General features: G+C 37.5%; 1 protein-coding gene across 4 annotated transcripts; it reads right to left on the bottom strand.

The window, feature by feature from the left end:
- Window positions 1-32,848: 32,848 nt before the first annotated feature.
- Window positions 32,849-127,466, bottom strand: NRIP1 (nuclear receptor interacting protein 1). Of its 4 annotated transcripts, XR_014326198.1 has the most exons (5): window positions 127,202-127,466; window positions 108,838-108,915; window positions 83,805-83,928; window positions 36,223-40,294; window positions 32,849-35,610 (listed from the first exon to the last, which is right to left on the bottom strand). XR_014326198.1 is itself a non-coding variant. In XM_082839028.1 (4 exons), the coding sequence occupies exon 4, from the start codon at window positions 39,934-39,936 to the stop codon at window positions 36,466-36,468; it is 3,471 nt and encodes a 1,156-aa protein (XP_082695154.1). In that variant the 5' UTR covers window positions 39,937-40,294; window positions 83,805-83,928; window positions 108,838-108,915; window positions 127,202-127,466; the 3' UTR covers window positions 32,849-36,465. The 4 variants fall into 4 exon arrangements, 3 of the variants coding, with proteins under 3 accessions (XP_082695154.1, XP_082695156.1, XP_082695155.1); XM_082839028.1 differs by having other exon boundaries at window positions 32,849-40,294; XM_082839030.1 differs by lacking the exon at window positions 83,805-83,928 and having other exon boundaries at window positions 32,849-40,294.
- Window positions 127,467-144,179: the final 16,713 nt, after the last annotated feature.

Below are 144,179 nucleotides of genomic sequence, written 5' to 3'. Positions count from 1 at the left end.
GGAACTCCTGTTACACAGAACATTTAACTTTTAAGAAATTGGCAAACGATTCTCCAAAATAGTTGTGACATTTTACACTACCAACAACAATCTGTGAGTATTTCAGTTACTCCTCATTCTCACCACTATTTGGTAGTGTCAGTTTTTAGCCATTCCAGTAGGTGTGAAATGCTATCTCATTGTACTGAAATTGTATCTGCCTGAAGACTTATGATGTTGAGTATCATGTGTTCATCACCCTCATTCACATGTGGGATGATGGCTCATTCCTACATTTCCTTTTGCCAAGTGTCTGTTCAAGTCTTTTTTCCCATTTTTTAATTGGATTGTTTAACTTTTTATTGATGACTTTTAAAAGTTCTTTATGTATTCTGGGTATGAGTTATTCATGAAATAAAAATGATAAGAATATTTTCCCAATCTGTTGCTCGTCTATTCATTTTCTTTCCAGAAATTTTTAATTTTAATGGAATCAAAACATTGTTTTCAGTGGTATTTTTAAAATTTTGTCTAATAAATCTTTGCATACCCCAGAGTGGCAAAGATATCCTTACTTGTTTTCTTCTAGAAGATTTTTTATTGTAATTTGTATATTTAATTTCACGTAGGGGAGGCAAAACTTTATCCTCTTAGGCTCCCTGGCTAGTTCTGAGAATTAAATTGACATAAGGCAAATTAACAGGAGAAAAAATACAGTTTTATTTTTACATGTACGTGGGAGCCCCATAAAAAAAATGAAGACCCAGAGAAGCGGCTAGGCCTAAGTGTTTATGCAATAGGTTGAACAAAGAGAGACAATTGTAGAAAAGTAAAGGTATAGAGAGACTAAAGAAAGGTAAGAGCTATTTTAACAAGGTCTGTTTGTACAGATTTCTTTCAGCCTTGACTCCCCATCTCTGGTGATAAGAATATTTCTTTCCTCCTGGTTTAAGAAGGACATCTTTCACATGGAAATGTTATTTCTTCCGTTCAGGAAGAAAAGGGAGGTCAGAGTGTTCTTCTTACACCTGCTGTTTTTCAAGTGTCTTTAGCTCAAAATATTCCTTTTGCCAACATGGCATATTTGGGTGGGGTGAGGGGTAGATTCTACCACCTTTCTTTCATGGTCCATCTCCAAATAATTTTTGGTGTATTGAGTGAGGTAAGGTCAAAGTTCAATTTTTTTCTAATGGATAGCCAGTTGCTGCATCATGCTAGAAAGAACTTTCTCTTTCTCACTAATGTGACTTGCCATTTTAGTCAGATATCAGTATATTTGTGTATGTATATATTATATATTTATATATATGTGTGTGCATATAACCTGTATATGTGTGTATACATCATATAACGTGTGTATATATCACATTCATGTGTATGCACCTATTTTTGGATTTTTAAAATTCTATTCCATCAATCTATTTGTCTGTTATTATGCCAATACCACACTGACTTGATTACTGTGACATTGTATTAAGTCCTGAAATCAAGTAGTGTAAACCCATCAGTTTTGTTCTTCTTTATCAATATTGCTTTGGCTATCCTAGGTCCTTTGCACTTTTGGACTGCTTTGTAAATTCTTTTAAAAAGTTTGCTGATATTTTTATTGAAATTGTATAAAATCTATAAATAATTTTGGGGAAATGGACATCTTAACAATACTGAGCTTTCCAATTCATGAATATGGTATTTATTTAGGTACATTAAAATTTCCTTCAGTAATGTTTTATAATTTGCTCATCTTTTGTTAGGTTTATTTCTAAATATTTAAGGGGTTTTGAGGTTATTTAAATGGTATTTTTAAATTTCATTTTACAATTGTTAAAAATTAGAAAATATAGCTGCTTTTTGAGTTTTGGACCTATATCTGAGAATTTGCTAAAGTCAGTTATTAGTTCTAGTAGTTATTATTTTGTATGTGTGGATTCCATGGAGTTTTTGGGGTTTTTTTTGTTTTTTTTGTTTTTTGTGTGGTACGCAGGCCTCTTACTGTTGTGGCCTCTCCCATCGTGGAGCACAGGCTCTGGACACACAGGCTCATGGGCCCAGCCACTCCAAGGCATGTGGGATCTTCCTGGACCGGGGCACGAACCCGTGTCCCCTGCATTGGCAGGTGGACTCTCAACCACTGTGCCACCAGGGAAGCCCTCCATGGAGTTTTATACACACATAATTATGCCACTTGTGATTAATGACAGATTCATTTCTTCCTTTTGAATCTTTATGTCTCATTTCTTTTTCTGGTCTTATTGTAGTAAATAAAATTTCTGGTCAATGTGGAACAGAGGTGGTGACAGCCATACAAATATTTACTTACATATTTTCTCTTTCTGGTGCTCTTTGTTTTTTCTTGCAGATCCTGGCTTCCATGTGGTATAATTTCTCTTCAGTTCAAAGAACCTCTTTAAGCATTTTTTGTGGCACAGATATGCTACAGACAAATTCTCAACCTTTTTTCCCTCTGAAACTGTCTTTATTTCATCTTCATTTTTTAAGGCTATCTTTACACAATATGAATAATAGGCTGAAAAATATTTTCTTTTAACATTTTAAAGATGTTGTTCTATTTTCCTCTAGCCTCTACTGTTTGTGATAGAGTTATTATCATCATTCCCCTCTTTGCCATTGTCTTCTTTATTTGTCTGTTTTTAATGTATTCTTTTACATTTGGTTTATGGTACTGTGTCTATAATGTACTAAATGGGAGATTTCTTTGTATGTACTCCACTTAAGATTTGTTGGGCTTCTTTGATGTTTTTCATCAATTTTGGAAAATTTTTGTTCATTTTCTTTTCATACATTTCTTCTGTCCCATTCTTTCTCTCCTCTCCTTAGACACCAATTACACATATGTTATATCACTTGATTTTGTCCCATTGATCTCAAGATATTCTACTCCATTATTTTCACTGTTTTTTTTTTTTTTCCTCTGTGTGTTTCATTCTGGATAATTTCTACTGACCTATCTGTAAATTCACTAATTCTTTTTTGTGCTCAGTCCAGTTGTCAATAAACCCATTAAATGAATTCTTCACTTCTTGTAACATATATTTCATTTCTTGAATTTTCATTAGACTTTATAAAAATGTCCATGTCTCTAATAAAATTCCTCATCTATTCACACATGTAATTCATCCTTTCCACATATTGATCATAACTAAACTCTCTTTCTGATAATCCCAACATGCGGAACATCTTAGTATTTGCTTCTATGGACTATTTTCTCTCTTTAACATGGATTAGGTTTTCTTCTTTCATCACCTGCCTCATAATTTTTTATTGTATTTTGGACATAGTATGTAGAAAAACAGTAACGACTAAAGTAAAACATTATTTTTCCACAGAAAAATCATGCCCCTTCTTCTGCCAGAGGGCAAATTTGGTGAGCTGGGTCAATCTAATCCAATCTAAACACAAGCTGTGTTTAGACATTTTTGCAGGTTTATATTCAGTTCACCACTAACTTCAAATTATTTGATAACGGGATCAGGAATTTGCCTTCAGTTGTACTTGGGAATCTTAGCACCAGTGATACTCTGGAGATTTCTTTGCAATTCTCATCCAGCCTCCAGTTTTCTGAACCATGGGCCATCTCTTTTTTGACTGATAGCCTTGTGACTAGATTTTTAGTCATTGGGGAGTTCTCTTTGCATTTCTGCCAGAATTCCTAAATTTTAACCTTGGACCTACCAATGACTGATTGTCTGACTTGGGTGAACTTATTAAACTTTTTCTTCTCATTGCTAAAATAGGATAAGGATCACCACTCCCATGTTTATTAAGCAGAGACCTAGCATTATAGAGCTAACATGCATTTAGGAGAAGCACAATATGTTCTGGTTGAACTGAATGTGAAAGTCAAAGTCAGATTTGTTGTAGAAAATCAAATATTCTTTTTGGATTGATCTGTCTTTGTCAATAATAATTTTGAATCTAATACTGTATAATCAATTGTTAAACTAGTTTTTCTACTATAGGTCCATCCCCTTAGAAATAAGAAAGTATTAAATCAGTCTGAGTTGTTAAAAGAAACAATGGGAGTACCAAATCAAATTTTAAAAACTGTACGGACTCCAGAGATAATTTTATTATTTGAAATTTTCTAAAGACCTCTAGAACTTTAGAAGTTATGATATTTTCATGCAAAAACATGAGACACACAACATAGATATTTACAACCTGCTGCAAGAAAGAGGTAGATAGGAAGAGAGGGAAGGAGATCAATATAGAGTTAATATTCAGCATTACTTCATCAACCATCTGCAATGGCTTCTCATTTATTACTCTAGGATAATAGCCACATAGAGTAGCACAGGGAGTTTCTGGTGCTCTCTGTCTGTAACTGCAGTTTAAAAAGAGAAGTTTGCATTGTTGAAATTAACCCATATCCACTGTCAAAAGTACATGATCCAGTGGCTAGCATGTAATGAAGCTATTTCTGAAAACTGTGTTGTAATTAAATGTCACAGTCTTGCATATATTTCAGACAACTCAGCATTGAAGTCAAGTCAGGTCACCGATAGAAAGTTATTGGTCAATGATCCCATTAAGCAAGTTAAGGGATGCTCTATATTCAAAATGACTTCATCTTCTCTAAGGATAAAACTACCACATGATCCCAAAGGATGTCTCCTTGTCCTCATGAGAACTCCATTAAAAATTAATATATCAACCAATTACAAAAAACTGTAAGGAGATTTCACATTTATTGTGGGAAAATTTTATTGTAATAAGAACATTGCTAGGAAAAATATCCCCAAATAGCAAGGTATAAGGTCAAAAAAAGAATTGAAAGAACCTTCTCTTCACCTTATTATCTCATAATAAGACCTAAGAAAATATTTGCAATGCAAGATAGTTTGTGATATACAATTTACCATGCCTGTATTTGTAAAGTCCTGTGCTAAAAGCCAAATAAACTCTTGAAGTGTTTCCCCTGAACTGGGGGGACATAAATTCACTTTTGTAAGCTCTTCTTGTAAAGATGATTTCTGGTGTAGGATAGACTGAGCACACATCTATATTATCCCTCTCACACCAAATCACACAAGATAATGACAACCGAAAAAAGAAGTATTTTTAAAAGTACAAAAAGTAATTTTAAAAATATAAAAAGTAAAATCAATGAACCACAAAGTTTTGGAGTTTCTGAGCTATAGGAGCATATACAATCAGATCTTTAGCAAAACAAAACTGGAAGAAACTATTAGTTATAACATATGTAGGCGGTAAGAGGTTATAACATATGCTGTGGAGGTAAGAGGTTTGAAGATCTCTAAGCCTAGTATCAGTAATTCCAAGAATTAAAGGAAAACTCTGGAACATTTAGAAAGAATCTTAATTAGAGACCTGCATTTGGAGCAGTGGGCTAGTCAATTTCTTCCTTTCTCCTTCTTTTGTGCTATGTGGGCTTTAACAACTGGTTAAAGAAGAGTACTGGGGTTGGAGAGGCCTTATAGTGATCAGGTAGCTACCGATTTCGGGGAAGGGTGGGTACTCTGACACTTGGAAGACAAGCTTCCATTCCAAATGCTTCCTCTATGCACTGGAGGTAGATTACAGAAATACAAAAGGCACAGGAATGGTGATTCTCAAAATCAAAGCTAAAGACAGCCAAGAAGTGCTAATCATTTTAAGAAAGTCTACAATATAAAAGCCAAGCAATAGCAAAATGAATGAACCCCCCTAGAAAAAAAGTTAATAAAGCTAACAAAAAGATTTAGAATAAGTATATAGTTAGATCTGAAAGAACATTGAGTCTATGAAAATATATTCCCTAGAGCTCTTAGAATAAAAACAAAACAGAAATGAAAAATTCATTAGATAGGCAATAATAGCAGTAATACGTACTATGTAGTGCATTAATGGGTTGAAGCAAAACATATGGACCAAGGAGGAAAAATGTAAGTGTAGAGTTAACGGATATGAAGAATATATCCAGAAATTCCAAAACCCAGATTATAGAAATTACAGAATGAGAGAAAAGAGAAAATGCAGAGAAATATATCATCAAATAAATAGCAACCGAAACTTTCTCAGGCCTGAAGAAAGCATGAATCTTCAAATTAAAAGTGCTAAGCTAGACTTTAAATGAGCCAAAACCCCTGAAATGTCAGCCTGCCATCGGCACAACTTCTCATGAGCATAATTCAATACTGGAAGGTAGAGATTACTATCTTCTAAATTAAAGCAGGGAAATTATTTCAAACTTATAATTCACTCAGCCAAACTGGTATTTAAAGTAAAAGATAATAAACAAATATTCAGAAAATCAAAGCCTGAGAGTGTTTACCAAGTTAAGCAATCCCTGAAAGAATTAGTTGAGAATATACACCAACAAATAAACAATGAATCCCCCCAAAAAAGGCATTATGTATTCCGAATATACAAAGGAATTCATAGTAACGCCTACCTAATTGTCGATGGGCAGTGGAAAACCAAAAGCATAATAAACTCCAGTTAAACTCAATATGAAAGGCGGTAACATTAATGAAGAAGAAAAAAATGAAAATGAGGTAAGATTCTTGCCCTGTTGGGGGAACAGATACAGACTTTTTTTAATCCTAAATGTCAATAGAAAAATACAAATTTTAAAAAACTTATTTAAACTTTAAAAATACATATTAGAAGAATAGGATCTTTAGCTTCTCAATCACAATGTAAGAATAAATGGATCTTAGAGAAAATACTGATTTGAAATTATCATGCTTTCAGTCTTCCTCTTGTACATTTGAGGTTGATGCCAAATGCAATCATTTTCTGCCAAGGATGCACTACCTTTGCTGAAATGTTGTCTAGCTATTTGTCTTTTCATATATTATGTTACCACATATGCTACATCGTGTCACAATGCCAAGAACTTTCTGACAAATTACAACTCTCCGAAGCTAAAGGAGATTATTAGATCTGCTACACAGTACAGGCTGCCATGTGCCTTCAACTTTCTTCAAGCTAGGTTTATTCAGGGGCTCCACTACAATGCACTTGAAAAAGCCCTAAAAAACTCCCAGGCCAGCCATTACTGGAGTATTGGGCTCTAGCAGAGTCATCTGGATTTTGCAAATGTCTGATTCATGCATTCTGGTATAAACTCTAATCTGAAAAACATTCCATGCTTGTTTAGATGAAGAATGTGCCCTGATGTGTAGAAATTTGTCTTCCCTTAAATCCATTTAGACACAATAAGAAGAAATTCAGAAAAGGACGATCACAGGTAATTTTATTAGCATCCCATCATAAAATGCAGCCACTTACAAAACTAGCTTGTCTCTCCCTAGTTGGTCCAATGAAGGGTCCTGTGGAGGGTGAGGCAAGGATAGACTTGAAAGAAAAACAAGATCCCTGGGGTAACCAGAGATAGTATTCATTTAAGTACATTGTACCTGGAGTCTTTTTGACACTATGACACACTTTAAGGTAATTTGTTTAAGTTTTGAGAGATGGTTGCTCTTTTACAGATGTGTGCTTTTGAAGTTATCATCAGACAATTATTGATATTTTAGTAAATTTAACTGTTAACTAGCTGAATAGGCACAAATATCATTCATACATACAGTGTGAATAGCAAAACTATTTGTTCCAATTTCTCTATAACCTGCATTATATTTTATGAAACCCATGTGAAATAAAAAAAGAAAGCTCCCCAGTAGATCTAATCTAATCTATCTGTAAAATCAGTTATGACTTGGTAGACACGTGTTGAAATCTACCTAACATTCAGTTCTAGCTATTCTTCTATAAGGGCTTGAAATTATTTAAATAAAATGGAAAATACTGAGTTTGCAAGAATGAGCAAATACTCAGCTTTGTCAAACAGCACATAGAAAACCCCTGTAGTAGATTCTTCATGTATTGAATATAGTCCTTGAAAAAGAAGAGGCAAGATTAGAAATAGAGTTATTGATATATCCAGCAAGACCCCCAGCCCCTGCATATGCCCAGACACTTATTCTACCAACAACAGCAAATGATTTTATCAGAAAACAAGAACATATAGAGTCAGTGCCTAACTGAATGGGGTGACATGGGTTCTTTGTTTAAGAACTGTAGGGACTGGACGATCCAACAATATATCTCATACAACACCAAACTTTGAGATCTCCTACTATGTAGAGAAGGGAAGCAGAAACGCTAGATTTAATAGCATCACACAAAATGCTTGAAAGACCTTGGTACTTTGGTTTTTAGGATTTGTTTGTTGGATTGTTTTCGGTTTTGATTTTTTTATGTATATATAAAGCAGAAAAACTATTTAAGGTCTACTAATCTGTGGGAGTAATCCAATTGTACACAGTAAACATTTGCTTTTTAAGAGCTGATGGAAAGGTAATTGAGAAAAAAAAATTACTTTGGGAGTCTCTACTTCATAGGGCTTTTGTCTGAAACGCTGGGTCTGTCATGTATGCACAGACTCACACACACACACACACAACACAATGTTGCCTCGAAGGTATCTATTTGTAGCCCCAATCCATACTGCACAAATGCCGATGTTTACTCTAAAAATAGCAAGTATTTAGATCTTACTATGTTCCAGACACTATTCTAAGTGATTTACGTATATTAATCATCACAAGAACTATATTATGATCCCCATCTTTTATGCAATCAAACTAAGGAGCAGAGGTGTTAAGTCATTCCTTCAAGTTCACACAACCAGTAAGTGGAAAGCCAAGCTTTCAACTCATAGGGTGGCCTACAGGGCCCACAATCTTCCCACTACATTCTACTATCCATAACTTGCTAAACTACTTCTCAGCATGATTGGGAAAGGACAAAATACATATTCCATAATTGTGTCCTCTGGGTAGTGGGCAAGAATGAAGACTGGGATTTTCCCGTAATGGGAACCACTTCAGAGCCACAATAGCAGCCATGATGGGGATTTTTACTTTGCTTCTTTGAGAGGGTGGGGACAGAGAAGCAGCTCTGCAATACTGGGACATGTCTGGACAGGATTCACATTATTTATGCTAGGTTGCATCATTAAAACAGGTTCTCAAAATAAGGTGGGTCTCTTCCAAGATCCATTTATGTTCTTATGTATTCATTTGATTTAATCTTTAAAATTGTATCTGTCTTTCTGGAAATTTAGCTAATTAACTTAAGAGATCCCCCCACGCTCCCCCCTTATCTTCTTCTCCCAATGTACTGTAACTCTATGGTTGAGCGCGGAACACAGAAAGTTGAAAAACCTGCATTCTCTCCCTGACTCTGCCACTGTATAAGCTAGGTCAAGTCGTTTAACAGTTTTGTGCCTTGGTTTCATCATCTGTAAGTTGTAAGGATTTCTTCCCGATTTGAAACTCTGATATTCTAGCTCACTGCATCCTTTGTGGACATTTCCATAAATTCCATGAACATTTGAATAAAATAAGAAAAAACTTAATGAGAAGAGGGGCCATGTCCATCTTAGTCACCAGTGCATATGCAGAACTTAGTACTTAGTTTGAAGCCTTTAAATATTTGTTGAATTTTTGGAAATGTAAGAATATTCCATATATGTAATAAGCAAAAATAAAAGTAAAAAGCAAGTATCTCAGAAAAAAGCCCTACATTTGGATCAGTAAATGGGGAATGGCCAGAAGTATTTAATTCACAATTTGAGGCATTTTCTAAGAAAGATCTGATGAGGTTCAGGCCATGCTATCCCAGAATATGGTACCTTGGCATGTTGAATATTTTAAGCTGAAGGGAGTTTGAGAAAATGGCAGAAGCAGAAAGGTCAACTCTGACCTGCCCTCCTTGCCTTTCTTCCCTGAAACAGGTCATAAAACTCCAACGTGAAATGTACCCTCCCTGTACCAAGAGGAAGGAAGACATTCTAATCACCAGAAACAGGGAATTGGGGGCCAGAGAAATCTACACAAACAAACCTTGTTAAACTAACCCTTACCTTCCTAGTTACTTCTTCATCATTTACTACTTCTAACCCAAATTCCTGTCTTGCCAATTCTTCACAAATTTATTGTTTCTGTGTCTAAAAGATCCTGCTCTGGTCACTTCTTTGAGTCTTCATTGTCTTGTAAAAACTCTCATATACAGGTAAAAATTCAATAAAATGTGGATGCCTTCTCCTCTTAATCTGTCTTTATCAGTTTAATTTTCCCAGACCCAGTCAGGGACCCTAAGAGGGGCAAGGAAAACTTTTTCCTCCCCTGCAGGTCTAATAAGAGTGCTTTTTCTCAGAGATTTAACTTTTAAAAGCTTGCAAATACCTTTGCTTTCCTTGCAGTGTTTATTGAATTCATTATAGCCTGGGGGTTGCCAATAAATACATCTCATACACAAAGGAAAAGTGCTACATACATCACTGTCCTTACTCTTATAGTCCAAGCTCACAAAATACAATGGAAAACTAAAATGCTATGTAGACTTACACACTGCTTTTTCAACAATCACCCTTGTCTCACGAGTACCTACACTTCGTAGCACCCCACCTAGTTTGATTTGCTAACATTATATTTGGGCACACACACCACACACGTACGCTTAATGTAATTATTATCTTGGGAACCCCCAAATGACCAATGATGGAATGCTATGAAATCTTCTAAGCTGTTCTGCGAAGTTTCCAGGTCAAACCTAAGCAACTATTACTGATTTTGGGCAGATATTTTGAACCTGAAATTATTAACTCAAATTCTCCCTCTTTTATCCATATTTTGCCCCCCAAAATGCTATTATCACTAAAAGTTTCACTTAGGTTCAGTCAAATTAGTTTTAGAAAAACAGCAAGAGAGAACTGTGTGTTAGTTTTACACTGTTCTGAGCGCTTATGAATTGCTCCTAAATAAATGAAGTCTTACAGCTGTCAAATTCTCCTACCTACCCTTGCGCTGATGGGATTAAAAGGGAATAATAGTATAACTTCTTAAAAATAAATAAACATTTGTTTGACTTGCCTGCTGTGTTTCCATTCCATGTCGGATGAAATGTTTTCCAGTAACCGAATGTTAAATTTCCATGCAATTGACTTAGATTAGAAATGAGAATTTTATATCTAGTGATATTTATTTTTGCTGTTAATGTGTATTTATTATCCTAGAGTTGATAGGGTTTAACAACTCTCACTCAAATCCATTAGAAAATCTTGTCTCCACATTAAAATATACTCAGAAGAAGAAGAAAACTTCTCCGACTTGCACTTCTGTTGCTACCATCCTAATACAAGCAAGAATCATTTTTCTACTGGATTACCATAAGGGTCTCCTAACCTGTCTCCCTGTTTCCATCCTTGCTTTCCCCTACATCTACTTTTAACAGAGCAGATCAGGTAATCTTGTTAAATGAAGGTCAGACCATGTTATAATTCTGCACAAAATCTTCAAATGGCTACTCATTCCACCCAGAAAAAAGGTGAAGTCCTTACAATGACCACAAGATTCTGCATGATCCTCCACTCTTTCCCACTGCTCACTTCACTTAGCTACATGTGGTGCCCTTGTGGTTCTTGGGGTGGACTGGGTGTGCTCCTGCCTTAGAATCATTGCCCTGGTCAGAGCCAGTGTCTGAACTGCTCTTCCCTGAGATAGCCACAAGACTAATCTCTCCCTCATTCAAGTCGCTGCTCTGATGTCACTTTCTCAAACTCCTACTATCCTGTTTGCAACCACATCTGACCCCTAAATCTGGGCTTCTGTTACTGAACCAAACTTGGGTCCACTTGCCTGTGGGCAATAAAGCCAATCTATTGACACTGCCTTGCGGTGAAGGAAAGGGCAGCGATTATTGTAAAGCACCATAAAAGTAGTGAGTGCGGGGGCTTCATGGTGGCGCAGTGGTTGAGAGTCTGCCTGCCGATGCAGGGGACACGGGTTCGTGCCCCGGTCCGGGAAGATCCCACATGCCGTGGAGCGGCCGGGCCTGTGAGCCATGGCCGCCGAGCCTGCACGTCCGGAGCCTGTGCTCCGCAACGGGAGAGGACACAACAGTGAGAGGCCCGCGTACCGCAAAAAAAAAAAAAAAAAAAAAAGTAGTAAGTGCGGAAAAAAGCCGAACTCCCAGATGGGTTTCAGGAAAGCACTTTCAAAGGCCAGGTGAGAGAGGGGAGTCTCAGGATATGTGACCAGCTTGTGCACAGTTCTCTGCTTGGTTGATGGTGAGGTAACAGGCTGATGTCACATTAGTAATCCTCACGCTCCAGGAGGCCTGGGGGCTATGTGCTCATGGTCATCAAGTAGTTATGTCTTCCATCTGTGAAACAACTCAGGAAATTGTGCATCAGATACTATTATCTAGATACATCAGAGAGGAGCTAAAGCAGAGAATGGGGGGGAGGGGAGGGGGAGGGGAGGGGGGAGGGGAGGGGGAGGGGAGGGGGGAGGGGAGGGGAGGGGAGGGGGAGGGGCGGGGGAGGGGAGGGGAGGGGAGGGGAGTGGGAGGGGGAGGGGAGGGGGAGGGGAGGGGAGGGGAGGGGAGGGGAGGGGGAGGGGAGGGGAGGGGAGGGGGAGGGGAGGGGAGGGGAGGGGGAGGGGAGGGGAGGGGAGGGGGAGGGGAGGGGAGGGGAGGGGGAGGGGAGGGGAGGGGGAGGGGGAGGGGGAGGGGGAGGGGGAGGGGGAGGGTGTCTGTCCCAGGAAGGCCCATAGGGTCCTGCTCTGTTACACTTCCAAGTCCATGTATACCGCTCTTTCTTTTCACCATAACACTTAGCATTTTCTACTATTGTATGTAATTTTCTTATTTATTATGGGTATTGCTAATTTTCTGTCACTTTTCCCCACTACAATGTAAACTCTTGTGAGGATGAGAACTTTTTATGCTTTGTGTATTAATATATTTCATGTACTGTGTTTGGGATATTATAGGTACATCATAAATATTTGTCGAATGAATAAATGAATTTGAAATTCTAATCATTAATTCAAATTTTCTTACAAGAAAAACCCCAGGGGTAAGTTGATGTCATTCGTTTTGTCATTTAACAAGATCAGGGCTCTAATTCTCTGAGATTTCCTTGATCTTTCCCTTGTCTTGTTTGCCTTGTAGTTGCAGATTAGTTGCTGCAGCTGTAGTTACTGCTGCTATTCCAGGCATCTTATCTGTGGTCAAGGCAGAAAGAAAGACAAAGGAAAAAGGACAGCTCTCCCCAAGAGAATAAAAGCTTTCTTTCCTGTAATCTCACCTATAGACTTCCACTGGCTTAAATCTCGCTGACCAGAACTGGGTCATAGGGTCAGGTTCAGCTGTAGGGAACCTGAGAAAGGGTTACAGGATTTCCATAACTGATTTAGACCAATCATGAATCACCAGCCTTAGATAAGAACATAGCCAGTGGATCCATTAAGTTGTGCCCAGGGGGAAAGGATCCTGGGGAGGCCATGAAGAGGCTGCCACTGTTGTGCTCTCATGAAACTTGCAGTTGACTTTCTGAGCCTAGCTACACACAGAGAGAAAATAAACTATGTAAAAGAAGACACAAAGTGTTTATTTCACTGAAGTTCAGAGAAAAGAAACAATTTACATGGGTTGGTGAATTAATAAATGTAACACAGAAGAGGGTTCTTGAGTTTGGATAGGAGAAAACAAATCAGGAAGACATGGGTTGAGAGTGGAGATGGGTTTGGGGAGTGAAAGGCAGAATATCAACTCTAGCATAAGTATAACCTCTCAGTTATACAGTAAAGTAAAATTATGGCAAAGTTTTACACCAGCCCTTAAGGAAACTTATACAGCAGAAAAGATACCGAGTAAACAAACCATATATCACTTAATATCTTCTGAGAGGATTTGGGGCTGTTAGGGACACAGCTGAACACTAGTGATCTAATCCAATGTTTTCACTATAACCATGAAGGAACTGAGGCCCAGAGATGTTAATTGATTTTTCTAAGATCACATGGTAGCTTTAATGGCCAAGACAGGACTGGTACTGAGATCTTTCTATTCCATCACTATATTTCCCAAATTTCATTTTAGCATGAGTATCATCTCTTGAAAAAATATCACCAAACAGCAATTTGTTATCATCAAGTAACAAGATCCTTATTATTCTCATCCTGGCCTTCCTGTATCCAACTGTAGCTGTGTTGCTAGTAAGTAACAAAAATTTGTTCAAGATTTGTTTCAGGGCTTCCCTGGTGGCGCAGTGGTTGGGAGTCCGCCTGCCAATGCAGGGGTCGCGGGCTCGTGCCCCGGTCCGGGAGGATCCCACGTGCCGCAGGGCGGCTGGGCCCGTGAGCTATGTTCGCTGGGGCTGCGCGTCCGGAGCCTGTGCTCCGCAACGGGAGAGGCCGCAGCATACCGCAAAAAACAAAAACAAAAACAAAATTTGTTTCAAGTAAAGGAGAGTGCAGAGACGTGTATCAACAAAATCAGGAGGAAAACTGGGTAAGAAAAGGTCAGTGTTTACACAACTGAGTATAGCTTTGACTGTTGACTGGACAGCTGTTAAATCCAGAGCTTTGTATCCCAGAAAAATACTCAATTATCAAAAAGGCATTCATTCATTCACCAGCTGCACATTAAGATTTTCTAATATTTAAAAGTCATAGAGGTCACCACGCTTAAAGAGATATTATTGAACGTTACTGTTCCTTCATAGGAATTGATTCTTTTACTATTTATTCAACTGTTCATTCAGCTGAACTCACTGAGGAGAACTGTACTGCAAATATTGAAACGGGGTCCCGTTGGAGGTTGAGTGAATCAGCATAAGTAGGCGGGGAGCTCTGCAGGCACAAGGCTGAAAACAAGCACCCTGAATAAAGAGCCCAATTTCACATCCAGGACACCAGCCTCAAGCAGTTTCATTATCAACAAGTCTTTCCAAGTTCATGGTTTGTGCTCAAGACATATAAACGTCCCATTCTGAACTTCACAACAATAACAAAATGTACTAAGAAACTAGTGAAGGGAGAGGGAAGAAAACTTCTAGTCTGAAGCACTAGGAAATGAAGTCACCACCCAGTTTTCCTTCCTGACCTCGGGCAAATGATTGACTTTGGAACTGACAATGGCCGGCTTAGAGCTATTCAGTGTCAAGTGCCCCCTGGTTTCATGTCACTGAACATGTAACAAAGAACAGGAAAAGAGAGACTGGGGTAATGGGGGAAAGGTACATATCAAATTACATCTTGAAATCTCAATCTTTCCCAAACAAATGTAAGCACTTAGGTACATCTGAATCATTCATTCTGAAAACCCAATAGAGCCTTTCCTGGGCAAGTAGGACAGATTAAAGCCAACAATAACTCCTGCTTTGCTCAACTGATTTTTCTAGACTGAGCTAACAAAACTGGTCTTGCAGAAACCTGCCCTTGCTTCCTTTCGCCTACAGAATTAAAATGTCCCTCTTGGTTATAATGCCACAGAACCACAACAGAGTAGCCTGGGAAATCCTAGTAGGGAAGAGGCACCCAGAGCTGAAAGGTCTGAGTTAGGACTACATACTGACTGGCTTTATTTAGAGCATTATGATAATGTTCATAATGAGCTAATCACCTGCCAAAGAGCATCATCACGTCATCACATTGTTACCAATCCACCCAGTCATCACGTAATTACGGAACTAAAGGTCTCAGGTTTCCTTCAGTTGTATTCACTTATCTATTCATTCACTGGTTGGATTGCTTACTCACTCTTCTTCCCCCAGTTAGCTACCCAACCAACTTTTATGAGTGGGACAGGCAGGCATGATCTAACTGCTGGAGATGTGAAAGACAAGACACGTTGCACAACCAGGCAGTACCTGCCCTTCCAGGTATGGCAATGGAGATGTTGGGGCAGAATGGACTGACTGAAGCTTTGCCTGGGAGAGTTGAGAAGCCTCCACTGGATCACTCTTTGAGAAATGATGAAGGGAAAGATAAGATTTAACCAGGAAGAAAGGGCATTCCAAGCAGAAGGAACGATAGGTATAAAGGCAAATAAACATGGATAGTCTTGGTATGCTTGGGGAAGGGTGGAAAAGTTCAATATGCTTGGAAAGAAAGCATAGGTAGGGATGAAAGGGAAGGGATAAAGAGCCACCAGGGAGTTGGAGGAAATGAGACTAGAAAAACAGGTCACTGTCCAAACTGCTTTTCCACTTACTGGTTTCTCAGCCCATTGTGATATGGCCTCAACCCCACCACTCCTCTGAAAGTACAGTTGTCAAGGTCACCAATGACCTTCTTATGACTGAATACTTAGGTCATTCTCAGGCCTCATTTTACTCATCATTTTTTCCGGTAGCGTACCAAAGGGCTGGAGAGTTTGAGTGGTCAACTCTGAGTACAGGTAGTAAGGAGGTGCCTTGTCTATAAAGAATTTAAAAACAATAATAAAAACTGATAAGTTTGGTCATTTTTTATTATCACAAGGTACCAGCAATTGATCAACAAAATACTCCTCCCCCCTACTTTATAGCACAGGGAACTATATTCAATATCTTGTAATATTCTAATGGAAAATAATAGATATTTATATACACATATAACTAAATCACTTTGCTGTACACCAGAAACTAATATAACATTGGGAATCAGCTATGCTTCAAGTAAAATTTTTAAAAAAATTTTTAAATAAATAAACTAATTTATTTTTTAAAAAAGGATTAAAAAATACTCCTCCCCAAAACTCTTTTATTGATCTAAGTTCTAGGCAATTGCTATTACTTTTGCATTTTAATAATATATATTATTATTATATATGTATATTATAGTATGCTATATTATATGTATATACATATGCACAATTCAAATAAGCACCTTTTTATTACTTATCCTTTAACAAATATCATATTCTATCTGAAAGTTAATTTTTAAGAGTCCACAGTTAAACAGTTCACCCCAGACACAGGTGGACTCATTTCAAGAGTAAATCCAGGGACTTCCCTGGTGGCGCAGTGGTTAAGAATCTGCCTACCAATGCAGGGGACACGGGTTCGAGCTCTGGTCCAGAAAGATCCCACATGCCGCAGAGCAACTAAGCCCAAGGGCCACAACTACTGAGCCTGCGCTCTAGAGCCCGCGAGCCAAAACTACTGAGCTCATGTGCCACAACTACTGAAGCCTGTGCGATTAGAGCCCGTGCTCCACAACGAGAGAAGCCACCGCAATGAGAGGCCCACGTACTGCAATGAGAGGCCCACGTACTGCAACGAAGAGTAGCCCCTGCTCGCCGCAGCTAGAAAAAGCCCGCATGCAGCAACGAAGACCCAACGCAGCCAAAAATAAAATAAAAACATTAAAAAAAACAAAAGAGTAAATCCATAATGATTCAGAATCATTGCGTTGCGTTGGTCACTGTGTCTCCAACCCTACAGTACGTGTATTCCTATGTTTAATCAGTAGATTAAACAGTTTAATCAGTAGATTCAAAATATACCATGTCAACAGAGAGACTGTAAAGACAAAGAAATAGAAACTGAGTTCATTCTGTCATTTTTATGTTACCACATGTTAGGAGTTTTTATTTGTATTTAAAATCGAAAACAGCAAAACAGAGTATGAACTTTGAGGTATTTTTTATTTGCTTGGCAAGTACAAACTTTAATTCATACATGAACTAGTTTACTGAGTTTGAATAATATCTTTAAAACTGAAATTCGTTTTTTAAATGGTGCTCATTTTAAAATTAAAGACCAAATCAGAAGATGTTTATTGATTCTTACATGATGATGACTGAGATTTCACCATATGGAGGAGGGACTCTGCCCTGAGTATTAAATGCACTCGTTACTGATCAATGCAACGTTCACCACACTATCTTTCGGTAAATATTCTTTTCTTTTGGTTTCCATGATACACAGTCTCCCAGTTTTTTCTCACCTAGCAGTCTCCTTTGCAGGATTTTCTTCTTCTCATTCCTTAAAGTACTATATTCTCAGCGTTCTGCCCCAGGAGGTCATCTCTTCTTAAACAGACAAAGTGCCTTGAGCAATCTCTTCAGCTTCAAAGGCTTCAGTTATCAACTGCATGCTAACAACCACCCTCAAACCTATACCTTTGACCTAAATCTCTCCTGAAATAACTTGTTTACCCGAACTCTATGCTTAATATCTTCCCTTGAACAGCGCGTAGACATCTCCAATTCATTTGTCCGAAATTGAGCTTCATTAACTTCACCAGCAATTTGGTGAAGTCCGGAAAACCTTAATTTATCCTTCTCCTTTTTCAGCCACACCTACTCAATTACCACGGCTGACAAATCTCTCTCCTAAATATCTCTTGTACCATCCACTTATCTGCTTCCTCACCATCACTACCATTCCCTGCGCCACCGTCTCCTCTTGCCACGATAGCTCCAACAGCTGTCTTGTGCATTGCAGACCAAGAGCTCTCCCGAAAGGGAAAATCGGATCACATCACCAAACTGCTTAACATCATCTAATAAATTTTGTGGCTTTACTTTCAAGATCCATATAAAGAGGTCTCTTTCTACCTTCAGAAACTCATCTCTCAGCCATTCTGATTCGATTTCAGTTTTTGTTCTTGTTTTTTTTTTTTTTTTTTTTTGCGGTACGCGGGCCTCTCACTGTTGTGGCCTCTCCCGTTGCGGAGCACAGGCTCCAGACGGGCAGGCTCAGCGGCCATGGCTCACGGGCCCAGCCACTCCGCGGCATGTGGGATCTTCCCGGACCGGGGCACCAACCCGCGTCCCCTGCATCGGCAGACGGATTCTCAACCACTGCGCCACCAGGGAAGTCCTCTCCTGGTTTTTAAACTACTTAGACTTCAATTTTTTTTAAGAGCAGACACAGATCTTTCTTACTCCTCACTGTATTTCTAGAACCTTACACAGTGCTGTTATAAAGTGGGCACTAATAAATATTTTGTTAAATGAATGAATATACGCATGAGTCGCTTTTTCCCTCACAAGAATTTCTCTACAACATAGATCATGGCTGTTTTGTCTAAGGCTTACAGCATCAATTGCTCTATTTTGACTTATTTAAAATCCACCACGTGGGGATGGAATGCAGAACCTTCAACCAACATTAGAATTGCCCTTTCAATTTTAAATCTACTTATCAACAGAGATGGTCATTTTAAGTCTTTCTTGGTTCTGAGCTTCAGGGGAGAGTATATAGAGGGGATCTTTTCTGATTCCAGATAAAGATATATACACAGAAACTACTGAAAGTCAAGGCACTTCTTACAGAAAAGGATGAAGCTTTCATCACTGGAGAGGCCCAGCTAAAGTCTAATGCCAAGGAAGAGAAGAAGAGGCCGAGTGAGATTTTCTAGCCAGCACGACCTTCCCTCCCTTCGTGTTTGTCTCAACAGCAGCAGCTGCTTACTGGTCCGGCGTTTACATGAAGATGAGAGGCAACTGCACGGATTCTCTGTCTCTATCCTGCCCCAGGCGGAGCTGAGAGCATCAGGTAACAGGCACCTGGACGGGGCTCCCCACGGGCCGTCAGGGTTTCTAATCAGCTTCTCTCAGCCGGCAGATTTTGAACAGTGGGTATGTTCCAAATGTGTCAGGGCCTATTTTTCAAACATCACTGCAGATTCATTTGTTATGTCTTGCCTTTTTTTAGACCTTGACAATAAAGGGACATTTTTAACCAAGGAAGGGAAAGAGAGAAGCTAGCGTACACTGATGTCTTATGACATGCTAGGATCCACAGTGAGATTAACCTATTTCTTTGAGATCTTTGGGGCCCTATTATCTATGACTCCTTGTTATTTTCCATTCCAGGACTGCAATTATATCTGCAAAGGGGGAAGATTCAAACTACGCTTTCATGTTTATGTGCTCTGAATTCTGACATATTTCAAAGTGTGTACCTTAAGGTGGACTTTGAGGAAATCCAGGGATCTCTGCTCTGCTCCAGGTGTTTATGTGTGTGTGTGTGTGTGTGTGTGTGTCCAACTTAGAATATGAATTACACAAGCCTGAGAATCTTTGTTTTATTACTCTCCAAAGGACAGTGAGTGCTTCATACTTAAATTTTCACACACACGTAAATAAAACTCCCAAAGCTCTCTAACGTATTTTGTGCATGTGTACTGGAGCCTGCACCTACCCTAGGAAGATACTTGAGGAAGAGAATTTGGAGCATTAAAATGAACTCCTTTGTATTTCCTTTATTTCCTATGCAGCAACAGAATGATGTATAATTTTCCCAGAGCTGCTGTAACAAATCACCACAAACTTGGTGGCTTAAGGCAACGGTGATTTAGTCTCTCACTGTTCTAGAGACCAGAAGTCCAAAATCGGTTTCACCAGGCCAAAATTAAGGTGTTAGCGGGGCCACAGTCCTTTTAGAGACTCTAGAGGAGACTTTTCCTTGCTCCTTCCGGCTCCTGGCATGCCTTGGCTTGTGGCTGCGTCACTACTGCCTCCATGGCCACATTGCCTTCTCTTCTTTGTCCAATGTCCCCTTAGCCTCTCACTTGTAAGAACTCTTGTGATTGCATTTTTTTTTTTTTTTTTTTTTTTTTGCTGTACGCGGGCCTCTCACTGTTGTGGCCTCTCCCGTTGCGGAGCACAGGCTCCAGATGCACAGGCTCAGCGACCATGGCTCACGGGCCCAGCCGCTCCACGGCATGTGGGATCTTCCCGGACCGGGGAACGAACCCGTGTCATCTGCATCGGCAGGCGGACTCACAACCACTGCGCCACCAGGGAAGCCCCTGTGATTGCATTTCATACCTGTCTGGATAATCTGTGATAATCTTTCCTTAAAAGCCTAAACTTAACCATATCTGCAAATCCCATTTTACCGTGTGAAGGAACATTCATAGGTTACAGGGATTAAAATATGGCTATCCATATGGGGGTCATATTCAGCCTATCACAGTGGTTCAGGCATCACCTTACTAAAAACGAATTTCTTCTGGGGTACAAGCCATTCAGGGGAAATCAAAGGTGAGAGGTACAAGCTGTGACAGCAAGAACCATTCTCAAAAAAAAAAAAAAAAAAAAAATTTAGGGGCTTCCCTGGAGGCGCAGTGGTTGAGAGTCCGCCTGCCGATGCAGGGGACGCGGGTTCGTGCCCCGGTCCGGGAAGATCCCATGTGCTGCGGAGCGGCTGGGCCCGTGAGCCATGGCCGCTGAGCCTGCGCGTCCAGAGCCTGTGCTCCGCAACAACAGAGGCCACGACAGTGAGAGGCCCGCGTACCGCAAAATAAATAAATAAATAAATAAATAAATAAATATTTATTCTGACTCTGTGATTCAGAAGTCAATGAGGAAATGGGTTCTTGACTTTAGAAAAGGATTGTGTGCCAAAATTTTGTGAGGCAGTTCTGTAAAGCTTAGATCTTAGAACACTTTTCTACAGAAACAATGAAGCTTAAGACAGTTTTGATTCTAGTGAGCCACAAAGAGCTAATTCAATGTAACCGAGATACATCGAAGTTTACTTTTGTCTTCTTAAAATCTGCTCTATGGAAATCATAAGAAAAGCAAAACTCAAAATGTGTGTGCAAAGATGTTTTTGGCAACACTATGTATCATAGCATAAAAAAAGGTTTGGAGAGAGAACCTTAAATAAGCAACAATATAGAAGGATTTTAATAAATTATAGAATATCCACATAATGGAAGGTCATTTAGCCATATTAAGTTGACGTAAAAATTGTTAGACATGAGAAAATGTGCATATGAAATTTAAGTGAACTGTCGTGACAACATGTGTTTTGCTTGTGAATCTGTAATTTGGGCAGGGCTCATTGGGGACAGCTTCTCTCTACTCCACTTGGCATCGGCTGTAGCAGCTCAGAGGCTGCAATCATCTGAGGGTTCACTTACTCATACGTCCATCCATTGACGCTGTTGGTCAGAATACCTACACATAGGCTCTCTGTGTGACCTAGGCTTCCCCTCCTGGTTTCCAAGGGCCGGTGTCCTAAAAATGAGAGCCAGGCAGAAGCTGTACCACCTTTTATGACCTAGCCCTAGAAGCCATGCAACATCCCTTTCACCACATTCTATTGATTGAGGCAGTTGCAAGCCCTTGCCAGTTATATGTGGAGGGAAAATAAGACTCTATGTGTTGTTGGAGAGGCCAGGTTCTGGCACCAGAAAATATCTGGTGGCCACTTTTGGAAAATACAGTCTGCCACACAAGGACAGAGCATAATCCTGACAATGTTAAACACAAATACGTAATTACTGGCAGATTGGAAGAAAGTAGTAATCGCATTTCATATTAATAGAGATAACTAATAGTATTTATGTCTTGGGGGTAGAATTATAGGTGATTTTTGTGTTCTTCTTTGTGTACTTTTCTGAATTCCCCATACATTTTATGAGTAAATATAATTGTCATGACTGAAAATATTGACATCCTTTTTAGAAAAGAGAATATGTGAATAGCACTTTACATAATATTTTCATGTGTAATACATCATGTGATCCTAGCAACAGTCCAGTGGGCAAGAGGTACTGAACAAATTTTCGGGCCCCAAATCTGAGACTGAGACAAATTCATGCTAGTTTTTGGGGGAGCTGAACTTCAAATTCCAGTCTTTTGATTCCAAAGTCTTGTTTTCCACTGTACATAGTTTCCATGGTTTCTCCCTTAAAGTGGGTTGGAAATTGCAGTTAATATACTTACAATCTAGGGGAGAATCTCTTCTATTTTCTTGCCCCTCATTGCCACAGTGATGGAAGGATGATTCCTCCTCCCTCTTTATACCATCTCTTTTGCTCTAGAGGTAAGTGCTGGGAAGAGGTAAGATTAGAAACCCTTGAGAAGCTTCTGAAACCGTGCAGGGAAAAAAGAATGGGGAATGCAGGAGTTTGGGATGGGGACTTGGGAGACTTCTCTTGCAGTGGGAAACATCAAGCAGGAGTACAGGGATGACTTTGGATCCTGTTGCCTATAGGCTCAAATAGCGCAGGTAGGGACTGGCTATGTCTTCATCTTTACCACGGTGATGCTGAGACAAGATGCGTGAGAGAAAATGAAGCAGGGCTGACTTTCCCAAGATCATTAGTTTCCATAAGAAAGAGGAGAAGTTTCTGGGGATGGACGAGTAAAGGAGTGAGTACTTAGTTCTAAGAGCTGATCATAAATAACTAAAGGATTTTCATAAAGTGGGTGCTGGTAACCCAAATTCCCAGCAAATCTGGGAAAAGAAGGGTGTCTAGTTAGCTAAAGGATTCAAGAGCAATTAAATGAATTTGAAATGACCTCAACCAAAATTGTCTTCTCAGTTGAAATTTGTTTCAAGATGTGTTTAGGTTCAAATGGAATATCCAATTTTGGAAAGAGAAGAAAAGCTTTAATCACATAAACAAACTAAAACAATAAAACCAATAAATGTATATGGATATAGTTACGGTGTCTGTTTCTGACACCATGACTGAACATCTCTCTATCGTTATACTGAGCTTACGTGAAAAGCAATCATCGTCATTGGTTTTGAATCCTTCAGTGTCAGCAGTGCCAACTCTCCAGCATGTACTAACTTCATGTTCAACTCCATCATCTTCCTTAGAGTAATGCTGTAGAGCTTGTGGCAAACCTAAGCTTTTTCCTTAGGATTAGTAGATATCATCTGAATCCTTAAGTTTTGTTAATTTTAGCTTCTAGTCCATAGTGTGAAGAGGAAAGGCAAACATTAAAATATAATCAAATTAAATTTAGTGATCAAAAGAACATTGTTCTATGCTCAGGCAAATCCTATATTAAAAGTAGATATTACTGAATGTTCACCAATGCTTCTGGTTCTTCTTTTTCCAGGTATACCACGTACATAGTTAAACTTCCTACCATCTTGAAGCTAAGCAGACCAGTGCTTTGGTTGGTGTAATGTGAGGAGGTGTTAAGTCTTTTAAATTTGGTGCTCAGTTCGCCATGTTCTTTTCTCTCTGCCAAGGCAACCAGTGACACTCCCAGACAGTGGAGGTACCACCACCCTGGATGAGCGTGACCATGAGCAGAGCCCGCTGCCAACTCAAGTTGGACATGTAGCAAGAATATGAAATAAACCTTTGAGGTTTTCAGTCACTGAGAGTTTGATACTGCAACATAACGTAGCTTAACCTGGTTGGTACATCCAGTGAAACTGATGGGCTTGGAATTGATGATTAAGCATTTCTTAAGCACAGGAGTTGTGGGAAATTTGAATTATTGGGAAGGTCAGCTCTGCCCTCTTAAAACACACATCAAAAAAGAAAAAGGAAGAAAGAAAAATGAAAAAAATTATATAAAAATATATCAGAAATAATAAAAATCCCAATTTTTAAAAATTTTAATAAAAGAAAAAACTTGAAAAACGTCCACATAAAAGCCCTCACAGCAGCTCTATTCATAACTGTCAAAACCTGAAAGCCACCAAGATGTCCTTCAATAGGTAAATGGATAAACAAAATGTGATATATATACATACAATAGAATATCATTCAGTTGATTAAATGAACTTAAGCTACAAAGGGACATAAACCTTAAAATTGTATTGCTAAGTGAAAGAAGCCAATCTGAAAAGACTACATACTATATGGTTCCAGTTATATGACATTTTGGAAAGGGAAAAACTATGGAGACAAAGTGATCAGTGGTTGCCAGGCCCTGGAAAGAGGTGGGAGTGAGCGCAGGAGTGCATGGGAGGGATGAATAGGTAGAATTTAGGGAATTTTTAGGGCAGTGAAACTGTGATGATATTCAAATTGTGGGTACTTGTAATTATACATTTGTCAAAACCCATAGAGTATATAATACAAAGAATGAACTTTGTATTAAAAATACAAAGTCTACAAAGAATGAACTTTATATTAAAATACAAAGTCCAATACAAACCAAGGACTTTAGTTAAAATAATGTATATTGGTTCATCAATTGTAACAAATGTATGGCACTAATACAAGATGTTAATAATAAGGGAAACAGAGGGGGTAGCAGTGTGGAGGTATATGGGGGAGCTCTGTTCTTTCTGCTCAATTTTTCTATAAACCTGAAACTGCTCAAAAAATTAATTTAAAAAAAAGCGTAAGAAAAAAACCAAAGAATAATTTTCCTGAGTTAAATACCAAAGAGCATTTAAATGATTACAAATTGAATATGTAAGTGGTGGCCGTTTGTTGCATTGAGTTTGGTCTGTTGGGTTCAATTGTGGAGCATTTGATGGCAGGAAGAGTTATGAATCGGAATATTATCCAAGGGAGGACGTGAAAAAAAATTAAATGAAATTCTCGGAAAAAAGAAAATAGATTTAAGTAAATTATGTTTAATAGGAGGTAAGAAAAGAGTCATTCAAAATAGCACGGGCCAGAAATGTGTCATCCTATGGGTAGAAATAATGCTGCAGCACAACATTGCTTAAGTAGGTTACCCTGGAGGAATGTGGCTTTGAGTCCATTTATTTGATGAGAAATAAGGTAAGTAAGAGGGACCCACTTTGGGGATGGCAGCCTGAGGGGCTCTGCAAACCCGTTCTCCAGCAAAACAACGTAAGTGGTAAAATTATTTTTTAAAAGTACTCTGGGGCTTCCCTGGTGGCGCAGTGGTTGAGAGTCCGCCTGCCGATGCAGGAGACGCGGGTTCGTGCCCCGGTCCGGGAAGATCCCACATGCCGCGGAGCGGCTGGGCCCGTGAGCCATGGCCACTGAGCCTGCGCGTCCGGAGCCTGTGCTCCGCAACGGGAGAGGCCACAACAGTGAGAGGCCCGCGTACCGCAAAAAAAAAAAAAAAAAAAAAAAAAAAAAGTACTCTGAAAATTTTCCTAAAGGAACACATCAAATGAGGAACATTATGTAAGAAAGTCTCTTAAATCTTGCTAAGAACATTTGAGCCATGACCTACTCCTTCTCCCTCACCGTAGCTTAGTGTGATGGAAGATCCGCTCAAGCTGGGTGTGGCCGTGAAAATGAGGGTCCCTCTCCCCAGCTCCAGTTAACGGTGTCAATATCTCCTTGGAAGGGCCAGGTGACCAGCATTTCTCATCCTCTGCAAAACTCTGGGTTACAGAGGCTACTGTCGACTGAAAAAAATGCATAACCTAAACATTGAAAATTATGTTTTATTCAGTGGACTCAAGCCCAGGAAGCAGCCTCTCAGCTCTGAGGAACTGCTCCGAAGAGGTAAGGGATGAGCCAGGATATATAGGAGTTTTTGCAAAAAAAAAAAAAAAAAAAAAAAAACAGGGAGTCAGAACATCAAAAGATTACTTACTATTAATTAAAGAAAAACCAGACATCTCAAGTTAACGCATTCAGTGTTTTTCTATGTACCTGAAGATGCAAGAATCTGGGGTCATTGAAATCATTCCTTTGATATGCACCTGACTATCTAGGCCCAGCATCCTGTTTTTCTCCATCCTGAATCCCCTCAGGGTACACAGTCAGCTGCAGCGGCTGCTGGTTTGATGGCTGTAACATCCTTTGTTTACTGATATGGAAGGTGACATTTTTTGTCAACACTACCTTCCAGGTGAGTGCCACTGAAAGTCAAGGGCTTTCTTCCTCTACTGAGGATTGTCTGTCTAAGCGCAGACAATCTATCTTAAACGTGGCAGGGAAGAATAAGGGGCTGTAATTGCCCTAGGCCCAGCTCATTCATAGGGTAGAGCTTCCCCACTGGGAGTGGTGAACTGAGAAGACCCAAAGCTATCATGCACACCCAGCATCCAATTCGTAAAAACAGGGATGTTACTCAGAGAGAAACAGGCCACTATCTCTGTCTTTAGCAATGGCACAGTGGCTCAGAAATTTTGACCAGGGGTTGAGACAAGCCATAAAAACGGAGAGCTCTGAAGCTCTCCCTTCATTTAGAACAGAGTGTGAGAAACTTCAAGCCTAAAATATTCTTGAAAACAACAAAGACCTTGGTGGTAAGCAATTGAGAGGAGGCTGTTAGCTCTATGAGAACAGTAAGCTAAACCACAGGTCAGCTAGTTTACCAGAGGGAATCAGGAAAAGAGACAGCTAAGAAGAGCCCTCTGGGAACAGAATAAATCTCAAAGACCTGCGTCAAAAACCACACTTGCAAAAGGGCCCAAATGTAATTGGGTCAGACAGTGGAGATATTTATGGCCAGGGCATTGTCAAAAAAAAATAATAATAATAGTTATATATATATATATATATATATATACACACACACACACACACACACACACACACACACACACACAGAGAGAGAGAGAGAGTAATGAGAGGACAATTAGTGGAGCCTAACAGCTGGGTGTGACACCAAAAGAGGCAGACAGCAGAGAGATCAGGGAAAGAGCCAACTAAACAGGACCCTGCTAAAACCAACGTCATCCCGGGATGACTCTGTTGGAAAACATCAAAGAAGACCTAAATATGTGGGAAGACACTCTATGTTCACAGATTGGAAGATTTAATTTTGTTAAAATGGCAATACCCCGCAAATGATCTGCACAAATTCAACACAATCCCTATCAAAATCTCAGCTATCATTTTTGCAGAAATTGACAGTTTTATCCTAAAAGTCATACGTAAATTTAAGAAACCAACAACAGCCAAAATAATCTTGAAAAACAGATTTAGAAGACTCACACTCCCTGATTTCAAAAATGCCTACAAAACTCTAGTGATCAAGATGGTGTGGTACTGGCATAGGATAATCACATACATCCATGGAAGAGGCCTGAGAGTCCAGAAATGAACCCCTACATTTACAGTCAATTGACTTCATACCCTCATACTTCATGGGTGGCAATATCCAAACCAAATGTTGATTGGTTGTCCATCCTGCTTTTGATGCGTGACTACAACAACGAAGTTCACAGCAAAAATATTCATAATAGCTAAGAAAGAAAACAACCCAAATGTCCATCAACTGATAAAATGACATATACATACAACGGGAAATTATTCAGCAGTAAAAGAGGAAAGTACTGATACATGCTATAACATGGATGAACCTTGAAAACACTAAACTAAGGTGAATAAAGCCATTCAGAAAAGGTCACGTATTGTACGATACCACTTACATGAAATGTCCAGAACATCTAACTCTATAGACAGAAACGATATTAGTTATCTAGTGACTCCATGAATACACTAAAAATCATTGAATTGTCCACTTTAAATGGGTAAATTGTACAGTATATCAATTACCTCTCCTTAAATCTATTCTATTAAAAAGAAAAAGAAAAAGAAAAAGAGAGAACGAGAGAGAGAAAGAGAGGAAAGAGAAAAAGGAAGGAAGGGAGGAAGGAAATAAGGAAGCAAGCAAGCAATCTGGTAAGTCGGATGATGTGTTTGAGCTCTGGCCTGTATTCCTGCTTCAGTGAGATTTCACTTGGTGATGATCAGAAACAGCCTCTAAGTACTATATGGTCCCATTAATCTAGTGGCATCAACGTCACTGTTATTTTAAAAAGTTGCACTTTGACTATTCACTTTGAAAGTTGCACTTTGGCTTCTGGGAACCTTTCTTGCATTACTATCAGTTAACAATTTGGAGCAAAAGTGAGTCCTGGAATACAGCTTTTAGCATGATCACCTCACCCTTAATACTATTTGCTCATTAAGGCCAGTTGGATAAATACGCATGATGCTTTGATGGTTGTTAGGTTGCTGTCTGGTTTGGTTTTAGGGGAAATGTTAAGTTCATAAGCTTCTTATCACTCTTTTCCCTGGTCTCATATCCCAGTCCTGCAAGTCTACAACCTTACCCAAGTATGAAGAGATGCTGGGGGAAAAAAAAATAAAACCAAAAACAATGCAAAAAATCCCCACCTGATTTTAAATATCCAGACTCGCAAGAAACTCCTTACCTTTGATGAGAGGATGAGTATGATTATTTTCTATTAATATGGTTAAGATTAGAAGCCTTCTTGATTCGCTTAAGCTAGAAAGGAGCTCATAGGAAGAGAACAGCTTAAGGAGCGTCCCCTCTTCCTTAGAAAACTAGGGACACTGTGCTTCCAACTTCTCTGTCCTCTAAATATGTCTCTAGCTCTTTCCACTATCTAATTACATAAAACATCCACTTAAAAATGTCCCCTTTGAGACAGAGGTTTCCATCTGTTTCTTCCCCATGGCCTAATATCAGGTAGAAATCATGAGTCATCAGTCCTTGGCTAGGGAAAGGGGACCATTTCATCTCCATTGAAAGCCAATCTCCTCCTCCTGAATATGCTCTATATTTGGATTTTCCACTACCATTTGGACATATGATAAGAGCGATTTCATCTAAGACTTTATTCTTTCTCTTGGGGGTTGGGAACACGAAATGTGGTTTCTCTGGACAAATAAAATGCAGCAGTTAAAAAAAAGTTTATTAATTTTATGTTATCAGAATGAAAGGAAATTAACATCTCTCAGTCCATCTCCACACATACAAAAGAGATGAGCTTCTGCTGTCACAGTGACTTAGCACACCTTTATTAAGCACCTGCTGATTCACTGAACATTTGTATTACTTTTCTGATACTCTTAGAACCTGTTGACGTGGCTTTCTAGGTAAGTTGCCACTGTCAAAGCCCTCCGATGAACGTGAATACGTGTGCTAGTGGACTAGTTCGTATGCGGCACTGGTCTCTTGCATTTCCACAACTGTATAGGGACTCAGATTTCCTTGAGGAGCTGAAATAGCCTAATGCTAAATCCAGGTCCTACCCTGGTGAGGGTCTTGCCATCAAGGAGTTAGTTGCACCACACCCACCAAGAGGGCATTTTCTGCCTGGGTGTGATTCTCCATAGTTCAGGGGAGTGTAGCCCTGTGCACCATGAACTTACTCATGATTGGCAGGAGAGGCCATGGATTCTTGCCTCAGGCCTATCTCAGTGTGGTGTTTGGAAGCCTCCCTGCTAAAGGCAAAAATTCTAAGATGCTCACTGCTGTTTGTAAGAAGATATGGTACAACAGGTAATTAGACCTACGTTGGCAAAAACCCCAAAGTTCCCGTCCCATTCTCGAGAACCAGCTCCTCTTGTTAGGAATTTCTCAGCTGATAGCATCTCTGCAGATTAGAGAGGACAGAAGAAAGAATGCCTGGCTTGGCCTACAGAGACCATGAGCCCTAGGGCTAGAGTAGCCTGGGAGACGGGGCATTGTTTCAGGGAAATGGATGCATCCCAATCTTGTAAATTACTTTGCTTCCCAGCCTAGGGAAGGGGAGGCAGCCTTTCAGTTTTTGTGTGGGGAGAAATCAACCTTCTTTCATTCTTTGACTGGTCATACATTTACTGAGTTAACTGTTACATATCAGGATTTGGACACACTTCACACTTCTTGCCTTTAGAAGGAATACAAAGTATGTTGTTAACCACTCTAATGAAGGAAATTAAGAGAGGTCTACACAAAGCATTATGGGACTGCAGAGGGCTGAGGAACACACTGCCTGAAGGAACTACAGAGGGTTCTTTGAGCGGCAATGTTTGTTAGGTTTTGAAGATAAATACAAATTTACAAGGCTGCAGATGGGAAGGAGAGGGCAAAGGAAGGAGGTATTTTAGGCAGAGAGTGTCACATGGTTGAAGGTGATGCCAAGAAGGCATCTTCTTGATGCCAGGAAGGCAGATGTGCTCAGGAAACTGAATTCCTACTGGGAAGGTTTTGAACACTAGAATGATTGGTGGCGATGGGCGGAGAGGTGTTAGATGGTGGGAGAATGAGTTGAAAATGTGAGAATGCAGTCAGGGCCACAAGTCCAAGGGCACTCTACCAGATGCGGCAAGGCCAGCTAGCACATCCAACTGGGTGCTGCGAGTCTTATAAGAATTTGCTGCTCATGGAAAGATTGGCTACAATGGCTGCTAGGGGCAACCTGGGAGAAATCTATAGTTTTCTAATTATAGTGAAGTCATCTTACTGTTCTATCCTTAAATTACCATTTCAAATCAGTTAAGGGAAAATACAATCTCAGAAAACATACCAACACCAAAGCTCTACTCTGGGGCCCTGCTGGTGCAGCTTTCAAAATCTACGGGCTGGGCTTCCCTGGTGGCGTAGTGGTTGAGAGTCCGCCTGCCAACGCGGGGGACACGGGTTCATGCCCTGGTCCGGGAAGATCCCACATGCTGCGGGGCGGCTGGGCCTGTGAGCCATGGCCGCTGAGCCTGCGCGTCCAGAGCCTGTGCTCCGCAACGGGAGAGGACACAACAGTGAGAGGCCCGCGTACCGCAAAAAAACAAAAAAACAAACAAAAAAAACGACGGGCTATGAAACCTATACCATGTTAGGCCATTTCCTTTTCCAGATGTGTTTGGAGGTGAATGCGTATCAGCAAAAAAGAGCAAAATGAACAGTCCAAAAGGATTGTAAACTTTTCTTAAAGCTCAGAGCACCTAACCGATGAAGTTTGGTAAAAGCAAAGGCTGGACGGTAGAAGGCTGTCTAGGTCTTTGTCAGTAAAAAGGCTGTAAAAGGACTGTTTGGAATGGCTGAAAAATCCTCTTCTGACTACAGAAGTGTACTATTGATATTTTAAAATTTGGCTATTGCTGGAAGGGTTTATGTATTTACCTTTAGACACTCAAATGAGGGCATCATAAGTGCAGCAGCACTTCTCCAGGACTGAAGTTTATGGGATTTGAATTTTATTTCCAATTATTCTGTTACCAACTAAAGAGTACATTAACTCTGGCTTTTTAGAGCAAGGGTCTTTAACTTGCCTACGAGGACGGCATCTTTAAAATGTTTTAAGTATTATCGTGCCAACCATTTAGAGAAATGTAGCAGTAAATTAACGCTAAAAGGTGCCAACAGATTCCTCCACCAACCCTTACAAGGTGCTAGCGTCAGATACTTCTTAAGTTTGATGGAATAAATGAAAAATGTCATGCTCAACATTTAAAATCTATTTTCTGTAAACAAATAGGTCACAGTTTAGTGATAGCAGTGGTAGGAGAAAACTTGTTCAAAATTATTTCTTTGTAAAGGAGTCTTCCACATTAACAAGCTTGAAACAGAACTTGGCACAGAGTGGGTGATCATCATCTGATTAGATTATGAAAGACTTTCCATATTAAAGTCATTGGCGCTAACTTATAGTCAAGAGGAGTTACTAACTGGGGTGGTTTTCTTCTTAAAAATCCCTCAATTTATTACATGATGAGCTCGTTATGCCTTTTTACCGTATAAATCAATAAACAAAACAAAACGTGGCTGTGCATCTCTGGTTCCGATGACAGTGTCTGTACAGACGGCAAAGCATAACTTTTCAACATTTTAATCATGTAGAACAGCTGTATGTATTTCTATTACCTGGATTTTTTTTAGACAGTGTTTATAAACTTGTTAGGGAGAAGGTGCAAAATTTTCAGATTTTAATAGGCCTATTTTAGTGTCAGAAAACAGAAACTGATCTTCGGGAAAATGCCTTCCTCTTAAATTATTATTAATATATTTGTAAAAATAATGCCCTCCCCACCCCAGATCATCGGTTCACAGGTATAGTTCTTTTTCCTTTTTCTAAATAAATTGGTCTCTATTACTTATTACATAAGGACATTGCTTATCATTCTCAACTACTCATTACCTATACACATACAGTATACATACACATGTGTGCAAGCACACACATTCATTTTTGCAAAACGTTTGGAGACTTTTTAAAAAAATAAATATAGGGCTTCCCTTGTGGTGCAGCGGTTGAGAGTCCGCCTGCCGATGCAGGGGACACGGGTTCGTGCCCCGGTCCGGGAGGATTCCACATGCCGTGGAGCGGCTGGGCCCGTGAGCCGTGGCCACTGAGCCTGTGCTCTGCAACGGGAGAGGCCGCCACAGTGAGAGGCCCGCGTACCGCAAAAAAACAAAAAAACAAAAACCAAAAAACACCCCAAAATTAACACCCGTCGAAACCTGGATAAAAACCTAATAAAATCCTATCTTAAAACAAGTTTATATCAAATCAACTTTATTTTTGAACACTGTACAAACTTTTTCCCACTTCAAAAATCCATGATGACCATCCAGTTACACACCAGCAATAGAATCAAGGATGGGTAGAAGAGGCTATACAGGCTGAGTCTGAGCTATGCTTCAATTGCCCTGTCTCTAGATATACTAACTCGCAGGCCACCTTCTTTTTTTTCCCTTTATTTTTCTGAGAAGGGCAAAGCATTCTTGACGACTTGTTATTTTCATGACCAGAGACTTTTATGTTTATGGAAAACCTGAAAATCGGAGACAGCCCAGAAAATAACAATCATTTCAAACCAGAGACAATGCATTTTTTTCCCTCATTTATTCAAATTCACTGCAGGAAGTAAACACTAAAAGATTAAAAAACACAACAAAAAGTTCACACTGCAGTATGTACAGTTTCATGACATCACATGAAGAAATTAAATTTCTAATAAAAATGACAAATTATATTACTGAGCATATCGCATCAAAATTGGTTGTGTAAACCCCAGAATTCATACCATGAATGGTAATGTGCCTGTACTCCGGTACACTGGAATACTCCTGGTATATTATTATGCTTCCAATGGGATTAAAAAATTCATGAAAGTAGTTGTGTGAATTCTTTATGTTGAAAAGTGGTTGACTTGATTTAAAAAGTTTTAAGACCCTTGGATTCAAAGCACATTCTTTCACAAAGCTTAAACCACGGAAGTCATGTCCAGAAATGGAATACTGTTATGTTGGGATGAATATCTGATCTGACTGCTTAAGACATTTTGCCAAATGCACAGATGCACAGGGTCCCCCATGCACTTTTCATGCAGCAGGTAATCACAACTTAAATAAAAGGCTTACTCTATACATTTGTCCAGACTTGCAACTGTATACACACATGCACAATTTTTAAACCTGTCCGATTATATTTACACTTATACATGGAATATACAGAAACCAAAGAGATTAAAAGGCTTTTCTGTTGTATTAGAACAATACAAAATATGTATTTTTCATTAAGGAAATCACTATTTACATCACCTTTAAAAACCAATTTTAACATCTTCATGTAACAAGTCAATATATATATATATACATATTATATATATATATATATATATATAAAATATATACTCTCACCAGTTTACTCTTCTGTAAGATGCAGCAGAGAATAAACAGGTAATGCTACCTTACTGATGTCAATGAGAGCTGTAGTACCCTTTCACAAATGACTTTATTAGGAAGAAATTGTCTAGATATCTAAAATAGTCCTTGAAAATGTGTATATGTGCATCCTTGTATCTACATATGCATAAATGAACTGCATTTATGGATGTAGGCCCTTTCTCACCGCTCTTCTTTAAAATCATACTAAACTCAAATTGGGGACACTCTAGTAAATCAGAACAGGTTTCTTTGTGGTCATGTTTATTTATATATGACATACCTTCGTTTCTTTGACTGCTGACAACAGTAACAACAACAACAAAACAAATGACCAACCAAAGAAACAAACAAAAAAAGCAAAGCTGGCCCTTGATGTTCTTTTTCCTGACCTAAGTTTCACCCCCTTGTAAAAGCCCATTTTCCCCTAACCAAGGGGGAATATCAATATTTTTTTCTAGCATACTTCTAAGGCTCCAGACCTTTCACAATGGCAGAAAAAAATGACTTGGTTAAAAGCTTATTTATACAGTGTAGACAATAAGATTGTCACAGAATAAAGATGGGATGGAGTTGAATATCTTCACTGGCCCGTGGAATTTTCATGATGTAGCATAATATTCGCTCCTATTATTTTATAATATATCCAGTAACTATTTACAAATTATTTTGAGAAAAAAATAATCATTTAGGGTTTTAGATCATATTAGGAAATAACGCCCATTTTTAATATAAAAATCTTAGAAACAACCTCAAGTAGAACAATTTCAAATAGATTTCCTTCTAATTAACAGTCGATTATATAACAATTTTTTGATCGGTCAGTTGCTAACTCAGCTCACAATTAAACCCAAAAATATCTGGTGAAAGAATTGTGGATTGTAAAAACTGAACTGAAAAGCATGGACTTGTTTCAAGATAGAAACCCCATGCGGCTCGATAATACATTAAGTTCTTCCAAGAAAACATCAATGTTTACTTTTAATCACTATTTTAAAATAACAGATCCGATGGAGTGACTGTGTACAAATCTGTCATGTATATGTGCCCTTCGTACTTTTTTGTTTAGTCAATCTGAGTTTAGTGCCTTTCTTGGGTTTGAAATAAATGTTTTCATCTTTGTCAGCACTGTTTTTAGGACAATGGTTTTAATAGAAGTTAAGGATGTATTCAGGAGGAGTCGCCAAACCATCCTGGAATCACCTGAGTTTGGTAAGTGGCCCTGTTATTCCATCCCTAAGGCTAATTAAGTAGATGTTACTCATTAGAACACACAAATAATCACAGATTTTCCTGAGATGTTGAGCCAAATATGAAAGTTGTCCCCTCCACCCGATTTTTTTTGATCATAAAAAGTATTCTGAACCCGATTTCCAAAGTCATAGCAGTAATATATGAAGTACAATATTGCAAATTTTGAGTTGATGTGTGACTGTACTGGGGAAAATACAGGCATCAAATAGTTTGTTCACAATCCTGTGTTGAGAGAAGTCATACGCAATGGTTTCAATTTTCAAAATTCAAATTGCAGTGTGCAGAAGAAACACCTAGGGAGTATATTAAGATGCAGAAGGAAGATTCCCAGGTCCACTTAGCAGAGATCCTTGTTCTGTAGATCTGAGATGCTGCCTAGGAATCTGCATTTTAAAACAAGTGCTCCAGATGATTCTAATGCAGGTGGTCTGAGTCCAACTTTAAGAAACCCTGGTCATAAGACTCACAGGTACCACAGAAACGGTGAGAAGTAGCTTTTACAAGAGATGGTGAAAACTGTCCAAAGAAAAGCCATTTTGCTTGTTAAAAACAACTTCTTATTTCAACTATTCAGGAAACCACCTGAAGATACATGTTAACTTTCCTAATTCTGTAAAAGGAGGAATATTAATTTAGTAAAGTAGTTAAAATACAAAAATGGAAATCTGCCTTTTTTTAAAGATCTATCAAACTTCCATCAATTGTAATCAATGTTTACTAAGTAGTACAAGGTTTAAAGAAATATAGTATATTGAAAAGGATTGGGGTGGGGCAGACACATTGAGGAACCACAAAACCCCTTCCAAGAATTAAAAATAAATGTGTTTTCTTTCTTTTTTTTTTTTTTAGCAAAAGTGAAAAATGTAAGCATATTTTTTTTCTAATTTGTTTTTGAACTGAAAAAATGAATCAGTATTAGGTTCTTTGATTCAATAATTATCCTTTAGGAGTTATTATTTAACAATTTGGACTTTAAAAAAACGTGTTATGTATGCTGACTTCTGAAAAGCAAAATAAAGTACCCTAATAAAGGCAGCAATGCATTAATCCACTGTGGGTGGAGATTCACATTTTAATTTATGCCTATTATTTATGATTAAAAAAGAATATCATTCATGGGCTACTCACAGTTGTTGTCTGATGCATAAGAAGGTGTTAAACAACCAATTGCTAGTTCAGCAGCTTCCTCATGACATCTAATGTAAAGCAAGAAGTAGTATGCATATTTAAACATCACAGTAACCAATTCTTTTCAAAATGAAAAAGTTTCAATTATACCATGCTTTTCTCAAATCATGCGCTTATTTATACAGATCTCAAGTTCATACTAGTTAGTTTTAAAAAGATCCAAAGATGGATGGCAGGTACATTTTATTCTGATTCTTTTTTTATTGTTAGCACGTTTCCCAGAAGTCCATAAACTTCTCCATTTGCACTGTGTGGGCGAGAGGCATTATTTCCCATATGGCTATTGTAAGTGCTTCTTAAATTAAAGAAAGAAGCTTTAGTTTCTGCAGCAGGAAGTAACTCCTCTTTGATTGTAACCTGTGAGATACTTTCAGCAGATGAAGGCTCCCTCCAAATGTCCTTGTCCTGTGTTTCTCGACTGGTAACAGAATTGCCTCCTTTCTGGAGCATGTAATACAGTATTGGGTTAGTTTTGGTCAGTCTCGGAGAGTCTTTCTCATACTCATTCTTATCCACATCTGTGATAACCCACTTGATGGGTCCCTTCTCACTGGGCACGGAACACCCATTCACAAGCCCAGATTCTGGTCTAGACCCTGCGCAGCCCAGGTGCTCAGGGAAAGGAGGGCTCACAGGAGGTTTTCCTACACCGGGGTATGGAAATGTCCTGTGGCCCATGCAGCTGTTGGGCTGAGCTGCACTGTACATCAGTCCGTTCAAAGAAGAAATGCTGAAGTCAGGTTTGCTATTGGTCACAGTGCTTCTGTGTCCTTTTTTTTTACTGTCGACGACAGAACTACTCCTGTGCTGAGACAAATCTCTCACACAGTTTTCTGAGAGAAGCAGCTGTTTCAGAACGTTGAAGCTTTTGCTCTCTCTGGCCCAATTCCTGTGTTCGCTGTCACTCGCTGAACCATGGCTGGCAGGATATTTAAACTCAAGATCATTTCTGCTAAGCTTCAGCTCTTGCTGGTTAAGCAAGGACCCATACAGCACCTTCGGAGCACTGGGACTGTTTGCAGCATCGACCATGTTATTTCTCATCTTTTTAAATGCATTTTCTAATGGCTCAGTATGAAGCTTCCTTTTTTTAGGGGCCATGCAAAGATTCTTTGAGTCTACAAGTGTCAGCTCACTATTTCTGTGGCTGCTGTCCAGGTCATCAGCCGGGTGGCTCTCTTGGTTCTGTCTCAGCAGTCGACTTAGCAGACCGTTCTTAGAAAAAGAAAAATCCTGAGGTGAGACCGGCTCCGATTTGAAGTCCTCAGATGCTGGTAAGACAGCTGTGCTTCCCTGCAAGGCAGGAGCCACGCCTAAGAAGGGGGCACCCTGAGCGTCGTGGCTCAAGGGCACATTTGTGGTATGTGTATGCAAGTCATCGCAAGGCTCAGATTTTATTTTCACCATCAATATTTGTTCACTTAAAGCTCTATCTGTATGTTCCTGAGTACTTTCATCTCTTAAGGGCATCTTCTCTTTCTTTTCGGGCTTCCCTTTGTTGGGGTTTCCCAGCAGCAACTGGAGGACGGTGCGCCTTTCAAGCAGATTTTCTATTTCAGAACCAGAAAGTCCTGGTTCAGGACCTGTTGCGTGACTGCTGAATGCTTTATTTTCTTCAACGGCATTTGTTTTATTTGAGAGCAGAGGGCTATTTAGTCTATCAGTCATACCTGTAGGTTTCTCTGTGTTTACACTCAGCAGCTGTTTACTGGGTCTCTGCTCTTCCCCTGACACAGAAGACTGCATTCCACATTGCGCTAAATTTTGTAACAGTTTACTGGCACTGAAAGTGGCAGAGTTTTGTGTGCCTTCATTTTGGACTGGTTTCTCCCCTTGCGATTCTTTGCTTTTTGTAAGGTCCATCAGGTGGTTCGATGCGGTATTCGTTGGCTTTTCAGACTGAGGGCCACAGGCATACAGTGGGGAATTCCATTTGATGACCAGAGAGTGTTGGGAAAGGTTGATGGGAGACTCGGCTTTGGTGGATGCAAGTAATGGTGGAGTGCTCACTGGAGTAGTCCTGCTGGTACTAGGGCTTTCTATGACAGAAGTCCGCATGTAATTATGTGTGCTGAACTTTGTCCCATCACTGTGTGGTTCCTGAGGGCTGTTGTTTCTTTCTACATTTTCTTCATTCTTATGGCCAAGTAGCAACTGAAGAAGGGTTACTTTCTGGTGCGAATTTAGCTTAGAATTCTTTGAGGTATCTTGATCTTCTTTGATATCTACTTCGGGGACTTTGGGATCCCAAGTGTTTAGCAAGGACTGAGTTAAGTTATCCAGAGAAACAGGCTGGTCAGGTTCTGGTTTTTCGATTCGGTGTTTGCAAGACAAGTCTATGGGAACACAGTTGGAATATGAACTTTCATCACCACTGCTATCATCTGTAAAACTAGGATTGTTATCTGAGTATTCATCAATAGTTGTAGGTGTACTGCTCTCCTCAAAAAGGCTTCCTTTCTCACTATGACTGTGTCCATTCATTGGCTTAGGTATGGTCTGGCTTTTAAGGAGATGTAAAAGCAAACTGTTATTAGCAGCTTGTTTTGCATTGCTTCTTTCCAGTGAGTTCTTATAGCCTGCATTTTTGGGGGAAGAAGGAACAATACCCATCGGAGTTTGAAATGTTGTACTTTTGCTAGCCATTAGTTTGTTTGATGATGCTCTTGCCTGACCATTAAGATGGCTTGACATTCCTTTTGAGAACTGGAAACTGCCCACATCCTTTTGGCCATTTTCTTGTAATCTGGCCATAGCAGCAAGTCTTTCACTTGCCGCCTGATTTGCATTTTGTGTCTTTAAAGCGTGTTCTCGAGAATACTGCTGTAAATGGGCTTCGCTTGAAAGGAGTAATGCTAATTGGCTACAAGCAACACTTGGCTTGGGTGAAGTGGCAGGACTAGCCCTTTTTTCCACCATGCTCGCGACAGCCTGTAACCTCGCAGCACATGACAAGGGTTCACTCATGACCTTTGTGCCACTCTGTCCAACATGATGAGGTGACTCTACGAACCTATCGCTGATGAGATTTTTAGTTACGTCAGGGAGACTGGTATCAGGCTTTTGATCTTTAGCTTTACTTTTCTTCAGCAAAGTTTTTAAGTGACTTGATGCGACACCGTAGCACCTTAAATCCTTCTCCACTTTTAAAGAATTATGACTGAGGGCGTATCCTTGCTCCTTGAGGCTCTGCCTAATCTGCTGTGACAGAGCAACAGTCTGCAGCCTAGAGCTGAACGACTGAAGCAAAGAGGCCAGTACCGTGTTATCCTGTTTGCCTTTAGGCACACTGTCAGCCATGCCAGCCAGCAAAGCTTCCTTCTTTACGTTTAAATTTACGATGGAATCAGACAGCCTCTTCCGCTTCGCTGCATTCCAGTCCTCAGAAGACTGCAAGAGTCTGGCTTTTTTGAGATGTAGCATGCCAGATCCCTGATATGTATGTGTATTGAGAACTGGACCATTACTTTGACAGGTGGGAAATGCATTACCAGAAATGTTAAAGTTCTGATCTTCTTCATTACAGCCAGCAGACTTTTTGTCGATGGCAGTACCTGATCCCTCTGCTGCCTGATGCATTAGTAATCCTTCTAGGTAAGTTAAAACAATAGAATCCTGGTGCACATCAGAGCCAAGCTCTTCTCCATGAGTCATGTTCAATAGAAGTGTTCACAAAGGCTTGGTTTCTATTCACTTTGAAGAATGGTTTTCTGTGGGTGAGTGAGACGTAACTTCAATTAGTGAATGTCGGTTTCTCACCTTCCATAGTAATTAGACAGAGGTGTACTGTTCCGTTCCGACCGGGATTGGTCTGCTGGTTGGCAATGACGAGACAAAAGGCAGGCAGGCTCCCAACGCAGCCTGACTGCAGAGTTGATAACTCCCAAGCAAGAAGCAGCAGCAGAATTCCTCAACACACAGGTCTGCAGCAGCAAGCAGATAGAATCCTTAGTGAATATACTGCTTCTCCTTCTTCACCTTTTGTTCCACAATAAATGCAAATATCAGTGTTCTATAAAATAAATAAATAAAAATAGTTAAGGAGGTGAAGCATTAGAATTATGCTGTGATACCTGGAAGCAGAAAAATACAGCACTTGTCAGTTTCTAAGTGTATATATACAATATACATATATATGCATTGTAGTCACTTCTTCAGTAATTTATGTTATTGTTATTCCTATTAAATTGGAAATCTCTACTGGAAATCCTATGGATTAATCCATATTGTTAAAATGATCCAATCAGAGAAAAGAAAATACTTTAATGTTACGTAACTGTCTTCAAAAGTCTACCAAGTTTCTGAATTTTCATAAACACCTTTCTGCAAAGTGATGTGAATGCTAAGTCTTTTCTGTAGCACCACAGCTCTATGAGGGGCTAGAACGAGCTTCCTTACGTTATGAGGAGCTTAGGAAGGAACAAGAGAAGTATCAAAAAAGGAAAAGAGATCCACGTGACATGGACTCAATCTAACGAGTGTGATGTGAGGTTGAGGCCGACACAACGGACTCACTTCTGATATCATCCCCCAAACATCAGACATCCCATAAGTAATTTGGAGCATTTCCGTTTTCAAAGACTTGGAAGCCCTAACAAGTATAAGATTCTTTTGTAGGCCTGTGCAAATTGTGAGTCTTAGTCGTACAAACGTTTACATATCATCACAAGCTTATTCACCCCTAGTTCTTACCACAACTTATTAAAAACAGAAGAGTGATCCTTCAGATGCTCATTCAGGTCTATCAAAGGCTTAACGTATCTGTTTTAAAATCCCCACACGTGTGCTCCATGTAGAATTTTTTAAATGAGGTCCATTCCTAGCAGATGCAGAATACAGGTTACAGGTGAATCTATAGCCCTAAGTTTCTAGAATGTTCCTAATATATAATAAAATACTCCTCCTCCCTACCCATGCTATCTCTTCGTGTGTGACACTGTTATCAATAAGGATAAAATGTTACATGTGATTAAAAAAAATTTTTTAGAAGACTTAAAGTCATTATTTTAAAAAAATGTATTCGGGTACGTGCACCAATTTTTAGTTTAGAAAATGTGGTTACTGTAACACATAAAAGTATAACTATGTGTTTACACTAAGCTATCACATCATCCTGTAGAACAGTGGGCAAGAAACAAATTTAGAATAGACCTGAAGGAAAGAGGAATAATCGTTCTCAGAAAATTCTAAGTTAAAGTGGTTATTTTTCATTAATTTCTTTGAAAAGAAAATTCTATAAACAGCACCAATTACATGAACAAGAAGAAAAAGAGCTTTTCATAGAAACCTGTTTTTTTTAAACTTTTTAAGGTTAAAATCGTTTGATTTAAAGCCAGTATTATTAACCTGACTCATTTTCTTTCAGTGGAAAGGCAACCAACCACATTATTTTTGAATCACCGACATATAGCTGGCTTACTTGATTTTACATACATATTACTTAAGAATGCTGCCAAGTGTTGAACACTACCTGAGTACCGTCAGTTACAAATACCTAAATGTCAACACACATTTAAAAATTAGGCTTTTTTGGAGATTTGCAAGCAATATATTTAACAACTGGAATATTTTACAAAATACTGTGATTCATTAGCTTGTCAGTGGATCTACTGGTTTATTTTTTTTTATTTTTTAATTTTTTTGCGGTACGTGGGCCTCTCACTGTTGTGGCCTCTCCCGTTGCGGAGCACAGGCTCCGGACGCGCAGGCTCAGCGGCCATGGCTCATGGGCCCAGCCGCTCCGTGGCATGTGGGATCTTCCCAGACCAGGCCACGAACCCGTGTCCCCTGCATCGGCACGTGGACTCTCAACGACTGCGCCACCAGGGAAGCCCCCTACTGGTTTATTTTTAACTTCAACAATGATTTTAAATATTAGAGCTTGTATACATGTCTATTTAAAAATATTCCATACTCTCTTCATAAACAAAATAAGGAAGAGACTTGACTTGTACAGCAAACACTTGTTAAAGTGATTTCTGCGGAAAGGGAAAAAGAATTATCCAAAATATTTGGTTTATGGAAGGTAAGAAGGACCAAAGGGAGTAAAAGTACTGAGGGGGCAGAAAAAAAAAGAATAGGAAAAAGAATTCAAATGAAGGTCTCACAAATTTTGCAACTCTCATGAGGTTTAGAAGGAAAAATTCAGTTTAGAAACTAAAATACATCAATAGTCTGTCTTTAAACATTAGGTTCGTAGGCATGATAGGCAAAATGAAGAAAGATTTCTTTAATGAACACTAAAAATACATACATACATATATATATATATATATATATATATATGTGAATGGGAAAAAAATAAAACCTACCCAGTGATAAATTAAAAGCTGACTGAACAATGTCTATTTCAACTTAGTTGTCATTTTTATAGGGTGATTCCATAAAATTTTTAGAAAAAGTTTTCTGGTTTTAACAAAAAATTTAGTGTAACATTTATTATACCAAGAAATGACTTAATTTTGATTTTGGAATTATCAGTCTAAATCAAAATCAGCTCTTTATAATTTTAATGAATTCATTTAACCCTCAGTATACCAAGAAAAACAGTCATCACCATTTACCATCTGGGTCCAAGAACATTTCATCGCTACTTAGGTCAACTTATGAATAATTTACAGAAGAATAAAGAGATAATGTAAAACAACTTCGTTAGAATTTTTAATAAGAATTTACACATGGTAAACCCAGTTCTTAATTCTATATTTTCCTGGTTTTGAAGGATACCATATCTGAAATGGGCAAGGCACTTTGGAACTGATAGCTCAACTACTGTCATGCACAAACATGGAAATACCCTGTAAATACCAATTCCAGATTTCAAATACATGTCTAAAAGGTTCTAGCTTAATCATCACTTCTGAGTCTTCTTCTTGTACTTGTATAATTCAAAATGTGTTACTTTGGAAAACTTGGACAGCTCAAAATTATACTGAGGAAAGAGGGACACAAATCTTCCTTGTTACGTAATTGCAAAATATTTTCTCTATTTTTTAGATTTATTAATACCAATTACAGTGATCAATCCAAAGAATTATGTCATTTTCATGTCATCTACTTCCTTCCAATCTCTTGTTACACACCAGCCGTGTGTATTTGTACACTTCTGTCAAAAAATGTGGGTGTGTCAACATCATAAAAGAACCAAGATAGGGCAGGCGAGGTTCTTGTCACAAAATACTGAATGAAGTCCTTCCTAATAAGCAACTAACTGGAGGAAAATACTGTTATTTCCTTTTTGTCTTTAGGACTATATTGTTATGGTAACTATGTGAAGTGATGGATATGTCAACTAACCTCACTTTGGTAATCATATGCATATCAAATCATCACATTACACACCTTATAAAATATGATATGTCAATTATATCTCAATTAAGCTGGGGGAATAAGAACTATATTGTTCACTCATTGATCCTTGAGTTTGAGAAAATTCATCTTGGATACTGTCATCTGAAGACAACAGTCCGAAATGTTGCTTATACACTCAATGTCACCATCATCAATCATGTAAAGAATGCTACTATCAGTCTCTTCGCACTCATCCAGTGACTCACCTAATTGAAGCATCTTCCTATGCCAACTTTCTTCTCTTTAACATTAGGGATGGAAAATAAAAAATACTGAATTCTCAACTATACTTACTACAAATTTAAAACAAAATAGAAAGACTACAAAGATAATCTCCAAACATTTTTTTACACTCTTGAAAGATAATACAGTATTAACAGGCTATGCTATTAGAAAACTGAAGATGATACAATAATGATGCCATATTTCACTACTGCATCATCTTTCTAGGCACTTTCATTAACTTCCTTTGGCTTATAATCTTAGTCTTCATATCATACAGTTGGAAGTAAATGATGAATTAATTTCCAAAATGATAAAAGGGCAAAATGATTAAAGATACAGGAAAAATAAGATCACTAAGATTCCATAATGTATGTTTGAGTTATAAAAAGTTCCAATGGATACACAGGGTAATAACAAGATGTTTTTTCCCTATTGAAAACACATTCATTGAAACATTAAAAAAGAATAAAAGTCATATAATACAATCCTTCCTACCAAACAAACAACTTCAAACTAAAACTGGGTTCAAAGAACCCTGACTGTATACCAAGGGTTAATGCATTTCAAGATAATTTAATAAAATTCATGTATAACCATTTTACAGTGTTAAAATTATAAATGAAATCCTTTTATTAATATAAAATTGTTTATAAGCGTAAAAATATCTTTAAATTTAATAAAATTGAGATTTTATTGGTCCACTAGCATGCAGCAAGAAGAATTATTGTTGTGGCAGGACAGAATTATTAAAAATAAAATCAAACTAAACCATAAGTGAATTTCAAGCAGTCTTGGCCATATGAATAGATAGATTTTGGCAAAGATCCAAGTTTCAATACGCAGACTAGTTTAATGAAATAACTAGTAAAATGCTTGAATTCAAAGTACGTTTTTCTAAAAAGCTACATTTAAAAAAAAGAACTTGAAAAATAAGACTCAACATAATGTAACTTTTTTCTTAGCGCTTTAGTTGATAAAAGACAGTTGTAAATAATTTGCATATTAACAATTCCTAACTAGGTGTTATATTGATTCTCTAAAGCAAAATATTTCCATTGCACTGTTTTACATTTTCTATTTGGAAATGGTTTATTAATAAGCAAAGGGAAAATTCGCTGAATATTTAAATACTTTTATAAATGGTAAAGTCCAAGTAAAAAGATTTTACTTGGATAAATGAAGGACGCATCTAATAGGATTCTTACACGTGGGACTACTTTTGGTTGCAAATACATGAGAAAGGTCTTTCTCTAGCTGTATTTAAGGAAAGGATTCAGTATCTCACTAGTAATCAAATTCTCCACTAAAAACACATTTCAATGATTAAACATCTATGAAGTCAACTTTGTATGCTATTTAAATGACGTCTAATGAATACCTCACGACTTCCAATTGTTCCCATGAAATCTCCAATTTCTTCTGCATCATCAAGTAACAGCTGTTTGAGTATTGAACTGAAAGGTATTTCTGCAATGCCACTTTAATGAGCATTTGGATTCTTGGCTCTGATTCCTCAAAATGCAGAAGGAACTGAGAGGCTACTCCTATTGGACAATATTACCTAAGTTTCACTGTAGAGTACTTTGGGGATGCAATTTTATGCACAAGGAAAGACAAACATTAAGATGTTCCAGTAAGCATTAGAAGAAAAATATGTAAGTACTAAGAAGATTCAAAAGTCCTAATTATTGAAACTTTTACTTAAGCAATACAAATCCAGGTAAATGATTCAGAGAACTCTTGGTGGTCTCCAAGGTGAGACTTTGAAAGAAAGTTTTAGGAGCTGAACAGGAAAAAAAAAAAAAAAAAAAAAAACCCAAGAAAAATATATCAAGAAGATGTAACACCAAACATTTTATGCAAACAGATGAGATTAGCTTTCTAAACCAAGGGCCGATAAAAAGTTAGAATATATAAAACCCAACACTTAATGTCATAGAACAATAAAGGAAAGTAAAATTTCAGATAATGGTCCTGGACTTCAGTGAAAAGTGAAGAATATAGTGAATCCTCTATTATAAATTAAGAGTTAGTTTTTGAAAAGAAGTTAAGAAAAATAATAAAAGAAATGTTCGATTGTTGCTAATTTTACAGCTGGGAATAATAATGGGCATCGTAAAGGAGGAGGCCTGGTAATTCATTTATTAGAATATACTTCTAATTTTTTGAAAAATAAATCAGAATTAGTATATGTCCTTTCATATAATTTAAATTCCAAGACAATTTTCGTTGTAGCATTATCTATCAAAAGATGTTCAACCTGATGGGTGCCAAGAAAATACTTACCTGAAAACATTTTGCTCAACTGAGGACCTTAACATTTAAAATTAGACCACAAGAGCTTCTGGCCCTGTCCCAGGGGTTCTCATTTTAGGTGTAAATACTCTTCAGAGATTGGTAACAGAAGCTACTGACGCTGTAGTGAGTAAAACAGCTGCCCAGATTGCTCTCCATTGCAACCTGAGGGACTTACATATTTTTGCCCAAGGGCAAATTTGCTCCTACCTTCGAGGCCCATCAGCTTTAACTTGCTGTCAGCTGCTTCCACAGGAGTAAAATAGTGTCACTCACTTTCCCTATTAAGAGACTCACTAGGAGACGTTAGTGCTTGACTGACTTGAGTGTTCAACAGGACATATGTATCTGAGGACCTCTTCAACTCTAAAATTTTATTTCTATGATTCCAAGTAATGTATCAAACTGTAGTTGATAAAAATGACAAGCATTTTCACCAGAAAGATGACAAGCTGTCATAAAAATTGTGGAAATAGCCCTGACCAGTATGTTCTATCGTCTTTTTAGTGAATTCTAGGGGAAGGAAATGATTTTGAAACAGCCATACACCCTACCCATTCAATCCCCCAGTTGTTTATCTTCACTACTTTCTTTACTGGGGCACAGAATTTCAAACAGATGTTTATTTAAAAGCTAAATATGAGCTTATATTCAAACTGGAGCTTCTGCTTATCTCTCAATGACTATATACTGAATAAAATGCAATAGTAAAGATTTAAGACCCTTGATGACATAGACAAACGCATGAGAGAGGTAAAAAACATTATCCTGGAGACAGAAACATGTATCCCCTATAAATGATACAGTGAAATAAAGAAGAGCTTCTTTGTTCTGAATTATTCTCAAAAGGCTTATGTCTATGAATCAGATTCAGTAAGTCCACTATCCATTTTATTCTGCCTGTGTAGTTTACATAAAAATTTAATTTATAATCAAAGTTAAGAGTATAAAGTTCGAGATTTTAAATTAAAAAGGCTCACAGAATCAAAGGAGCTAGAGACAGAGCTTAACTGCCAAACAATTTCTACTCTAAAATGGAACACCTTCATGGATGCTGTGCTGTATTATCTTGAAAACACAGAAACTAGAATATTTTTAAATAAAATTAAATTCTAAGTGTAATTTTTAGAAATCCAGGAAGAGAATTATTATATGATAAAGAATACCTGATACTCAGCATTAACATTAATGTCTGTTCACTGCCTTCAGTTAAACAATAGTTTCTCTGAAGAAACACAAAACAATTATTAACAAATTATTTGGTGGCACATAAGTGTGGAAAAAGGAGTTTAAATATAAAACTAACAGGGTAGAGCTTCTCCTTACCTTTTCCAATAGCCCTTCAAAGTAACTGGTGCTTTCTATCAGATTTGAAAAGCATAATAATTTCCAATGTCTATCAAAATATAAAATATAATGGAAAATGGTGATTTCTTCTCCTGGAATTGAGTGTTTATAGTATGTGTGTATATATATATAGATATATACATATCTCTATATCTATATACACGTTACATATATATGTGTATATATATATGTGTGTGTATGTGTGTGTGTGTGTGTGTGTGTGTGTATGTATATATATATATGAACATCCTTTGAGACTGGAGCATAAATCCTATTAAACTCAACTATAGTTTCCCTAGCCCTAAAATAGATTTGACATACAGACATAAACACAAGGTCAAGGTCATAGATCAGTAAGAAAGATTACCAACAGAACTGATGTAACAGCTGGCATTGATCCTGGGGCTTTTAGTACACTTACCAGACACTCTGCATTTACTCACAGGGGTACACTCTGTTTTAAAAATGTTCCCCATCTTTGAAGACAAGATCTTTATGCGCTTTTTGTTATAAAGTATGTTCTACTAAAAATGTTGTACTGGATCACAGAGTAAGAAAGAGAGTAGTGTATGTATGTTTCAGAATCATGAGTTTTTACATGTGTGTATGTATATGTGTAGGTATTCTTGGGTATTTATTTATTCATTTGTTATAACTGATCCTTGCCACGTGACAACTCTGAAACTGATTTTACAGGTTCCTGAATCGACCATGCTCCCCGACACCTCTAAGCCTTTGTACCAGCTAAAATGCAAACTGTCTTATTTCTCAACGTCTTGGGTCACTTCTTCCCTAATACACAGATCTAACTGCTAAAAATTGGTTCAACCAGAAAAACTTTACAATGTGTCCATAGTCTTCCATGATAATTTCCAAATTATACATATATGAAGAAACTTTGGTTATCAACAGCAGCAATGGAAGTGACTCTTAATGGAGTATATTATTGAACAGTATAATTATCTAACAAAACCATGCCTTTTGTTTCAGCTGCTCAAACAAGATACTTAATTTATCTTAAATTACATTTATGAAACCAAGAGTTATGTGATGAATGTTCTTACTGAAGCATTCTGACCAAGAAATTATTTTTAAGAATGCATAATGCTGTTGGGGTAAATTTATAATATAAAAGCCTTCCTTGTTAAATTAAGCATCACCTGCTGTAACTTGATTAACTTGCAAATTATGATACATGAACATGTAAATGTTCTCGATTACCAGTTTTTTATTTTGCAAAATTATTTTTGATGAATTAAGTAGGTTGGAATGAAAATACCAGAATTATCCTATCCTAGAAGGTCTGCTAGTTTCTCAATAACAAAGGAAAAAGGAAAAAAAAAAGTTATCAAATTAAATACCACTGAAAATGGAACTTCCTTTACCAGGCAGAAGCAGACCAAGGGTGTATCAAAATTACCAGTAATGGACACCCATTTGTACATCAAACTTTGATCACAAAATCTATTGACATATTTTTTAGTTTAAAACAAACAGAATTCCTTGTAAAATATACTATATTAAAGTCTATTTAGAGGAATCACTTACCAATGAATAAATATGTTCTGGGTGAAAGTGCCGCCTTGCTGTGTGAACTCTGACTTGATTTTCCAGAAATAATAAAAACATTATGACACCACGCTTGCCCATAATGGCCCAGAACACAAAGCTTTCTAGATTGAGGGCTTTAGCCAGTCTGTGGCAGAGAAGTATCGCTACAGACACAATCCACGGACAGAGAGACATCGTGGTGATATGTGTAAAGGGAAGAAAGAGGTCAATGAACTTAACAGGCTCCCACCCCAGGGGATCAGTGAGCAAAACAACAAGAATACGCACAATGTACCTGGAGAATTTCTATGTCTTTAAATACTGACAGGTAACGTTAACAGTAACAGGTAACGTGCTAAAATACGTTCTTCAACTAGGGAGATAAAGCTACTGGCACACCGTCAGTAGGTTATTTATTTTAAGTGGTTTCATTTTGACTGAGAAACTACCACCCATACCTTTCCACAACGTCTCTCTTGCTCATCAGTACACAGAAGCAAACGTCTGAAGTAATAATCTTAGGAGCTATGGCCAGTGGCTGCCAACCTGAGACCTGCTACCCAGGTGTCAGGCACGTTCAGTCCATGAGCAGGGACAGTCTGCATGGCCCTGGCCATGGCCCCTGACACTCAGCTATAGACTGGAGTGTCGGTAGTGAGGGGGCTTTAGAAGAGGCTCCTACGAGCTGGAGAAGAAGCAGGAAGACCAGTCTAGGTCACATAGGTCTGTGCCTTCCTGACTTCACTTACTGGACCAAAAATATTTCAGAACAACCTTTACTTTAGCAATTAAGATCATCAGAAACAATTACTACTATCTACTATAAGCATTATTTAATAAAATTATTTTAACAGCAAAAAATGAAATACTTTAGCTTTGTGAGAATTTCTATCATATACATCATTTTTCTTGTTTTCTTTCTTTTTATTCTGGTGGAGATAGAATGATGACACATGGGCTGGCACGTATATACCATACTGAAACTTCTCTGTTCAGTACTTTGTTCAACTCCAGTATCAATTACTTAAATTCTTATGTCAGTATTTCCTCTATTTATATTTTGCTTTATTGGTTTGGTAGTTATCACGCTTTCAATTGTAGCACTTAATATAAAATGAATAATTTGTTTCATATTTAAATTCTTGCCATTACTGCCATGAGGAGATGAGTAAGACGTAACAGTGGGAAAAATAATTGTGATGCAGAATAAAAAGAAAAGAATCTTCTGCTCAGTGCCCTTCCCTACCTCTTCACCCACACAATCCCTACCACCATCATCATTTGATGAAATATATCAGACTTAAAAGATGTTCCACTTACCCACAATCAAGCTAAAGGAATAAGATATCTTTTCTATTCTGTAAGTCTCAGCTGAGGGCTATACCCCCCTCCCTCCTCCTTGGGCAGCCTTCCCTGAACTATACAGGCTGAGGGCAGTTTCTCATCTCTGGGACTCCACAGCACTCAGTAGATCTTTCAATCATCTCATCACAAAACTATAGTTTGCATTGTTTATGCACGGCCCTCAACTAGAATGTAAACTCCTTCTGGGCAAGGATTACGTCTTTGTCACCGTACATCCCAGCACCTGGCAGAGACAGCATTTCCAGTAGAACATGCAACAAGTCAAACTCCTAGAGCCTCAGACTATTAAACACGGGGTGTACCATAATTCTAAGGTAACTTAAGATTTGAAACGATGTAATAATGGTTATAATGTTTGGTTTCAAATTCAAGACATCATGCCCCTCTCTGAATATAAATTAACCAAAAAAATTAAAAAGCAATAAAGTACTTTATTCTATGCAGGAAGTTCTGTGGGTTTGGAAAACATATGTAACTAGTATTCTGCTAGAAAAATACAAGATTTAAATATTTATGAGGGTCTTTAACATCTGTTCATAAAAAAATGATCATATTCATCCAGTTTCCTTTAACCAGTGTCTTCCTGGCTAAGGTTTGTAAGACATAACATGTCCATAGACTACAGACAAGAATGAGCAAATGTTTTAAAATTCTGGTATCATAAAGCTTTTCACCATTTTCCCTTCTCAAACTACTCACTTCACAGGAAGTTGAATAAAATCCATTTACACTAAAATATTTCATTGTTAAATTTTCTTACAATGGAGATGTATTTAAGAAATGAAGTATCACATTGAAAGATTTAACCCCTAAAATCAGACAAATCAAACTCTTCCTAAAAAAGAGTTATAATGAAATGGGGAAAGAAAGCCTTTATGAATTAACTTTGTATCACATATTAACCACAAATGAGAAATTATTTCTCTTTGTCCATTTGAAAAATCAATCACTGAAATATGTAATACTTATATACCAAACAACTTGAACCCTTTAAATTGTGCAATAAAGATGAACTCAAATTGGTCAAAGCTATTCTTAGGATGATCTTTTTCATTTGAACCTGTATTTGCTGAAGAGCTTCAAGCATGAGCTTTTACTGTGGCTGGCTAAATAAAAACAATATCCTGCCATAAAGTGATTCAATTAGAATATGCGAAAGTGATCAAATTACTTTAAAAAGACTATACCTGAAAATCTAAAAACCAATTCAACAAAAACAAACATTACCCAAGCAGGTCTGGAATACTGATGCAAGAGGAGTCAACATGTCATTGCCCTGCCTTTCCTACTTCTTCCACATCTGCATGCTGCTGCTAGCAGCAATGTTAAATCAAGGCAATTCACTCCTTTGACCTGTACTGAAGGGGTAAGCTTCAGGCCCCCACTTGCTTCATGGTAGGGTATCAAACCTAAATGATGTTTCTCAGGTCTGAGGAGGCTAAGAAGTCATGTAGGTCCAGAAAATATCTAACTTTGATGTAGATAGATACAAGTTTGAACACACATTTTTCTACAATGTACAATAAGATACTCTTTAATATATATTAAAAACAAAATATATCATACTATATACTCCAAAAGCTATTTAGACATTTGTTTTAAAGTAATCACACTATCAATTCAAACTTCCTTGTCTATCATAAAATATTGTAGGGTTTTTGAGCAGACACTTTATTCACTTGGACTAATGACTTGTTTTTAAAGCTAAACTGACAAATATCCTAGCCTCCCTAATGCCGGGAATACAAATTTATGGAAGTTGTACAACAATGGCAGAACAGCTAATTTTTATGAAGAGAAACCTATTTTCCTATGATGGCTCTACCACTAGCTATCATTTTCCTAACAGCAAATAGATTCTACAAACATAATGAATGAGACCAATTTAAAAGTTAGGAGACAGTTGAAAGGTCATCTGCCTAATCAGTCATCCCATCCAATGCTTAAACACCTTTAATAATCTATTTGCTAACACTGGTTGTCTAGTTTACTTCTGAAAACTTCTAGTGACCATGGATTGTATTCCAAGGTGGTATCTTTTGGAGTCAGATGGCTCTGGGTTCAATTTCTGGCTCTTCCATTTGCCAGCTGTTTGACCTCCTCGGGCAAGTTAACTACTCTTGAAAGTTTTATGTTTAAGTGTGAAAAAACCAATAGCTATTTCACAGAGCCACTGTGAGGAATAAATCTGACAGTGCTCATACAGTGCTCAGCACAGTGCCTGGGCACAACGCAGGTACTCAACAAGGATTATCCATTATTCAGAGAACTCACTCCATATTTGCACAACTGCAGTAGTATGATATTCTTCCCTGACCTGGGCTATAATCTGTCTCCTTTACTCTGATCATTAGTCCTTTGTGGGGCCACAGAAAACAAGGCTAATCCTTCAATTATCCTTCAAACATTAGAAACATTATTCCACTGACTAAGTCCAGCACCTTGTTAAGGTCTAGATAAGACAGTTAAATTCCACTGTTGAAGGAGTCTAGCAAAGGACAAACAAAGGAAGACACATGCACCTGGGTGCCAGTCTGCAAAGATGCAATTCTTTATAAATTCTCGACCGGCCAAAGTAGTGTATAAATGTTCCTGGGAGTTCTCCACCACAGGCTGTTGACTCCTACTGAGTTTACTATACATTAAAAAAGCCCTGCTTCTCCCCAAGTGCTTTAAGCCATACCTCCTCCTCAAATGAAATGCCAAGATATGTTTTCTTTGATTTTTCTCCTGGGGTTGGTTAATATTATATTACCTTCATTTGCATTTTAACAAACAAGCAACTGAGTGATCGGTTAATTGGCCAATAAGTGGCTCATCCAAAATTAATTTAGGGAGACTTCCCTGGTGGCGCAGTGGTTAAGAATCTGCCTGCCAATGCAGGGGACACGGGTTCGAGCCTTGGTCCGGGAAGATCCCACATGCCGCGGAGCAACTAAGCCCGTGCGCCACAACTACTGAGCCTGAGCTCTAGAGCTCGTGAGCCACAACTGCTGAGCCCACACGCCACAACTACTGAAGCCCGCACGTCTAGAGCCCATGCTCGACAACAAGAGAAGCCACCACAATGAGAAGCCCGCATGCCACAATGAAGACTAGCCCCCGCAGCCAAAAATAAGTAAATAAATAAATTTATTAAAAAAAAATTAGTTTAGGGTCTTCTGAGTTCCAGCTTTCCCTATTAGTTTAAATTGCCACAGACTATAACAATGGTGAATTTGAAAGCATTTGGTAAAGCAAACGACTCTGTAGCACCTGGAGAACTTTGGATTACTTTTCCTACTCTCAAATCTGTGTCTGTTGTTGTCTCTTGTTTTTATTAGAAAGGCCACAAAGCACAGTAGTTAAGAAAACACTCTTTGGATTCCTCACTCTGCCATTTGTCGGTGGGTGACTCTAGTCAAGTTACCTATCCATTCTGGGGCTCCGTTTCTTTAGCTGTAAAATTAGAATCATAATAGTACCTACCTCATCAAGATGTTCTATTACATGAAATATGCCTGGCATTTTCTAAGCATTAGATTAACGTTACGTTATTCTATGGACGCAGCTCCAGACTAGAGGACTTTCTCAAAAAAACTTTCTTCACTTTCACCCCACATAAAGCTCCTTGAGAGTTGGGATTGTCTTTGGCATTTGTATCTCCATGGCTGATATTTTCTGTTAAATGCTTGAACATATTCTATATATATCCTGTAAAACTAAAAAAATACTTTGGATCTGTAATTTAATAACCTAGTTAATTAATTCCTTAATTTTGTAAGACATGTTTACTTAAACCAAAGAGTCATTCATTTCATGCACAAAAGATACCTATCATTTTTCCTTCCCTAGACTTTTCTTCATGAAGAATCAGGGGAATGGACCATGTTGGGAATGTGACTAAACTGGACCAATTCGTTTCCTCTCTTGGGATATATAATTCAAAGTGACTGAAAACCTTCATTTTGGGGTTGCTTTAATAGGCCACATTTCACAGATTAGTATACAGAGGAGTCAGGAGGCTGAGAGAAAAGAACGAAGTAGGTACAGAGAGAGAAGCAGAGATGAGGAAGGCAAAAAGGAAGAGAGAGAGAGAAGAGACAGCAAGGAGTTGATGAATGTTTTCCAGTTTCAAGAAAGTGCAGTGCACTCCTATCACTGGGTTCCTGAAGAGCCTGCTACATGCCTCTAATAAATCTCCCTGTACTTGAGCTTTGTTGAGTAGGCTTCTGTTCTATGCAATTGCAGCATCCCAAAGATAAGGCAGTAGTACTATGTAAGAAAAACTACACCTTTAAATCCGTGGTTTAAAGACCTCTGCACATATCAACGCTCCTTTCCCTCACTTTTCCTACAGTACCTCTACCTCATGTATGGTCTACCTCCAACACATATCTCCAATTTTCAAATGGGGACAGCCAATGACACAAAGAGGTAAATAAGATGTTCAAGGTCACACTGAGAGTTTGTAGGGACAGAGCGGATAAAAGAATTTCACATTTCTTATGCCCAGGGGCCTGAACTAACCAACAAACCAGCTGCCTCCCTTGATGGAACTAAAGTATGCCAATTATCCAAACTGTGTAGGAAACACTGACCAAAACAGGGGTTAACTGGACATTGGTTGTTTTAATTCCATAAGCAGCTCTTTCCCTGAGCTATCCTGGGAGTGAATAACATACCTTTTGCAGGGATGGGAAGGAGGCCAGCACAGGCCATCTGGCTGAACGTGTCCTTTCGTCAAGTTATCCCTGCAGCGGTGTGAAACTTACTGATGTTGAAGAACTTTACAGTTTAATTTGTTTTATCATTTTCCCTACTCCATTGAATTTAAAAGTAGGTAAGTCTTTATTTTCATATGAGCCAAGCAGTTTAACTGACTCTGAAGTTACTGAATCTACACGAATGTATATATTCATGAACAATTCACTTAGACCATGGCCACTAGTAAAGAAATGAAGTCTCATTTTTCTTTTCACATGAAAAGTAAAACAAAATATTGATCTTCCTCTCAATCAAGGAAAAGAAGGAACCATGAAAGAACACAGGTAGACTATTTCCTTGTCCATTTTCCTGACTTCGTCCCCTTTGTCATTTTGCTAAGATGACAACAAATCTGGACTATTCAATTCAAGAGCGCTTCCTAAGACCTCAGAGTCAGAACCCATCAACTGGTTTCAACTCATGACTCTAGTACCACTAGCCAAGGGCATAGCCAAGAGCTGTTCCAGCCCTGAAACATGTACTTTTTTTTCCTCCATCCCTTCTTTCTTCCTGCCTTCCTCTACCCCTCCCAACCTCTCAAATGGTCTACTTTCTCTAATTCTTCTTTCCATCTTTTAATTCCCAAGTCTTAAATTAATTCTACCTGACTTACTCATGGTGCTGCTGGCGTTCAGAACTACAAAGGCTCCTGATACTGACGTGAAGACCATATTCCCTATGTTGGGAAATGTGTATGAGGTGGGATGGGGTGGGTTATTAATACTTAATAATGCAAGTATTAATGTCCAACTGTGGGTCAGACCAGGGTTGTCCAAGCCCTAAATGATGAGCCCTGAGCAACCTGCAAGGCCTTGAGAATGAATGGATGAAAAACAGGCAAGCTCAGGGGGAATGCCTTAATCTAATACACAGCCTAGGTACTATGCCTATTAGCTAGAAGACGGTAAGGGTCCATGCCAGGGAGCTATAGCACGAACCAGATAAGAGGTAATAAAATCTTAAGGGAGATGCTGGTATTCAAGCTGTATGTATGAGCAGACTGGAAAGTGAATTCTTAAAGTGGAACCTAGCACAAAGGCAGGTGGATGGGTTATACTGAAGTTGGCAAGGAAATAAAGACCAGATGGTTCTTGCTCAGAGGGCCAAATAGCAAAATATCACATAAGGGGGATCTTGATTCAGCCACCTCTACCATCTCTAGCAAAATATGCCCATAAACGGTCATGGCATCTAACAGCAAGCAGCATCACACTCTTACAGTGCCTGCAGTCAAAGTTCATTAGTGAAGCTGGGTGGGTGGGAAGCAGGGTTACCCTGGGTCAGGCAAGGCCAGGTTATACCTAGGGATTCCAGGTACTTCTTTAATTTCATTTGCTGCTGTAAACTACGGGGTTTCCACCTGTCTCCAATTCTTCTTAAATAAACTTTGGTGGGGCCCTAGATAACAGCCTTGGCCCCAAATGTTTCAACAACAATTGCCCAAAGGCAGGAGTCAGAAATAACAACTACTCCATGGTGGAATAAACAAGAAGAAGAGGCAGAAGGTTCCACTGCTACAGTTCTCCAACTGTCTCACTCAATTTTTTTCTGTATATCAGGTAAAATGCTTCTTCCTTTCAACAGGACCTGTGTGGGATCAACATAGGGAAGACACTGAATCCGGCCAGATGGACCAACTCCTGGAACTCTGGGGCTATGAGAGACAGTGAAGAAAGAAAAAAGTGACCAAGTGTTGTCATCTTTTTGTGCCTCACTTTACTCATTTAAAAGCACTAGGCTCAACAAGAGCCTCTTTAAGAGTCTACTGCATCTCCCCGGCTCTAGTTATTTTAGCTCCATATTTCGAAGTCCTTGAGAATGTTCTCAATACAGCTAAGAATAATCACTTTGCCTTTCTTTTTCTTCTGCATCATTTAGGACTGATGCTCCTTTCGGGGGTAAGTATGTGTTCCCCCGAATAGAATAAAATGCTTTCTTTCATCCTCCCTCTTACCCACAGAAGGGAGATGCTTATAAGTGTTACTCCAATTTTTTTGCAGTCGAGCTTTAGAGACAATTTCATGGATATCAGAAGGAAATAAAAAGACTTGCATAAATGATACCAATTTTCAAAAAGCAAACAGAATAAAGAAATTAATGTGCTCTTTTATGAGAAGAAAGAAATCAGAAGAAACATGGCCTTGTTTCATTTACTTTCCTCCCCAGCAATCTTAGAGCCCAGGCATATGACAAGAATTTGCCCATATATTCCCAGCATTAAAGTAGAAGATGACTACAAATGTTGTCCATTTATATCTGAGATGGTCAGAAATCTCATCCAAAATTAAAAGGCGGTTTTTCCTTTAAGACTTTCTGCCACTTCTCTGACCACTGTTTTCGCCTCTACTCTGAATACTCAAGGAACTCAGCCTATTTTTAAATAAATTACAGAGGCAAGGATATCACTTAAACAATTTAACCTACAAATTAAGTTTGACTGAGTTTTGTGGTTTTTGATATAGTAATAGAAATGGTTTATAAGTTTCTGTATTATACTTACATAAGAGAATACCATTCAAACTTTCCAAACCAAAAACTTAGTATTTCCCCCCCCCCCCAAAATCTAACTGTAAACACAGGTTTGCTACAAAATTATTACTGAAGTTGATTTACCAAGTAAGGTGTCTCCTCCACCTACCCCCTCACAAGTACATACACTGCAGGAATACTCAGAAGAGTGACACAAAGGGGAGAGAAAAAAACTCTTTCAATCTACTAAAAACATCTACAGTGTACTAAAAAAAAAAAAGTCCCCAAATTTGTCAATATTTTTGTTCTAAATATATTATTCAGTAGCATAAACACTGTGCAGTAGAAACGGCTGGAACACATGTTCAGAATAAAAGGGCTAGGTCGAGTTCTGTATAACCAGCAAAATGGAAGAACAACATTATACATTGAAAACTGCATACTGGAACAAAACTAAGTAAGGACGTGCCTTGAATCTCTACTATATAATCAAGAAAAATGGTCATCAGATAGTTGATACCAGTCAAACCTTATTTGTAAAAATTATGTCTGAGAAGGGATAGAAATGGTTAAACCTTCTTAAAATCTCTGTTCAATAATCGCTTTTTACTTATTTAGAAAGAATTCCAATAGGAAGAGCACTTCTATGATTAGAGAAGGTAAGCTTTGTGTTTTGCAGTGTTAAGTATTTAGACTTGTGTGTTATCAGTGATGGACCCGGGGACAAAAGACGACTGGAAAAAACCAACTAAAATCGAGAACAGTAACAACAAAAAAAATCAGGACTGAGAAACTCAACTTCATAAACTATTTTACAGTCCTATATTGGCTACTGACAGGACTAGACACCATTCCAATCCACCAGCTGTCAATCTTAACAATTGAAGATGAAGAAACTCTTAGAGTCAAATTTTCCACAGCTTACTTCTGAAAGACCTTCTTTTACACCTTCCAACAATCTGTATAATAAAAAATTCCTTCCAGTTTTCATTTCTAAAAGATACCATGAGCTTTAAAAATAAAAACACTGGGGCTCATCCACTAGCTCTGTAACTAGGTAAATCTGTTTGGGTCTCAGTTTAATGTGTATGATACCAACTTATCTAATAGGACAGTTGTGAAAATTAGATAACATATATAAAACATCCAATAAAGCAAGTCCTCAAGAAATGCTACCTTTTCCCTCTTTATGCTCCTTATATCTCTAATAGATATTGCTAATAATTTACATAAATGCTTTTTTAAATGATAGCTTACTCTTTTTTTCTTTATTTGTTTGTTTATTTATTTTTGGCTGCATTGGGTCTTCGTTCCATTCTATGAATCTAATGACACTAACTTGTCCATTTCACTATTACTGGACGTTTAAGCAGTTTCAACAGTTTGTATTATGAATAGCACTGCTGTGAATAACTTGTTGACATTTCTGAGTTTTTTTTTAGGATAAGGACTCACTAGGTCAGAAAGTATAATACTCTTTTTTTTTAATTTTTAAAAATTTTTTGCTGCGTTGGGTCTTTGTTGCTGCGCGTGGGCTTTCTCTAGTTGCAGCGAGCGGGGGTCACTCTTCGTGGCGGTGCACGGGCTTCTCGTTGTGTGGCTTCTACTGTTGCAGAGCACAGGCTCTAGGCGCGCGGGCTTCAGTAGTTGTAGTGCATGGGCTCAGTAGTTGTGGCTCGTGGGCCCTAGAGTGCAGGCTCAGTAGCTGCAGCGCATGGGCTTCGTTGCTCCACGGCATGTGGGATCTTCCGGGACCAGGGCTCGAACCCACGTCCCCTGCATTGGCAGGTGGATTCCTAACCACTGTACCACCAGGGAAGTCCTACAGAATTGTTTTAATGTAATTTTATACTAATTAGACAAAATCTATCCTTTCCAAAATTAAACAGTATAATGGAAACTGAAGTAGTACCACATTGCAAATGTTTTGGATACTCTGGTATATTAAACTATCTTTTTGTAAAACAGTACTACAAACCAAGAATCTGCCATTTCTAATTCCTAGCTACCAGAATCTGCAATTTAAAGTAGACCCATATATAGGTATTTTACTATGACTTGATACTTTAAAATATGTGACACTGTTAGTGATAACATACCTATTGATTCCATTATCCCACTGTTTATAAGATCATGCATTCAAAGCTAACTGCCACAAAAACAGAAATATAGGTCAATGGAACAGGATAGAAAGCCCAGAGAGAAACCCACACACATATGGTCACCTTACTTTTGATAAAGGAGGCAAGAATATACAATGGAGAAAAGACAGCCTCTTCAATAAGTGGTGCTGGGAAAACTGGACAGCTACATGTAAAAGAATGAAATCGGAACACTCCCTAACACCATACATGAAAATAAGCTCAAAATGGATTAAAGACCTAAGTGTAAGGCCAGACACTATAAAACTCTTAGAGAAACACATAGGCAGAACACTCTATGACATAAATCACAACAAGATCCTTTTTGACCCACCTCCTAGAGAAATGGAAATAAAACCAAAAATAAACAAATGGGACCTAATGAAATTTAAAAGCTTTTGCACAACAAAGGAAACCATAAACAAGATGAAAAGACAACCCTCAGAATGGGAGAAAATTTGCAAATGAAGCAACTGACAAAGGATTAATATCCAAAATTTACAAACAGCTCATGCAGCTCAACATCAAAACAACAAACAACCCAATCTAAAACTGGGCAGAGAATAACTGAGGCAGAAGAACGGATAAGTGAATTGGAAGATAAAATAGTGGAAATAACTACTGCAGAGCAGAATAAAGAAAAAAGAATGAAAAGAAATGAGGACAGCGTCAGAGACCTCTGGGACAACATTAAATGCACCAACATTCGAATTATAGGGGTCCCAGAAGAAGAAGAGAAAAAGAAAGGGACTGAGAAAATATTTGAAGAGATTATAGTTGAAAACTTCCCTAACATGGGAAAGGAAATAGTTAATCAAGTCCAGGAAGCACAGAGAGTCCCATACAAGATAAATCCAAGGAGAAACACGCCAAAACACATATTAATCAAACTATCAAAAATTAAATACAAAGAAAACGTATTAAAAGCAGCAAGGGAAAAAAAAAAACAAATAACAGAAAAGGGAATCCCCATAAGGTTAACAGCTGATCTTTCAGCAGAAACTCTGCAAGCCAGAAGGGAGCAGCAGGACATATTTAAAGTGATGAAGGAGAAAAACCTACAACCAAGATTACTCTACCCAGCAAGGATCTAATTCAGATTTGATGGAGAAATTAAAACCTTTACAGACAAGCAAAAGGTGAGAGAGTACAGCACCACCCAACCAGCTTTACAACAAATGCTAAAGGAACTTCTCTAGGCAAGAAACACAAGAGAAGGAAAAGACCTACAATAACAAACCCAAAACAATTAAGAAAATGGGAATAGGAACATGCATATTGATAATTACCTTAAATGTAAATGGATTAAATGCTCCCACCAAAAGACAGAGACTGGCTGAAAGGATACAAAAACAAGACCCATATATATGCTGCCTACAAGAGACCCACTTCAGACCCAGGGACACATACAGACTGAAACTGAGGGGATGGAAAAAGATATTCCATGCATATGGAAATCAAAAGAAAGCTGGAGTAGCAATTCTCACATCAGACAAAATAGACTTTAAAATAAAGACTATTAGAAGACACAAAGAGACACTACGTAGTGATCAAGGGATCGATCCAAGAAGAAGATATAACAATTGTAAATATTTATGCATCCAACATAGGAGCACCTCAATACATAAGGCAAATGCTAACAGCCATAAAAGGGGAAATCGACAGTAACACATTCACAGTAGGGGACTTTAACACCCCACTTTCACCAATGGACAGATCATCCAAAATGAAAATAAATAAGGAAACACAAGCTTTAAATGATACATTAAACAAGATGGACTTAATTGATATTTATAGGACATTCCATCCAAAAACAACAGAATATATATTTTTCTCAAGTGCTCATGGAACATTCTCCAGGATAGATCATATCTTGGGTCACAAATCAAGCCTTGGTAAATTTAAGAAAATTGAAATTGTATCAAGTATCTTTTCCGACCACAATGCTATGAGACTAGATATCAATTACAGGAAAAGATCTGTAAAAAATACAAACACACGGAGGCTAAACAATACATTACTTAATAAGGAACTGATCACTGAAGAAATCAAAGAGGAAATCAAAAGATACTTAGAAACAAATGACAATGGAGACACGACAACCCAAAACCTATGGGATGCAGCAAAAGCAGTTCTAAAATAAGCAGTTGTTTATAGCAATACAATCCTACCTTAAGAAACAGGAAACATCTTGAATAAACAACCTAACCTTGCACCTAAAGCAATTAGAGAAATAAGAACAAAAAACCCCCAAAGTTAGCAGAAGGAAAGAAATCATAAAGATCAGATCAGCAATAAATGAAAAAGAAATGAAGGAAACGATAGCAAAGATCAATAAAACTAAAAGCTGGTTCTTTGAGAAGATAAACAAAATTGATAAACCATTAGCCAGACTCATCAAGAAAAAAGGGAGAAGACTCAAATCAATAGAATTAGAAATGAAAAAGGAGAAGTAACAACTGACACTGCAGAAATACCAAGGATCATGAGAGATTACTACATGCAACTCTACTACATGCATGGACATATAAACACTACCAAACGTAAAATAGATAGCTAGTGGGAAACAGCCACATAGCACAGGGAAATCAGCTCAGTGCTTTGTGACCACCTAGAGGGGTGGGATAGGGAGGGTGGGAGGGAGGGAGATGCAAGAGGTAAGAGATACGGGAACGTATGTATAACCGATTCACTTTGTTATAAAGCAGAAACTAACACACCATTGTAAAGCAATTATACTCCAATAAAGATGTTAAAAATAAATAAAAATAAAAATGGGCAGAAAACCTAAACAGACATTTCTCCAAAGAAGATATACAGACTGCCAACAAACACATGAAGGGATGCTCAACATCACTAATCGTTAGAGAAATACAAATCAAAACTACAATGAACTATCACCTCACATCAGTCAGAATGGCCATCATCAAAAAATCTACAAACAATATATGCTGGAGAGGGTGTGGAGAAAAGGGAACCCTCTTGCTCTGTTGGTGGGAATGTAAATTGATACAGACACTATGGAGAACAGTATGGAGGTTCCTTAAAAACGTAAAAATAGAACTACCATACGACCCAGCAATCCCACTACTGGGCATATACCCTGAGGAAACCACAATTCAAAAAGAGTCATGTACCACAGTGTTCATTGCAGCTCTATTTACAGTAGCCAGGACATGGAAACAACCTAAGTGTCCATCGACAGATGAACAGATAAAGAAGATGTGGCACAGATATACAATGGAATATTACTCAGCCATAAAAAGAAATGAATTTGAGTTATTTGTAGTGAGGTGGATGGACCTAGAGTCTGTCATAAAGAGTGAAGTAAGTCAGAAAGAGAAAAACAAATACCATATGCTAACACATATATATGGAATCTAAAAAAAAAAAAAAAAGGTTCAGTAGAACCTAGGGTCAGGACAGGAATAAAGACACAGACATAGAGAATGGACTTGAGCACACGGGGATGCTGAAGGGTAAGCTGGGATGAAGTGAGAGAGTGGCAGAGTGGCATGGACTTACATTTACTACCAAATATAAAATAGATAGCTAGTGGGAAGCAGCCACATAGCACAGGGAGATCAGCTTCGTGTTTTGTGACCACCTAGAGAGGTGGGATAGGAAGGGTGGGAGGGAGATGCAAGAGGGAGGAGATATGGGGATATATGTATATGTATAGCTGATTTACTTTGTTATAAGGCAGACACTAACACACCATTGTAAAGCAATTATACGCCAATAAAGATGTTTAGAAAAGTAAAATAAAATAAAAATAAAATATTATGAAGCTAAAAAAAAGGAAACTGCCAGATTTTTATGCTGCACAGTGAGCTTCCCTGAGTGTTGCCTAATCTTTCTTTTTCTTAGCTTCATTAACTAGAAGAAATAAACCTATTAGTTTACCAAAAAGTATCAGTCTTGTCAGTGATAAGAGACAAATCAATTTCAATTCTGTTAAAGACATATGATTTTTAAAAATCTTAAAAATTTTCACTTGAATTTCAAAAGTCTTTTGATTTTTATAGTGAAAAATATTGTTGATAGTGTAAATGGTCATTAACAGGGATACTGTGAAGATACTTAACTTCAAAGATGCCTAAAATACATTAAGCTAAGAGTTCAGGTTTTGAATCTTCGTTCACCTACTAACTTAATTTTTCTGAGATTCTGGAGATAATGTTACCTAATTAATAGGGCTATAAAAAAGATTTAATGAACTAAGACATGCAAAGCACATAGCATTGTGTATGGTGTCCCCTAAGTATTCATAAGTGGAAGCAGACTCTATAGCAAATAAATTTCTTTCTAAGGTAAAAAACCAAAAACAGCTCAGGAAAAAAAAAAAAAAAAAACTGAACTATACTGCTATGTCTTGCATTTTTCTGTAGTATGAAAAATAATCCAGAACTTGTATCATCAGAGTAGTATAAATAACAGTAAAAAGCCAAAGATTAAGCATTATTCCAATTTTATACAAATTAAAAAGTGGTACTACAATTACAGCTTCTGAGAGAAATAAAACATGGCACATCTAATTCACATTCACGCACAAAAATACATACATACACACACACTACATAAGGAGCATTCTGATAAGAGGCTATCACAACATGTACCTGAGAGAGCTAAGTTTCAGCCTAGAGCCTGTCACTTACTACCCTATAACCTTGGCCCCTTTCTTAATTACTCTAAGTCTCTCAAGTTTCTTCACTTACAAAAGAGAGACAACAAGCTGTATCACAGAGAACAGTTGGGAGGGTTAAAGGCTATACAGTCCTGCGGGACCTGTGATGTCCATAGCTTCTATCAAATTACCAAACGATTACTCGAACCACAAAATATTAAGAAATGTCACAGGTTTGTCAAAAAGTTTAAAAACCTTTAAAGATATAAATGATTTTAAAGTATTACTATTTCCATTAATTCCAGTGTTTCAGAAGCCTGGTAGGAATTTAATTTTGTAAGAATTTTAATATTCCATGAACACTGGACGAAAGAGAATCCCTACACATGTAAACCCTAAACAAATGCCTGTACCCATAGCTTAAGAAACTCCATCAAGGGCTTCCCTGGTGGCACAGTGGTTACGAATCCGTCTGCCAGTGCAGGGGACATGGGTTCGAGCCCTGGTCCGGGAAGATCCCACATGCTGTGGAGCAACTAAGCCTGTGCGCCACAACTACTGAGCCTGCACTCCGGAGCCCGCGAGCCACAACCACTGAAGCCCATGAGCCTAGAGCCCGTGCTCCGCAACAAGAGAAGCCACCGCAGTGAGAAGCCCGCGCACCGCAATGAAGAGTAGCCCCTGCTCGCTGCAACTACAGGAACCCTGCACACGGAAACGAAGACCCAACACAGCCAAAAACAAATAAATAAAATGGATATATATTAAAAAAAAAAAAGAAACTCCATCAAATAAGACTGAAAAACTCACTGATGATTAGAGATATATTTTTTATATAACATTATCTGACAACTGTTGTGTTAACTGGTTTAGCGGTGTGTGTGTGTGTGTGTGTGTGTGTGTGTGTGTACAGTACTGCATTAGCTTCCGAATAGAGCCCCCTCCAAAACATTCTCCACACTGTAGCCCATGCTCTTCGTAAAAGATAAATCCCTTTGACTAAAAACTCATTATGGTTTCCCGTCTCACTTCAAATAGTCTAAATTCCTCTCTACAGTCTACAAGGTCCTGCATAATCTGGCTCCAGAGAATCTAACGAACCTTATCTCATGTCATTTAGCCCCTTGCTCATTATACCCTAGTCAGGCGCTGTCCAGCAAAACGTAATGAGAACTACAAATGTAATTTTAAATTATCTAGTAGTCATATTTTTTTAAGTTTAAAAGGTAAAATTAATTTGAATATATTTAACCCAATATATCTAAAATATTATGGTATCAATATGAAACCAATAGAAAATTCTTAAAATGTTTTACATCTTTTTATTGTCATACTACATCTTCTAAATTGCTGGGTAGTTTACACTTAGAGCACATCTCAATTCAGACAGGCCACGTGTGGCTCCAGGCTACGAGACTGGAGAGCATAACCCTAACTACACAGACTTCCTTCGATCCCAAAACAGACAGTTCTTCCCGGCCCTTCAGCCAGTGGGGTGCACGTGTGGGTCCTGATTCCCGGAAGGCTCTTCCTACAGCTGCTGCTTTGCCTCCCTCACACAGTTCACCTGAAATGTTACTTCCCAAGACAAGCCTTTCCCAACGGCCTTCCTAAGTGGGTCTCCCCATGTATTCCCTAGCAGAGCACCCAGGAGATCAATCGTCTTAGGACTTCTCTCATTCTGTAATACTTTTTCCTTGTTTTTTGTTTTTGTTTTTTTAATACTTGTTTACTGCTTGTCTTCTACTGTTACACCGTACTTACTGCTCCAGGAGGACAAGGATTAGTTTTATTCCATTTGCTACAGGCACAGCTGAGACACAATTTCTGCTGAATAAGTGGATGTCTATACATATTCTTAGTTTCTCTCTGACCGCTTAATTCTATACATAATACTAAAAAGCAACTGGCAGCATAGGAAATATATATACAATTACTTAAATTTATCATGTAAGCCAAGTAAAGATGATTACAAGGTATAACTTTAAGAAATCCTTCTGATTTTCAAGTAATACGCTTTTATAAAGATCAAAAGAAATAATCACTTCACTTAAAATTACAAGTACGATATAATGAAAAAGTAACATCTTATTTAAGCTGAGATCAAATCGTAAGAAATTTCTAATATTCCTCTATTCTGTGCAGTCCAGAGAAAAGTACTGTGTTAATTGTTGTTTATTTGGCTTTTACATTTGTTAAACTCAGATCACCCCAGTGTCCTAAGGATCTGCAAAAGTCTATAATTGCTAAATAATTTCTATAATTAAAGGAAGAAAAGTCTAGAAACTCTGAGTGGCACTTGAAGAAAATGAAAACTTTTTAGCTAAGATTTAAATAAATTAAACTTTACCTTACCTGCTCTGGGTTCTCATTTTCCAAATTATTTTCTATAATTCTAAAGTGAGGTCCATGATTCACTTAGACATTTTATACTGTTAGATGGAAAGGTGGTCATTGAAAATTATGCACAGTTTTTCATACATAGTTTAATAAAGTCAATACTACAAATAAAAATCACATAACTGATCAAGGCAAAGAATATGTAGTTTGTGAGAGGGAATCATATTATTAAAGTTACACACCCTTTTTTTTTTTTTTAGTTTGAAATATGAGACTAAATTAACAGGTAAAAAAATAGGAATAAGAGTTTAAACTCGGCTTCACCACGCTGCATATAGAAGATGAAAAGACTGTGTCATTCATTTTGAGATACCCGAACAGCTCTACTACATCATATTATGGTTACCTAGACAAGTCCTCTTATTAACAGTGGTATAAAGCATACATCCACAGAGGGCATGACTATCTTATACTCAGACACGCACACCTACAAATAAATAATTATCAGATATATATAATGGTCCAGGAACTACACATTGTCTTCTCATTTAACCTTCATACTAACCTAGAGAGGTTGATATGATAATAATCCCCATTTTGAAGAGAAGCAAAGTGAAGTTTAGAGAGGTTAAATAGTTTGCCTGCAAACCTTGCTCTGTCCAATTGTTGAACTTGCAAAAAGCTAGGTGGGAATTTTAATCTACTAATAGGAGGGAAAGGCTTGGAAACAGTTTACTGCCATCCGTACGACTTATACGCTTCATGTACACTTGATTTGGAGCATGAGCCAAGTCCCTAAACCACACCTCCACTGCTCACTGGTCTCCCCACTGCCCCTATGCTTGGTCAATTTGGTTTTCTGACAGTGTCTCTAGTTCTTTGTTCATTTCTCCATTGGAAATAAAACCAGCCCAGCTGGATGAAGGCAAGTCTAGTCTTGTCAGGCACTGCTTTTTGGACGGACCCTCTCAGTCTTTAACTTGGATACCCATCTGACATGTACTGCCAGGATCTACTGTATTTGCAAACCAAACTCTACCCCCTGGAGACTAATCTTTCCATGAACAATCTGAATTAGAATATTTCTTGAATTTGGCAATTCAACATTTAATTATGTTTGCAGGGGGTCATGCCTGGTTAGTACCCCTCCTTGGAGGTCCCTACACGGCAAGAGTCTCAGTTGGCTGCCCACTTTCTTTGCTCAGCCTGATTACACTATTAAAGAAAACACTGCTGTAAGATATTAAATATTAATGGATTATAGTGTAATTATTTGAGATTGTAAATAAATTCACAAATTTATTCTAATACAGATACTATAATTGTATATATTTTCCTCGTTTTTAGTATATTTCTTAAGTGATGTGCAATATCTTTGTCATTCTTCTGGAGTAAGAGTACACTGGTAGAAAAAGAAAAAACGAGAAAAGGAAGGGTACACTGGATCCACACTCACAGCGAGCAATCCGTAATTGTGTGTGTGTATAATTCATAACCAAATAGACTGAAAATTAAACTGAAAGTATATCATTTTAAATATATATAGTGGTATACATAAACATATATATAATGACTTAATGTCCGTTTGCTTTAACTTACAGTCCATTTGGTTATGAATTAAAATTACTGTGGCTATAGGTATAAGATTTGGCTAGTATCAACATAACAATTATTATTTTAGAAGGATAAAATCAGGCAAAGAGTTGACAGCATATGAAAAAATGATCACTTTTTATAAAACTAGGCAATTTGTATTTTAGCCCCAGCTCAGCTACTAAGTAGTTTTATAACAGTGACCAAGTATCAACCTTTCTAAAGGCCAATTTTCTCATGTGTTAAATATACTCTTTATATTAACTGATCTGTAAGGTTCTACCACTCAAAAACTCTGGTCTAAGCCTAGCTAATGTTGAACACCTAACAATAAAAACATTTGCTCATTAACTGAGCTGAGAGAAGTTATCACCCACATATTTAAAGTTGTCCTCACGAATGACTTTCATTTCATGGCTTAAAGTATTAGTAACAGTCATAATAACAAGCCAAACGTTTATTTCCTCCAAAGATTTAAATCTCTCTGACTAAAGTTACAGTGCAGTTTTCTTGGATGTTTAAAATAATTTGTTGATATTGGTTAGTAAGCATAACGTATCTAGACTCACAGAATGAATCTAAGAAGACATAGATTTCACCGCTTTAAAAATTCAACATCACAGCAGGCCAGCATATGAGGAGAAAGAATGGAGGCAGGGCTTCCCTGGTGGCACAGTGGTTGGGGGTCCGCCTGCCGATGCAGAGGACATGGGTTCGTGCCCCGGTCCGGGAAGATCCCACATGCTGCGGAGCGGCTGGGCCCGTGAGCCATGGGCCGCTGAGCCTTTGCGTCCGGAGCCTGCGCTCTGCAGCGGGAGAGGCCACAACAGTGAGAGGCCCGCGTACCGTAAAAAAAAAAAAAAGAATGGACGCAAAGCGAGGCGAAGAAGGACTCTAAGTGTGTCTGTCTACACATGCTTGTCTGTGTTCAGAGGAAGAACAATTTAAGGCACAGTCACTTGAACTACTCTGACTGAAAAAACAATTCTGCAAACACAGTTCCTACTCTGGTTCTGAAACACTGAATTCCCATTCCTTCAACACCTAGAATGCTTTCAGAAGGGAAGCAGATGCTAAAAACTACTACCGTGAGAACAGTGGAAATGTAAATAGACAAGAGTAAAAACAAAGTGTGTGTGTGGGGTGGGGGAGAGTGGTTGAGTGTCCTTTATTCATTTGACTAACAAATATTTATTGATCAGATACTAGGTGCCAGGTACAGTGTCAAGCACTATGGCTATTTTGGTAAATAAAGAACACAGCTTTTGTCTGTAAAAAACAATCAAATAAAGAACACAGCTTTTGTCTGTAAAAAACAATCTCCACTCCATCAAAAAGAAGTAGTACAACCACCAACGCAAGAAAAGAAAACATAAACATAAATTTCCTCTACTTGGTAGTTCCTCCATCATCTTCCCATTCTGAGTTGTTTATATATTAAATATACACATTCCATGTACTTCTTTTGTAAGGGTGAAAGATAACAGGATTTCCAAATTTGTAAGATAATTACAAAATTAAAAACTAAAATTTTAACTAGAAAGAGTTCAGAACATCTTTTATGATGGAAAATAAAATATTCTGATTCTTAGTTCTATGGTTTACTTTTTCCTCTACATTTTCTCAATCCACATTTTTTTCAAAAAAAAACTTCCCACAAAACCATGTAAGAGTACAATACTAATAATTTTGATGGCTTGATATTCAACTGAAAACAGTTAATAGTCTTAATTTGGTCACTGAGTTAAAAAGTTCTTAAAAACGTCTCTTTTCCTTAATAGATAACATGACCTCAAATAGTTAATTTTAATCAATGTTTTATGTCAGAAAACCGTATTTCGTTAACTTCACAAATGCTTATAATCATCAAAGTAGTCTAGATAACCATTTAGAAATTTAGCTAATTTCATGTTTTTCATCTTTACAATGAAAAAAGTGATATTCATTCCTTATTTCTCAAGATTACTGGTAAAATTAAAGAACTTGTTGAATAAAAAAACAAACAAAAACAAAAACAGCAACAACAACAAAAAAACAAATGCTTAAAAATGTTTCTCCATTCACACATTTTTCTACAAAAGTACCTGGGAATAGTCGAGACCAATATCCATGGCCTCTGATTGCACCAATCTTCCGTATCAGAATGTTTTTACAATGTATAATTAGTATATGCAGAACAATTACTCACACATTTAAATGGGAGTGAAATGTAATCTAAAAAATGTAAAGCTATATACTGATTTTAAGAACATAAAAGGAAACAATGGAAGACAACTTTAATTCCATCAGTGAACTATTTTGCTTGCTCTCTCTCCTAAATCAAGTGCTCTGATTGTAATCGAAGGATCAGGACAGGGACAGAGGAGGCAAAGGGCACTTGCAGTTCACACAGGGCAGGAGACTTGGACAAGAGGAATTTCTCCTCTACCCTCACAGTACAGATTTTCACATAACCTGAAGAGTGCAGCTACGACAACATCTCAAGAGTGCCTGAAAATGGCAAGGGGTCAAACCCCAATCATAGGTGCTTCAATCATTTTGTGAAAATATTAAAACATTTATTCAATTCATATTAAGAAATCCCAAATTTTACACCGTAAGTCTCTATCCGAAGAACATTCACAGAATTAATATATAAAAACAAAAACCGGAAGAAACATTGCAATTTCCTTTCCCACAGCAGAATCAAACAGTACAATATTTATACAACAAAACTAGTGAAAGAATAAACTAAATACATTTCTTAATTTCTTTAATGTAGCTTAAGGTGGTATAGTGGCTACCTTTTTATTTTCTTTTTTTAATGAAAATCTCTTTCCTATTCTCTGCATCACGTTATGTAGGACCTTTAACAACATAACGTACTGGAAAATAATTAAAAATCATTTCCTAAACTAATTAGGTTCATAACCACCTCCCTGACTTCTCCCATTCATCTTGTGCTTAAAATTTTACATTACTGGCTTGAATTTCATCTCTGCCTGACACGTTTCAAGCAGTGAAACAGATTAGTGCCTCAGAACACTTTATAGTGTTTTGTTATCAATCAGGTTACGTTCCCAGCGATGCTTTCAGCAAAATGATCTTATTCGAATGAACTCTCATGGTCTGAAGTAAATAAAGCTGTAACCCACTGCTCTTGCATACTTTCCATTCATTTACTTCCTTTTTTTAAACTTAGACTTATAGCACGTGCCATAGAAAGAGCGCGTGTTAAATATTCCTGGAGTGTCACAATATGTAATACAATAAAACAGATTACAACCCTACCTTTCTTTCACAGCAGTGGTGCCAAGCACAGGTACACCGGAGCAATCAATTTGTTCTGCAGACAGTAAGGCTTTCACAGAATACTAATGGAAAATCTCTTTTCTTTCTCCTTTGCCTTGACTCCCCAATGCCCAGGTCCCGACCAATACAAGGAAGAGGGCGGTATGTCTTCTGCTGAGATAACCACAACTACTAATCAAGTCTACGTGTACAAGGGCACAGGATTAAACCTCCACCAAGCTTGAGTCAGAGTTTGAGAGCAGCTAAACACATGCACAGCACGGTCAAAATTAAACACACACACACACACACACACACAGACACACTCATACACCATGCACAAACCATGAAAATACAGATGTGTCTACTTCAGTGAACTAATTCATCACACTTTTACCACTGATAGTTTTTTACCTCAGGGGCATAAAATTATCTCCCGTAGAACTGAGGGCTTAGATTCAACGGTACCCAACAACAATTTTTTTTTTTCCAGAAAACAAGAATCATGAACAATATTTTTTGCATTAAACTGTTCACTGTTTTTAAAAGAAGGCATTTTTCTAAATTGGACTATCCAATACAGTTTACATGGACTTACTCTTTCAAGTATTAATATAGGGTTAACAGACTCAGCAAGGATTCTTAAGAGTTTGCACTTAAAAAAGGGTATTATAATAGCTCAAATCCACTTATCCAAGAAAAACATGTATATTACCAATAGTGAAAAGATATCTAAAAGATCTTCATTTATCTTTTAGTTTTTACATTAAATATAATCCCATGGTATTTAACAAATATTTTCAGGTCTCAAAAAATTACTTAAAAAACATCTTTAGCATTTTATAATTATGACAGCATGGTGGTATTTATGATCTCATTAATCCAGAGTTTTGAGGTTCCTTTCAATTAAGCATTTTCACTTGGCTTACTTTTCTTTTATTCGAAATATGAAAAGGTATGCCAATCATTGAGTAGGGTGATGACAGAAGTTGTTAAATATTTTTTAACAATATAACAATGCCTCATTTTTATGTGCCTGCCTTAATTTTCAAGTAACTCTTGAAAAGTACCGATAGTCAAAGGACTGCAAACTAAACAATAATTAAGAACAAAACACTCTGGATGACTGGAGAAAATTATGAGGAGGCTTTCTAAACCAGCTCTATTTTCATGTAAACAACTGCTTTAAACTGCTAAAATACACGTGTCTTATTCTGCACTCTTCCTTTTTCTAAAAAAAAAAAAAAAAATCAGCAGAACAATTAAGAAATACTAAGCCTTCTAAGAAGTATTGCAATAATGTTTAACCGAGACTGATGCATTTGTCCTTGACACACTGACCATGTCATCAGGCTACTGTCATGTGATATCATGTCATTTCCCCACCTGGCTAGTGACCTTGTCCTCTAAATGACCTAAAGCTTCCCTCAAGTAGCAGGAGGCCCCTCCCCGCTGCCTCAGCAAGGTCGTATGGGTCAGCGTGTCCTCATCTATAATCCACCACCATTTGTCAGCGGGGAGGCTGGAGAAGGCAGGCTTGCTACAAGGGGAGAATGCCCAATTAGGCAGCTGTCACACAAAGCATAGGCTGCAAAATTATCCCCTGTCAAAAGAAAGAGCAGCTGCGGGTGCCAGTTACAGCAACCTTTCAACCCTTTAGGTACTGGAAACTACACAGAAGTAAATGAAGAACAATTAGCGATAACAAATCGATGAATTAGGACAGTAAATTAGAAATTACTAGCAGGTGAGCTTGGGTCATACATGACATAAGGGCATACCAGACTCCATGCAAGGGCAGGGATGCGCAGAATCGCACTACCCATTTCCTTGCATGTCGATTTCCCCTCCAGCATTTTCTTCTGGCAAACCTAAAATCCTTTAAAATAGCCCTAAGCTAAAAGTGTATATACCTTTTTACTTTTCATGGAGGACCCAAATACACTGCTTCTTGACAGCAGAAAATCTTCCAGAATATTAAATCTAGTCAATTCTAAACTGTTCCTCTAATACAATCCATCAGGCTATCCCCTGAAACTTAGTTATTTGTTGGCCACAAAGTCCAAAATATCAGTTCAAATAATCACACTTAAAATATCATATCCACCTTCCTGAAGTATGTGCCCTGGATCTACTCTGGTCACACGTACAGGGAGACATCTTCTTTAAGAAAGCAACAACCAAATTCTGAGAAAACGTATGTTAATATCATAATGTTGAAGTAAAGTTTCTCTACATGATGTGAGATGTGATTTTGTGTATAAAGGAATAACTGCAAGATGCGCTTCTATGTATGATACACACAAAAAAGTATCAACTATAAAATTAACTTCTCTGATTATTCTGCTCTAATCCTATAGAGGCGATATGCATTAAGTCGCAAGCTTAGAAAGCCAATTTACTTGGACTCTTTCCAACTAATGTCTGGTATTTAGCACTCACAGCTAACAAAGGAGGAACAAAATGGGGAAACAAGTCCCACAGAGGAGAGGGAGGCCAATATGGCTATTGTTTATGGACATGGTTTCATTGTGCCTCAAAAAAGTCACGTTATGGTCACAAACAACTTTCTTAAAGTCCATTTTAAACTAAAACTGCTCTTCTTCCCCCTTAGGAAAAACACGTGTGTCTTTTTACACCAGTTCTTTGAAAGTTGAGAAACCTGAACAATATGTGCTATATTTTCTAAAGACTCAGGGCAAAGTGATTTACTATAATTCCAAATCACAAATGTAAAAGTGAGGCAGAGAAGGTGAGGTGATAAAGAAGCATTTTATTCAACCCTCCCCAACACATTATAAATAAATCACAGTTGCCAGCAGAAAAAGTTTCTGATTCCTACTTCCTAAACCAAACCATTTGATAAAATTTCCAGGAGATAAATGTTGTGGGGAGAAAACTTCTCCATTAAAAGTTTATCCAAGAATTTGATTTATAAATTATGTTTCATCCTGTTAAAAAACGGCCATTTATAAATTTTCTTAAGTTTAGAACGCAACCTTCTAAAAGTCAGACTAAGGAATTCAAAGTAATGGCATATAGACAGGAATGAAGGAGTTAATGCCTTTAGAATTCAGCTTTCATCATACACGGGTGACTATCTCTTTAAATAATTTAAATCCTCTCCATCAACTACAAAGCTGTTTTGAAGCCATTTAGCTTTGTTCTTTACATGTGTTCTAATTAAGAAATGACCTTGTCATCACACATACCAGAAATCCAGGATTATTTCCTACAGCAAAAATTCACAGAGCCCCCAGAAAAAGAAAAAGAGGGGGGAAAAAAAAGACTTCTTCCTCAGTTCCTCACTAAAGGAAGTTGTTGGCTGGCTGAACGCTGAAGCAGTTTCACCGCATAATTTTTTGTTGTTGTTGAATGTCACAGGGCGGGTTAGTGTGACCTTGAGCTGCATCAGCAGCACAGCAAGGGTCGAGATGCCTGCAGGCGCCCTTGTACTGGATTTGCAAGACAAAAACCTTCAAACTGGCTGAAGGACATCTTAAATCTCTTCAAAGGTTTTCCGAACTAATCTGGGCTGCTCTTAGCAGGATCTGTGCCAGTGCGAGAAGCAAAATTAAAAACAAGGTCTTTGACAGGATGTTGTCTCCTCTTAACCCTTTCCCAAGCAAAACAGAACAAATCACAAGCATTCTGGAGACACAGTTTACCTAGAAGCATTCTTTCATAACAAATTATGTAAGCAAGCAATCACAAAGGATGAGGCAGTTATTAGTCCTTAAAACTAAACCCTCCCATTGAATTCGGGTGGAATTTTTTTCTGGCTCATATTTTTGTGTAGTGAATGGAAGACTTAAAAGATTCTATCTGTTATCTTTTAGATTTGCAGCAAGTGATAGGTTAACATTAAGAGAGTATATTTCCATCAACATTAATGTCTTGCATTTTTTTTTAAAGAATAAGCTTTTAGCTGGTTAAGTCATAAACGTCATGCATGTTGCATACAGCTTACTAAAATTAAAACAGGGAAAAAAATTACGTGATATGTTTACTAAATTCCTTATTCCTAGCATGATGAATACACTGGTAAGAGGGGGAAAAAATCAGAATAGTGAAAGTGAACATACGTAAAACAAGATAAGGCAATCTCAGTCTTATTATAAGCAATCAGCAGGACACTTTTTTATTGGAATGTTATATGTAATGTAATATTTCCAATGCAGGCCAAAAGAGAGGGTATTAATACCAGCAGAGGGTGTGAGTCTTCCCTGCAATACCCTTAAAGTTTAATTTAGTAGCTACAGCTCTCAAGAAATAATCTAGGGGACCAAACAGCTATAATATTTAAAATGCAATAACTTAAAATCAGTGTATCTCCACCTTATGATATGTCAGTTTCTCATCATCAGATATAAGACATGTCATAATTAGTTGTAAAGAGTATTTAGTGTAAGGTGTACCATGTATTAAGGTCCAATAGATTGCAAATTATACCCATTTAAAAAAATAGACTGAGTTCAAGATTATGCTGAGTGGCAACCAAACTCACTTGAGTTCAGGTATGCCTTCCCAAATGGCATACAAATGGGGTAGGAAGGAACACCCAGTAGGTATATGAGAGTGAACAAGTACATGTGAATTTTTCTTTAGTCACTGTGCAAAAGAAGACAGAGTTTATGTGCTAAATGCTATGGCTGAAGTTTGTAAAAAGTGCTCTAGGAACAGAGTGGGCTGTAACTAAGTTTTCAGCTTATCTGTGTCTGTGCCCTAGGTGGTGGCCAATGATGGTTAAAAAAAATGAGTAGGCAGAAGAGAATGGCAGTCACTCTAGGTTACAAAAACAGCACCTAAAGGCAGGGTATTGCTGAGTGTGATACAGGACGCGGTGGTCCAATGTGACTAGAGATTAGGCTGAAAACGCAATCAGGACCAAGGACTTTGAATCAAGGTCATGCCAAAGAGCTGGCCTTTATCTAGTGAGCAGTGGAAGGTTTACGGGCAATGGTATGACTAAATGCATGTTAAAAGACAAAAACAAAAACAGAAGCTGTAGAGTTGTTGATGGCTTAGAGGGGAAAAGTAATTGAAGCAAATTAGTGCAAAGAAGAAAACACAGTCAAAATAAGGCAGGGGGAGGAGAGTTGAAGAAAAAGACAACTCTGAAAAACAATGAAGCCTGGTTTAAATATTTAGTAAGCAATTTATATCACATAAATAGTGTTATAAAATAGGGTATTTTTAATAGCACATTCATTAAATCAAAAAAGGAAGAAAAAAATTATGGTGACTCAAGCCCAGGTTTGTAAAACACTGTGGTAACATGACATAACGAATTTTCAAGAAAACTAAGAACTCTTGAGGAGGTATTCAACAAAGAGTCAGAATCAGAATTCTGTTGGAGATTTGAATTTTGTATATTTCAAATGGCAATCTTCATTAAGTATCGGGTAAGGATTCTGCTGATAAGGCAGCGACATGTACTTTTTCAGAACAGTGTGATGGCATAGCTCCCTTGGCTATAAGAGGGAGAGGCCTGGCTTAAACCATAAGGTCGTTGTTGGAGCTCAGAGTTTCATCAACACTAATGAAAATAAAATTAACTAAGCAAACATTTACTGACTGCCTACTATGTTTAGGACACAGAATTAAAAAATAAAAAGTCCCCAACATTCTATCAGCTTTGTGCTTCTAGTTTATCACTCATAATGATAAATCCCCAAATTACAGCTCACACCATGACACCACACAATAAAAAGATGATGCGTAAACAGAATATTGAACTGTCAGTGAATTCACAAGAGTCTGAATGAGCAGCCATCTTGGTGTTCCCATGCAGCTGACAGGTACACACAATGCATTCCCAAAACTCTCCGGGGAAGAACCAGTAAGTACCCTTTTAATTTGAAGAGAGTCATCAAATAGTGTAAGAGACTAACTGTCCTGCTAAGACCTCAGAAAGAACTTAACGGAGTATCAGCCAAGGTAAGAAGGTAGGGAGTAAAAAAGAACAGGAGTCACTAGGGCCAAGTAACTGTCTACCAGAAAGCAGACAGCACTTTCAGAAAAGGAGAGCCAGCATCAGGGATCAGGCTGAGGCAAATGGAGGGGAAGGTCAAACAAAGGAGACCAGAAGAAAAGCTTTCCAAGGGAAGACTTCTCACTCCCCTGAAAAAGATACAAACTTTACTTTGTGAAATAATTAAGAAAATGACCAAATCTCCAAACACTCTGGAGTACAGAGAATCATCACAGAAGAAGTATTTGGAGGTTCACAAGTCATAAAAAGGGTTAGCACTTAAAAGCCAAGGTACTCACAATTTTCACTGCAGCACTATTTACAATAGCCAGGACGTGGAAGCAACCTAAATGCCCATCGACAGATGAATGGATAAAGAAGATGTGGTATATATATATATACAATGGAATATTACTCAGCCATAAAAAGAAACAAAACTGAGTTATCTGCAGTGAGGTGGATGGACCTAGAGTCTGTCATACAGAGTGAAGCAAGTCAGAAAGAGAAAAACAAATACTGTACGCTAACACATATATATGGAATCTTAAAAAAAAAAAAAAGGTTCTCATGAACCTAGGGGCAGGACAGGAATAAAGACACAGATGTAGAGAATGGACTTGAGGACATGGGGAGGGGGAAGGGTAAGCTGGGACAAAGTGAGAGAGTGTCATGGACATATATACACTACCAAATGTGAAACAGATAGCTAGTGGGAAGCAGCCGCATGGCACAGGGAGATCAGCTTGGTGCTTTGTGACCACCTAGAGGGTTGGGATAGGGAGGGTGCGAGGGAGATGCAAGAGGGAGGGGATACGGGGATATACATATGCATACAGCTGATTCACTTTGTTATACAGCAGAAACTAACACACCACTGTAAAGCAATTATACTCCAATAAAGATGTTAAAAGATAAATTAAAAAAAAAAAAAGCCAGGGTACTGACAGGGCATAACTAGGAAGGATCTTACTGAGTATCCACAAATAAAATTACTTCTCCTTGAGTAAGCATCTCCTTTTTACAGCTGCCAAGCCAACACTGGTAATAGGTTCCAGCACATTCTACGTCTAGACATTAATAGAAGAGTGGGTAACATGATAGACCATGCAGACATACCAAAAAAAATGGCAATTTATTAATACTAACCCACAAACACAAAAGCTAGGTTAAAACATTATTGAAATAAAAATACAGAATATTCTGTTGGCAATTAAAGTGAATTCCTGTAAAGCAGCAGTTCTCAAAGTGTGGTCCAGGGACTCCAAGGGTACCCATGATCCATTCAGGAGGAACGTGAGGTCAACACTATTTTCATAACACTAAACTGTTATCTGCTTTCTTGTCTCTCTCTCTCATAACTACAGTGGAGTTGTCTGGGGCTACAGGATGTATGGCACTGTGTTGATGGCTACTGGAGTGCATCCTTGTGTACTTCTGTGTTTTAAAATTTTTCTCAGTTTAAATTTTTAATATGGTAAATATCGGCTGATATGACCCTCATAAACAAAAACTCTCTGGGGTTCTCAATATTTTAAGAGTATGAAAGTGTCCTGAGACAAGAAGTTTGAGAACTGCTGCTGGGCCGCAATAGTAAAGAAGTGCTTCTTGAGAAGTACAATCTTGGTTCTACTCTTCAAATGAAATCTCTACTTCCTGATTCTCAAGAACTTACATTATAACTATGACAGATAAACATTGTTCTCTGTGCAGAAATGCTTCCAAAACTCTGGTGGGAAAAGAAAAGCATGACCTTTTAAAAAGCCTACAGGGGATATGAAATATCTCCCATCTTTCCATAGTCAGTGCTATTCTGAATTTACACGAAGTAACGACTCCACAGATATTTATAAAGAAGCTGCTGTGTGCTGAGAGCTAAGGAGAGAAGGATAATTAAGCGATAAACTAGCCTTTTGTGGACCCAATCTTGTCAGGAAAAAATATAATCAGTGACATAATGAGATAGTACTATAAGAGAAGGTATCAACAAAGCGAAAAAAGCACGGAAGGGCAAATTCTTGGGAAGAAGATGGGGTGAGAAGGCAGGCAACACTTTTTTTAGTGAAGGCACTCCACAGAGGTGGCATGTGAACTGGCTCTAACAAAGGTGAGGCTTTGCCAATTTGAAAAGAAGTGAAAAGCATCCTTTAGGCAGTGGGAGGAGCATCAGTCCCAGCAGGGAAGCACAGCAGTACACAGTATGTTCTAGAAACTTTAGGTAATCCACTTAAAGAACACAAATTACAAGTAATTAGAAACTTTTATACAATTTGACAAAGTAATTTGATGTCTTCTGAATTTAATGATGAAAGATTTGGATGTATAATTTGTATGTTTGTTTCTTAATTTCCCATCTGCCAGAGATAGAAGCTTCTTAAAAACACAATAAAAGTGATTTACTAAAATAATGAAGCAAAAACAACAAAACAAAAACTCGCCCATCACCACAAATATTTCGAGAAGCTTAGTGGACAGGCTGCAAGATGGCAGGAATGAGGGAGTAGCAATAGCGGGAGATAAAAGCTTCAAGCTAGAAGCTTGCATAGATTGTACTATCAACAATCTCTCTATTAAGTAAATGCAAAAAAGAAAATAAATAGGGTTTGAAAATTACTAGTAGTCTCTAATCTAGAATGGGGAGAGTCTAATTATCTGAATAAAGTGCATAATAAGCTCTACTGTTAGAATCACACCAATTTCAGATGTGCAAACCACAGGCCATGTGGTTGAAGGGCAAACGTACCAGAGAATCAAGGAAAATTATCAGGTTCAACACGGTTAATTTAAGTAAAAAAAGACTACGGTCTGTGTAAGAAGAGAAAGTGAATTGACACTTTAATCAACACATTTTAAAATTATTTTAATTACTTCATTTGAAACCTTTCATGGGAGAGGGAAGAAAACCTTAGTTGACCCAGAGGCTTGGTATAGTGGGAATCTTCCTCCCAGAATAATGTTAGTTATGTCAATTAAGGTATTAAGTAAAAGACTTACGGAAAATCAATTCTTCAAAGACATCAAATTCAGAAAAATGTTAATTATATGAATGTTTCCCACTGTAATGGTAAATTAGGATTGATTAAAGAAGGTCTGTTATTTTTCTATGGTCATTATGCTACTGGGATCGTTGAATTATTTTGATCAAAGGAGTAACACAGCAAATTGGAGTTTGGGGAAGATCTAGCGCCTGTGAGAGACTGGAGCAAGGACATCAGTATGGAGGCTTAGCAGCATAAGAGCTCCAGAGGAGAAAAGAACTCTGAACCAAGATGCTGGTCATGGGAAAGGAAACTAAAGAGTGGGTGGAAGCTATGTCGGAAACTAATGATGCTTCATTTGAGCTGAACACCCAAATTTTCTTGCCCAGGTTGTCCACGAATCCAGGGAAACATCAGTGAGATAGCCAAGTTAGTTTATGGCAATTAACCCCAACCCCAGTGACTCACCCAGATTCTGGATTGATCTTGCTTTCACCAGTACCATGTCCTCATTGAAAACTTTGTATAGAAGTTTAAACACCTTTCTTAAAGTATTATTTCTTAAATTAAAAACCTTACTTTGAGGAGTGTTATATAAAGTTTGGGGAAGACTTTCCATGTTGACAATTAGCCTCACTTCCAACCTGGTAACCCAATCTGTTAGAACTCACCAGCCCACATTTTCATCTCTTCATATAGATACTATATAGGACATAAAAGTTTTAACACTTAAGACATCTGTTGAAATAGTCACCAACAACTTAACTGAGCTAGGGAAAATTGTACAAAAAAGCACTCTTCTCAGTGAGAAATCATGAGCTATAACAAAAAAAAACTCCACTTAGAAAATGAGTATATTCAAGTGTTTTAAACTAAACTGATTTATGGTCAATTACCTAATTCTACCCAAGATATTAACTTTTGTATTATCAATATTTATCAAAATTAGCTAAAAAATGTTACACACTGAGGTGAACAGAGCACAGAAAGCACATGGAATCCTCTAAAGTACAATAAAGGGTGATTTTATTTTGTGACTTAGATGGGATGACTATTTCTTTCAAAAGGAGGAGCTATCAAGTGAGTAAGGGAAATCTTGGTCTAAGATACTAAGAAGCTTTATAAACACTTCATGTTTCATATGGTTTGCAATATTCAATTAATTAAATCCTTTTCCTTTTTTCCTAATCATCCTCTTTGGCCTCTCATTCAGGACATCACTATACCTAAAAATATAACACGACTGGTTTCAAAGCGGAGCTGTATGACAAACAAACTATAGTAAAACCTTATGAAATATATTAGTCCAGAGTCTTCAACTGTACTCTGTCGTATACTAGCTATACGACAGAGTACTGGACTCTGTATCTGAAGGACAGTATCTCTGTCCAAAAGGACTAGATACTCCTTTTGGAGACTGACAGTCCACTGGCTAATGTAAGTCCTAGTGAACAGGTATTATATACTATGATGCAACATCTCCCAAACTTATTTGACCACGGGTTCCTCATTCAAAAGGAAAAGCTGTTTAACAAAACACACTTTCGAAAAAACACACTTAACATATTCACTTTTAAAATCTTGAAATGTTTAAAAATATATGTAAATCATATAGATAATCACTAATAATTCAACTTTAATTGCTTTCAAAGTTGTTCATTGTGTATTCTAAATAATCCATCTTCTATCTGGAAGAAAGGTCTAGATTTGATCATTTTTCAAGGACAACTTATTGGCTATGTGTATTTACCATCTGGCTATCTACAATTTATTTACCAACTGTCAAAAGTGGTTGGTGCTTACCGCAAAACAAGGGTGATGAAAATTAAGAACAACAAACAAGATATAATTATATCTTGCTGGTCACAAGAATATGCATAATTATAATTTTCATTTTAACAGAATTAAAAGTTGACAATTGGGGTTCAATATCAACTATGTTTCAACAAATATAAAAGCAGATTTCAGACTATCAGACATTACCACATAATTATACCTGAATGAAAGAACTTTTAATATTTATAAATAAAAGTTAGGTAGATTTAAAATCTCAATTTAGAGGAAAAAATAGTAAGTGATAATGTGAAAAATGACTAGCAACCAATAATTACTAATAGTTTTATAGCATTTTTATTTAATAAGTATAATGTTTTAAAGATTTCCTTGCTGAAATTACAAGAAAGAATAAGCAGAGTAATTAAAATAAGAGAGAAGTAGAATGATTAAAATAAAAACTTCATCACTAGATTTTCTGAACATAATCACAACAGTGAAGGAAAAGGAGTTAGTATTATCACTGTGCCAACCATATTATGCTTACAGGTAGAGGACAAATCTGGTTCAAAGTTGCCATCCCCCTTTTGAAACATCATGGCCCATTAAAACACCATGAATTTAGGATAGTCTATCTGCTATCTCTCTTCCAAACAACTAATTATGAGCACAATAATCAATCATTGTGGCTTTTCCCAGTTTACTTGTAGTTCTTCTGCCCACGCGTGAGCAGCATAAGGTCCAAGAGCTTAAGACATGACCAATTCATTTAGGTTGTAGCTATACCAGAAAACAAGCAAGTTAATCCACGTAGAATTAGCCACTCACTCATCTCTTTCTGTTGCATTGCCCACCTACTTATGATAATTTAATCAGATTTTTAAATCATTTCTCAGAAATGCTGATACAGTATCATTTGCCTTATAAGAGGTAACTATTTTATATAATTCAAAAAGTAATCACTGACTTATACTATAATAAGCCCACAATAACCAAATATCCTTCTATTTTTCCTCCAAACAATAATTAACTTTTTTATCTGAAATCAGATTGCTATTTTCGGTTTTCTATTAACTATCCATTTTCCCTTGTTTTTGGTAAAAACAAATTAAGCATCATCAACATAAATGCTATTCTTTCAAACATCTTAATCCCTATCTCCAGAAGTAATCTACACCTGTGAATTCTCAAGAATATTGCTTGTGTTTTTCTCATGGCATTTAACCTCTTTCTGCTGTTTGATTTTATTTACCTATCTATATTTATTCTTTCCCTTTAAGTTCCTTAGCTATGAGAGTGTATCCTATTCACTTAAAAAAACAAACAAACAAAAAACACTGCCTAATGAAGTAATTTGCACAGATAAAGCACAAAATACAAATCTGGTGATTATAAGCTAATTGGTAACTAAGAAAGGACTGTCTGAAATATATTAAAGTCACGATGATTAAGCCTTATGAACTCAGGAAAAATATTCTCACCATCCGTCTCCAAGGATTGAGTCTCTGCTTTCTGAGAAAGGAAATTGAGAAGGCTGTTGAAAAGTAGCTCTGATGCCATTTGGAGTCTTCAGATTCCCCACTCCTCCTTCAATCTAGTGTGTATCTTAAGAAGAGGAAAAAGATAGCTTGGCATCAATTCCAAACCAGATTCTGGAATATCTTTTGTGAAGTTCTGTAAACTTTTCTCAGTATCTTTTCTTGTTCAAGTTCAATACAGAAAGAGTCATGTGACAGAAAAATATGGACTGTTTATGAAATATAAATTGATCACTAAAGGAAAGCAAAAGGTTTTTGGTTTCTAGATAATACATTTACTTGATAAAAGTAGATGCTTCAAGAAAACAAACTGTGAAAAAGGTTTATAGTTGCTAGGATGCACTTATTAACCTTTGTTAATTTCAAATTTCTATCAAACTAATTCAGTTAAGTTACATGTAAAAATTCTAAATCCTCCCAAGGACATATTTCCAAAATTTTTTTAAAAAGGAAGGAAAAAATAGCTAGTGTCTTTCATATTAAGCTTTGTCTGTTTCAAAATACTACCTATGTAACCTTCTCAGCACAAAATTCGGTAATAAATATCAAATGTTTTATGTCCATAGAAAGACTTGTACACCAATGTCCAAAGCAGTTTTATTTTTAATAGCCAAAAACTGGAAACAACTCAAATGCCCATCAACAGGTGAATGAATTATGGTATATCCATACAATGGAATATTTACTATTCAGCAACAAAAAAGGATATATTATTGATATAAACAACAACACGGATGAATTTCAAAACAATTATGCTGAGTGCAAGAACCCAGACAAAAAGGAATACATAGTGTGTGACTCCATTTGCATAAAAATGTAATAAATGCAAATTAATCTACAGGGAGAATAAACAGATCAGTGGTTGCCTGGGGATAGCAGGGTGGAAAGGTACAAGAAGAAGGGATTACAAAAGAGTATTATTTTAATTGTGGTGCTGATTTCATGGCCATACGTACACACATGTCAAAAGTTATCAAACTGTATGCCTTAAATATATGCAGTTTATTATATGTCAATTATATCTCAATGAAGCAAAAAGAAATCATATTTCTTAAAATGTTGTATACCCCTTGATGTAGCAATGCCAAGTGTAGGATTTATCCTAATTGGAAAAAAAAAAAATAGAGGATATATACAAATATCTAGCTATAAGCATATCATTATGTACTACATAGCCATTAAAATGTTATATAAGGTAATTAAGTTTCATGGAATAATATACTATATTATATATTAAGTGATAAAAATGGGAAACAACATTATGTTCAGCATAACTGAATTTTTGTTTTAAAATTATACAAAAATAGATATAGTATTTTTGCAGAACTGATTTTTTCTTTTCCTTTTTCCTGATTTATATTTTCTAGTTTCTTTACAATAAGTGCATATTACTTTTGTAATAAATAAAACAAATTAAAGGATGAAAATAGCAACAGCCTACCACTGTCCACTCCCTAGTATATGTATAAAACAAACACTCCTAGGATGTAGTGCACATTACAGATTTCTGGGTTATCATGTCACCCTCACCAGCGACCTAACAAACAATAGTGAGAAAAGGGCAGGTCTGACAGGATGAACTGGAGTCACAATTAGTAAGCTATATGCTTTACCAGTTACAATGCACTTCATGCACAAGACCTCACTGAATCTTCATAACTCAGTGAAACAAGCAGAGAAGGCATTACCCCATTTTATGAAGGAGAAACAAACAGTGTGCAGGGCTGGTTAAGTGTCATGCCCCAAATTATAGATCCTGGACTCAAACTGAACATTGACTATAAATCCTGATAGGAATTCTGAGAGAGCAGGGAAAAATCACTTCTGATAATCTATAACTACAAGGCAGTACTTTACCCGTGAACTTAAAAATAACCATATTTACAATCAATTTAGTATTTCTATTAGAATGCGCCAGGGGCCTTGGAAATGTCCTAAATTCCCAGTCCCCAATCTCAGAATCTATACCCAAGACAACCCCATCTTGCCCCTTGTCAACATTATAATTGTTCAATTTTTAGTCACATTTCTTTCCTTCTTGAAAAAAACATGTATTACCTTTTGTATTCAAGCTGGAAAAGAAAGTAACCATAACTATATTTATGGATGATGGGAGGAGTAACCTACAAGTTGATGTCAAAAGGTCTAACAATTTACTTTAAAATACCACCTTTTGGGGCTTCCCTGGTGGCGCTGTGGTTGAGAATCTGCCTGCCAATGCAGGGGACACGGGTTCGAGCCCTGGTCTGGGAAGATCCCACATGCCGCGGAGCAACTAGGCCCGTGAGCCGCAACTACTGAGCCTGCGCATCTGGAGCCTGTGCTCTGCAACAAGAGAGGCCACGATAGGGAGAGGCCCGTGCACCGCGATGAAGAGTGGCCCCCACTTGCCACAACTAGAGAAATCCCTCGCACAGAAACGAAGACCCAACACAGCCAAATTAATTAATTAATTAAAAAACAAAAAGTTGCAAAATGTAATTTAAAAAAATAAATAAATAATAAAATAAAATACCACCTTTTTGGCTGTATCTTTTTTGGCACATGAGCAGACAAGAAATAGTCTCTAAACAGGCATATTCACCAAAGGAAACGACCAATTCCTGACAAGAGTAAAAGTAAATACCTCCAGAGGAGCTGGTTGGTATCTGCTGACAAAGCCTTGAAGCATAAGGAACCCTTCCTGCTACCACTCTTACCAGCACTCCCGCAACAGTGAGAAACTTAAACAAAAGGTAATGACAGCTCTCATATACTGGGCAGTTACTATTAACAGACACTGCACTAAACCCTTTATATACAACCCTATGAGATGATGATTATAATCCTCATTTTATAGATGAGGAAACTGAGTTTAAGTTTCCCCAGATCACAAAACTAGTAAGAACTTAAAGTGGAATTCAAACTCTGGTATATTTTACTTGAAAACAAGCCAGGGCCTTGGCAGTTCTCCGGAGCATAATCCCTGACTTTTTTCTAGTACTACTCACTTACCATAGTCTCAATTTGGGTAGTGCAAAACACCTGGCAATAGTACATAAAGTTCACGAGTCTACATTTTTCCATGTAGAGAGGAAAAAATATTCAGTGCCCACAGTTTATGTCTGATACTTTGCCACATTCTAGAATTGTTTTAATGGTTGGTCTCTATTAAAGCATTATTATAACCCTTTTGAGCTAAACATGTGACCACAGGAAGGATAAATTAGAAGAATACTTAAATAAAAATTAGCAAAAGATAATATAAAATAAACCACTATCATAGATTATTAGTAACTGGAAAAATTAGCCTTAAATCCAAATCAATGAAATATGCCAGATGTGTTGTAAATCATGTAGGAAGGAAGCATGTCTATGAATAATAAAACATTCAAATAACTTTCTTATAATTATACTGTGGAATATTACGTAATCATTAAAAGATATGTTTCCAAAGAATATTTAATGACATGATACAATGATCAGAATATGACTGCCAAGAAAGCAAGATACTAAACTATGTATTTGATATTAGAACAAATTATAGGGGCAAGGCACTGTGCTAGGTATTGGAATTACAAAGTGAACAGGACAAGTGCAAACCCTAGTGCTGAACTACTTACTCTCCACTTTATTCTCTGTGTGACTTTAAGGCCTCCAGGTGTTTTAGATACCAGCTTTTCCTCATCTCCTCACAGTAGCTTTTCCTCACCATTTTATACAAAGTAGCTGCTTCTTCTCTCTCTCTCTCTCTCTCTCTTTTGTTTAAACTCGTTATTTTGTTTTCTGTTTCCTTCCTTTCTTTTTTGTCTGTGTCTATTGAGATAATCATGCAGTTTTGTCCTACATTCTTTTGATAAGGTATATTACATTAGTTGATTGTTTCAAAGTGAAATAATCTTTCCTTTCTGGGACACATGCCTAAAACTGATACCATACTTACTGGTGAAAAGACTGAATGCTTTCCCCCTCTAACACTGGGGAAAAGGCAAGGATGACCGGCTCTAGCCACTACTATTCAACACTGTACCAGAGATTCTACTCAGTGCAATCAGGCAAGAAACATAAAGACATACAGATTGGAAAAGAAAAAGAAAAAAAACTCTTTATTTGCAGGCAACATGATCCTGTACGTAGATTATCCTAAGGAAGCAAATAAAACAAAACAAACAAACAAAAAAGCTATTAAAATTAAGAAAGTTTCGAAAGATTGTAGAATACAAGATCCATGTATAAAAAGTAATTGCATTTTTATATACTAGCAAAAAACAATCCAAAAATGAAATTTTAAAAGTTCCCCTCACTCACAATAGTAGCAAAAAATAAAAGACTTATGAATAAATTTAATTTAAAAATGCAAAAGCCATACACTTAAAATCCAAAACACTGTTAAGAGACATTAAAGGTCTAAATAAACGAAGATCCATTCCACGTTCATGGATGGAAGACTCAGTATTGTTAAGATGGCAATTCTCCCCAAATTGATCTATCAAAATCCCATCATGCTGTTTTTTGTAGAAATTGATCCTAAAATATATATGATAGTCTAAAGAACCTAAAATATCCAAACAATATTGAAAAGGCAGATTAAAGTTGCAGGACTTCACCTAATTTCAAAACTTACATAAAGCTCTAATAACCAACACAGTGTGATACTGGCATAGAGATAGACATTTGGATAATGAAACAGAATAGATAGCCCAGAATAAATTCTCACATTCATGGTCATTTGATTTTCAACAAATGTGCTATGGCAATTCAATGGGGAAAAAAGTCTTTTTAATAAATGGTGAGGGAACAGCTGGATATTCACATGCAAAAATAAACTGATAAATAAGTATAAACATTTACCTCACAACATACAAAAACAGTAACCCAAAACAGACCATAGCTCAAACTGTAAGAACTAAAACTACAAAACTTCTAGAAGAAAGCATAAGGGAAAAAAAAAAAAAAAATCTTGTGACCTTAGGTCAGGGAAAGATTTCTTAAATATGACAAGAAAAGCTCAATCAATTAAAAAAATGGACTTCATCAAATTCTCTAAAAGACACAATTTAGATAAAAGACAAGTCCCATAATGGGAGAAAATATTTGCAAATATTTTCTCTATATATTCTTTATCATGTATACATGATAAAGAAACGGTATCCAGCATATTAAAAGCCTTAGCCCTCAAGAATAAGATGATAAATCAATTTTAAAAAACAGGCTAAAGATTTGAAAACTCCACCAAAGATACATGAATGTTTAGTAAATACACAGAAAGATGCTCATCATGACCTATCAGAGAAATGCAAATAAACCTACGAGATTTCATTATACACCCACTAGAATAGATACATATTTTTTTAAAAGACTGAATAATTCAAAGGTTAGGGAGGATAGGGAGAAACTGAAACCTTCACACATTGCTAATGAGACATAAAATAAAATAGCATAGCCTCTTTGGAAAACAGTTTGGCAGCTCCTTAAAAAGTTAAACATACAGTTACTATACAACCCAGAATTCTTACTCCTAGGTATAAACAGAAGGGAAAACTTATGTCCACACAAAAACCTATATATGCATGCTTACAACAACATTATTCATAACAGCCAGAAATTAGATGCAACCTATGTGTCTATCAACCAATGAATAACAAAATGTGATAACATTCAATACAACGGAATATTATTCAGCCATAAAAAGGAATGAACTACTGATATATGCTACAATATAGATGAATCTTGCAAATTATTATGCTTAGTGAAAGAAGCCAGTTACAAAAAAACATGTGTTATATGATTCCATCTATGTGAAATGTCCAGAATAGACGAATTCAGAGACAGGAAGTAGATCAGTAATCACCTAGGGCTGAAGATGGAGGAGGATAGGAGTGACTGCCAATGGGTATGGGGTGCCTTTTAGGTTCATGAAAACGTTCAAAAATTCAATGGTGGTGTTGGCTGCACACCCGTGTGGCTATAAAGAACACTTTAAATGGGTAAATTTTACGGTATGTAAATTACCTCAATAAAGCTGTAAAAAAAAACACGATGATTAGCTAGAAATTATTAAAATATCAAAAGTAATTTCAGAGTAGAAACCTGGACTTCTAATCTGACTTACTTGCTTTTGAGCGTGTCTGACATTTCATCTGAACAGGTTTTAGTATTCAATTAATTGTAACTAAATATAAATCACATAAGAAGATCAACTGTGTTTTTACACACCAGTAACAAACAGAAAATAACATTTAAAAAACATCCAACAAGAAAATGTGTTTAAAGAACAGAAGTAACTTGTAAATATTGCAAATTCTATATGGAGAAAATATTGGAAGACATTATTAAATGCAACCTAAATAAATGGGATGACATACAATGTTCCTGATAGAAAGACTCAATACTATAACGTGGTAATTCTCCTCAAACTGAACCAATACATTGAATGCAATGCCAATCGAAATCCAAAGGTTTTATAAGATGATTCTAAAATTTACAACGGGACAGCAAAAGCCCGTAAGAGACAAGCCATCCAACAAGAAAAAGCATACTGTACAGAATGTGCTCTACCTATATGGAGACTTATTTTAAAGCTTTACCCCATTAAGTTAGTGGGCTCCTGGAAAAGAGACAAACTGACCACTGGAGAAGAAACAGACCTTCACACATAAGGAAAATGATATTTAATAAAAGTTGCATTGCAGATCACTGAAGTAAGGAGGAATCATTCAATAGTGGTGAAACAACTGGTTATCCATTCGGGGGGAGAAAAAGAAATTGGATCTCTACTATATACTATATAAAAAATAAATTCCAGAGGAATTCAAGTTTTAAGGAGAGAAATCAAGTCTCTAACATTTTGAAAACAAAATATAAGAGATACCTTTATGAACTCAGAGTAGCAAAGGTTTTCTCAGGACATAGAAAGGGTTAACTATAAAGCATATGATTAATAACTTCAACTGCATCGTACTTAAAAACTTCCATTCATCAACAAATACAACAAAGAAAAAGATAAACTACAATACCACAAAGCACGTTGCCAAAAAAGATTTTGGTATCCAGAATGTATGTGTGTGTGTGCGTGTGTGTGTGTGTGGGGGGGTAATAACATTTTAATTAAAAATGCAAAGGGGCATCCCTAATAAGGGGAGTCAGAGCCCAAGCAGGATGAGGCAAGTGTCCGTGGTGGAGGGAGGGGACAATGTGGCGTGGGAGTCCACACCCAAGCTCTGGAAGGGTGGTTTAGGGTGAGCAGAACCCTGCATGGCAGTGGTCCAATGATGGGTGTCAACGCCTGATCAGGGTGCCCATAAAGAGATGCACGATGCACCGTGCTGTGCAATGTAGGAATCCAAGTGGGGTGAGGAGGGCTTCCACATAAGTGGCTTTGAAGCTCAAATAGAACTGTGGGGTGGTGGAGGGAGACTGATCAAATAAGTAAGTAAATTTAGCATAACAATAGGCAAGTTTCCCACTGTTAGAGAGGAGGTACAAAAAAGGGAAAAAATGTGGTTTAACTCTATAATATGGGAATGAAATTGGAGGTAGCAGTATGGTCGAGGAATGACATGTCAAAAGGACACAGAAGCCAACTTGAAGGGGATCCCACCGGCTAACTCAGGGTAAGATGAGCATCAAAATAAATAACAACAGTAATGCATTATAGCTCATTGAATAAAACACAGAATCATGTGCTCACAGTGATACAAATAAATTAATTAATTAAATGAGAGTTTGACCAGGACAGGGATATTTACAGTTCCAAAGCACCTTCACACAAAATAATTACTAATTACAGAGGAAAAATGAGTAATTTCACAGTAGAGAAACCTGGCCAACATCCTCTGAATCAAGTAATCCAAGTGAACTTCAACAGTAATAGGTCAAAATGAAACCAGGTGCCACCTTACAAGATGAGAAGAGAAGACAGTGTAACATCTGTGATATTCCTGCCAAATATTCATAACCTACATCTACTCATAAGGTAACAGCAGACAAACCTAAAGGAAGAGACATTCTATGAAATAACTGGCCTACATAGTCTTCAAAAGTGCCAAGGTCTTGAAAGTCAAACAAAGGCTGAAGAATGGTTTCAGATTGGAAAAAAAGACTAAAGAGATGTGACAAGTAAAATGCAAGGCGTGATTCTAAATTGGAACCTTTTACTATAAAGGACATTATTGGGACGACTTTTGAAAAGTGAATGAGACCTGAGGATTAGATGGTAGCAATGCATCAGTGTTAATTTCTTGATTTTAATGGTTTTTATTGTGGTTTTTAGGATAATGTTCTTGTTTGCAGGAAATATACACTCATTTATTTAGGGGCGATGGAGCATCAAATCAAATCTTCAGGGGAAAAAAATGTATCTTTACTGTACTTGCAACTTCTCTGTGTGTTATTTTAAAATCTTAAATTTAAAAAAATAACTGCATTTAATGTACGATCTTAAGTACATAATGGACAAAAGACATGAACAAGCATTTTGTGTAAGAAAAATACCAATGTTGAGTATCACATGAAAAGATGTTCAACCTCATCAGCAATCACAGAAAAACAAATTAAGGCCATAATAAGATGCTATTTTGCAGCCTCTAAATAAGTAGAAGTTAAGAAGCCTGACAATTCTGAGTTTTGGCAATGATCTGGCTCAACAGGGGGTTCTGATACATTGCTAGTGGAAGGTAAAATGGTCCAAAGACTTCAGAAAACAATTTGGCATTATTTCATACAGTTGAACATTCTCTATGCTTCTACTCTTAGGTGTTTCTCCTCAAGTCTTGCACATGTACACCAGTACACATAAAAATGATTGCTGATACACAGACACATCTGTATCAATGTATAGATACAGCAAAATAGATATATCAAAAATGAATAAAACAAGCAAACAAAAACCCAACAACAATAACCCAGATGTCCACCAAAAGGACAGAAAATAAATTCATACAATGGAATATTACTCAGCAGTGAAATAAATGAACTACAATTACATTCAACAATATAAATAAATGTCCAAGAAACACAATGAATGGGAAAAAAAAGTCTCAGAAGACTACACACAGTATGCTACCAATTTTACAAAACTTAAAAAAAAGTAAAATTAAACAGCATATTATTTAAGAAACCATGTGATAATAAAAAGAAAGTAAATGATTAACACAAAACTGAAGAGTAGCTGGGGGGTCAGGGAGGGCAGTAAGGGTAAAGGTATAGGCAAGGAGAGGCACAATGCTGACAGACGCAACTGTTATTAGTAAAGTCCTGATCCCATGCTGGTTGGTGGGTTCTCGGGAGATCACTTTGATATTGTGCTTCATAATTTAAATATATTCCTTGTTTATATCATTCATGTTTACATAATAAAAAAGTAAGCTGCTATAAGAGTTTTACTTCGACAAGAATCTTGTTTAGGTAAGCATCTTAATCATTTGCACACATGAACAAATGCTAACTACTAGGCAATAGATTTTGCAAACTCTCCTTTTTTTAAAAAACAAAAGCAAAGGAGAATATAAAGAAATACACTCTAAAGAGCTTGAAAGCAAATTTGTAGATTAAAAACTTATAGCTTGGTCGATCAAAGAATGAGTCTAATTCATATCTACCATCAATTTGGTCGCAAATGAAACTAACATAAGTGCTTGCTTCATTACTGTAAATTTGCAGAACTCTCTCATGAGAGATGGTCATTTTGCAAAAATTACTTAACACGAGAAATAGGTAAACTGAAGTAATTCAGTACACTTCATGTTCTGAACAAACAGATTTCCCCTCTAAATATACACATTTCCCCTCACGGGTCATATAGGCCAAAGGTCGTATATTCAGCATGATTGGCCAAAAGTGTGATGAGAAAAGCATAATCCATTTTAAAGAGCAGTATTTCTTTGCTCAATAAATAATTTCGTGTATTTATTACACAGTACTTTTATCTGACAAAACAATTATAATTTGTTTCCTCAACAACCTCACATTATGGATAGGGCACATTTGATCAAGCGATGCCTACTACTTCATGTCCCATAATTTTTTTAAAGTTTTTAAATAAATTAGAAATGATAATGTTCTAAATCAAACTTTCTACCTAAATATTTCTTGAGCATCTATAATATGAAAGGTACTTTACAAGGTGCTTCTCAGCATTTTATGTGATGCACGCAGATTGAAAACCGTAGCTAGGTGCGGCATCCTTATTAAATGTAAATAAGTGCAATAATCTGGTTAAAAGACATCTTGGACTAATTCCTCTTCAAAAGAAAAGCCATTTTGACGGATAAACTCGCCTAAGGTATACTGTACTGATCTTTCTCCTGACTTGGATCACTACTGAATAACATGCCTGGGCATTAGCTATAGGCTGCACAATACTGAGGAAGTTGGGGTGTGGGAGGATAACCTGGACAGTTAACAGCAGAACGTCTTTAGAAGGATCACTTATTGCATCATGTTCAGAGTAAACAGACATACTCTAAATCCGTATCATTGGTCCTTGTGGTGTATTTCTTTTTTTAATGTGTATTTTTAACATGATTTGGGGCTTCAAAACTGAGGTACTGACTCAAGGAATAAATATATTTAATAGGCAATTTTTGAAACTAAAATATAGTAGGCACTAAATAAATGCTCAGTGTATAGATGTTTCTTTGAATACTCTATTTTAAAATTAGTTCCAGTGTTTCCCTGTATTTGTTCAATGGAACGTAAAATAGTCCTGCCCCCGCATAACACTTTTATTTCCCCCTTTTGTATTCTCTCCTTATTGCTGTTGTTTGAATATATATACATTTTTGAAGCCTTTTCCTGTTATTAATGGCCAAAGTCATCCTTTTAAAAAATATATATTGATCTGTCTTCAAGAAATATATATATACGTAATTGTTTATTGGACATCTCAAATTTAATATGTCAATAACTGAGTTCTTGTTCTTCCTAATCTCAGATAATATCAACTCCATTCTTCTAATTGTTCAGGCCTCAAACCCTGGCTGCCATCCTAGAGGCCTCTCCTCTTCTCACACCTCACATCCAATTCCTCAGCACATTCTGTGGGCTTTCCATTAGAAATATTCAGAATCCAACTATTTCTTACTGCTCCCATCCTAGTCACCACCATTTCTCCTCGATTATTACAAAAGCTTCCTAACTGGTTTCCTTGCTTCTGTTTTTAACGCCCCTTTGGTTCATTTAACACAACGGCCAAAGTGATTATGTAAGAATGTTACACTGGATCACTCCTCTGCTCAAAACTGTCTAGTGGCTTCCCCCTCTGACCTCACTTCCTGTGATCCTTCCTTATTCACCCCACTCCAGCCACAGGGCGTTTAACTAGAACACTCTTCTCCCCAGAGAGCTGCATCATCAGCTCCCACGCCAACTCAACCTTTACTCAAGGCATCTTCTGGGTGAGACTTCCCTGGACATAATCTGAAATTGCACGCACACCCCATCCCAGACCTTCCATGTTCCCTTCTCTAATTTTAAGTTAGCACTTGTTAATAAGAGGTCATGAAATTGAATTGCTTTATATTTTTGTCTATCTCACCAATAAAATGTAAGCTCCAAGGGGGCAGCAGTTTTTTCCCCTTCTGTTCACTGCTCTATCCTCAGAGCCTCCCCCTTTCTTACTGGCTGGCAGAACACCTTAGAAAGTGAATATTGATTAGGTCAAGCTGCTTAAGGCAAGTAATGTTTACTCTGCCAAAAAGGGGTTTAGGCACAGGCCTATGATACAATTATGGCCAATGAAGTTTACTAGAAAATGTTTCTCCCCACTTCAAAAAAAAGTGGCATGGAAAAATAGCTATCTTGCAACCATGAAGAGTGACATTGTCAAAACACTCAAGATGGCAGAGAAGAAATATGGAAAATACCTGTGGGTCCTTGATAACGTTATTATGACAATTAATTAACGACCAGTAATCTAAACTTCCTGCTGAGTGAGACATAATATACTCCTTACTGTTTAAGCTATTTTAGCAAGGTCTTCTATTACTTATGTCTTAATCAACACAGAAACATTTTTCAAATATTCAGTTTCCCGAAATGTGTTAAGTCGAGCTACAGTGAAGATGGATGTGGGATGTTTTCTCCCTTTTCTATGCTGCATGCCTAGAGAACATGTCATATGACAATAAACAAGATCTCTCAATGTGAATCATATTTCCTCATAGGAATGACTGTATAAACAGTGCGTTTGTTCTTAACTAAGAATTGAAAGTAAACATATAACCAAAGCAAAGGCATTCCGAATACAGAGCTTTAAAATACTTCAAATAATAAAATTATATTCTAAACCACTATATGCCTAGCCAGATTCTGCAAAACTATTAGTGCTCACCCAAAGAAAGGAAGAAAGGGAAGGAGAGAGAGAAAATTAGATGGTAAGAAGGGAGGTGAGGAGTTCCCAAGGCCAAATAAAATCAGATGATGAATTAAATAAAATAATTATGCTTCCTTTGTGTGTGAACACACACTGGAAGGCAGCTGTGGGACACCTTCATTCATTTGAGATGCACCCCTTCATCCCTGATTGGAAAAGAAGGTGGGTTGACAGTCAGTTACAGTTTGAGTCAAAGGGCTTAGAGTCATCAGGTTTTGCTTTTTAACTCAAAGCCAACCCATTAGTCGTTAACAAAGCCCAAACTACAGCTATTCAAAACTAATAACTCTTCATGTTCTCAGTATAACAACCTACCAAACCTTTTATGCCTCCTCATAAAAGTCTTATCAACTGAAAATTCCTATAAGGTAAAATCCCTATACCATTTAAATAACTTACTCTAGACATACTGGGCCCAAAATAGAGGATATAAAAAATTAACTTTATATAGAATACACTTAACTCTATCCTAAATATTATACCTATAATATATGGTAATTATATAATTAGCAATCTTTTATTAGCTGTCATTTTAAAAAATTATTGGATGAATTACAGCTCTAAATAAAATTATTGAAAGCTGTTGAGAAAAGCAGAGATTTCCTTTAAAATCTTCTCACCACATTTTACAACAGTAAACAAAAGCAATACAAATTATTGTGTTGGTGAAACTTCAAAAAGTAGTCATGAATCAACTTAACTGAGGGCTTTAATGCAGAAAGTACATCTGATCATCCTAGGGTTGACTATTACTGACCTCTGGTACAATCTTTGCCTCTTCCTGCTCTACCTCGTTTTTTCTTTGGGTCACTCCACATACAGGAAATGAAACAGGAAGGAAAGCAGATGCACGAATAAAGACTGGATTAAAAGCACAAAGCCATGGAGTGACCACGAAAATGGATGCTGTCGTAGGCCATTCAGGGTGCTATAATAGAATACCATGGGCTGGTATTCTATTATAAAACAACAGAAATTTATTACAGTTTTGGAGGCTGGGAAGTCCAAGAGCAAGGTGAGGGCGGATTGCCTGGGGAGAGCCTGTTTCCTGGTTCACAGACAGCCATCTTCTCACTATACCTCACACGGTAGAAGGGGCAAGGGATTTCTCTTGAGCCTTTTTATAAGCATTAATCCCGTTCATGAGGGCTCTTCCTTCATGACCTAATCACCTCCCAAAGGCCCCGCCTCCTAAAACCATCACCTTGGGTGAGTGGGTCGGAGCGCTGTTAGTATTCCAACATATGAATTTTGCGGGAGGCACACATTCAGACCGTAGCAGATGCAGTGTAAACATCTATTTTTACAAAACATAAACTAGGTGCCATTTTTACTACAAGAGATTCAGAGCATTGTAGTATTTTATTTTAATGTAAGTCAACTAAACGTTATACAAATAAAAAAGCATTTACTCCCAAAATTCCAACATTAACCATTCAATCAAAAAAAATTAGGAACTATATTTCCCACAAGTACTCAAGGCCGTGTCCAAAAGTTATCTATCTGTGGACTAAAAAGAACAGCTAAAAATTACTACAGACCATGTGCCAGGAACTGCATTGTGCTTTCTACGGTTTAATTCCTTTAATTTTCAAAACAACCCTATAAAATTATCCCCATTTTACAGATGGGAATGCTGAGCCTTAGGAGGCAAGATTACTAGCCCAAAGCCAACAGTCACTAAGTACGTGGCAGAGGTAGGATTCACACTTGTTCAAAACCATCACACACCACAGTGTCTCAATCCTTGTCAAATTCAATCCACTTACCTGTAAATACTGCTTTGACTTGAATATGGTTTTCTAAAGACTTTTTAAAAGCCACAAATATATTTCTATATTTTAATGACTCTCAACATGGAATGCAAGTTTTTAAAACAACTATTTGGAGGGTTAATTCCCAGCTATTATGATTAAGTTTTATTAACTAGATGGCAAATAATACCAGTTATTGACAACAGTGTTAAGTCATGTATTATCTCCTTTAATTGTTACCTATAAAATAGATATTATGTAACTTTACGGATGAAGAAACTAAGGCTCAGAACAGTGGAGTGGGTTGCCCAAAGTCATGCAGCAGGTGAGGAGTACACCATGATTCCAATTCAGGTCAGTGTGCCTCTACAATGCATTCCACAGACCACTGCCCAATAAAGGCTCCACCATGGCAAACCAGTTGCCTTGGTCAACTTGTCTCCTGATCATTTCACGAAAAACTAATAGTCTATTTTTAGATCACAGTCAAATTTTCTGCACCTAGAGCTATGCTGAAGACACAAATATATATACTAGCCCTTACTGCCCCCACTAGCCTCTTTAAATAAAAATACATTTCTAGGGTAGACTAGTTTCTGGCAATTTCTATTAACACATTCACCAAAAACGGTTGACCCTTGTTTGGAACTACATGGGTCCACTTACATGTGGATTCTTTCCAATAAATATATTGGACATTTTTTTGAGATTTGTGACAATTTGAAATAGTTTCAGACAAACCACCTAGACTAGAAATATCAAAAAATTAAGAAAAAGGTATGTCATGAATGTATAAAATGTATGTAGATACTAGTCTATCCTACAGAGGCATAAGGTGAGTGATATTTAACATAAAATTAATAATGTGTTAATCTTCTGTTTTATAACTTTGCCTTCAAAGAATTACATTACTGTACAGTATGCTCCCCGAACATGAGTGTAATACGGTATGCCATAAAAATTTTATAAGGATTCATTCATTAGTGTATAGGCTGGGCTGCCGTGAAACAACTGTATTGATTACACTAGGCTACCATAAAGTGACCACACTGTTCTTCTTCATTATCAACGTATGAATTGTTATGTCTGCAAATAAATATGAAATTTTCACATGATCTTTTCATGTTTGATGTCTAATGTTAATAAAGCATACAACATCTACAACGTTTTACATCATATAAGACAATATTGACGTAGGTACTGACAGACAATTCATCTTAACAGATGATGTAAACTTAGCATATGGATGAATACAGCACAGTACTATGCATTTTCTCTTCCTTATGTTAATAACATTTTCTTTTCCCTAGCTTACTTTATTGTAAGAGTACAGTACATAATGCCTTTAACTACAAAATACGTGTTAACTGACTATTTTATCGGTAAGGCTTATGGTCAACTGTAGGCTATTAGTAGTTAAGTTTGGGGGAAGTCAAAAGTAATATGCAGATTTTCAAATGCACAGGTTGGGGGGCTGGTGACCCAACTCCTGTCTTGTTCAAGGGTCAACTGTACACTGTTTTTGTTACTACCACAGCATAAGCATTCTGAATGTTCCTTCCTGGAATAAAGCCTGTTAAACTTCTTTGCAGGAAAATCTGTATGACTTTTTAAGTAACAAAAAGCTGAGGAAATGTTGATACTTTAAAATAAAGCTTGACCCAGTAAGAACTGGCGCTAGGTCTTTTATCTTCTTGCAGTCAGCAAAAGTACAAATCTATAAAAATTCAAATAGTAGTTAAGGGCATGCATTTTGAAGTACTTACACGTGGGGTGAGTTATTTCACAAACTCATACGTACTGAAAAAATGTTTTTAATCTGGATATGTGAGCAGAAATCACTTTTAAAACCTATAAATGCTATACAGTGAAAGAAAAAGCAAGTCCATGTGGGGTTTTACCAACTGTTCTTTGGGGGGGAAGTTATTACTGGCTGTTACGCACCTTGCTAAAAATATCGTTCAGATGCATTCAGAAGCTGCTGTTTCTAACCTTGTATTAATCTAGATCTTTGAAAATCAAATGATGGCCAGTTTAATCACCCAGCAAAAACAAGCAACTGTGTATGTGGAGGGCAGGATTAGAGGAAGTGGAGAGAACTGGGTCAGTAGGCGGCAGATGTTAACTGGTTCAAATTTGAAAGGCGTTCAAAAGTATAGACCAGAGTTTATGAAAACCCTTAAAGTGGAGGAGAAACAAAGAAAGAAAAATGCAAAATGTGTGTAAGAAAAGATCCTAATTTAGAAGGGTGTGCTATTGAGTAAACAGTGGTCATCCAAAAACTTATTTCTTTTGAAAAATATAGAATTAACAACATTGTCAATAACATGTTATCTTTCTAGAACGTTACATTGGTGACAACGAACTTTATTTCCTCATTTACTTTGTGGACTATTCCTGTGATGTAGGTTGTATCCTCCTTTTTCAGATCAGGAAACTGAGGCTCAGGTTAAGTAATTTGCAAGCAGTCCCCATGGAGAGCTACGGCTCAAATATAAATCTTACGATTCTAAGACCAGCATTTTCCTCATCACATAGTGAACTGTGGCCATGATGGTGGCAACTCTTTAAGTGTCTGCGTAAGAGGTAAAAGAGAAATGTATCCCTTGGGTTAATTATTGTTTTTAATAAAACAAAGGAAGAAAACAACTACTTCTGCCTTCTCCCAGGAGAAAATGGGAATCCTATCCCTAATAAATGTTTTCTTTTAAAATACAAGCTTATAAGCTAGTGACTAGTGATCATGTGATAAGCCTATCAGAATAAAAATCTAAATGCTGAAACTTGAATGTCTTAAATAGTTCACATAGATTTATTTCAGACAATTTTGGTGGAAAAAAAAAAGCATGATAATCTTCATTTTACATTAAAGTAACTAAGAGGAAAAGACGTTACATTATTTTGTAGAAGACTTAAGCTAAAATAATAGTATTCTGTGGTCACCAGACTAGGTTTAAATTGGATGTGACTTTGTAACAAATACTGTCATGACGTTTTCACCCTTAATAGAAACTCATGGGAGTACTTAAATAAAATGAAAATGTTATCCATTTCTTATTTCCTGAAATTACCGTGAAAATGGCAGCTTAGCATGAACTCAGTATTAATACAAAACCTCCATGCACATATTTTTAATACACTCGTCAGTGTAACTTTAATAATTTTCACTGTCAGGTTATATCTATTTCTATTAGAATAAACACAGACTTTCTTTCAGAATTTTTGTCTGTAATATAAAGTAAAAGCAAGCCTTAAAAAAAAAAAAAAGGCTTAATATTTTCTAAACTTTATACCCTAGGTAATAAAGTAACGGTTCTCTATACTGACTGCCTAAAAGCATCCAGGCGGCCTATAAGGTTAACTTCCCAAGCCTCTTTAGTGGTCCAAAGAATGTTATCCAAACTGCACATCATATTTTCTTACGAGTAAGGAAGACTCAGAAGCCACAATCATTGCCTCCTCCTCCTTACAAATTCAGTTTGTGTTACCACTCTGTGTCACCAATATCATACAGAGAACCATAACAGGCCCACATTTTCAGGGCCTATTTTATGTGTGATGACAGCATTCGTGGTTTAAGATGCTGGTCTTATGAAACTCATCTCCCCCTGAACCTCAACCTACCTCTTCCTTTAAGCTAATTTACAGCTATCATCCAGGTATGCATGACATTCAGATTTTGTTTTTGAGGGGAAAAAAATCTCTGAAAGACAGAAACTTCTTCTATTCCAAAATACTGTTCTTAGCACCAGAACTTATCCCCAATCAAATAAAAAGCTTTTCACAAATTCAGTCCTGTTTAAAACCTGCACTAGCCAGGTAAGCTATTTAGTTTTAAATACTCCTAGGAAATAGAACTGACAGGGATGGGGTCACCTTTAAGAAATTTATGGAAATCTGTGAAAAGATGCCCTTCAAAAACTGTATTTAACCCCAATGTAATTCAGTATGAGGAATTAAGGATCAATTTTGGAAAGTTAACAAAACTTTTAAATTCATTCATCTTTGAAACTGTTGCAGTCCAAAAAGGTAACTCATTACGTTCACCAAAGGCATCTGGATTTTTGTTCTTGTTTCAGATGAACAGTAAAGAGATTTATTAGAATACACATTCAGCTAACATTAAATCAATCTTGCCATCATTCAGGTAAGGAACATTAAAACAACATTCTGTATATTTCACATTAAGTTAAGCCAAAGAAATTTATATACACAACAAAATACAGTTTGGGTATTATCACAAACACTTGTATCAAACTCTGGAACCTACAAATTTCTGACATACACGCTATCATTTCATCTTCACACAAACCCCATGCAAAAACTACTGCACAATAAGTTTAAATAACTTGCATAATATACAATGAATACAGGATGAATTTTTAAATCCTTTGCTTGTCTCTAAAGCTCCAGGGTATACCCTGGAGTTGTTTTTTTCATCAACACTTCAATCTATCACCCTGTATCACCCTGTATATGGGAGGCATCAAGCTGTGCTTTGTAAATCACAATTTTATAAAAGATATGGTCCCTTCCCTTCAGAAGTTTACAATCTTGTTGAAAAGACCAATACAATAATGTCATGTGAATGGTACTCATCAACTACTGAGAGAGTGCAAGAGGGCATGTGTTCCTTTCTTTAGGGTGATCATACAAATCACTGGATGGGTAGTGTTTTGGTAAAAGAGAACTAGAGACAGAAGAAGATCACAACACATCTGAGATGAAGATGGCAAAAACTGTGGCAGTTTAAGAAGTGTGCAATTAACATGCTCAAGGATTAGGCAAATGGAATATGATGCAGGAGCTGGGTAGAAACAGGACTTGGCCTTTATCTTGTGGGCAAAGGTCTTTGTGTTCAGGGTAATGATTATTTCTTCAGAAAGTTTTATTGTGCTGTAGTGTGTAGAACATATTGGATAATAAAAACTAAAAGGTAAAAGACCAGTTAGAAAGCTACTACAGTAACTGTCTAACAAGTATGAAGTACTAAAGCTTGAATTTAGAAGATGGAAGTGGAAAAAGAAAGAAATCAATCTCATAATTCTTCCTGTTCTAATAAAAATGATTATAGAAATAGTCATATACATGGTCGCCTGCTATCATGTGCTGAATATATAAAGGCATAATATAAAACCAAAACCTTGCAAACAGACTTGCAGGAAAGACTTTACGTAAGTCATCTCATAAAGTTACCTATCCTATAATGGAATAAACATTTATAACATCTGCTTTGAGTGTATTCTAGAGTAGCAAATACCATTTCTTAATACTGCAAGTCTTTGATTACATTTTTATGCTATTTTAAAAACATTTATTGTAGATGACCCCAAACTGAAATTTTCAAAAACTACAATTAGAAAATATCTGTATAAAACGGAACGATAACCTATACTTTACTATATAGAAACCACTTCTTAAAAACCACAAGGTCTGCCTGATTCATACTAATTTTAAGATACCAAAATACAATGAATGTCTCTATATTTTACAGAAACACAGGATATCTCTTATAAACGTATTTCTCAAACTGATTACCAATATTTTATGACGAAATGGAAAAATGCACGTATGTATACTCCAAAGATAAATTACCTGACCATAATATTACACTCTATTTGTGGAAAACCTCATGTTTACATATTACTTTTAATAGGGATATACATATCAGTTTGACGAATAAACTACTTTCAACTAATTCAAATTATCAAAATGTATTATTACAAATATAACTGAGGATTTTTGTTTTCTCTTCCTTTAAATATTCCCTGCCCCAGAAAGTCCATAAAGGCAAATTTTCAGGAGTGAAAAATAGTGTATCTTCTTCATATATTCAATAAATATTTAGTCAATAAATACTTATGAGCTACTTCTAGATGTCCAGTGTTCTCTTAAACCACTTTATTGAGGTATGACGTAGATACAAAAAGCTGTACATATTTAAGGTATACAACTGATGGGTTTAGAGTTAAGTATACATTTGTGAAACCATCACCATTATCAATACCATAAACACATACATCACCTTCAAAAGTTTCCTCCCACCCTCTTTTTGTGTGATAGGAACACTTAACATTACTCTTAGCAAATTTTTAAGTATAAAATACACTACTGCTAACTATAGGTAATATGCTGTACAGTAGATCTCTAGGACTTGAGTAATTGAAAGTTTGTACCTTTTGACCAACAGCTCTCTGTTTCCCCCTCCCACACTTCCTGGTAACCACCATTCTACTCTCTACTTCTATGAGTCTGATTCTTTTAGATTCTTCATATAAGTGGGGTCATGTAGCATTTATTCTTTTGTATCTGGCTTTTTTCTCTTAGGATAATGTCCTCTACGTTCACCCATGTTGTCACAAATGACAGATTTTCTTTTTTTTTAAGGTTGAATAATATTCCACTTTATGTAGATACATTTTCTTTACCCACTTATATGTGAATGGACATGTGGGCTGCTTCCATGTCTTGGCTATTGTAAATAATGCTGCAAAGAAATAAGAATGCAAATATCTCTTCAAGATCCTGATTTCACTTTCTCTGGATATATACCTAGAAGTAGGATTTCTGGATCATATAGTAGTTTTATTTTTAAATTTCTGAGGAACCTTTATATTGTTTTCCATAGTGGCCATACCAATTGATGCCCAGAATTATTCTAGGTTCTTTCAGATATATCAGTGACAAACACAACAGAAAAAGATTCCTGCTCTCAGAGCACTTTCATTCTAGAAGGGGAAAACAATCAATAAACAATTAATTTAAAATATTCATAGTATTTTAAAGGTGACAAGTGCTGTGGAAAATGAAAAGAGAGTAGAGATGCAGCTCCCACTTTGAGTGGAGTGGTCACCAGCACTGGCCTCATCAAGAAGATGCCGCGGCCTTATCAGCTAATGCAAGAACTTTAGTTTTACTGTAACTGAGGTGAAGGGCTTTTATAAGCAGAGGATTGATTTTCTTTTTTTAAAAAATACCATGTACTATTATAACTGGGTGTCAAAAAGTATAGTTGACTTCATTTAAAAGGGAGGAGGGAGTGCTATTAAAAAACGTGTTGGTGGGAATGGCTATAAAAAAACTACCTTATATCAGGAACCCAAAATAACCACTAACACATGTGATTATGGCCAGTATTGCTTACTGGGCTTTACCGCTTATGACAGCCCGCCACACATGACCATTTTCACAGACTAGTAGTTCCTTATTCACATTCCAAATTCTGAACACTAAAAAGTTTAAAGCAAACCAATCTGGTAGCAAAATCTGACCCAAGTTCACGTGAGACAACCGACAGCTCTTGCTACATCTCACTTGGCAAATATATACATGAAGAAACATTAACTCTCAAAATCTAGGTAAACTTTAAATATCCTCATTGACGAAGTCATAGGTACATCTATATGTATACATACAACCTTTCTTTAGCTTCCCTATTTTACTCAGAAGATAGTGGGGTTACATCATATGTCAATTTATCATATTAAAAAAAAAAAAACCGAAAAAACAAACTAAAATTCTATCTAGCATATAACCTCGAGGAAGATGGACGATGTTGATCTGTTGTTACAGATTGTGATTTTACAGTTTAAAGATATGTATTTTTCATACAAATGTCCTGTAAACACTGGCTAACTGCTGTATCTCATGTTCAACCAAAAGCAAAACAAAAAAAACAATGTTATTTATTCCAGCACTGAAGGAAACAGGCTGTTTGAGACCTACTGAAACATACTATATAAGAATCTGCATGGCATCTTTCTACTGAATTTTTTAGGATAATTTTAACTAGATATGAATTAGACTAAAGCACTATCTTTAAAAAAATCTGAGATGTAACTTTATAACCATGCTGTCTGCAAGACACAGGTGGTTACTGAGTACTTTAAAACTGACTAGTCTGAACTGCGATGGGCTGTAAAGTAAAAATACACCCTGAATTTCAAAAACTTCGTATGAAAAAAAAAGAATGTAAAATATCTCATAATTTTATACTAATTAAGCAATGGAATAATAGTTTTCAGACGTTGGGATAAATAAAATATTGTACTAACTTCACTAGCTTCTTTTTCCTTTTTTTAAACATTCCTACTAGAAAACGAAAAATTTGAGCTCACATTATATTTCTATTGAACAGCTCTTCTCTATAATAAAGACTGAGAAAAAGATTAATACAAAATTTCTCAAGTACTTACATTCTAGAATGAATAATTTCACTTTAGATCACCAAACAGAGTAATACAAACACAGATAAAGGTAGCAAGAAACATTCATCAGAAACTCAAATGCATCTACGGTTTTAGATATTCAAAGAGGTATCCAAAAAATTCAACAATAAAGTAGAAGTCTTCATTATATGATATGTCTAATTTGTTTCAAAATCCATTTTCAGTATTTCCTTAGCCATAAGTATGTATAGGAGGGTTCTATGTCCTATTTCCCTTCACTAGAGTTAGGGTAGATCTAAGTTTCATGAACCAAACACATACCATAATGGAATCAGAAAACAGACAACTTAACTTTAACAGATGGGAAAATTTCATAACTCCTAAAAAACAACTTTAGAGTTTATGTAAAGTTGGAGAAAAGTCCATTGCACAATAAGAACCATCATTAGTAAAAGATACACTGATTGACATTTCCTAAATATCCTTAAAAGTGCTCCAAGTACCTATTTACTGAAGTTAGACATATATATACTCCACCACATAGCAGTTCCATTCCTGTGCATAGACTTATCAGAAATGAATGCTTATTTCTATGAAAAAATTTTAAAAAAGGTCATAGCAGCCTTATTTTAACCCCAAACTGGAAAGATATTCAATGTCCATTTACTGTAGAAGGGATAGATGATGGTATAATCATACAATGGAATATATACGACTGGGTGGGGGGAGAGGGAGATGATACACACATGGATGACTCAAAGACATAATGTTAATCAAAAAAATCAGACATAAAAGAGTTCATACTACATGATTCCAATTGTATAAAGTTCAGTAACAGGCAAAACTAATCCAAGATAAAAGATGCCAAAGACTGGTTCTTCTGTTGGGTGAAGGCAGTATTGACCAGGAAAGACACCAACAAAGCTCCCGGGGTAGAGTGTAGTGTAGTTACGCAGGGTACGCTTACGTAAAAAATCTCTGAACCAGCAAGTAAGAGCGCCAATTTAACTACATGAAGTTAGACTTCTGTAAAGTGGTTTTTGTTTTTTTTTAAATATAAGTAACTTTTTTTTTTAAAAAGGGTCTGACATATCATGAGTTATTTTCAAAAGAATTACTTAAAATCAATTCTTATTCAGAATTTACACAAGAATTTTTCTACTCAACTCTACAACTAAACTTAATTTCTTTGCCATTTTTTATTAATAAAAACCAGTAATCAGTTCAATTCTATTCAACCTACTCTTAATTTTCAGATTATCTGATAAATTTTCATAAATGGATAATTCCCAATGTCTTTAAAAAGTGTAATAATTTTCTCTATAACTAATAGTTATGAACTATTTGAATGTTTATGTCTTTAGATATGTAATTATAATAGTTAATTCTTAGTTTAAAAAGATAACTTTAAACTCCACAAAATTCAGGGTTTCTGATCATATCCTTTCTTTCATTGATAAAGCATACATAAAAATTAAATTTAGTATTTGGGAGTTCACTAGAAGTCCTTTTACAGTCCTAATGTGTTTACTTAGATTTCTTATTTGCTTTTACCCTCCCCCTCTGACAGGAAGAGGGAGAAAATGCTGTTTTGCTAATAGTGAATAACCTTGAACATACAGAGTTCAATACAATGTTCTATGGAAATATAAAAGACTATATTCATCCAATCCTAGAAACTCACAGTGCTTGACAAGTGATTATTTAAGAAAATTTGTAAAACTGATTTTTGTGTCATTTCATGTGAATATAAATCATGACTATCCAGTTAATAGAGTAATATGTACTCAAAGAACTTGACCTATTCACTACAACTTTAACAAATATATTATCTTATTAAATGTATGTATGCATTCTTCCTTCATCTGTGTCTACTCCAAGCAAGACAGCTGCTAAGTTTTATAAAAGACAAACACAAGACTTGTGGGGAGGTATCAAGGTGGACACCAAGAAGGAAACCCTGGGGCATGGCTGAAGGGAACTGTGTTCACCACTGACCTCAGCCAGATCGGCTGGTGTATCCACACGGGGTCTTGGGGTTGTAAAGGACAGAAACACAAAGCAGGTAAGTTTCTCAACTGACAATCTTAATATCCTTCCTTCCTAGTAATACATCACATGTCCTGAGACTCAGGGTCTATTAGCAAATGAATTATTATGCTGCACCAATCTAGACACATGTGATGATGCAGAGGGAACTTAGCAGATGGATGTTCAGAGGCAGAGTCAGGTGACCTGGGTGAATATGTCCGTGGGCTCTATGGAAACACAGATGGCAGCTGGTCCCTACGCTAGAAGGTAGAACTGTCATAGGCAGGAAGAACTTTAAGACTGCCTGAATGTTTAATGTATATTTCACATGGTCTTAGATAAACAGAAACTTTTTATAACTCATTTTCAAATCAAAACATTCTTTAAAAAAGTACTATGCTGAAAAGGTAAAATGTAAATACCTCAGATGTTTAAAAAAGGCAAAACTGGTTCCATCTAAACCAGATTCCTTTTACTCACACAAAATTCATAATTTACCAACACTGAAATGTATCCCTCTCCTCTGTTACAAATGTCAAACAACTAGTTTATCAATATCTGAAACTTAAGAAAACTAAACAATTAGATATGGCATAATACTCTTTCTTTCCTATAACTGAAAAGGCTTAACTACATTTTAAAAAGTGGAGCAGTGAGACAAAGGACAATACCTTCTGGATGTGTTTCTCCCAGATGTTAAAATAATGGATCCTGAGGATAGAGCTTAAATTGCTCACAATCCAAACACTCTGAAAATTAATAAAAATAAGTGTTACTTCAAGTTGCATCTTATCTCAAAGAATTTCAATAGCACGTTTCACAAACAACCCTTAACTACTGACTGAAAAACAAAATCTGAAAAAATGACAAAAAAAGATGTATTGCAAGTAAAAAAATTCCTAATTATACATGTTTTCCTTGGGCATAGCTGTTGATCACATCTGATCAAAAATACGCATTACAAAATTATTTATACCCAAACACTACTTATCTGTCTCTACACTGCAATAAAGACTATATCACCAGTTCTCAAGTGTGTGAGAAGTTAATGTCAATGACCAAGAGGAATTCTGATCAAGGATTCTGGGAGAAAAAGTATTAGAATTATTTGGTAGTCAACACAAGAACTGAAACACCTCATTTTTTTTTTCTAGACCATTAGAAACAAAAAAATGTTAAACTTGGAATTAGAACCTTCCTAGATACAGAATGACATCGACATGTGGACAGTTTATACTTTTAAGAACAAAAGAGTGGGTGAAAAAGTTTTAGGCCAGCAAGACCCAGAGTCCACACTTTAACACTGTGGTGGCCTTGGAAACTGTATATTGACCAATAGGCCAATGGACAGTGAGACCAGTTGGTGATAAGACAGGTATGGTGCAAACTCCGAGATTCCACCATAGCAGCATTCCACTCGTATCACCCACTGCATTTATGTCTGGTTTACATTTTTAGAATTCTCAATTCCTATCCCACAGCCTATGATTGGTTCTCAAGGATTATAGCTTAGCCTCCAAATAAATCCATAAACCTAAACCTTAAACTCCCCAAATAAAGTATTTTTCATTATCACTTAATTTTACCAGTTCCCTTCAGTCTCCTTAAAACCATATATAGATTACAAATTTCTTTGAGTGATGCTTCCTTAACATCCTAGGGAGGCAGGCTGTTCAACCACTCTGCCTCTGGGTCACTTTCTCTGTATCCTGCTTACTGTTATTCTCCCTGTGACTGTGAGCCTTGCATTCATCTTTGAATCCTCCAGCACCTAGCATGGTGCAGGGCATAGAGCTGATGCTGAGTGAAAGTCTGCTCTATGAATCACCGAATCTGAGAGACTCTGTCAACTAATATACCATGCTGAAGTAAAAATAATACCAGCAAAGGGAAGCAGGTAGTTATATGAGCCAACTACAATGAAGAATACTCGCCTTTTTAAAAATTTCATACTTCATACATACACACACACACACACGCACACTCAATTCTCATTCTCGCTCCCTCTCCGCCTCCCTTCTTTCTCTCAGTTCTTCATTAGCAAGACTCTCCTGGTATCTATGTCAATACTCTCCCAACGCCTACAATCAGCCGGCTGGTGGCAGGGCTCCTTTCTGCCCAGGTGAATTGGGATTCTAGCCCTGCTGTCTGAGGTCCTGCACCAATTGGCATGGTAACTGGACGTTAACACAAACCCTCTAGGCACACCATCAGCAGCTCCTAAGCTACCCTCCATCAGCAGCTGGGAATGTCACTTATATGTGTAAGTCAAAAATACCTAGAATGATAACTAAGGCAGAATATTCCTAGAATTTTATTAGTAGACAGCTGGCATTGCCTTAAAATAGAAAAAACAAACAAACAAACCCTGAAGAGACCTAGTAGTGATTAAAAAAAAAAAAAGCCTTATCATTTCCTATTAGGACACTACTTTTTCAGCAACCAAATAAAAACATTACCAAATCATTTTATGTAATAAAATTTAACCTTACTTTGACCTTCCTCATAAAGCAAACAAACCTCTCGATCCAATAAAGCTCCATCTGAACTATGTAAGATGATAAGCAATACCTTAATTGCATTCATTTACATGACTTTGAAACTATTCTGAGCTGAAGTCACTGACTGCAAGGTCACAGAATACAAAAAAGTAAAATGTGTGCAATTTACCAAGGAGGAGGAATGATGCACTTGGGCAGTGGGGTAGACCTTCTCCCTCCCTCATCAGGAGACACCCAAAGCTCAATGCAATCAACAGGTGCAGCCATCTCTAACATCTCTATCTGAAATATATCATACATATACACACTGATTTTACAAACATACATATAAAATATAATAAGAATATGTACTTGGTAAGTCCGCCAAATATTATGGTTTTCTTATTAAAATCAATCTCCCTGAACAGAGGCAAAGGGCAATTCTATGCCTTAACAGCATTTAAAATCAAAATATGAAATAGGGCTATTACTTTTTCCATTGTTTCATAAAAATTTCTAACAACTAAAATTCAGGTTATAAAGCTGTAACAATTTTTAGGACAAGAACTGCAAACACAGGATGTTAAGTATACTAAGCATTTCTGCTTTCATTTTTCATAACCTAAGCAAATACTCAACTAATTTGCTTAGAGGAGCAGACTTTTACGTCTCAAAGCCAATAATACCACATTAGTAAAAGTAAAGAAATACAACTGACTGACAGAAACTGACTACCATAAATTACGAGGGACAATGTGTATTCCTCAAAACCTCAGAATATATCATAACACACAAAAACAAGTTAATCCTACAAAATATTTCCCTTTAGTAAAATTCTAACACAAACTAGATGTTATTGGCACTTGAATTTACTGGAGAAAAGAGAAGGAAACTAAAATGTTAGGATCTAGAGACCTTTAAAAGTGTCTGTAATATTAGTACAAATGTAGAGCCTCAAATATTTTTTTCGGTTTAATATAACATCACCAGGAGATTCATTTAAGAAGTTTCTGTCCATTAAATTAGATAAAGCTCCCACATTTAATGTACTACCAAAGCATTTCTATACTGCTCAAGCCAAACTTTTGCAATTTAAAAATGATTTAGTGAAAAAGCAGCGATGATATTATAAAATTTATGCTTCTTCACCTTCTCTCCCTACCTAGAAGGGCAAGACTCTTTTCATGTAAATCTGTATTAGATCCCAATCATTTCAATTGATGATACTCCACAAAGAACACAAGGATGAAAATATATTTAAGTACTATATTCTTAAACAAACTCCAACACCCTGATGCCACTTTGTCCTGTTTAAATGAGAAATAAAATAAAATCTCAATTTCTCTCTATATGTTAAGCCAATTCACTTTGGAATACCTTAGTAGCAAAATAAATGTATACATGTATTTTAAAAAGTACTAGTTACTATTATGATCCACATATAACTTTCAGTGACCATATCTTCTTTAGATATTTTAATCCTTTCTATAAGAAGTAATTCAGGCTTTAACATGATATAGATAATCTGTATAACTATGTAACAAGCAATTCATGGTTCACATATCTTGACAAGGATAAAACAACTGGGGCCAACCAGCATCCTCTAATATTGCTTCCAGTGTTCTTGGTCACATTTTTATCTGATTTCAGATCTCAGGCTCACGGTAATTTTCTGATAAATATAACTTTTGTTATTTCTCAAACACTTCCCTCTGTCCATCCAAAAGACTGAATGTTTTATGTTCCTAAAGCTCATTAATTATGATCACAATATTTATCTAAAGTTCTATTTCATACACATAAATTATCCTTTCCTTGGATATTAGAATATGTTAAAACCAATTTTTATAATCACAGTCTAGCCTTTGTGTGTCTTTAAATGAGCTACAACCGTGAACTGAAAATGAACTATATTAATGGCATCACTCTTACAGCTCTCAAAGTTGAAGAAAAAAGTCCAAGCTTAGGTTCTGACACACTTCATTTTAACAGCATGCATCAGCCTCAGGTGAGCATAGTAAATCCTGCCCACATAGCAAGTATACATGTGTGTGCTCCTCTTTCCATTTTCTCTTTTCTTTTCCTTACCTCTCCCTAGGAAGTCAATGAACTAAATATTACACACTGTTTAAATATATACAGTGGTACAGAGATAAATGATCTATCTTGTCCAAAAAAGAGGTACCTAAATAAAGAAACTTATCAATTCTCAAAGTAAAATTAAATCCTGGACTGACAGGTTGCTCAGATAACACTCAGAAAAGAACAATATGACTCAACCTGTAAGGAACAGACCGAAAACACTCCATAAGATGAAGTGTAACTAGAGGAGTCCATATCTCCATTTGAAACGCTTGCTATGGAATATGTTAACTGACAGTTCCATCTAGGAAATATTTTTCTTCCTCTCTCACCTGTTCCCCCACCCATCTTGCACTCGACTCCATAAACAGCAGTTATCCCCCATTATAAAACAGTTGACGGTTAAAAAACAATGAGCCAACGAAGAAAGTACAATATTCTATAACTGACATTTACTGCACTGGCCTTGGACTTCTAATCTTTACCAGACGGGCACACAAATCAATCCATCAGCTCATAAAGGTGTGCTTTTTTAACCTCTAAAACAGATGGGATTGGCCAGAAGTGTCTGGCATGTCAAACTGCTAATCACTGCTGCCCTTTGCACAAAATAACCCTCTTAAGTTGAGGCATGGTTGCACGGGAACCGACATTAGTCTGTGGGAAACCCATTTAGCTGTCACACACTCCCTGCCACTCCTGCTCTCCCTTAATTAAGCCTAATGCCTTATGCTTTGACCTTTTGTTCTAGCCTATTAACCCTATCTAGTACAAGTTCAATTATGTTAAACTAAAAACTTTGCTGTAAAATATTAAATGCCAAGCTCAAAAAATCATGAGGGACATCCTCACAGCCCTTAGTTCTATGCACCCTGTTACTCCATGCATGTGACAGTAAAACCTCACTTTTGAAGTGATACTGATTCTGATAGAGTCTAGAAGAACCACATGATCATTCTTGTTCACCCCCTTATTTTACAAACTGAGGCCAGAAAACATTAAATGACTCACCCATTTCACAGCTTCAGTTGAACCACGCTGAAACCTATCTAATCTCTAGCTCTGATCCTTTATTCTCCATCGTGTCTCTGATTTATAGTCAAACCACCCAGGAGTGTGTTAAGGATACCAGTATTTTCAACACATTATTACTTTTCACCACCCACTAAAATTCACTACTACACAAATAGGCCTAAAGCAAAACAAATGAGCACGTCCACAGAGTTTTGAGGTAATATTTCCTTTCCTCCCCACACCAAAATTTTCTATCTGCTCATGACTTTTCTTCTTTTTAAAAGGAACAATGGCCATCTGAGAACTGCTAAATTCTGCAACACTCCCAAGGCAATAGGTGCAAGTACAAATTTCTTTCTTCACTGATACTTCATTTAAGTATTCAATAGAACAAATGACTGAAGCTACAGAAAGCAACTACAACTTGCTACTTATCCTCAAATGGAAAAAGCTGGTTATCTTTAAAAATACCTTTTTTACACCTATATGTAAATTGATTGCTCTTCAACATTTACCAGAATCCCAAAAAATAAAATCAAAAAAGTTTAAAATTCACTGTAAAGTAAAATCAAACATAGTCCAAACTAACATGCTATCAGCACAGGGGAATTTTAGTTTTAGTATATAGTAATAAGTGCTATTCCCCTTCCCACTTACTTCATACAACTAGAAAAACTGTTTTACCACTCTCACTATGACACGTGAAAACAAACAATAACATCAAACAAAATTTGGATTTCTACCTGTGACTCATGTGAGGAAATGCATATTAATTTCAGATTTTTGAAAGATTTAAAGTCAGATTTTAATTTTATCCTTTTATTGACTGCCCAAAGACCCATTTTTATCTACTTTCAGTATTAACCAATACTGTCATTTTTGCCTTTAGCAACCTGGAACCTTACAGGTTAAGATAATATGCCATTAAGTGGAACATATAGCAATTTTCAAAAGAAACAGTGATGAACAACTTCAATGACAGAATTTACTACTTTTTAAGGGATAAAAGTAGAATGTGTACAAAAGTAAAACTCAAAGTGAATGTGCTTATGTTATTAGAATGGTACTTTCTTGGCATCATCAGAAGGAATACACACAAGAATTTACAATATGAAACATAACACAGGTGGATGAGCAGTCAAAGGGAAAACAAACACTGACAGCAAGAACAACCAGCAGCAAACTAATGATTCAGAGTGTCAGTCACCTTTTTTTCCTGCAAAGGATATGGTTTTTTTACACACACACACACACACACACACTTTCTTTTTTATATTCTTTTCCATTATGGTTTATCCCAGGACATTGAATATAGTTCCCTATGCCATACGGTAGGACTTTCTTGTCCATGATATTGTTAGTTTAAATGAGATATCATGCCTTAATTACAAGAGTCAGCTCATAAAAATAGAAATTAAGTTTGGGTCTCAGACACTGAGGAATTTAACAGTGGGAAAGTTATACTAGTGCATAGAATCCACATACTCTACAACATACTGACTGACACAAAGGAACAACTGAGAGGAAAGAGCAGCTCAGCGCTGATGCAAACACAAAGTAGAATATACCACATTAATAGTGAATGTGCTCATTTTTCTACTCTTTTACTTTGGACAGTAGTCCATTAGCCTGTATATCTTCTTTTACTATGATTTATGTGATTCACAGCTATTTACTTGTGAATAGAAAAATATGTGAGCCCTGAGAGGTGTTTTTTCTGTTTACAAAAAGCATCTATTTCTAAGCATGCATAAAGTTTAGTAAAAACTTTTGTCTTCACAAGCAAGAAACTGGGTTAAAGTCATTTTAAGAGCATCTGTTAAATCTCAGTGCTGTGTATGTATGTCCCAGATAATCTACACATTTTCTTTAGCATTTGAAAATTAATTGCTGGTCTATAAATTTCTGAGCTCTATTTTAAAATAATTTTCTTTTCCAACTTAGCATTATTAATCAAGTTGAACGTGATAATGCTCTAACAGTCAGAAAATTCACCTCTAGTGAAGAGCAAATCCTAATTTTAAAAAATAACAAAAGGGCTTCATATACTACTTAAGGTCTATAATTTACTAGGTTTTGAATCATCAAGTCCTTCCTGATTCTAACTTTTAAGATTACTGAACGCCAAAATTAATGCTAAACATGAGATTCTGAGATGCCTCCAGTGTCCCAAGCAGTCAAATTCAATGCAATTAAATGTGCTGAGCTGGTGGATCCTTATAACTACTGCAAGTAAGGCCAAGGAAATTGCCCATAAGGCTCTAGAAATATTGTTTCATTTCTTTAAAAAAATTAAATGTTGCCCCCCCCAAATTTCTCTGAACATGCATTCTAATATGTTATAAATTGTGTATTTTATTTTTTACTTTTTATTTTTTTTGCGGTACGCGGGCCTCTCACTGTTGTGGCCTCTCCCGTTGCGGAGCACAGGCTCCAGATGCGCAGGCTCAGCGGCCATGGCTCACGGGCCCAGCCGCTCCGCGGCATGTGGGATCTTCCCGGACCGGGTCACGAACCCGTGTCCCCTGCATCGGCAGGCGGACTCTCAACCACTGCGCCACCAGGGAAGCCCTAAATTGTGTATTTTTGAAGAAACTTAGTATTACAGAACAATGTCAAGTAATTATAATGTCACCAACAGTTAGTTTCACTTTTTCCTTCATAATAAATATGCCTGGAAAGAAGATGATAAATTTCAAGGAAGAAATATTATTTCTTATAGACGTTCTAATTTAAATAGACCAAAGACAAAATGTAGAACAGCAGCTATTATGCATAAGTTAGTCATAATATTTAGCAGTTTTTAATGTATAAATACACAAAGGCCCCATTCCTAACCCCCCAAAAAAGCCAGATTTCACCAATAGTTGGGATTGGTACAGTTCAATTCAACAAATGTTTTAACAACCTTCTGTATGCCAGGCATCTACAGCACCAACAATACACTGATGAATAAGCTCCTATTCATGGAACTTACCCTCTCTTGAGGAGGACAGACATTAAACAAGTGTGAGACTATCACAATCAGGGGTACAAGGAATTGTGAGAGACAAATATGATCTTGTTAGAGGTTTGGAGACTGTACTCAGCACCTACACTCTCTTGTCCACTGTCCCATGAGTGAGAATATTCCTTTCCAATTTGCTTCACCAAGGTGAGGAATGTGGTCAGTCTGTGGCCCACATCAACGGCTACCATTAGGTTTCTTCTCTCTTGCTCTCTTTCTAGAGGGGTGGACCTCGGTGCACTTGGTTCAGGGCACTGATCACCCCTGGTCTACACAGTGCCCTCGCATCAGATATGCTACCTTCTCAAAGGAGAATACAGAGTGGGGCCCATAACCTTTGTATTATGTTCCCAACTGAACCAACAGACCCAACCACCTCCACTAATGGTTTTAGAATATTACTCTCCGGTAGTAAGCGCAGCTGGCCTGTGATCGTTCTGGTCACACTAGTCAACTAAAGTCACCTGGCTCTGTTAATCGACAAAAGTTTCCCTACTGAATTTTAAATAGAACTCAAAAATGTATATGACACGTAGAGACAAAGCTAATGCATGAACAGATGCGCACCTGTACTGTAAAGCTTCTCTTCTTAAATTCTCACCCTAGAAAACACACCCCAAGTTCTAGACTATCAAATGAATCACAAGACTGTCCTGAACACCATATTTTAATAGCATGAGAAGGAAACAGGCTACAAAAAACAAGGCTGAGGGCTTCCCTGGTGGCGCAGTGGTGGAGAGTCCGCCTGCCGATGCAGGGGACACGGGTTCGTGCCCCGGTCCGGGAAGATCCCACATGCCGCGGAGCGGCTGGGCCCGTGAGCCATGGCCGCTGAGCCTGCGCGTCCAGAGCCTGTGCTCGCAACAGGGGAGGCCACAACAGTGAGAGGCCCGCGTACCACAAAAAAAAAAAAAAAAAAAACAAGGATACGGTCGGTCCGGCTCACTCCCTCCTTAAGACCCAGTCCTGATTATCAGAGGTCCTCCCTTGGGGTTAGCTTGGCTTTAGTATACTGCTGGACCCATCACCAAAGGTTATTAACTATTCCTTAACACCTGGTACAGAAAGCCCCTCTTTCTGAGATTGCTTTAGCAAAAATAAACAAACACACAAAAGAGTGTGAAATAAATCAAGACTTGATTTCTCACCCTGGGTTTAGCCAGTTGCCAGCTTGTTGGTTTTAAATTCTTAGGTGCTCAGTGTGTCCTCCTCCGTAAGATGCAGACAAAAAATGTTTTGGAAATTTTAAATTAACAACAATGTCAAAAATGTTGGAAGATGAGCAATCATGTACCCTACTGTGTCACACGGATACCTAGCCGTTAAAAAGAAAAGAACAAGTGAGAAATTAAGAGAACAAAAGGGAAAACAGGGGAAAAAGGAAACAAAAATAGAGGAGGATCAAGAGAAAAGAAAAAGGTGTGTAAGTGAAATAGTAGCACTTATCACTATTTGATTCACAGTCCACACCAAGTACCTATCCTATGTGCTCTTCTGCTAAGTAAGATGCCTCTATACACCGACTTGTTTGAAAATGAGGAAGTAGGACAAGGTACCTCTAAAACAAGCACACTTAAACCCAGAAATTCCATAGCTTCTATCAAATTTCCTTCCAACCTGATATCTAAGGATTCTATGAAAGTACTTCAGTTTGTGAAAGCCCAAGCAAAAGAAGAAGCAGAAAAAAAAACAAAAACAAAAACAGAAGAAAACATAACGTTGATTCAGGTCAGTCAAGGATTACCAAGACAGGTAAGAGTAGCATTTTACTAACAGACTGAACAATGCATTGCTTTGAGTTCTGCCTCAATAATACCAAACATCCAGATATTGGGAAAGAACCAGGTGGTGAATAATAAACACCTTCCATCTTCAATCCTTGACCTCATGCAGATTCAGTCTATTTCAATTAACTTTTTTAAAAGGCATGGATGTGTTAGGGAAATAATATAAATACATATCTGAACTCCAGAAAAATTTTTTTACCCAGATTGTTCACTTACACAGTTTCTCTCTTATTTGGCCAGATACAATATAGTTTCTTAATAAAAGAATGTTCCTTTGCAGCTTTTATACAAACCCTTTTGTTTATCCAACATTTATTTGGCATTTCAAAATCCAAAGCACACTAGAAAATACTATGTATATGAGCATTATTACTCATCCTTGTGTCTCCAATACGGTTTCAACCTGACTACCTTTTAGTGTAGAGGGAACTACTCAGCTTGAGTCTTTTGGTTCAAAGTTCCATAAATTTTAAATGAGGAAAGTAAAAAGAGGTGGAGAGGTTTATAACTCCAGTTCTCACGCTCCAACAATAAAAGAATATGCCTGATGTGTACTTTAAAATACATGATGTGCTGCAAACCTCCCTAACTCCAAAATTTCTTTCCTGACCATGGTCTACTCCCAAAATGAAGCCAAATACTCCTCATCTCTTGATTTCTGCATCCTTCTGATAAATTCACAAATGCACTGTCAATTTCCTCTTCGTATTACAGAGACTAGTTCATTAGCATAGCACAGTCTTTAAAATAAAATTACTGGGGGTGAACATAGGACAATAAAAATAAAAATCATGTTAAGAACCGTAACAGTCAAGAGATTTAACTTTTCAACCAGGAAAAGCTATGGCTCTGAATTTGCTACAACTGCTCCTTGAAGTGCACAAACATAATTTGCCTTGGGAACACTTGGATTAAGACCATGACAAGCTTTTTAAATGAATTATATCAAGAAACACAGTTGCTTTCTCTGCCTCAAAGAACACTGTAGCAATTCTGAGGTCCACTTCACAGGAGCTAGGAGCCTTCATGGCTGCCCTTGGTGACTACATCTTCCTTATGCAAGCGCAGGAGCAGGACATCAGCTCTCTGAGAACTCACAGCAACTGCAGCAGAAACATCGCTTGGAAACAGGGTGCCTTCCCAGTGGGAACTGATCTTTGAGAAGCCAGGCTGGGTGAATGCTGCTTGAGTCCTGCGGCTCTCAGGTTGGGAGCAGGGTTTTTTTTTTTTTTTTAAATCATTTTCTAAAAATCAGAGAGAGACTGGTTTTCTCTTCAAAAGATGGCATGTTCTCATGGAAAAGCAAATTATCATCAATGAAATTAGCTGTGTGACCTCAGGCAAGTTACTCAGGCATCTCTCAGACCAGGTCTATGTAAAGTAGAGAAAATGATACCTATATGTCACAGGGGAACTGTAAAGCAGCCAGCACCATGTCTGGCACAAAGCAGGTATCCCCAAATCCTCTTCCTTTCCCTACTCCTCCCCGCAATAAAAAAGGAAAAGGCAAAAGACAGGTAACTAAATAACCTTTTTATATTTCAAGTTTTGACCCATCATCTCTACTCCTTTCAAAACTATAACCTTGAAATCTTTACTGTTTACTGTCAACAGCAGCATATATTGATATAGTCAGAATTTCAGAATTTAGAAATGAAATCTAACCTCCCTGTTCTACAGATTCTACACATGCTGCCCAGAGACATAAAAGGCCTTTCCTTTCATCAGTATCATACATTGATTTAGTAGCAGAACCTAAGCTAGAAAAATATGTGTGGCATAACAAAACAGAAACACTTTTTTAAAATATGCTTTTCAAAAATCAGACCTGAGCCTATATGACCCATTGTGTAAATATTCCCTTTAGGGGAAAAACTGCAATTGTGATTAGTTTCATTTTGAGGGTATTTCTTATATCTCATTTGTAAGTGTTTCACATGTTTTCAAATACTTTTTCTTGCTGTTCTCCACCTTCTTCTGTCCTCCTTCCTTCCCTTAATTTGTTTCTTTTCCAGGGTATAAATCTACCACTCTATTGTAGATTACTATAAATTCATAAATTCGGGAATCAAAAAAGAATGCTTAAAAAGTATGCTTTTTAAAAACCAGCTATAATCCCTTAAACATTTCATATCTCTCTATTTCTAGGTAAATTCCTTAAGACAGAAGTCTCTTTTAAACTTCTAATCCTCAAACTTTGATTGCGTTCTGCTATATGTCAGGCTCTCTTAACCACATTATGTCATTAAATCTCCACAATTATAGTAATATTCTAATTCTAAGATTGTTTATAAACATAATTTCCTTTCTTACTATTGCAATGCTAAATTATCATCTTTTTTTAACGCAGTAACATATTTAACATGTTCACATGTTATGTACAATACAGGCAAATTCAACAATTGAAAGCACACAACTACAAGAAGCTAGCTTAGCCGCTACGTGGCTTAGCTTCTCTCTTACCTAAAGCTAATCACCTTACTTTTACCTAGTACCCTCACATAGCTGGTAAAGAAGGTAGAAGTAAAATAATCAAAGCAGACTGCAAAAAACCCCACAAGTTCCAAACTCCTTAGCTCCTGAGCTATCCTCAATCCATCAGCAAATTACAGATCTGAAAACAAGGAGTAGCCCTATCATTTAACAGGAGACTGAAAAATGACTTTCTTAATTAGAAGTCCAAGGCTGAGAGACTCCTTTCCACCAAAGCTCTGAATAAACACCAACATCAGGTCAATCAGAGCTGTCCTGGTCCCAGTGGGATCTTAAGCTGATGACTCAAATTCCCAGCGAGCTTCTAGTTTAATTTCTTGAAACTCTAGGCTTAGTCACACAGTGACCTGGAATTTAAGGCAAATAAGGGTCTCTTCCATCCTTAAAGATATTTTTGCTGAATGACACAAAGTTAAAGAGGGAAGATGGGTTTAGAGCTTTTTAGAGTTTTTACTCCCCGAGGTGTACCAAGTTAAAAAACTGGGGACAGTGAACCATGCTAGCTTTGAATTTCAAACACAACTATTAACCCTGTCAGAGAAGCAAGTCCATTTCCAAGTTTTAACAAAATGCTTTTTTTTTAACCCCCGCACTATTTATTGAAAGAGGAAGGAAAGAAGAATGAAAGGGAGGGAGGGAGGTGGGGAGGGAGGGAGGGAGGGAGGTGGGGAGGTGGGGAGGGAGGGGGGGAGGTGGGGAGGGAGGGGGGGAGGTGGGGAGGGAGGGAGGGAGGTGGGGAGGGAGGGAGGGAGGTGGGGAGGGAGGGAGGCGGGGAGGGAGGGAGGTGGGGAGGATGGATGGATGTCACAAGCACCTTCCTAGAAAAAGTTTCAACATATTCTGGAGTTCTTCTTGAATTTATTTCAATCAAAAAACATATAAATTATAATTTCTTTAACAGGTAATTATCCATAGATTATCTTCAATAACTATCTTGTTTAGCTTTAAAAAAATCTTAGTACTACTAAGTAAATACAGTGGAGTCCTTTTTTTCCATAACTTCAAAGAGTAATTTTTTTCTACATTTCTGAGTTGCCCGTCTTCTAACTTCTTCAAATCCGCTTCTCATTATATTACTCCTAGAGTTCTAGGCTAAATGTTATCTCTAGCTTGGTTCAAGGTGCTAATTTTAACAAAATCCTAATAACAATGGTAAACTGTATCATCTTTACTTTTTCCTCATTCTTGTTCTCAATGTTTCATGAATTTAAGAAAAATTATGTTTCAGGTGTAATGATATCTTAAAATGCCATGTTTTATTTGTAGTATTTGCAAGGTAGTGTAGGGATCAATTTGAATTTTAAGGTTCATAATGCAGAGTATGTAATATAACAGTGACAACAATTAGTATATCATCCTACTTATCTCAATACCTATACTTATTATGAAAAATTAAAATTACTCTTCATACCTGTAGCAAAACAATAGGAAATTTCTATTGTAAATAAACTCTAATTTTTAGAATCCTAAATATTCAATTTGAACGTTAAATTTCAAGGAACAAAAAACAACAGATGGGTATCTGTATTACAGTTTGCAAAAAAACCCTGCTAAGATTTCAGAGGTCTCTTTGGTCCCAATTTTCCCCCTACCCTTGAATCACAAGGTAATGTGCTTAAAGAAAGCATTCTTTCTGGGGTTATTTACATGAAGTTATCTTTATGAGAAATCTTATGAAAGAGTTCTCCAGTTCACCACCCAAACCTCAGCACTCTGTTTTCCATGTTCGATAAGACCCTTGGAAAACACCACATCTCAAAAGAATAAAGAAAAGGTGGTCTATTTTTAATTCATTTCCTTCCAAATAAACTATTACTCCCTAACTCCTGGTTCTATGCTGGTACTCAATTTTGACCTTCCAGTTTAGATATATTTAAGAGACATTCAAAAACAGTGTACACATGCACAAGTGGGGAACCTGTCATTTCTCCCCCTCAAACCACCACTATTTTTATAATATTGATGACCTCATAAAAGGAACTCCATTACCATCAGCAATTCATGTCCCTGCTTCAGCACCAGATGCAACCAGGATATGGAAACAAGATCTCTCTCCTCCATTTACTTTTTATTCATTCCAACCCCTGGATATAACCCTCAGTTCCATTCCATTGGCCTGCTTCACCATCTGACACGCTTGATTTTTACCTTCTCAAGTCTTAGCGACCATCCTGGTGTCATATTTCCCTAATTGTTGTGTTAATCTAAATACTACAGAATGAGTTTGCTCATTTTCCCCCAAGACAGTCCCCTCAAAAAACTGCAACTTAAGGAAATGCATCTTGAACAATTTAATTCTCAGATTCAAACTCATTATCCTGAAAGCTCCCCACCCCTCCCTGCCCTATATTCTGTTCAGAGTGTTCTTTGACTTTTCAATAGTAATCAAAAGTTGCTTTTCATAAAAACATTTCTCTAGTTGGAAGACGGGTACAAAGGGTTTTGTTAGAACAGTAAATGCTTTTTTCTCTAGTCTTCATCCATGTTAACAGTAAATCACTATGAAACCAACCAAAACAAAACCCACCCTCACTGTGTGTAGCCACGTGAAGGGGCATATGGAAAAAGCTTAAGAGTAAAGAACCTTCATCCCAGCACAGCCAAGAAGGGAAGCTACAAATGAAGGCAGCTTTCATGGAAGAAAACATCCACAGATGTAGAAGCTACTTATTTTAGAAAAGGGGACAAGACAGCAAGAGAGCAATAAGGAGAGAGAGAGGTGGGGTATAGACAAACAAACTGGAATGCCTCTTCTCTGTTCACCTACACTTTAAAACCTGACTGTATCCGGCAATCTAAAGTTTGAAAAGCAAAACTAAACCTATCACAATTTAAAGTGAACAATTTTCTCTTGATAAAAATTAGCTGTTTTGAACTTATTTGGGGCAGAATTATTTTTTTTAACCTTATACACAAAGCTATCATTGCTTTTTCAAAACACTTAAAAATGACCTGTTAAGTTTCTTACAATCGTAAAATTTTAAAACTGAAAACCTAATCCCTTTAACATCATATATCCTAAGCCACTCTGATGTAAAATTACTTCTATGCCACTGTCTTCTAGTACTGGTTTGCAATGGAATCTGTACAATTAATAATAACCTTCTTCCTTCTCATCTTTCTAGAAAGCCAAGAATGACATATCTCCTTATCTCCCTATTTGTGCCATTAGATTGACATATTTTGCCTCACCTGTCACCTTCCATAAAACTCTGCTTTCAGATGAGTTAATTCATTTTTTAGTTGTCCTCAATGTTCTAAAATAGTGATGTTTGACAGAATTAATACAGTGCTCTAGTTCTCTCTGTTCAACTGGTATTTAATTAAAGATCTTGGAGGCATCTTTGTCTCCAGTTACACTGCTTAAAGAAGGAATGTTACTTCCTACCCGGACAATGTGCTAAACCACATGGCAACAGAGCTGCCTTCCTAAGGTCTCCCATTTAACAGATTGTTTTACCGTGTTTAAGCTACTAGCAAGACAGATTACCACTTTATTTAATGTTCATTTTACTTTTCACATCTCTGAACCACAACTCTACTACAGCCTACATTCTCTCTTACCTTTAAAGTGGCCAGCATTTCTGAACTTGTAATGCTCCCTTATATTTTTATTTGATCATTGCTTTTGTTTTACCTGGACCTCAAAAAGTCCTAATGGTATTTAATTTGTAAGATTTCTTGAATCTCTGGTAACCATGCAGAGAATCTTTAAGCAATGAGAGCTACCTGGAGCACAAGCAGAAACTTTCTTGTTTCAAATTCTTTTGAATTAGAGTCTTTAAGCAGTGACAGCTACCTAGAGCACAAGCAGCAAATTTCTTGTCTTAGACTCTTTTGAATTAATATCTTTTGGCGAATAGCCCACTCAACATGTCATAATTTCCCACTGTAAAGGTAGCATGGATAATTTAAATTGGCACTTGCTATTTATTACACAAATAACTGTTCTCTTGGAATGCGTTTTGAAAGCTAGCATTTCTCAATAATTCTTTGGCTATATCGGAACCACAAGAGACATGTCAATTTAAGCAAACTTCAGGAGCAATAAACTAACAAACAAGACTCTAGGTGGTGGTATAGGTTATTTTTTTTATCATGATGTTTTGCTCTTAAAAAACTGCAAGAGTCAGAGGAGCCTTTGGCCTCTTTTACAGACACCTTTTTATTGCAACCTTACAATATTTTAGGGTGTTAAATTACTAAAAGTTTAGAGACACATTCAGGAAATGGGTCCAGACATTAAAACTGGTTTTCAACTACCTCAAAGGCACTGTAGAGAGCGCACTGGAGTAAAACCAACAATGAGTAGTCCTCTTTTTTGTTTGTTTTTAATACGTATTTTCCTCATGCTCCTAGGGCACTTTCAGGGCTAAGTATGCAAAGAGGTCTTTCCCCACCAGAGTGTACGAAACAGGCTAAAGTAACAATCCTACAGCCTGCAGGATAGGGGCTTGCTCCATTGACTGAAACTTCTTTGTCTCTAGGAACTAATTCCAGGCAGAAAACAGTTAGCACTGATGATGAAGCCACTACTCTCTGAACCAGCTAAACTCAAACCACATTACCAAACTGCTGGGCAAAACCAGAGCAACTTACTTCGAAACTGAAAAGCACTTCAAAATACTCCAGGTAGCAACCCACACTTAGGTGCCAGGCAGATGAAGCAGCATTTGTTTAAAAAGTCCACTTATTTCAGTGTCTCTTCAACAAAGGTGCCAAACTAGTGATTAAACATTGAATAATCACATCAGGAAGATGCCACCCACTTGCTAAACCCATGATTCACTAACAAGCAGGTTCAATGCAATTCATAACTTTAAAGAATGAACTACCAAAGCTCTTTGCTTCACAAATACCACTCTCCACCCCCCCCCAAATGTAAACAGCAATCATCATCTATAAACGGACAACCATTTTCACTTTGAACACCTATGGATGGTCCCTCTTCCTCTAGGAACAGTTTTCCCGCACAATCTCACATTTAATCGTTTACATTACCGGAGACAAACTCCAACTCAGTTCCACCAACTGAGTGAAAAATCCTTGTGGCTAAGAACGTCTTAATTCTTTTCCGAAATAAAAATGCTTTATTAAAAAATTTAAAACGCAACACTACTTATCATTCTGTTCTTCTACTATCTTCAAAACCCAATTGCCATCCCTAACGAGATAGAAGGTAGAAACTCCTGTAATGCTTCAGAGATCAACATGTGTCACAGACTCCCAGCTTGTTCGCCTCTAAGACACAGTTGATTCCTTTGTTCCTTCAGACTGAACACCAACTCTTGATTAAAATTTGGAAACTACTTTGGAAAGGATATGACGGTTTGTAGAATATTTCCAGGCAAACCCTTCATAAAACAACAACATGCACTAGTAGTATTAGAGGACACAGATATGAGTGAAAAACAAGCCTCCAGAAGCCTCCCAGGACCTGCACGGAGCTCACCCTAGATGTGAGCCCGGTTTCTGGCTCAGGGGTAAAGTGATGATTGAGGCCTCGGGTCGAAGAGGCCTCTCCCTCGGGAGGGGAAGGACAAGTACCGACGGGCTGGGCTGGACCCGGGGGTCCTCCGGGGGTCGGGAGCGCGGTCCCTTTTCTTACCCACTTTCCCCGGCCCGGGATCCGCGAGCACAGAGCTGGGAGGCACCCGAGTGAGAGGCGGGGAGCTGCGTCCGGCGCCGCCCAGGACGCCCCGGGCAGCAGGAGCGGCGCGGCGAGAAGCGCCCGGGGCTCGGGGCCGAGGGGACAGACGAGCGGGGCGCGACTCCGGCCCACGCCCCCCCCGCCCCGGCCCGGCTCAGGGGCCACCCGGAGGCCGCCCCCCGGCCCAGGACTGGCACGGACGCGCCAGTGAGCCGGGGGCCAACTCCACAACTTGGCGGCCCCGCTGCCCGGGCCCCCCGAGTTCCCGGGGAGATTCGGACCCAGCAGGAGAGGCGGAATTTCCCCGGAAACCACCCCCCCCCCGACACCATCTCGTCCCGCCACCGAGTCCACCCCGCCGTCTGCGTCCACTCCCGCCGCCCGCGGCGCCGGCCCCGCCGCCCCGACGCCCCCGAGGCCCTACCGGCCAACGCCAACGCCGCCACGGGCCACGCTTCCCGGCCGTTTCCGGCGGCGCGGGCGGCCGCTCCTCCGAGCCCCCCAGCCGCGGCCGCCACTCACCCGAGGCCGCCGCGGCTCCGAGCCCGGGGCTCCGGCAGGCTCACTCCGCGAAGGCGCCCCGCCGCCCCGTCCTCCCTCGGCGCCCCAGCGAGCTCTTGCCTCCGACCGGCACTGCCGAGCGCAGCGGCTGACGCGAGGCCACGGGCGGGCGTGCGGCCGCGCGGGCGGGCGTGGGGCCGGGTCGTCCCTCCGCCTCGGCCACCGCCTCCTCCTCCGCCGCCGCCGCCTCCTCCCGAGTTCGGGGCTCTGCTGCAATGTCTGCGAGGCTGACTTTGAGCGCCTCGCTCGCCGCCCGCCCGCAGCCGCGCTCCTCCCTCCGCCGCTGAGTCCGCCGCGGCCCAGTCCCTCCCCTCGCCGCTCCACGCCATTCAGCTCTTCAGCCAAGTTTCTTAACCCTTTTTTCCCCTTCCTTCCCATTGTCACCGGGGCGGGAGGAAGGCGCCCGGGTCCCGGAGGCTCGCGGGAGCTGAGGGGCCCCCTCGGTTGGCTGGTTTTCCTTCTCGCCCGCCCTCCGGTCGGCCGGGCGGGGACTGCGGGGCCCCGAGGCGGCGGGAGGATCGCGGCGGCGGGGAGAGGTGGGTGCTCCACGCGCCCGCGCCGTCCCCCGCGGCTCCCGGCTCTGTCCAGCCGCCGCCACGGCCGAAGGCGCCCGGACAGCTCCTCCCGGGGCCCCGGGGGGACCGATCTCGAGACACAGGCCAAAGGCTTGTGTTGGGGGCACAGACTGGGGGCCGGGACTCCCCGGGTCCCCTCCTGGGTGCCGGCGCCCTAGGCGTCCCCCTCCTCCCATTTCGCCCACGACACGCGTCCCCTTGGCTCCTTCTCGCCCACCCCCAACTTGCACCACCTTGTAATCTGTGTGTCTTGCTTTGATCTTGGGGGGCACGGGCACTAACTGCGGGTCACTTTGACCCCACGCCCAGCACGTAGGAGGCAGCCAGGGATAAATGCGGAGTGAGTCCGAGAGGAAAACTGGGAAGGAGACCTGAGGAGCGCCCCATTCAGCTCCTCGGACGGCGGAGGACCCGGGAGCAGGGTTTATCTTCAGCTGCTTTGTCACTGCGAAGTCTCCAGCGGAGTCAGTTCTCGAATCTACACCATCCCCGGGAAGAATCTGACCCTACAAGACAAGGCAGAAGGCACCGGGCTGCCACTTCTCGGGCAGCTCTCCGCGGTTCAGGCTCCGAGTAAGAAATAACAATTACATCACGAGGCCGGGGCGGCAGCGCCGAGGAGCCTCCCGGTTTCCTGCAGCTTGATCTCGCTGAACCCGCCTCTAAACTGGGGGGCATACGGATTGGTGAAGAGAGAAAGTGGAGGGAGGAGAGAGTCATCCGAAACCATCATTTCCCCCTTCTCCCTGTATTTGCTGTTTTAAAATCTTGTCCTTAACGCTCCCCAAACATCTAACTAGAACTATTAACACCCCCTCAACACCTCCGCAGATGTCAGGTTTCTTTTTGACTCTAGCATCTAGCATTTAGTAACTCGCCATGAAAAGAAAAAAAAAAAAATTACCAGGGGAAATGAGGACCGTTGCTGAAATTGTTTTTGCTTGCTGCGAAAACGCTAAAGTACAGCTTAGCCTCACTGTGAACTCCGAAATGGCATGCCTGTGTTCAAACACTTATTACACAAAACAAGTGAGTGGATGAGACACTCCATTCTTACGTGTAGGTTTTCAGACCCTTAAGAATTCGATAGCATTTGAAAATAGAGTTGCTAGTGCACTTAAAAAAAGAAAAAAGAACTATCCAAGTCGTAAAAAGTATTCTATGCCTGTTATGTAATGGCTGTGTCATTTAACCTTTAAAAACATGAATAAGAGTTTGGGGTTACCTTCACAATCTTAAAAAAGAAAGCATTTTTTCAAATTAATGCTTAATAATCCAGCCCCTAGCACAGTGCTGGGCACATGGTAGGAAGATCTTGCTTCATGGTGATAGTGCATTTTAGAACAATTATTTTACATCACCCTAGTGATTCAACTGTGCAATCTGTTGCCATCTTATATAGTTTAAACCTCATATGATAGCTTATTATTTGTATGTAGCACCGTTTTAAATCTGTTTCAGGCAAATTAGTAAAGTCAGCTATTCTGTAGCGCAACATATATCCAGGATTGATGCAAAGCAACTGTTCCAGTTAAGTGATGGTCAGCATAATTGGAGCGTGGCCCTTTAAGGAGTCAAACTTCTTTTTTTTAAATCGTTTTTAACTGTTGTTAAAGATTTTCTGAAATGTATGATAAATATTTCTGTTTTCTTAAGCAGTTTGTTTGGCTTTTTCTGGAGAATTCAGGGTTAATTTTATTTAAAGTATTCATTATAGTAGGTGTTAGTGGATTTAACAAATACATCAAGTTCCTGTTCTCTACCAGGCTTCTTCCTAGGTGTTAGGGATGCTCCCAGGAGGTGTATAAGCCATAAATCGCTGCCCTGAAGGACTCCAGGATACTATGACTGATTATCTCTGCCTTTTGTAGTCTCTCTCTCTCCCCCTTCCCTAACTGACAATCTGTTGACTTTTCTGTCTTTTGCCAGCGAGCCTGTCTCCAACATTCTCCTCCTCTTCTGATTGGCAGCTTCTAGTCTGGTGCAGACTGAGAATCCAGATAGCCTCACTTGTCACAATTCAGTCTAAAGTAAAACTAAATAGGTCCCGTGTAAGGAACTGATGTGCTTACCAAGGAGAAAGGCACATGAACTTTAGTGCATAGACTTTGTGACAGATATTTGGACTACTCAAATGTTGCTTTGAAAAGCATTCTTTTTGCTTCTTAGGTGGGTTTTAGATCATTGTGGTTGGTAGATAAACAAACTCCAAGTAAGTAAGATTACACAATTAATACAACAAGCCGAATACTGGTCCTGCCCCTTTTAGCACTAGTGTTAAAAAGTCTACTGCAGTATGTTAGATGACTTAATAAAGCTGCTCACCTCGTTATTCATCTGTCTTCTCAACCTCACAGAAATCCAGTCATTGGAATCCTGAACTCTTTTTGATAGTACATTAGTGTTAAGTAAGTTGCACACCTTTTGTGGGATTCATTTTTACTTAATCATTCTAATTGGGACTATTTTGTTGTCCTTTGTTTTTAAAAAATCAGTACCTCAGTTTCCTGGCTAAGAGAGTCATTGCAAGGATACTGGGGCATATATGTAATATAAGAATACCTATTCAGTAATTGTATTTTGAAGACAACTCTCATTTTAACTGATTGTGATGTGAAAAAGATGCCCTTGAGCTTTTATACTTAAACACAAAATTATTTTTATGAACTCAGGTTCCTATGGGATCAGATACGTATAGTTCAGGCTCAATATGTTTATCCACCACAAAGAAGTAGTCTGGGAGAGGCATGCTTATGATGTACTCCCTGAATCTCTCCCGTTATAGCATTTTTCACACCAGTTGGTGACTGGGTGTTTACTTATCTATATCCCATTCTAAATGCAGGCACTCTGGGCACAGGGTCTGTATCCCTCTGGTTCACATATGGACACTTCCAGCACCTATCGCTGTGCACAGCAAACAGTAAATGGTAGATATCCAGTAGATATTGGGCAAGATACTGTCATGAGTCCCGAGAAAAGTCTCTGTTTCTACTTGGGGTACAGGTGTGGGGTAAGGGAGCTCAGAGAAAATTTTACAGAGAAAAGAATGCTTCAGCTGTCTATTAAACGGTTAGAATTTACCAAGTAGCCAAGTGGGAAACAGGTTCTCAGGAGAGGGAAAAGACTGTTTAACAGTGGTGAGGTGTGAAGAAAACAAAAATATACATTGAGAAGTATTGAACTCACCTTATACACTATGAACTAGTGACTAATGAACTATGACAGCTGACAGAAATATATACAGATGGAATTCCAGTGTAGTTACGCTGTTATAGTCCCTCAGCCTCTAGAGAAGCACTGTCCAATAAAAATATAAAGCAAGCCACAAATGTGATCTACAGATGTACTTTTAAATTTTCTAGTAGCCACATTTTAGAAATACAAAGAAGCAGGTAAAATTAATTTTAGTAATATATTTAACTCAATGTATCAAAAATATTTCAATGTATACACAACATAAAAAATATTCAATAAATATTTTACATTCTGTCATTCACACTAAGTTTTCAAAATCCAGTGTGGTTTTTACACTAGGTTTTTTTACTCCTAGTGTAAAAACTCCTAGTTTTTTACACTAGCCATGTGTAGCTAGTGGCTACCGTATGGGGCAATGCAGCTCTCTAGAGGGCAAATGAAATCTTTAATAGTACAGTCAAATGAAATTTTCTTAAGATGAAAATCTGAATCTTATGAAGTCTATAATTTTGTGTTGATTACTGGTGTTTAGCTCTGCTATGTTATAGAGACCACTTTCTTCTGTCTAGGCTTTTGTGCCAATTAGAGAATCAGTGAAGTTTACATTTTATGTACTGTGTCTCCATTAACCATACTGTGGTTACAATTACTTTTATTTCTGTTAACTCTGGTGGTGGACTGTAAATGTAAACTGGCCATACAGCACTAAAAAACACTATAAATTTGGGGTTGAATAAACTTTTTGTAAAAAGTCTTCCTTAGATCACAGAACTACTTCTATGCTAGTTACTGTCAAGCATCTTCCTGGCTATAGAAGCCCAGGGTTTTGCTCTCCAGTTCTTCCATGCCCACTTACTTAGGGAGTATAAAATCCACCCTAGCCTTTGTTTGAGGCAGTCACCCGTCTGAAGCTGCAGCAGTAAGCATGTGCTATAGCACCCTGAGTACCGAGAAAGGTCTGAAGAGCTAAGATGAAGATGTTTAGACACCCTGTCTGCAGGTTACTGTGCAGTTTTCCCTAATGAGATCGGAGCCCTTTTACTTTCTGTGGAGCATGAGTGCCAAGGACTGGCAAAACCAGGGCACTCAATTTACTCACTAAAATGAATCCTGAAAACTGGATCTTAAAAACAAAAAACAAAAACAACCCGAAAATGTTTGCATAGAAGCAGCTGAAAGTGTGCAAGGAAAAGGCAGATACTTTAATGAAAGGCAAATGTGGACGATGCCTTCTCATTCTCCAAAAAAGAAAATGTCTAGTATAGTTAAGGTGTCCAAAAAGCCAAGAAATCCCAATGAAGCTAAGGAAAACCTGTCAGTTTTGATGATATGTCAGCTTAATATGTACGTGTAAATATTACATGGAATCCTATCCTTTTATGTAGAAATGGGTCATGTAGATCTCATTAAGCAGCCTGTCATAAATGACTACAACATTTCAGGATTTCACAAACATACATCTGTATAATAAATCAACTGGGTAAAACATGATCCTATTAATTTTTAGAGATTTTACTCAGATAACCTTCAACTAAAGCCAAGTACATACAGTCAGCCCTCCATATCTGCAGATTTCACATCCACAGATTTAATCAACCATGGATGGAAAATATTCTTAAAAAAAAAAAAATCCAGAAAGTTTCAAAAAGCAGAACTTCAACTTGCCGCTTGCCCACAACTATTTACACAGCATTTAACATTGTGTTTACAACTATTTACATAGTATTTACATTGTATTATCTGTTGTAAGTAATCTAGAGATTATCTAAAGTATAAGAGAGGATGTTCCTAGGTTATATGTAAACACTACTGCCATTTTATGTAAGAGACTTGAGCATCTGAGGATTTTGGTTTTGGGGGGGGTTCCTGGAACCAATCCCCTGCAGATACCAAGGGATGACTGTATCTGTTTTCCTAAATTATTAAGGATTCTTTGGGGAAGAAAGCTATAAAGAAAACATGATGTATGCTTGCCATTTGTGCAATTGTTTGACTCTCAAAAGACATAGACATAGACTCTGACAAATTTGTTTCAGATTTGTTTAGTTTAGGAAACATAAAATTCTTATATAGTTTATCTTTCCACAAAACCAAATTAAAATTACCTTCGCCCTCAAACACACACACACACACACACACACACATACACCCCCCCCCCCGAAGATTTCACACAATGCAATGGGGAAAGAATAGTCTTTTTAATAAGTGTGGCTGGGACACTGGATGTCAACATAGAAGAAAAGGAAATCTGACCATTTCTTTGAACCATACACAAAAATTAACTCAAAATGGATCACAGACCTAAATGTAAGAACTAAACTATAAAACTCTAAGAAGGAAATATAGCAATAAATCTTCACAACATTGGTTAGGCAAAGCCTTCTTAGGCATGACACCAAAAGCACAAGTGACAAAAGGAAAAAGAAGTATATTAGACTTAAATTAAAATCTTTTGTGCTTCAATGTACACTATCAAGAAAATTCAGGGGCAACCCACAGAATAGGCAAAAAATTTGCAAATCATATATATATCTGATAAGAGACTTCTATCTAGAATATGTAAATAACTTACAACTCAACAATAAAAAGACTAGTACCCATTTTTTTTAATGAGCAAAGGATATGAATAGACATTTCTCCAAAGAAGATATACATTAAGGACATGGGAAGATGCTCCATTTCATTAACCATCAGGGAAATGCAAATCAAAACCACAATTCAATACCTCTTCACACTCACTAAGAATAACTAGAATCAAAGAAAACAAAAAACAAAATAGTTAAGAACAAGCATTGACGAGGATACAGAATAATTGGAACCCTCGGACACTACTGGTGAACATTTTAAATGTTGCAACCACTTTGGAAGAAAGTCTGGCCATTCCTCAAAAGGTCAAACATAGAGTTGCCTATGATCCAGCAATTCTACTCCTAATTATATACCCTTGAGTATTGAAAACTTCTCCACACAAAAACTTGTACATTAATGTTTACACCAGTGCCCTTCATAATATCAAGAAAAGGGAAAAAAACCAAATATCTATCAATTAATGAATGCATAAACAAAATGTGGTATAGCCTTATAATGAAATACTACTCAGGAATAAAAAGGGAATGAACTGCTGATACATGTTACAACATGAATGAACTGGAAAAGATTATGCTGAGTAACAAAAGACCACATGCCGTATGTTTCCATTTATATGAAATATCCATAATATGCAAACTTATAGAGTACAGTAGTGATTACCTAGGACGGGAGGGGTTTGGAAAGAAATGGGAATTAACTGCTAATAGGATTTCTCTTTGGAGTGATAAAAGTGTTCTAAAATTGATTGTGATGATGTTTGCATAACTCTGTGGATACATGAAAAACCACTGAATTTTACAGTTTAAATGTGTAATCTGTATGGTATGTGAATTATATCTAAATAAAGTTGTTATGTATTTTTTAAAAAACAAAATAAACAATAAAAAACCTTTCTAGCTTCTCCTTTTGAAAAAAAAAAAGAACTTTGACCTGTATCAATATATAAAGTCTGTAAATGTTTTAAAATATGCTACAATTCAAAATTATTTTTGCTCAATAATATATATATATATATATACACATATATATGTGTGTATGTGTATATATATCCAGAAAATTACATGTTGGATATTAACTTTGGCTGCTTTATAATTCTTAAATGACACAGTACAGTAAGGATGAAGGATAGTTTTGTCAGGATGGCCCAAGTGTCAGTAATTTAGTGTACACACCATACTAAGAGACAGAGAGAGAGAGAGAGAGAGAGAGAGAGAGAGAGAGTGTGTGTGTGTGTGTGTGTGTGTGTGTGTGTGTGTGTGTGTGTGTGTGTGGTCTTCCATCAATGCCAATATAGAATTCCAGAGGTGACCTAGGAAAAGAATTCTGGATAAACAGCATATACCACTCATGTCCCAGAAAGGCTTATACCAGATACAAAGCTCAATAATTTACAGTAGTAACTACTCCTACAAAGCTAAATGATTTATCCTGTTAGGTAGTTCAGTGTATTATATTTCCTAAAAGCCACATATCGAAGAAATCTAATTCCAATTTCCATCAGCTAGTAACTGCTTTTGGTTGCTAGTAACAGAAACAAGAACTAAAATTGACCTAACCAGTGTAGAAGTTGATTTTTCTCCAATGTAAAAAAAGATCACAAATGCACTTTGGGATCTGTTTTGATGATACCATCATTATTAGAATGATTGCACCCAGATTGCTTCTATTCTCTCATTGTTAGCTCTTAGCTTTCATCCTAAAGTTTGCCTCATGATGTTAGTTGCCTACTGGAGTTCCAGTCATCAAATCTGCATTCCAGGCAGGAAGAATGTCGGTGACCTACCACCTTTTAAAGGAGTTTTCCTGAAAGGAGCATCCAACAACTCCTGCTGACATCTAATTGGATGTAACCAGAGGGAGTGTGAGGTATATAGTATTTTAGCTAAAAATAATACTCAAATAAAATCAGGATTTGGTTTCTAAGGAAGAAGATGAGACTAGATCTTGAGTGCATATATTAGTTGTCTCATGCTAAATAACAAATCATCACAAAAATTAATAGCTTAAAGCAAGAAACACTATAATCTCAAAAGTTTCTGGTAGGTAAAGAATTCAGAAAGAGCTTAGCTGGATTGTTTTGACACAAGGTCTCTCCCGTGGTTGCAGTCAGGATATTGGCAGAGTCTGCAGTCATCTGAAGGCTCGCCTGGAGGTGGAGGACCCAATTGCAAGAAGACTCCCTCACAAGGCTGTTGGCAGGAGACCTCAGGTCCTCACACGGCTATTGGCTGGAGGCCTCAGGTCCTTGCCACACAAACCTCTCCACAAGCAGCTTGAGTATCCTGATGATATGGCTGCTACCTACCCCCAGAGCGAGCTATCCAGGAGAAAGCAATGATGAGGTCACAGTGTCCTTTATGACCTGGTTTCCTAATTGACACCGGATACTTTCACTTTTTTCTATTAATTAGAAGTGAGTCACTAAGTTAATTCCACCTGTAAGGGGAAAGTCATCTTAAAGGGAAACATATCAAATGATTTGTCATGTAGTTTAGAACCTCCAGGTTAGGCTATTAACAATTTTCTGGCATGGTCTGCCTCTTTGGTTTTCCAAACCAACATGCACAACTTTGTTTTCATAAATAGATAGTCTCACTGCCTCTCCAATGGATCAAGACCTAAGTCTCTTTCTGTTACTGTTGTTTCGATAACTGATATGCAGCCCTCTCTAAGAGGCCCAGATGGGGCTCTTGCAGGCTGGTAACCAATTAACTAAGGCACGTTTTCAGCTACCAGCACACATAAGATTTCAGTGATGGAGAAGAAATGGATCATTGCAATAAGCCTGTCCATTTGGTGACATTAGTTACCATTCCAATATAATTATCAAAACCTACTGAGCAGGAATAACCAGGACCCTCTGCCTCAGCATTTCAGGAAGTTCCTTTGTTGGCCAAACTGGAAACTCCTGGTTCTTTCTCTTGAATGTTCTCCTTCATACCTTGTCCTCTATTGCTCCTGGATCTGCCCCTGGGAGGTTCATCCTTGTCAATTTTCCTCAACAAATATATCCGAGGTGGGCACGATGAGAAGGATGCCCTTTTTGGAGACTTCATGAAATTTGAAATATTGGGGCACAGGAATTGTTTTAAAGTTTTAACAATCACAGACTGTTGCAGACCAAGTCTGGGGTTTCTTTGGGAAGATAATTCCTTCAAACACTTAGCAGACTTGATTTGTTTCGATTCTATTCCATGTACAAACTACCATAGCCAAAACACTTGCCCAGACATGGTTTTGAACCTGCAAATTCTCATCTTTTATTTACTGGGCTCTGTTCTCTGCCCATCCCCCTGGCCCTTAAATTAATGGTGGCTACCTTGAGAGCATCTGAAATAATAGACTTAGATGGGGAAGCAATACAGTTCATCATCTCTTGCCAGCAATATCGCTTCTGCTTTATGACAAACTAAGAGCCTTACCTCCTGCTAAGACTGTAGTTTCAGGGCTACAGCTTAAAACTTCTTCAAGTTCAGATACAAAAGCAGATGAGTTGTTCAACATTGCAAGTTCTAAATCACTGGACTCTCCATCAGTGTAGTTAGTGGGCATGGGCAGAGAATGCCTCTCTTAGCAAATCTTTGCTTCTTTCCACCTCTACCGAGTTCATCTAGTTCTTAAGATTTTGCTAAAGATAGCAAAAATGAACCACCACCTACCAATACTATGAATTTGTTCTACTATTTCCCTGAACATTATAGCCTCAGTCAGCAAACATCCTGCTTTTTAAGGTAAGCAAGTGACAGATCAACCAAATATTTGGCCACCACATTAAAATTAGACCCTCACCACTTACTCCCAACTGCTTCTACTAAATCAGTATTACTTGTACTTTTCAGCGTCTCATTTCTGCTACCAATTACTACGTAGGTCATGGTCCCTGGTTTCAGGAAACAAAATTAAGTTTTGCTAGGTTAAGCAAAAAAAGGTTTATTATAATGTAATAGATAATTTACAACATCTTTTCTGGGCCCCAGGAACCAGGTTTAGAGGATACATAGGAGAAATTTCCAGCTGTACAATGGGATGGCCAAATGGAAACTCCACTCATCATCTGTCACTTAACACTAATGAAGATACAGACTAAATCCTAGATCTTCCATCATAGTTCTGTAAAAGAACCAAACTCCTCAACCCCCTTACTTGCCAGAACAGCCCCATAGATTCTGTCTCATGATGTTCATATCTACCTTTCTTGTCTTATACAGGTGCATCTTGTTGGTGGAAACCAAGTCATATGTGAAACTCTGGCTTCACCTGAGTCTGAGAAATGTCTATAACATTCACCTTTCTGGTCTCTAGTAACCAGAAAGTCATGCTAGAAAGAGAGAGAGTGGTTTTTAGTGTGTTATTCTGCAGTATTTACTAGAGGTGGAAGGATTATTTCTGAGTTTTAATTATAGTTTAATTAATAAACAAATTTGAGGAAAATAGTAACAGCATATATAATAAAATTAATAAACAGCATGAATTAAGTTGACCCAGTATGCTTCCCATTTGCTCTAAGGTTCTTTTCTTGTTTTGTTGTTGTATGTTGGCCTACCTTTCTATTTTAAAGCCAGTAATAACATTTCAAAAATGTTTGATATATATGCCCTTATACAGATGAATCAGTAACTGCTCAGTTCCACTCCCACCCTCTTTCATTCTAATCATGTGGACTTCTTGGTTCCAAGTGGGGCACTAGAAAAGCTTATATGAATGCCTGAGGAACAGGACTGTTTGGTTGTAAGAAAAAAAGTTATCTGGAGCTGAAAGTGGGTCAAAATCAAGAGAGAATGTGAAGTCAAGTATCCAGCAGAGTGCAAGACCCAAAGTTTCTGAAGCACATGAAGTATCTTAGGTTGTAACATGAACAATAGTTCATCCAAGGATCATTATATTTGGGTAAATTTTGCATTAATCATATTTCATAGTATTCTAGCTCTTGGAAAGTTGGTCAACCACATTAGCCAGTATACAATATCATGATCATGTTGGGATACAGAAAATGTGCTTACTCTTGGAAAAAGTGTTTTTGGTTTTAAGGAAGAAAAGCCTATTTAATTAACTTGAGAAAAAAGGAAATTCCAAGGGGTAACGTATATGGAATCCAAGAAAATGTTGTCCCACTAGTTCTCAGGAGACCATTGCCCTTGATCCTGGTGCTCCACCAAAAATGTGCCTTCGTTATCCACTTGTTCAGACTGTCTATTGGTTCAGTTCTCCAAAGAGAAAGGTTGATTACCTATAGACCAGCCAGTGGACCACTCCTTTCATGGACAAGTCTATCAGCCCTGGTCTATCAGCCCGAGCCAATGAATGGAGGTGAGGGAAAGTTCACTTAGTACAAAGGATTGACTTTCCCAAGACTGTGAATAGGGCTGATAAAACTAGAAGGGTAAGATGGGGTGTAGTAGATCAATAAACTAATGTTTCTAGTAAGGTCATTATCTTTTACACTGTGAAAATTGACTTCTAATATTGTAACAGCATGTTAATCTTATTTGCAAATTGCTTACAAATTAATGTGTGTGATTCTTACATACAAAATATATTAAACATATTCATACTTTCACCAATAATTTACTGATTGCCTACTAGGTACCCTGTGTTACACTATATCAAGTTCTCTTGATACCAAATGAACAAACCAGGGTTACTAGTTTTGTGACATCCATAGAAGGAGACAGCTAATATTTAGTTTGATACATTCTTTAATAAAGATATGGTTAAGATACGTGTTATGGAGGAAGGAGGTGTTGGTTCATCTTTTGGGTGTTCAAGGAAAGGCTTCTTCCTTTGAGAAGTCACTATTGAACTCGATCATGAGTGATGAATTTACCAGCATACTTTTTCTTTTCCTATATGGTCATCCCTGATTCGCTTTGATAAAGCTGCTTTACTCTAACGTCCTGTCATCAAGTCATTTTTTACAGATGTTATTACCCTTCCAGGAAGCTTCACTGATGGTCAATGTGTCAGTATTTAGGGCTAGAATGGTACTTGATCAATTAGAAGCAGATTCAGATTCCTCCCATGGGGTAAAATTTATTTTTCTAATGCCAGACGGCTTTCATGCACCTCAGAACTTTTCAAGTCTCTTTGTAGTAGTAGTTGTTGTTTCCATGATCTCTTCCTTGGTGTCAAGGCCAGCCTTAAACAAAGCTGTAACATGTGTCAACCTTACCTTTGTTACCAATAAACGCCCTTTTTCTAACTCATTTTAGTACAACTTCATAGTTACATTGTATATTTATGTACCAACTTTCTTTCTCACACACCATCAACTGTAGGATGTACTACTAAGAAAGAAGACTATAATCAGATAATGACATAACGCTTTCTTATAACATGGAATTTTAATCTTATATTTTTTTGGAAGAACCGTTTTAAACTTGTTTATACATAGATTTAAAAAATCTTTTTATCACTCTTATGTATAGATAAAAGTGAAATATAAGTAAAATACATTCTTTAAGATATTCCTAAATTGTTTTCACATTGAATCTGTCTCCCAAGTATCACTTGTTGACTCAGTCATCGATGTCTATGTGTTGTATTTTTAAAATGCAGTTTAGTCGTTTTTGTCATCAGGAAGCCTTGGAGATGCAGCCTTTCTTAAAAGAGTGCTCCACTACTATCTCTGATTTTTTTTTTCCAAATTGCTGACCTCCAGTGGGCATGTTCTGATGTAGATACACCGGCAAATGACACCCACAGACAGTGACTGTGAGATACATCCCAATGTCAGAGATGTTAAAACATCAAATGATGACTCAATAGTATGTGGCATAGAATCAAAGACAGATGATGTTACTTGATAACTTCCAAAGTGTTATTGATTACATCTGTCTCTTGAAGATCATCATAATTATGTAAGTTAAGTCAGGTAGGCATTACTTCACATTTTACAAGTGAAGTACTGGATGTCCCTCAAATTTAAATAACTTGCCCCAATGACAGAAGACTAATAAGGAGTAGAGTTGGTAATATGTTCGGTAGAACTGAGACAGTTTATTCATAAACCAAGTCTCTTTTCACCACTTCATGCTACTTATCATCATGCTTCTTGGATATTCATAGACCTACCCCCTGATTCTCAACCTGCTACCTGTCACTTATCTTTAATCATCAAAAATTTAATCCAATGGTTTACAAACTATGCTCTAGAAAAATACTGATGTATCAAGACTTTCTGCTTTTCAAAATCAAATAAAGATCATCTTTTCCGAATGTGCATGGGAAAAAATCAGCTGTCAGATCATTCTCTAAATAAAATTTTTCTGATTTTTTTTTTTTTTGTTAAACCTAGTTTCTGCTACCAGTTAACCATACTCGAATCTTGTTTCATAGGGTATTGAATTTGCACAAAACATATAGCCATTTTTAGTTTACTGTAGCAACATTTCAGGTTGTTACGAAAAAAGCTTTGCCACGATGTTTCATTTCTTGAACAAATATGAAAACCTTTGATTTCATTCATTCTCCTAGAAGCCTGCTCTCTTCCAGGGACATAGATATACCAATGGCTCAGATACACTAATCCCTGTTAATAAGTTGGCTGGTTATTATGTTGAACTCCTTAGAGGAGCTTTTAGAAAATTCACAAGGAATTGATTGAAGAGTGGGAATTTGAGACACTTCATAGGCCAATGAAGGTTTTTTGGTTCTTTTTTGTTTTTTGGAGTTTTTTTTGCTAGTTCAGGCATTTTCAAATTTCTTCAGTTACATGATGTGAACAAGACATTCTAATTTTTAGGATAGACTTACCTGTGATCAACACTTTTCTTCCAGCCCCTTTGGAGGAGAGTAGCTCAATCCTGCATCAAAGAACCAAATTTACAGGTTCTTTCTGCCCAGGAAAAAGCTGCTGCACTTCATTAATCTTTCCAGGAAGCCAGGCTGACTCTCACTACTCCAACGCATTGTATGTTTAAAGCATGTAAAATTTAATCCTGTTTGAATGATGTGTGAAAGAGAATTGACATAAAATAGCGAGAAATCTCTGAAGTGAACCGAGCTACATAATTTGGGCAGGTGCATTCTTAATATCACTTTTAAAGGAATTTGAAATATATTCGATGGTGGAAGAAATTTTAGTATAGGTTTGAAAACTATCAAACAGCATCTGTTGCCTTCTCCATTTTGATTAAAACATGCTCGCAGGGAAAATAGTGGTTTGTCTGTTAAGTCAAAGAGTAATGAAACATTTGCTACAATAATCTCTTTAATTTGGACAACATTTGGCAATAAAGTGCACTCATTGGATCATCAGCCTGTATTTTGATCCTTCAGAGATAACTGAGCCCAGCTAAGTCTAATATGGTAATGGGCTGTTTGTTAAAACCTAGGCATATGCATTTCTCATGCTCTATTGTGTTCTACTCTGGTAAAGAGAGATAAGAAATGTTATTGTGATGGCATTAAAGGTTTCTCATGGACATATCTGAACACCATGAGCCTGAGCTGTCTCATTTAGTCATGTCCTGTTTCCACATATCATATGGATCAAAGGCACCATGATTATAAAGCTCAGGTGAGTAATGAGGATTATAGGTATTAATCAAGTCATCACAAAAAGAGTTGGTAATTAATATTCAAATACAGTGTATACGATTTTTGAATTAGCCTATGGTAGTGAAAATGAAAACACGAAACTTCTTGCATGTGAAACAAAATAAATCCAGTAACAAATACCAGTAGAAATAATTCATATTATCACTGTATACAATTATTTTATAGAAATTAGACTAATTGTTTTAGAATTCGCATTAGCTCTTATTTCTAAATCATTGTTTTAAATGTAATGTGTGTGTGTTTGTCTATTCATATTCACACACATCATCCCCCAATACACACGCACACAAAAACATATTATGATGGATTTTGTGTTAACATCTACCACTTGCAGTAAATTAGGCACGTAACAAAAACAAAACAAAAAGCTATACTTTCAGCTTCTTCTAGCCCCCTGCAAAACCAGAAGGGTCATTCACACAGGTATACTTGAAAGAACTGACCTGTCTATGCCCTTCCAGAAGATATAAGTGGCTGAATCATCGTGTTGAAAGTCTTCATTGGTTTTGGGGTTTTGTACTATTAAAAGAACAGTGAAGTGATGACCTTTTTAGTGGCTTATGCCATTACCATAGGCTGAGATGGTCTTTCTTTTATATTTTCTATCAAAAGACAGAATCAGCTCAAATACCACACTATACGTAAAATTTTTCCTTCTCTATAAGGTACTTCTTATACTTCTTTGTTAGTACTTACTTCATCCAGGCTTGGATATGGTCGAATTTCCAAATGCCCCATACCCTGTTAGACTGTGAGCTCCTGGAGCTCAGGGAGGAGCTGTGAGCAGATCTGGGAGCAGCTAGAAACAATGTCAGTGGGGACAGCATTGGAGTTGGTGTAATGGAGATGACATGACACATGGCAGGGGTGACAGGAGCCGAGACAGAGGAAATGTTGCCAGCAGCCGTGACAGTGGTCAGTGGTGAGGAAGCAGAGAAGATGTAATAGAAGTGGAACCAGAGGAGAGGTCAGTGAGATTGGCCTCAGTTATGTCCATCAGGAACACACTCAGATGCTGGACTATTATTTCTATGCCTCTTCCCACATCATGGCTCTTCCCACCTAGAATTACATTTTTGATAACAGCGTGTGATTGCATATTTTCAGAACACATTCTTTTATGTTGTAGAGGTGTTACTAAACTTCATCACTTAACATTGTTTCTCTGGATGAACGCTTTATCATCTCTAACTGGATGCCAGAAACATAGCTTCCCAAGGATCTTCTAGGCAGAGGGTCAGCGAATGGAGCAGATTGGTGTCAGACAATTAACTTGTCAGAGATGATCCTATACACCAGTTAGTTGTTACGAGTCTATTTCTTCTTGGCCAAGTATTCCCAGGGATTAACACAGTGCCTGACACATATTTAGACCTTGATAAATATTTGTTAAATGAGTGACTAATAATAAATCTGGGGTTTATGGGTGTCAGACAGGGTGCAAAATACTCCACAAATATTGTGTCCTTTATAGTAGATCCTATTATTTCTATTTTATAGATGAGTAAACTGAAACTTGAGAGATTAAATAACTTGTTCAAAGTTACACAGCTAGTAAGTGGTGAAATTGGGATTTGAACCAAAGAAACCTATACCCAATATAACACACTACTTCCCTATGCCTAGAGCATGTGCAAATGAATCATTGAATGTTCCACATAAGAGACCATCGTTATTCTCTAGGTTAATGGTGCTCCAAGAGTACAAAATTGCTTAATGCAAGTGCAAAGGCTCAGGGCACTGCCCATCCTTATAAAAAGTTTGCTTATGAAACCACAACTAATTTTTGCTTATTTTTTACATGAAATTAGATGGAATGCTCTATCAAAATTTTCCAACTTTATTTTTAAACTTAACACATCTACATGATAAAAAGAAACTTAAGACGACAACTACTTCAGCAAAGAATTGATAAGCGAAAGACCAGATGCTACATATTTTTCAACTGCAAAAATATCACGGGAAGCCAGCTGTATCTTCTAAAATTTCATGATGTCATCATATGGCTTCGGGATCTA

Source organism: Leucopleurus acutus, assembly GCF_964270905.1.
Source record: "Leucopleurus acutus genome assembly, chromosome: 5".
In the NCBI taxonomy this organism is placed as follows: domain Eukaryota; kingdom Metazoa; phylum Chordata; class Mammalia; order Artiodactyla; family Delphinidae; genus Leucopleurus; species Leucopleurus acutus.
This window is presented reverse-complemented; position numbering and strand designations above follow the sequence as displayed.

Coding starts and splice junctions, on each gene's coding strand:
- NRIP1 (XM_082839028.1), bottom strand. CDS start 39,936: ATGACTCATGGAGAAGAGCTTGGCTCTGATGTGCACCAGGATTCTATT.